The sequence below is a fragment of the Canis lupus genome, chromosome 2 (assembly GCF_003254725.2).
Source record: "Canis lupus dingo isolate Sandy chromosome 2, ASM325472v2, whole genome shotgun sequence".
Lineage (NCBI taxonomy): Eukaryota > Metazoa > Chordata > Mammalia > Carnivora > Canidae > Canis > Canis lupus.
The window spans coordinates 57,047,024-57,187,061 of record NC_064244.1 but is presented as its reverse complement, the minus strand read 5'-3'; the positions used below and the strand labels follow the sequence as shown (position 1 = coordinate 57,187,061).

The following is a 140,038-nucleotide window of genomic DNA, read 5'->3' as shown; positions in this document are numbered from 1 at the left end:
TCCTTTGTGGATTTTCTGAAGTCCCCAGCATGAATATAGTAAGAACTATCATCTACTGGGTACTTACTACATGCCAGCATTTTCCATGGCCTTCCTCAAATTCTGAGAACAGTCCAGTGAGGTGGCACTACTCAGCCTATTTTATACTAACAGAAAGAATAAGTATCTAGCTCCAAGTTTTGTGGCTAATAAAACTCCATTCCAACCCAGGCACCCAGGCTGCTCTGGATGCCAGGGGATGATCCAATCTGGACTGACGTGCAGGTCACTCCTCTCAAGGGAACACGAAAGTTGTAGACACAGCACCCTAGTAGGGCTAAGACCTTCTTTTTTCTTGATAAAGAACTAAACTAAACCTCCCTCTCAAACAGTTGAATTCATGCAAGGTCAAAAGGAATTCGTGGTAGAGTTTTCTCTCCTAGGGCTGAAAACTCTATCTCACTGAACTACCCCCAAAAGGCAAAGAAAGATCACAAAAATGGTGTACTCTTGCTCCAAAAGCATTCTCAGTCCTTTAAAGATACATCATCTGATAGTTTATGAGTTCTTCTGAGTGTGTGTGTGTGGATGTGTGTGTGTGTTTGGAAAAGATGAGAGTTGGGGAAGCAGGCGACAACTGAGGAAGTCACCTCCATCTCAAAGAAACCATCACAACACTGAAAACGTAGCAGCAAACATAGGACAGTGTTGCCATAGCAACCACGTAATTGACATTTTCATTTTCCCAGCATTTATTCTGGGCAGGTGTGAGCAGATATGTGTCCTCAGGGGTGTGCAAGGATGAGGGTATGCATATTTGCCATGTTAGGGTTCATAATTGGGGGGCTGGTACTGCCCCCAGATAAGGCCCTTGGAATCCAGGTCTGGGACACTCAGTACAGGGAGAAGCCTGTGTCTCCAAGCATCCATGCCAGGTAGAGCATCATCACCGGGTCACAGAGGTGGAGGCGATGGTACTCTTGAGCCTCTTCAATGCGTGGATGTGATGCTGAGGTTCAGGCAGAGGATCATACAGAGCTGCCGAGGCAGAGCTTGGTTCGGATCCAGGTGCGCTGCCCCCTGAGGGCTGCTCCACAGCGGCTTGCTGAACCAGGGTCGATTAGGAGGCGTTGGGGGAAACACGAGGTAAGGAGGCAGCATGGCACAGCCTAAACTCATCGACAGAATGGGGCCATCTTTTATATATTCAAACAGTAATCGTTTTCAGCAGGAGATGATGCATTACCAGCAAATCTGCTGCCAAGGAACAAAGAACAGAAATGAGAGCATCCTCGAGCTCAGCCATTGGAGACAGAATGAAAGGCAGATTTACCTGCAAGAGCAGCTGATATTTTTACTGCAAACCTCCTCCAAGCAGGCTGTGAGGTTTGAAATGCGCGTGCCCTGCAAGCTGCACACAGCAATCCTCCAGGCGGCCACGGCTGGGTCTTCGCAGCCTCCACGCACGCAGAATACTAAACACACCCCGGGAGTTCCCGATGCGGCCACCTGGTTACGGCCCTGCCCACGCTTGTCTGCAGCAATTGCTCTCTGGGAGAGGCTTCACGCATATCTGTTCCCGAGCATCTGTAGACAGTGTTCGCAAAGCACAGCTCCGTATGGGAAAATATGAGCCGCCAGCAAATCATCTTCATGGGGGCAGGAACATCTTCAGGTGGAAAATATTGCTCCGATGACTTCCGCGTAAGGAAAGAACCAGCTGAGATAGCTATAGTGCTATGGCTTCCATTTCCAATAAAGCAAAAGCCTTTCAAGAAGCCCTTCCAGGTTAGACGGTATCATAGCTGAGCTTAACCCATTCCTTCATGGGTTGGGCGTCCTCATCCTGGCCCCCAGAACCACTCCTGCACTTTATAGCTACTGCCGAATCTCATCATTAAAGGATCTGTAGCGTCGGTAGTGTCGTTTGAAAACCAAACAACAAAAAGGCACCGTGGCAGGCAGATGCATGAAGCACTTGATGGGATGGGTGACTTTAGTAAAGTGGCCTCTGGGAAATGTGGGGGTGGCCTGAAAAACTCAGTGGGGCTCCTCCTAAAAACTGAGAGCAGGGGTACCAGCAGCTCAGTCAGTAGAGTGTGTGACTCTTGATTTCAGGGTCCTGAGTTCAAGCCTAGTTCACCTCCGGCCTAGACCAGCCTAGAGCTTCCTTAAAAACTAAAACTGAGAGGAGCAGTCTGGGAAATAACCCTTATTCTGGGTGATACTCCTCTCCTAAAACATTAAAGGTTATTGGTAATTGTCTCTGTAATCAAAAAACAAAACAAAACAAAACAAAAAAACACAAAAAACAAAAAACCCAACAAGTATAAATTGGAGACTTCCCCTATTGTCATTCCCTTATTTTACTTTAAATTCCAATGAAATTCATTTTCAAGCACTTCCTGTGCCTTGAAAATGTAGGCATTTTGGCTAACATTATTATTTGCTGCTTTGCACTCAAATGCAATCAGTGTTAGGCTTATTTACCCAAATTTATTTAGATCTAGGTTTTGGATTTTTTTTTTTAATCTGAAATTACAGGATACTTGAGGAACATGAATTTGTCTGTCACAGTTTCTTTTCTTTTCTTTTCTTTTTTTTAAAGATTTTATTTATTCATTTGAGAGAAAGAGAGCACAAGCAAGGGGAGTGGCAGAGGGAGAGGGAGAAGCAGACTCCCCGTTGTGCAGGAAGCCCGATGTGGATGGAGCTCAATCCCAGGACCCTGGGATCATGACCTGAGCCAAAAGCAGACACTTAACTGACGGAACCACCCAGGCACCCCCATCGGACAGTTTCGCCACTGTTTTAAGGACTATCTTTCTCCTCACCATCTTATTCCATCCACAACACCATCTTAGTGATCTTACACCTCAAGTGGACTCCCCACGCCAAATTGCCCCTCCCCATCTATGTCCCCTCAGCCTTCCTGGTCACAAGTGGTCAAATCAAAATCATCATTACTCAAATCCACACCCCAGTTGTTAGCAAGTCCAGTGGGCCTTGTATGCTGGATAATGTCCAACCGGACCACCTCTCACCATCCTCACTCTAGAGGTCTTCAGAAGTCACCTCACCAGGCTCCCTGTGTCCCCTCCCTCCACGCGTCAGCAAGGGGGACCTGGTAAAAGCATAACGTACAACATGTCACTTTATTCAGGCTCTCATTCAGCAAATATGTACATATTTACTCTGGGCCAGCACTGTTCTAGCAATTTCTTGACCTGACTAGACCTTCCTTCCTTTCAGGCAAGGGACAAGTGCCAAAATTAGAGTAAAATGTAGGAATTTCTTCTGGGTGCCCCTCTACCTCCTGGTCTGGGCCACTCCATTCCCCTCTCCCTGCACACACACCCATCCTTCATTCTCCTTTTCTCAAGGCTGGCTCCTTGACAGATGTCACTTCCTTGCAGCTTTTTCTTCCAGGTCTGAGAGATGTCACTTCCTTAGAGGGGCCTTGCCTGAACACCCCAGCCTCCCATTACCCGCCTTCTTCCTGTATTTCATTCTCATCAAGGCTCTTGTCACCATCCAGAATTGTTTCCCGTCTGCCTCAGCTACGGGGAACGCAAGCTCTGCGAGAGAGTGGTGGTGGCCCATCCAACAGCCTGGAACGGGGCTTGGTTTGGAGCAAATGTTCAATACGTATTTGCTGAATGAAGCAATCCATCCGTCAAGTAGAACTAGTGAACGAACTTGTAAATCATTAATGTGATCCAGGGCAGCAGATCGGGCATCGCTCAAAAACTAATCAACCCCTGTCTCAGGCTCTGCCATCTTATCAACATTAAAACAATAACAAAAGTAGTAATAAAAATGATTCAATAATTCCATCTCATAATTCTATTCTATCAAAACAGTTCCATAAGACTAATAACTCGGGCATTTATTCAAAGCCCTCAGCATTTACTATCTCTCTTCATCTGGTGACAACCCAGTGAGAGATGGTCCATTCTTCCCATTTGAATAGGTCCAAGCACTGGGGTGTCAGAGATGTTTCGTGACTTGCCCAAGGTCACACAGCCAGTAAAGGGCAGAGCCAAGACCTTCACACCAGGCCACACAGTTGTATTCAAATTTCCCTCAATAACATCAGGAAGCACAGATTGTGTACAAGAAACCCTGGAAGAAAAAGTTGCAAAGATAGATGATCGCAGAGGTGAATTGAGATGTTTCAGACAAAAGGTTTTTCAATGAATTCTGAACTCCTTGACAGAGATCCAACCATAGTATAGTCAGAATGTGATATAAACCATTTAATGAGCGCTTCCTCCCAACCATGTCCTGGGCTATGCACCTCACGTGCATGACCTCATTGCTATGTACTATTATCCACACTTTACAAATGAGCAAAGTAAGTAACCTGCTCAAGGTCCTAGGGCCAGAAAGGGATGGATCTGGGTGCTGAGCGCTGCCCTGATGGTGGAGATATTCACCACAGGAAAAAACCTAGTCCTCTGTGTTAAATCTGGTCAGTTGGCAGGAGTTTCTGAGTACAGAAGATACTAGAAATGCCTAATCAGGCAACGTTGAGACCTGTTTGCAGGACTTGAAGGAAACTATCCATGCCCCTTCCCGGAGAAGATCCTTTCCTTTATCTAAAGACACAATCAACCCCTTGGCAACATCTGGTAGTCACCCCTTTATTCCTTACCTCTAAACTGCGGCCTGTCATCTCAGAGACCAGGATGCTTTCCAGGGAGGAGGCTTGAAGTTTGGCAAGGAGAGCTCTGTTGGAGATGCAGGGGCCAGGCCACGGCCCGCTGTCACAGCCAGGGGCCTCGTCCCGGCCTGTGCTGGGGTCCCTCTCGCCCTCTCCCCGCCGTCCCCCCCGCAGGGCCCAGCTGTTCGAGCTCAGCCGCACCAGGGCTGGGACCACAAACATGGTCAGGCTGTGGGAGTGGAGGCTTCCAAACCGGTGCCCGGAATGGCCCGTGCCCTGGAATTTTCTGCTTGGTTCACCAATTCCTGGCTGGACCCTCTGTGGCTTTGGTGCTGAACAAGGCCGCCATTCAGTCTTTAGTCCTGCAATTAAAAGGCTCTGAAGGCAGGCGCTCCTTCGGCTTCCGGGGGATGATTCAGGTCGCAAGCCGGGGTCCTGAAATGTTGTCTTCTGGGTTTTCTCGCCAGTGTGTCTCCTCTGCGGTCCATTCGGTTTTGAGAAAAATTGGAATTGGAACAGAATGGGGGGGGGGGTGCAAGAATAAACTTAATTAGGCTCTCCTGACAGTCAGGTGGGAACTCAAGGTGTCCACAGTAGAACCTTGATTTCCTCTCCCCCCAAATCCTGCTTCACCCCCTCCTTCCTGTCCCAGCTGATAGTGGCCGCATCCCTCCCATGACTTGTGGACTCTTCCTCTCTTTCACACCCCACACCCTGTCCATCACACCTCCTGGGGGCCCACCTCCAAGTATTATCTAGAATCTGACCACTTTGCACCACTGCCTTGGCTCCCTCCAGCTCAGCCTGGAGCCTGCAGGAGGCTCCCATAGGTGTCCCCGCTCCGGCCCTGACTCGCTGCTGTTACTCCTCAACGCAGCAGCTGGAGTGTCCTGTTTAAATCAGAGTCGAGGGATCCCTGGGTGGCTCAGCGGTTTGGCGCCTGCCTTTGGCCCAGGGCGCGATCCTGGAGACCCGGGATCGAATCCCACGTCGGGCTCCCGGTGCATGGAGCCTGCTTCTCCCTCTGCCTGTGTCTCTGCCTCTCTCTCTCTCTGTGTGACTATCATAAATAAATAAAAATTTAAAAAAAAAAAAAAAAAATCAGAGTCGAATCAACTCACTCCTGCGTAGAGCCTTTGATGGCTTCCGTGTCCTTTGGAGTAAAAGCCCCAGTCTTACAGGGGCACTCGAGGCCTCTCTGCTCCAAACCTGCCACCAATGGCCCGTCTCCACCCTGCTCCTGACACCCGCCAGGCACCCTGAGGGCCTTGGCACTGGCTGTTTCCTCTACCTGGATGCTCCTTCCCCAGATACCCACATGGCTCCCTCTCTCCTGCCTTCACACCTGCTCAGATGTCTTATCTCAAGGAGGTGCACCCTGACCACCTTATTGAAAATGACAGCTCATTTCTCAACCCCTCCCCGTCTTCCACCTCTGTGCCCTCTTCCCCTCCCCATCCCTCGCCATGCCCTAGGTTTTTTTCCCCCTTCATAGCATTCAACACCCCCAGCATACTAAACAATGTGCTTAATGGTTGTGCCTATTGTTCCGTATCTATTCTCCTCTATGACAGGGAGCAAGCCCTGCAGGGTGGGGATCTTTGTCTATTTTGTTTGCCCGTGTATCTCAGGCAGCCGGACAGAGCCTGGCACGTGAAGGGAGCTTAGGAAAGATGTGAAATGAAGGGGAGGCCCTTCGAGGCACAAAATTTCTGTCCAACCAGGATGAGAAAGAGCACAGAGAAAATGTTTTAGATCTTCCAGCCCCTTGTGGAGCTTAGAAGGGGAAGAGGGAGTAGGGGAGGGGCTGGGGACCAGGTAGGGACCCTCCCACACACACAGTGACTTCCAAGCCTATGCCCACCCCCACCCCAACACGGAAAGTAGGTCCTGGACCTCTAGGGGCCCCTAGCTAGGTGCAGGGAGAGCTCCACCCGACCCTGAGTGGGGCTGGACAACGGACGACTTCCACCCATGGGGTCCTCAGCTGGTGGGGCTTCTGGCTCCAAACCCCAAGTCAGGCTGGGAAAAGCAGACAGAGCTGTAGGGTATATCTTTCCCTACCTGTGGCCTCTAGCAGCCTCCAACCTGGACTCCGGGCCTTCCAGACACGTAGCTTTCTAAATAAAAATGTTGATTGCTGAAGAAAGAGAATGGTACAGAGTGAGCCTAACAGAAGTGAGCTCTCTGCAGAGGCTGGAAGGCAGTGTCCTGCTGGGAATTGTAACCATCCAAGACAGTGCAGCCCCTTGTCTTGTCAAACCCATCCTGGCCCCAACTCTTTAATGAATCTGGTCACAGACAGCTGGTCTCCCTCCTCTCTCTCCCTCTCCATCTGGGTGTTAAGGCGAAAAGCAGATTAGAAATGTCACTCCCGTGGCTGGCTCAAAGCCACACCATCAGTCCACGCTCGTTCAACACTCACAGGTCCAATGACCTTCCCTAAACACTCAGGTATTGGGTTTTGAGAAATCTTCTACTTATATGAATTTCATGAACTCAACTATGACCCAGGGTAAGTCTTTTATGAGCAAAACAAAGAAATGCTCAACAAAAAGGAGTTTGTTCTCCTTCATGACTCCAAACAGAGTCTATGCATGTCGAACACACACAGGGCCTGCCCAGTTCTCTGTTGTAGGCAGGGAAGGGGAGGTGTGTCCTATAAGGGGGTCTGCCAAAGATATTCCTTCATCTTACTGTTCAAGAGTATATACTTTCAGATTAAGGCCAGAGGCTAGAAGAGTCCTTCACAAAGCAATTTTGAAATCCTCTGGAAAATGATTGTTGGAACATCTTTGTCTTTGATTAAAAATAAATCAGAAGCCAAAGTTTTAGCACTAAGTCATTATTTTACATCCAATGCCTTGAAATTGCCACATATTTGGGGGAGTCAATTAAAGCTATAAGCTCATTTTGTCCACTTGAGTGTTCATGTGCTTTCATGATGCCCTTGGGAAGTAAGAGATGTCCTGGAGTCGTTGTTACTTAGTCATTGTTTTCTTTAGTATAAAGCTGGAAATGAACAAGGTGTGATTTATCTGAAGAAGGACCACACAAAGAGATGAAATTCAGGACCTGTGTTAAGACGCCTGGTGAATCTCATTTTCTATTCTGTGTGTGGACCACCAAAGCATCTCTCCCACTAAACAGAAGCCCTAAGAATCACTATATAGCATTTTTAACAAAAAAATGTACCGTGGCTTAGGACTTTACGCTTCTGATACCTTTAGGCAGCCTTAGAAAAAAAACAAACAAACAAACAAACAAACAAAAACTATGGAGGTTCAGCTGTAATTTTTCAGTTTGTGAAAATTCTGTTAGAAAAAGAAAAATCTAAAGAATTTAGAGTCCCTGGAGGCAGTGATCTTCAACTTTGTTTTGTGGGAGAAAAATAGTCACATAAAATTAAGCTTTGTGAGAGAAGTTCTATGATGACTTCATTTCGCCTTTTTCTCCCCTCAATGAGACATTAATCCTGAAATCCCCAAATTGTTCTCCCTTCAGATGTCATGATAAGTAACCCACTTTTTCTGTGCTTTGTAACAAGCAGAAAACAATAGTACTGAGTGATCAGATGGTACAAGGGATTAGCAGAGAGGTTAGCAATAAGCTTTAAAGGTTTATACCTGTGGCTCCTTTAGTCTGAAACTGGGTCCCCTATTGGTGGAGACAGGAGCCCTGTTAACCAACTCAAGGCAAATTCCATGACAATTCCTCGGTAATTGGTAGTCCCAGCTGAAAGGGTAAATTGTAAATAAGCACAGAAATGAAACCCAGTTTTCACTCATCAATGGACTCCCTACAGGTCAGTCTCATTGAAATAAATAACCTTGTAGATAATGACAATGCAAGCTTACTCCAGAGCAATTGAGATACACTGTGTGTGTGTGTGTGTGTGTGTGTGTGTGTGTGTGTGTGAGTAAAAGCAGTCTTTGCGCTTACTGATGGAATTACTTTAAAGCACTTACTAATGTGTTCGGTGGGTTCATGGTGGCACTTCAAGAATCTGAAAGTCAGTAGAGTCTTTTCGATTGTAGCTACTACTCATTGTTCTATGAAGGGAAGGACACAAAACTGTTGCTTCTGGAATAGAAGATGTTAGGTAGAGGTACATAAGATGAGGTTTTTATGTTTCTTCACAGCGTGATGTTAAAATTCAAAGGACTTGCAATGGTTTACTCTTGTTTGTAATGGGAAATTTCTTTTTTAAAGATTTTATTTATTCATTCATGAGAGACCCAGAGAGAGAGGCAGAGACATAGGCAGAGGGAGAAGCAGGCTCCATGCAGGGAGTCTGATGTGGGACTCGATCCCAGGACCCCGGGATCATACCTTGGGCTGAAGGCAGACGCTAAACCACTGAGCCATCCAGGCATCCCTGTAATGGGAAATTTTTAAAGGGGGAAACTTTATTAAGAGAGAGAGATTTCTTTTCCTCCTTTGGTTAGTGATGGAAAAAATCTCTGAGGAAAACACACTGGGAAAATATCAGGACACACCTGAGATTTGCGGACTTTAAAGAATGAGTCATCATTGTGCTGGGCGTTCAGCAAGGCATTTTCGATCTAGGAGTTCATGTGCTTTGGTTTTGGGGAAATTTCCTGTTATTTCTCTGACATTGTCCTTCCCTCCATTGTCTTGACTTTCTCTGGAATTCCTTTGCATTTGTTTTTGGAATTCCTAATTTGATTCTACCTTTCTTTTCTCTTCTACCTATCATCTCTTTTTGTTCTAGCTCCTGAGAAATTTCCTCAACTGTACCTTCCAACCTGACCTATTGATTCCCTCCCCCACAGTATTTTTCTTTTTGATTCCCCAGAGATTTTTCTTGCATTTGAATATTTATTTATTTAATAGCATTCCAAGCATGCAATTGTATCTCATCTCTCCTGGATAACTAATTACAGGTTTGTTTGTTTTTTTCTCCTCTCTTCTTGCTTGTTTTCTCTTTCTTTTTTCCTGTTTGCTTTGTGTTGATCTCTATTTTTCAGCTAGAGACTTCCTATTAGATTATTCTTGACTTCTGTTCATATTTAAGGATGGGGCACTACAGAGGCAATTGGAAATCGTTTGTGTGGGTGGAGCTTGTGACTGAACTAATTCTTGCAGGGGGAAGGATAGGTGGGGATCCCAACATTTCCCTGGAAAGGCTCCACTGCAAGTTTTATTAGGTCCTTTCTCTTGAGCTGGTCAATTTCCCCCCAAGTGAATAATCCTCTCTCCTGTGGAGGTTGGGTATAATCCCGGCTGCCAACGTTCTGAGCCCTAAGAGAGGGAAGGAGGCAGAGGTCTCATTGTTCAGAGTCAGAGTCAGACTTAATCCTTGTTTGGGGTTCTGTGCCTCATCTGCGCTCGCCTCCACACTGCGTCTTTCTACGTCCAGATTTTTTTATGCCTTTTGTCTGATGCTTTTCCTGTTCTATTATCTTTATCCGTATAGGTTTTTACTTTTTAAACCCTTTACAGTCATTTCATTTGGGTTTAGGAAGGAATGAAAATAAATGCATACACTCAAGGCTTCACGCTTAACCAGAAGTCCTGCACATTCATATTTTACTTTGAGAGGATTAGTGCAAAGCTCATTCATATTAGGAACAATTATTGCTCATAAGCTATAGTGAGCCCAAGTGGGAAAGAGTAGAGAAAACATACGCGCCAAAAAGATGTCTACGTTCCACCCAGAGTGGTAGAATTTCAATTCTAAGTAGACTGTGCCAAATTAGATCCATATATTGTGTTGTCGTTCCCAGAGCAACTTAAAAAACTTTTGTAGAATATTTCTTTGAATAGAAAAGCTAGAACTCTTTTTTAAAGATTTTATTTATTTATTCATGAGTGACAGAGAGAGAGAAAGAGATAGAGAGAGAGGCAGAGACACAGGCAGAAGGAGTAGCAGGCTCCACGCAGGGAGCCCGACATGGGACTCGATCCTGGGTCTCCAGGATCACACCCTGAGCCAAAGGCGGCACTAAACCACTGAGCCACCTGGGCTGCCCCACTAGAACTTTTTTGTATAGAACTAAAACTACTATGCCCTAGTATGTAAATAAAACATGGGGATCCCTGTGTGGCGCAGCGGTTTGGCGCCCGCCTTTGGCCCAGGGCGTGATTCTGGAGACCCGGGATCGAATCCCACATCGGGCTCCCAGTGCATGGAGCCTGCTTCTCCCTCTGCCTGTGTCTCTGCCTCTCTCTCTCTCTCTCTGTGACTATCATAAATAAATAAAAATTTAAAAAAAAAATAAAAAAAAAATAAAACATGTCTTTGTCTAGAAAGACTACACAAAGAAATATAATGGAACACCCAATAGATAAATTAAAATGGTATACCAAAAAAATGTCCAAAGAGCCTAAAGGAGGGCAAGGAAGGCCAAATAAAGAAACAAAAAATGGAGAGGACAAACAGAAAACTAGTAATAACATGGTAGACCTAAATTCAAATATATTAATAATTATATTAAATGTAAATAGCCTCAACATACCAATCAAAAGACAAATTGTTAAACTGGAGTTTTTAAAAGATCCAACTACATGATTCCTATAAGAAATCTACTTTATGTACAGTGGTGTAGGTATATTAAAAGCATAAAGATGGAAATATATATACATGCTAACAAACAGCTGGAGTGGTTATAGCAATATCAGACAAAGTAAATTTCAGAGCAAAGAGATTACCAGGAATAAAGACAAATATTAGGTAATAATAAGAGGGTCAACTCACCAAGAAGACATAATAATTCTAAATGTATAGGCACCTAAGAACAGAGCTTCAAAATGTATGCAGCAAAAACAGAAATAGGGCAGTGGGCCTCTGCCACTCTCTTGAAAGTAAGCTTTGACATATCTTTAGAAAATGGATTTCATGATATATGAATGGTTACTGGCATTGTTATTATTACCAAAATCTTGGGCTCATTGATATTGGTGATGCTGGTCTCATAACAGGAGGTGGGAGATATCTCTGGTCTATTTTCTGGAAGCGATTATGAAGAGGTGGTGTTATATGTTCTCTAAATGTTTGGTAAAATTCACCAGTGAAATCTTCCGGGCCTGGAGTTTTATTTTCCTAGAAGGATTTCACTATAAATTCAATTTCTTTTTTTTTTTCAAGATTTTATTTATTTATGAGAGAGGGAGAAAAAAGCAGGGGGGAGGAACAGAAGGAGGAGCGGAAGGAGTGGGACAAGCAAACTTGGTGATGAAAGCAAAGCCCCATGCGGGGCTCAATTCCACAACACTGAGATTATGACCTGAGCCTTAACTAAAAGTTGGACACTTATCTGAATGAGCCATATAGGCACCTCTATAAATTCAATTTCTTTTTTTTTAATTTTTATGATAGTCACACAGAGAGAGAGAGAGAGAGAGAGAGGCAGAGACATAGGCAGAGGGAGAAGCAGGCTCCATGCACCGGGAGCCCGACATGGGATTCGATCCCGGGTCTCCAGGATCGCGCCCTGGGCCAAAGGCAGGCGCTAAACTGCTGCACCACCCAGCGATCCCATAAATTCAATTTCTTATAACAGATATAGAACTGTTTAGTCTATCCATTTCTTCTTGGGTCAGTTCTGGTAGTTTGTGGCTTTAAGGAATTGGTCTGTTTTGTCTAAGTTGTCAAACTTATGTGTATAGAGTTGTTTGTAATATACCTTTAATATTACCCCTTAATGTCAGTGAGAGTCTTTCATTATAATCTTCTATTTCTGATCTTGGTGATTCCTGTCTTCTCTCTTTTCTTCTTTGTCCATCTGGCTAGAGGTTCATCAGTTTTATGGATCTTTTCCAAGAACTAGCTTTTGGTTTTATTGCTTTTTTTCTATCATTTTTCCATTTTAAATTGTACTGATTTCTGCTACTAACTTTATTATTTTCCTGCTTCTGCTTGCTTTGGATTTATTTTATTTGTATCCTAATTTCTTAAGATGTAAGCTTAGCTTTTTGGGTTGAGATTTTTTTCTAATACAAGCATTCAATGCTATACATTTTTCCTCTAAGCACTTCTTATTTGCATCCCACAAATTTTCATATGCTGTATTTCCCTTTCACACTCAGTTTAAAATATTTTCTGATTTCTGTTGAGACTTCCATTTTGATTCATGGATTATTTAGAAATGTGTCCTCTAAATTCCAAATACTTGGAGATCTTCCAGGTATTTTTCTATTGATTTCTAGTTTCATTCCAATATGGTCAGAGAACATACTTTATGGGATTTAAACTCTTTTACAATTATTAAACTTTGTTTTATGCCCCAGAATATGGTCTATCATGGTGAATGTTCTATGTGCACTTGAAAATAATACGTGTTCTGCTGTTACTGGGTGGACTATTCCATAAGTGCTCATTAGATTCATTTGAGTGATGGTAATATTCACTACTCTATCCTTGATAATTTTCTGCCTACTTGCTTTACTAATTCCTGAGAGAGACAAGGTGAAGACTCCAACTATAATGGTGGATTTGTCTATTTTTCCTTTTATTTCTAAGTTTTTTAAAATTAATTTATTTTTTTTTAAGATTTTATTTATTTATTTATTTATTCATAGAGACACACACACAGAGAGAGAGGCAGAGACACAGGCAGAGGGAGAAGCAGGCACCATGCAGAGAGCCTGACATAGGACTCGATCCAGGGTCTCCAGGACCATGCCCTAGGCTGCAGGCAGCGCTAAACCATTGCCCAACGTTTTTTTTTTTTAAAGATTTTTTTTTTTTTAATTTTGAGCTGCGTGTCTTTCTAAGGAACTCCAGAGGGAAGCATACATGATCCTGGTTATTGTCAGCTTCTCCAGGAAACAGAACTTGCAGGTCAGGCATCATCATTCCTAAGATGCCAGCCCTCTTTCCTTGGGAAAGCTTTCTTTCTTTCTTTCTTTCTTTCTTTCTTTCTTTCTTTCTTTCTTTCTTTCTTTCTTTTTTCTTTCTTCAGATTTATTTATTTATTTTAGAGAGAGAGAGAGAGAGAGAGAGAGAGAGCATGGGTGGGGGATGGGACAGAAAGTGAGGGAGAGAATCTCCAGCAGACTCCCTGCTAAGCACAAAGCCCTAGACTCCAGAGACATCAGGCTTCATCCCATGACCCAGAGGTCATGACCTGAGCCGAAATCAAGAGTCTGACGCCCAACCAGGTGTCCAAGGGAAAGCTTGCTTCTGAACCTTGCTCTTGGTCCTCTGACTTCAGCCTGGCCTCTTGAGATTATTCTCTCATATTTTACTTCCCAGAGTCTCCTAGGATCCTACCTCTCTTGCCCCCTCCCCCCCCAAAAAAAAACCAAACTTCCTTTCTCTCCCTGTTCAAATTTCCTAATATTTAACAAGCAGAGAAATTTAGTTTCTTTGAGTCTTGGAGCCTCATTGCACAACCTGAAGGTCCAAAAATAAAATGTCCCCAGGATGAAGAACACTTTGCCCCTTAGTGAAGCTTTCTTTTCCCCGGAATTCAGAAGCAGCTGGGCAGGTTTTAGGTTTTTGTTTTTGTCTCATTCAGTTTTTATTTTTCACTTCCTGTCCCACTTCAATAGTAGAAAGACAGGCAGTGTAAGTTTTGTGCACTACTTATCAGAAAAGCAAAGTGTACAACTGTCTTTCTCTGTTGTTCTGCTCCAGATGTATGGTTAAATGCTGCTCACCTTCTATTGCTTGCTAGTTCACAAGCACACCTTTTCTATGCCTTACTGTCTTGAAAAAATTTTAATATATATATATAATTGAATTCTCAGAACAAATTTAATGCCCATTTGTGTCAAGACAGACCAATGCATAAAAAAATTTATTAAGTACTCTTTGGTTTTATACAAAAGAAGATAAACAAAAAGACACTTTTACTTTGCATTCTTATAGTCTTAAAATACTATATAGGAGGGGCGCCTGGGTGGCTCAGTCAATTAAGCATCTGTCTTTTGCTCAGGTCAAGATCTTAGAGTCCTAGGATTGAGCCCTACATCGGGCTCTCTGCTCAGCTGAAGGGGTCTGCTTCTCCCTCTCCCTCTGCTCCCTCCCCTACTCATTCTCTCTCTGTCTCTCTCAAATAAATAAATAAAATCTTGAAATATATATATATATTTATATATATGTGTATATATATTTATATATGTGTGTATATGTGTGTCTCTCTCTCTCTCTCTCTCTCTCTCTCTCTATATATATATATATATATATATATATATATAAACATCACCAGCTCAGAGTTAGATTTCCTTAAAGCCATGGCTACCCTATAACTTTATACTGCAGTGGGCAGCAAAGATCTAAAGAGGAGAGACAAAGCCTTTCCAGAAATGTCTTCACTAAAAACACTTACTTTCCACACATCCAGAATAGTTGACTAATGCATTCTTTCCACTTATTTTCCCCGCTTCCACTTCCAAATTTGAGAAAAAGCTTGCCCTCCCTTACCCAAAATTTCAGTTTTGCAGTTAAAATGGCATGAATGACTTTAGTTAGGAGTAAAAGGCATTGCAGTGAAAGAGCTACTAATTATCTTCTCACCAAGCTTTCAGAAACTCCACCAGGGGGCTCATCCATCCCTACCAAGCTGCCACAGACCCCGAGATTATGTTGTCTATGCTGGCATTAGAAATTCCCTCACATGGTTCCCCTCCCACATCCCCTGAGTAATAGACAGTGACGACAGGAGGCAAGCTGTGTAGGTAACTGAAAATGCCGAACTACTGGTTTCATTTCAAAACACATGACCTACAAAAGAACAAACAACCAGCCACGAGTGTGGCAGATGAGGGATCCTAATGCCTACCAAGAAAATTACATAAAGACAGAGGAAAGTGTAGAAAATCAAATTGGACATACCAACGAAATTAACCACGTATTGGCACTCATCACCACCATCAATCTTCTATCTCAGTGTCCCTCCCTCTGATTCTATTGCCAAGAAAGCCTCCACTAGTTTGTCGGTCTCCTATATCACATGGGATTGACCTGGCCTGGAAGCTCTCAAGGAGATGTTCACAGCTGGTGGCAAGAAGAACTATGGACCGAGGTGCTGGCACTTGCCCAGCAGACACAGGGGACACAGCGTTCATGTGGTCTGAAGGGGCAGGCTGGCAGAAGGGTGCAGTGTGAGCAACATAACCTTTTCCTACAGGTAAAACAAATCATCTCCAGCTCGGGGAACTGGAGCATTGGTCAACAGTGTGTACAGATCATCAAAGAGTGAGGATGAGCTTCCAGGTACAAATCCTGGCCGGTTGGGCTTTTTGGGGCTGCCTGAGTCTGGGAGCTCTTCTGTTCCTCCTGTGTCACCTTCTCAGAGAGACCTTCCTTAACTTCTCTTTCTCAACTAAGTACTTAGCTAATGCATGGATGAATAAAGCAATGGAGCGCACACCTGAGTTGAGTTTCCTCCTTTGTCATGGGGAGAGCCAATGGGTCTTTGCAGACCTTCACTGGGCCCCCACAATGTGCTGGCTCAGAAAGGAGCTCTGGGGGTGCAGTGGGGAGACAAAGAGAGGAGCCAAGGTGAACTTTCCTGGCAGGAGAGGATCCCAAGGATGAGAGACAAAATACTAAAAATGCCTGACATGGAGTAAGCTCTTGATAAATAGGAGCCTTTAGTGCCTCTTAAAAGAAACCCCAAACTTGGAAATCTATGCGAATGAGACAAAGAAATTTTCTTGTGCTTGGAACATTTCAAGGGTCCTCATTCTATCCAGGACTTTGCTTCTCTTTTTTCCATGCACAACTCCTCCCACCTGCATCCTCACCCCCTGGACACATTTGAAATACAATTCTGTTCACAAAACTTCTAATTTGGGATGTGAAGTGATGTTAATGGTAATAATAAATATAATTAGTGCTTGAGTAGGACAACAGGAAAATAGGATGGTTCTGGACTTGGAGACTCTTTTAAAAAAAGAGTCTCAAAAAATTCCCTCTGGGGCAAAGCGGCAGCTCAGAGCCTACTCAGAGCAGTCCCCCATCAATGGTCCCAAAAGCTCTTCCCCTCCAGCTATAGGGAAAAGCCCTGCAACCCACCAAGTGGGCCACTGCAGGCTGTTCTTGGTGGTGACAGGTCCAGGAGAGAGAAATAATGTCCTCGGTCATCGGTGGTGGTAACAAGAAGAAAAAAAGCTCTGGTGGAAGCAGAATTTGGACAACTAAAAGGAACACATCAGTGGCATGTTCCAGAAAAGGAAGGAGATGACAAAGGTGGCCTGAAGAGGTCTATTTGTCCTTAACCCTAATCAGGCAATGCTGGGAGGCGAGTGGGGGCACAGGGGTTCTCGATCCCGTTTATGATGGGGGGGGACACTCTACAGGAAGATCTTCTGTGCTTTAACTTGAAATGCCATTAAATTGCATTTTAGGGGCACTTGGCTGGCTCAGTGGGAAGAGCATATGACTCTTTTTGTTTTTGTTTTTAGCATGTGACTCTTGATCTCAGGGTTGGGAGTTTGAGCCCCATCTCGGTGTACAGATTACTTAAAAAAAAAACTTAAAAACATTTTTAAATAAATACATTGCATTATCTTAAAGATTGCATTTATTTATTTGAGAGAGAGATAGTGAGAGATAGAGGTAGCAAGAAAGGAGCACAAGCGGGAAGGAGAAGGAGTTATGGGGCTCCATCCCAGGATCCTGGGATCATGACCTTAGTGAAAGGCAGATGCTTAACCCACTGAGCTACCCAGGCACCCCCTAAATAAATTGCATTTAAAAATAATTTCAAAGATGTCATTTAAGCAGTATATGTGTTTAATTAAAACTTCATTTTGTCAGTGCTAAGTAATTCAAGGACTAGACTTGTAACAACCCTCTAAGGATATTGGTTACGACCCGGATCACCGTTTCCAAAGAGAAGTCTGTGGGTTCCACGCCCAAGGTCTGTCTCCAAAGCGTCTTCCCCTCCCGTCCCCACTGTGCGGCCCCTGTCAGGCCACCACCTGGGTTTCCTGGCCTCCAGCCCCCCATGCAGCTGCCAGGGTGCTCTTTCTGAAAAGCAGAACCATCCAGGCCATTCCCTGAGCTGTACTCCTTCCTGGGCTGTCCCGCCACCTCTAGAGTCAAGGGTGCATTGTAAGCATAACCCCTTCAGAGTGGGGCCTTCAGAGGCCTTCAGAGTGTTTCCTGCTTCCAGGCTTGCCAGCCACCACTTTGCCCCGGGCCCTTTGGGCTCAGCCACAACCTGCAGCTCTCCAGCAAGCCTTGCCACCTTTCCCACGCTCTTCCCTGTCCAGAAGGTTCTGCCTCCTATTTCTCAGTCCGCAAGCCCCCATGTATGTCCTTCAGCCTCAAAGATAATCTCACCAAAATTTTCCTTTTTTAAAAAAGATTTTTAAAAATTTATTTACTGAGGGAGAGAGAGAGAGAGAGCGCGAGAGAGAGCTAGCATGAGCAGGGGGGAGGGGTGTAGGCAGAGGGAGAAGCAGACTCCCGCTGAGCAGGGATCATGCTTTGGGGCTCCACCCCAGGACCCTGAGACCTGAGCTCAAGGCAGAGGTTTAACCAACTGAGCCACCCAGGCGCCCCCAAATCTTCGCTTTAAATTCCTCAAGCAGGGGATCCCTGGGTTTGGCACCTGCCTTTGGCCCAGGGCGCGATCCTGGGGTCCCGGGATCAAGTCCCACATCGGGCTCCCGGCATGAAGCCTGCTTCTCCCTCCTCCTGTGTCTCTGCTTCTGTGTGTGTGTGTGTGTGTGTCTATCATGAATAAATAAATAAATCTTAAAAAAAATAAATTCCTCAAGCAGCTGGTTGCAAATTCCTCCAAGTGACCAGAGTGTACTACAATCCCCTCTATTATAGCATCTTTGATTGAGGGTGTGACTTTTTATTTCATTTCTGTATTTCTTTTTCAAGATTTTATTTATTTATTCATGAGACACAGAGAGAGAGGCAGAGGGAGAAGCAGGCTACCTGTGGGGAACCCGATGTGGGACTTGATCCCAGGACCCCAGGATCACAACTGGAGCCAAAGGCAGATGCTCAGCAGCTGAGCCACCCATACATCCTATCATTTCTCTATTTTTTTAAAGATTTATTTATTTATTTATCCATGAGAAACACAGACTGAGAGAGAGAGAGAGAGAGGCAGAGACATAGGCAGAGGGAGAAGCAGGCCCCTTCCCACAGGGAGCCCGATGCGGACCGGATCCTGGATTCCGGGATCACGACCTGAGCCGAAGGCAGGCGCTCAACCGCTGAGCCACCCAGGCGTCCCCATTTCTCTATTTCTTCAGAGAATATGAGTTCTTTGAAAACTTGTCTCACTTAAAAAGAAAAAAAATTCCCAGTGCCTAGCATTGTGCAAAGCAAAAGGTAGCTTCTTCTTGGGTGGAATGAGTGAGTGAGCCAATGGTCCCCTGCAGGTGCCGCAGCGCTCCTTCTGCAAAGCGAATCCGACCACATCTCTCTCTGACCTACCTTCCTTCCTGGGCTCCTGCTCTGGTGAGGAGTTTACAAGGGAGCTATTAACAAACAAGAATTCAATGAACCAAACAAACAAAAACGAAATGGCCGCAGAAGGGGAGAAGTCCAGGGGACTCTGACAAATTACTTATTTTCACTGAGTTTCTGTTTCCTCATTTGTGAAATAGGAGGGCTGCCCCAGGGTGAGCTCTAAAGGAATCTTCCAGTTTTCAAATTCCAGCTGGCAGGGCTCCAGGAAGGACAGTTTTCTGGAGTCCTGGCAGCTATAACCCAAGTCTTAGCACCATCTAGTGATAAACCGGCTCAGTAGCAGCAAGGAGGAAGGCTGGAGAATGAGGACCATAGGCAGAGAAAGAAACCTCGAGCTTATTTTAGGAGGCAGCAAGAAATCAGGTCAAATGTGAAGTAAAGCCAAGAGGCCTAACTTGGGAGACTTTGAGTCCTTCCTCCTGGTGTTGGAACTAACGAGCCATGAACAGGTGAGAAGCGGCCAACCGGGACCCTTAAAACACTATCAAGGCAACAAAACAACGCCTGTGTGCTATGGTCCTCTTGTTCTTTTATTAAGTTACTGCTTGCTATCTCAGTGGAAATCTTTTCCTTGGGAGGAGATGTACTTTTGAAGAACCTATGGTGTGGCACTCTAAAAGTCCCCCCAAAAGTACAAATTATTCAATTCAAAGTTTATATGAATTTTTGAAATGTCTTTTTTTTTTTTTTAAACCTTCATCAGAGTGCAATAAGAAATGTTAAAATTTCTAGGTGGCTCAGTCAGTTGCATGTCTTGCTCCAGCTCCGGTCATGGTCCTAGGGTCCTGGGATCAAGTCCCACATTGGGCTCCCAGTATGGAGCCTGCTTCTCCCTGTGCCTGTGTGTCTGCCTCTCTCTGTGTGTGTCTCTCATGAATAAATAAATAAAATCTTAAAAAATTAAGATAAAATAAATTTAAAAATAGAAACCTGACTGATGGAGGATGACACCGAGTCTTTGCTCCATGCTCTGTCCCTGCGGCCAGGCTCCCGAGATGGCATTCTGGGCAAAGCAAACAGTTAGAAGCTTCTTCACAGACACTCGAGCGAAGCAGGGCCTTTGAGTGGGGAGCAAGACTAAGCAGTCCTACATCTAAACCATCTCTGAAGGCAGATCCCATTGGAGGGCGTAATTCCATTTGCCAAAAAACAACCTACATCTGCAGAGGGCCTGCTTCTAGAAACCTGTCCTTATACATCCTACCTCACTGGGGTGCAGTAGAAGCCCACTAGCTGTTTATTGGCTGGCAATGACTTACATCACTGAGATGCAGTAATTATTATTACACGCACCCCCCCCCCCCCCCGCCGCTGCGCCGGACACATATAGTGTGACATGGCAACCAGGACCATTTCACCATAGTGACTGTATTTTCCAAACCCAATCTGAAGCCATGTGCACAGACAAGGACTTCTGCGCACACAGATGTGGAGGGGACGCAGGGACTGCCCGTGCACATCACCTCCAGATCCTGCCTTGGGAAATGTATAATCTCGAAGTGTCTGAAAAAGGCAAAAACTGCAGATGGGGGGCGTCTAGGTGGCTCAGAGGTTGAGCATCTGCCTTCAGCTCAGGTCGTGATCCTGGAGTCCCGGGATCGAATCCCACATCAGGTTCCCCGCAGGGAGCCTGCTTCTCCCTCTGCCTGTGTCTCTGCCTCTGTGTCTCTCATGAATAAATACACAAAATCTAAAAAAAAAAAAAAAAACTGCAGATGGAAAAGCTAGTTGGTGTTTTCCGAACTGGAATCAGAATGAAATGGGCAGGGTTTGGAGGCAGCTTTGAAGAAAGGGGGTAAGCAGCCGGGCACAGTTGGCTCAGGCATTAGCAACATAGAGGAATGTTGCTTTTTAAGAGCCATGGACTCAGGAGGCAGGTCTGGGCCTGAGTTTTTTATTCTACCTGCTGTCGAACATACGCCCTAACCTGTAAGCCGACCAGAGGTACCTCTTTTACTTCCAACACAGTTACATAAAAGATGACCCGTTCTACTTAGATCAGCTCAAGTTTACCTGACAAATCTGAAACGAGGCTTGGAAAACAGACTCCAAATAAAATTTTAAATTCTAATTGTGTTGAAATCGGTACCCAGAGCCCTGGGGGGGCGGGGGGGAGGGAAGGTCCATTAGCTCGGTACCAAGTCATCAGCTTCATCATAAATTCCAAACAAGGGAAACCCCTGCAATTAATTTCATGGGGATTTAACATATATTAGGTGATTGTGAATGTTACCTTCCAAACAGCACCCATTGAAATGTAAATGTGTTCTTTATTCTCCAAACTCTCCCATTATTTTCTTCCCGAAATTCCATTTGGAAACTGTGTACATCCGCAGATGTCACAGTCATTACCTCCTTTTTGTTGATAAGTATGCTCGAGGTTTTCATAAGAGTTATCTTTCCTGTAATGAATACTCAGCAATCCAAGCCTGCCTTTCAGCTAGCTGGATGTAAGTGTCTCTTGATTAATGGACCTGTCAGCTCCATCAGTGGCTATCATACAACAAAAGCTCAGCCTGAAAAATGTCACTTCTTATCCTGGTCGTCCAAGCATTTCTGGTTTACAAGCTTTGTGCACCAATCAGACATACCTAGGATTTCATTTTGGGTTTGGTTGATCATAAGGAAAGTTACATTAAAGTAGATAACTGAAGGATTTAATGTCATAGGACGATTTCTTTTGTTCAAACAATGCAATTTCTACGATGGAGGGTTTTCCTTTTCTTTCTGGTTTTTCAGTCCTATCTGCTGAACTGCTATCTAACCACTTAAATCAATGTATAGATCAATATAAACAACATCCATTTTTTTCCCCCTCAATTCTGCCTGGAGTTAGAGCTTTGCAAGACTAGAACTGCTTTGGATGAAAAAAAAAAATCAAGTCCTTAAATGAAATTATTCTGCTTTAGTAAGTCAAAGACATAGAATCAGTTAAAATTAAGGGTGTATGCTGTGAAAGTCAATTTTGTGTGTGCTTTTATGTTGTTGGATTCCATTTCAGTGCACGAATCAGAGCTCTCAGATTATAAAGGGACAGAATCATGGGTGACTCCAAGCTTCTAGATAGACAATATTCTTTTAATATTTTTTCTTTTTTTTTAAGATTTTATTTATTTATTCATGAGAGACACACAGAGAGAAAGAGAGAGGCAGAGACACAGGCAGAGGGAGAAGCAGGCCCCACGCAGGGAGCCCAATGGGGACTCGATCCTGGGATTCCAGGATCATGCCCTGGGCCGAAGGCAGGCACTAAACTGCTGAGCTACCCAGGGATCCTCCTTAATATTTTTTCTAAAAGATTTTGTTTTTAAGTAATGTCTATACCTGACGTGGGGCTGGAACTCACAACCCCAAGATCAAAAGCCTTATGCATTACGGACTGAACCAGCCAGGTACTTGTAGATTGACAATATTCTTGAAAAATTATGTAACTTTCTACATAGGATAAATTTCAAGGGGATTATGAAGACCATTGGTCCCAAAATTATAAGAGAGTGGATTACCTCAATGTGTTCCACATTATAAATAAAAGCACCAAATGCCATGCTGCGGGCCCCCATAATACAAGGAAGGCAAAAAACTCTTTCAATGTCTGGGGAGAAAAAATGTCTGGGGGGATAGATAACATAAAACGTAGGTCTCAAAGGAAACAAGGACTAGTGTAGGGTATAAAATTTCCATAAGTATAAAAATCTAAAATGTTCCTAAATAATAAGAAATGATGGGGCACCTGGGTGGCTCAGCGGTTGAGCATCCGCCTTTCGCTCAGGTCATGATCCCGGGATGCTGGGATCAAGTCCCACACTGGGTTCCCACAGGGAGCCTGCTTCTCCCTCTGCCTGTGTGTGTCTCTGCCTCTCTCTCTGTGTCTCTCATGAGTAAATAAATAAAATCTTTTTTAAAAAAGTAATAAGACCCTCAACTGAATACAGTAGAGTAAGGCTCATACACTGCAAATACACAACTTACATGGAGTATGAAGAGATTTAAACAAGCTTTCTGCAGAAACTAAAGTTTATGCTGAAATAAAACCTTAGAGAAATCCATAAAGTCTCTGTAGCTGACCACTTTATTTCATTATGCCATTCTAATAGAGCAACCATCTCTTCTGCTAGATATTCCACAAACACCAAAAAGAAATTGCCAAGGAAAACAACTTCAAATCTATATGCACATGGAGCACTCACTGAGTGCTACTTGCTGGTGGTGCCATTTCTACATCCTATCGTTTGCTGACAAATTAAGAGGAATATTCTTATTTTCTTTCATATTAGCAACCTCATACAGGTACTGTTAGGCTTCTGCTGTTTCCAGTGGGTGGGTGCCCTTGTTTTCCTGGTAAGCCAGTCTGAGAAATTCTGTGATTCAGCAAGTGTTATTCCTGGTTTCGGTTTAATGTCTTTAGGGGTATTACTCACATCTGGAAGAATTACCCCAGGTTGCAATGGATAATTCAAATCTGAATCATACAAAGTTTCTAATCTCCTTGTTAGTCTTCAAAAAGTTCTTCTCCATAGTTACCATGTCATGTTCCTAAGGGGTAATTTAAAAGGGGCTCTACCTGTATCCTCAGTTCTATCCTTGTAAGTAAATGTAGTTTCTGATAGAATGTGAAATATTATTTTTTGGTACAAATTTTTGTGGCTCATACTCTTTCCTGGCAGCTTTCTTCCCTGGTAAAAGTGCTGTTCATTATAATTTTTAAAATTTATTTATTCATGACAGAGAAAGAGAGGCAGAGACAGAAGCAGGCTCCCATGACTCCGGGATCATGCTCTGAGCCGAAGGCAGATTCTCAACCGCTGAGCCACCCAGGCATCCCTGTTCATTATAAATTTGCCCAAAGTCATCAATGTATTTTCCTCCGTAGAACTAAGGTCAATCTGATTTTACAAACTTTTGCTTTTAAACATTTTAGGCTTATCTGTGGAAATTTTCAGTCTTATCTGAATTATTCTTTTGGACCTGTCTGGAAACAGTTCGGGTTCTTTTTTACCCTTTCTTTAAGGAGCAAAACGCTTTGTTTTTAGATATTTGGAAGTGTGAAAGGCGGGGTTGACCACAGCAGTCTCTGTGTACATTGCTACATACATTGGCTATGGGGAAATACAACTTCCCTGGATTTCTTGGTGCTTGTGTAAAAGCCCTGGCCTCTGGAGGCCCTTCCAAGCTGTGATAATTAGATCTGTAGTCATTTATCTAGCTAATTGCTCTTCTCTGAGAGGATAATGAAGTTCCACTATCTCAGGGAGAGGGCCAAATGGCTCCAGTTGGATCTAGGACCCTAGGTGAAGCCACAAGGCTGCAGAAGTCTACGGTGCTATCTCTGTGGGTAGATAGTCACATCAAAAGGAATAAAGTCCTAGAATGTGCAGACTCCACAAGCGGGTAAAAGCAGAGACACGGGGGGGGGGGGGCGGCTAACTCCTGGAGAGACTATTTACATACCAAAGGGTTGGAGTTAGGTTTCAGATCCATTTGGTATCCAAGCAGAGTCTTTCAAGAAGGAAGGGGGGCTATCTACTTCCTTCCTGTTTGTTTATAAGCAAAGAAGCATTATTTTTCCCTTGCATAGGACATTTGACCCCTGGCCAAGGGCTAAGGTCTGGAGGACTCTGGGGTGGAGGTGACATATTTATTTTTTACTTTAAGGCAGTTAATAAGAGATCTGTCTCAGATGCAGAACACCTTGTCTACCTACACATTCAGGTTACAATTAATAACAATAAACATTAAAAACCAAACACTGACAGACTGGGTGATCTGACTGGGGCGGCAGAGGGGGGTCCTTTCCCTCCTGCAAGAAACATGACCAGCTCTGGAGAAGGGAGGGAGTAAGGTGTCCAATCAAAAGCTTAGTCCTGCCTTTCCAGGCTGGGGGTTCCTGAGGTCAGCAAAGGAGGCTGCAGGCTCTGTGGTGCAGTTGGTCTGCACTGAGCGGATTGCCAGATAAGATACAGGATCCCCTGTCAAATGTGAATTTTGGATAAATAACAAATAATTAATAGCATAAGTATATCCCAATATCACATGGGCCATACTTATGCTTTAAAAAAAAAACCCTCCATTCATTCTTTTTTTTTTTTTTAAGATTTCATTTATTTGAGAGAGAGTACAAGTGGGAGGGACAGAGGGAGAGGAAGAGAGAAATTCAAGCAGACTCCATGCTGAGTGCAGAGCCTGAGGCCCGGCCCTATCTTACCATCCTGAGATCATGACCTGAGCCACCCAGGCGTCCCTTTTTTTTCTTTTTCTTTTTTTTTTCTTTTTCTTTTTCTTTTTTTAAGATGTATTGATTTATTTGAGAGAGAGAAAGAGCATGCAAGTGGGAAGAAATTCAAGCAGACTCCACACTGAGTGCAGAACCCAATTCAGACCTCTATCTCACATCCTTGGGATCACAATCTGAGCTGAAACCAAAAAACCGGTTGGTTAACTGATTGAGCCACCCAGGTGCCCAACCCTCCATTCATTCTTTTTTTGAAATTGAAATTTAACTGGCCATCCCATACTTTTATTTGCTAAATTTGGCACCCTACCACAATGACAGGGACCTCTTAGAGATGCCAATAACTCATGTGCATTGAAAGAATACATTTTAAAGGGCCCTTTTAAAAGACGAAGGGGGCCGTCCTCTTCATTTGTGAAGGGTTGTTGGAGGAGATTGTGCTCAGATACCAAATCCAGGAAATGTGGACATCTATAATTTACGTGTTAGGGCTAAATGTGTCCCCCAACCCGTTCATGTGAAGGCCTAACCTACCAGTTTGGAGATGAAGCCTCTGAGGACATAATTAAAGCTAAATGAAGTCACACGGATGGGGCCCTGAGCCCATAAGCGTAGTGACCTTAGAAGAAGAGACACAGGAGAGCTCAAGCTCTCTCTCCACATGCACAGAAGAAAGGCCTTTCGAGGACCATGGGAAAGCAGCCATCTGCAAGCCCAGAAGACAGCTCTCACCAGAAACCAACCCTGCAATCTCGGGCTTTCCAGCCTTCAGAACCCTGAGAAAATACATTTGTCATTTAAGCCACCCAGTCTGTGTTTTGTCCTGGCAGCCTGAGCTGGCTAAGGCGACACAGGCACAGCGCCACAAGTGTCTGCAGAACTTTTTTTTTTTTTTTTTTTTTTATTCATGATAGTCACACAGAGAGAGAAAGAGAGGCAGAGACATAGGCAGAGGGAGAAGCAGGCTCCATGCACCAGGAGCCCGACGTGGGATTCGATCCCAGGTCTCCGGGATCGCGCCCTGGGCCAAAGGCAGGCGCCAAACCGCTGCGCCACCCAGGGATCCTCTCTGCAGAACCTTCTTACCGCCACCCTGGAGGGATTGTTTTATTTCTTCCAGCACAGAGACACAACTTCGAAGGCCTGGAAAATAGTAGAAAAGTGCTTGGCACATAGAAAGATCTTTTAAAATTATTGAATGAATGAAAGTTACCCACCTGAGGTGGCACTGCGGGTCTGTGGCAGAGGTGGAGCAGGGGCCTCTCAACTGTTTCCATCTCTTGCCCAGGAGTCCCGGTCCCCTGAGGATGAATCCCTTTGCCTGTGTAGGTTTGGCTTTCCTCAGCTCTCATCTGGGTTTCCTAATTCCCTTTCTGATCACCTCACAGCAGCACAGTGGACAAAACTAATCGAATGAGAAAGCTGAGAACCTTCAAGAGCAATCACCTGTGTTCTGAGCCTTACTTGTTTTGTTTTTAAAGGTTTTATTTACTTATTCACGAGAGACACAGAGAGATAAGCAGAGACACAGGAAGAGGGAGAAGCAGGTTCCCTACAGGGAGCCCGATACGGGACTCGATCCCAAGACCCCGGGATGATGCCCTAAGCCAAAGGCAGACAGATGCTCAACCACTGAGCCACCCAAGAGTCCCTGAGCCTTACTGGTAAGAGAAAACAGTGAAAGGCACCAGTCTAGAGGATCAGTCAGAAGGAGGGTCTGTCCCAGGGATCTTTGCTGTTAGGTCCTTCTGCAGATAAGGGCGGAACTGGAAGAGCAGGAAGGGAAATGTACCTTGATGCCCAAGTGCTCCTCTGGGGTAAATCACTGCCTTCCACTGGGTTTCCCATCCACAGAGAAGCATTTGAATTTGATCTTGGTCCAAATGCCCTCTTCTCTCCTCCTCTCCCTCCTCTGAAGGTCTCTTCCTGATGTTTGAATTTAGAAACCATAGAAGCCTGGGCCAGACCAAAGTGGGTGGGAATCATGCCCAGAGTGGGTGTTGGCCTAGATCTTGAATTTTAAACAACCAGGAAACTCCCAGAAGTACTTTTGTCAGCATCAGTGAGGTTTCTTTTATCATGAGCAATGGAAGCTAACTCTGGCCGACCTCAGCCTAAGGCATATTTATTCAAATACACGAGGTAGCCCGTGTAATTTAGGCAGAGCTGAAGAGTGGGCCAGGGAGGCAGGAATGTGGATAGTGACGAAGACCTGAGCAATTGAAACCAACGGTGTGTGTGGGCAGGTGTCGGGGCTCCCATGCACCTGCTCCCTCTCTCTTTCCCTCCCCATCTCAAGGCCCTCCCAGCTGGATGTTTTCAGCCACAAGTAAGAGATCCTGACTACAAATGGCTTAATAATAAAGGTATTTCATTGCCTCAGGGTGCTCAGGTGGCTCAGTGGCTTAAGCATCTGCCTTCAGCTCAGGTCATGATCCCAGGGTTCTGGGATTGACCCCGTATTGGGCTCCCTGCTCTGTGGGGAGCCTGCTTCTCCCTCTGCCCTTCCCCCCTGCTCATTCTCTCCCTCTCTCTCAAATAAATAAATAAAACCTTAAAAATAAAATAAAGGTATTTCATTGTCTCATGTAACAAGTCTTCTGGAGATGAGTGGTTTGGGATTGGTGTGGCAACTCAACCCTCCTGCAGTCTACATCACTGATTCCTTGGCTGTTCCATCACAAAATGGCTGCTGCAGCTCCAGATATATTCCACCCATAAAGATGGGTAGCAGAAATAGGGGGTGTCCCTTTTTATTAAGGAGGCTTCTCATCACCCTTCCTTTTATAATTCTTCGCTCCTGGGGCTGGGCATATTGCTGCACAAAGCCAAATCAGGGCTCTGTTAGCAACGAGGAAGGGCAGTAGCTCTCGTGATTCAGATTCCCTGGAAAGAGACCCCATGCATGATGGAAAGGTGTTTCAAAAAGGAGCGGGATCCTGTGGCTGGAAGAAGGGAGATGAAAGCTGAGTGCCAAAAGGACACATCTCTACTTCTGCCTTTGGCCTTTCCAGGTATCAGGGGCTATTCCAGCCTAGGAAGGACAGGCTCTACAATTTGTGGGAGCCAGTACAAATCAAAATGTGGGATGCCTTATTCAGAAATTATTAAGAATTTCAAGACAGTGGCAGCAGAGCAGTAAACAAGTATGGGGCCATTCTGAACATGAGGCCACATGTGACTGTGCGGGTCACACACCATGAAGCCTGCCCTGGGCCCAGCCCAGAGTGGAGCGATCATCCCAGGAAAGTAAGCCATAGGTGGGGTGTTTTAGGGTCTGTTTTTGTATGAAATTGGGTTAAATACATTTGTGGATGATGCAGAAGGCTGTTATTTATATTGTTATAATTAAATATGTCCAGGTGTTTGTGTAAACTTTCAGTTAAAGTGCAAAGAAAGGGGGACGCCTCGGTGGCTCAGTGGTAGAGCGTCTGCCTTTGGCTCAGGGTATGGTCCCGGGGTCCTGGGATCAAGTCCCACATGGGGCTGGCTGCATGGAGCCTGCTTCTCCCTCTGCCTGTGTCTCTGCCTCTCTCTGTCTCTCATGAATAAATAAAATAAAATCTTAAAAAAAAAAGCAAAGAAGGGGTGATCACATCTCTTCTGTATGTATACCCATGAACAGAGGCAGAATTCAGGCCAGAGAGAGTTCTCAGGGAGCTTCCACTGCACCCCAACCACAGCAGAGTAAGAAGGGTGGCAAGTTAGCTTTACCCCTCATGCCCATTCAGACTTGATAATGCCTATTATTTGATCATCACTGTGGCCCTGTACAGTGCAGCATATCATCTGCATCTTCTAGATGAGGTTGTTGGAGCTCAGAGAGGTCCATAGTCATCTGTGGTCCATGGTCAAACTAGGATTGGAAGCTGCACAGTCTGAATCCAGAGTCCATGTTCATCAGCACACTACATCACTGGACAAGTCTAAAGGAGTTGGGGTCATAGTGAGCAGTTGGCTTGATGAGATCAGTAGATTTGACCAGACATAAAGTGGTTGTTTTTAAGGGTCTTAGAGTCCTAGGGTCCATGGAGAGGGGTGCCACAAGGATGTCCCTCAAGCACCGGGAATGCAGGATGGATGACAGCCCCAAGGATGTCACTCTCAGATAAGCAAGGAAGCCTGAACTGGGAAACAAACTTAGGTTTCCTCACAAAAGGATCTGTCACACATGGTCAATTTCTGAAATGAATCCACAAGCCAGGAACATTTGTCTAAACGCTTTAATTAAAATGCATTGTAATAGGATGAAAGTCAGAGTCTAAATACAGTGTTCATGTTTGCTAAGAAAACAAATGAAAATATTCCAGGTAGCCAAATACATTTTGATAATGAAATTTTAAACAGCTTCTGGGTTTTAATTCTATTTAAAATATTTATATAGTTTAAAAAAATAGCTTCCTATTCATCTTCTACCACAGTACAGGAAATGTTGAGACATTGGAAATTGGTAGAGATTCAACACACATAAATAAAGATTCTGATTCAGTTGCAGAATTACAGTATTCTGAGCTGTACCATCCAGACCTTGGCGACCAACCAGTCCAATTCTATTTGGAGAATAATGCTAGCCTCAAATTCAATTTACCTAACATCCAACTTTTTGAAAGCGTCGAGTTTAAGGAAGTATCACAGTGAAATTAAGATACTGCTCATCTCATTTCAAAATCAATTTTCTTTCCAGGACAGTTCTCGGGAACCTCAAGAATCTTTCACTTTATATAATAAGCAGTATACATTCAAGGGTTAGTATCTAAAAGAATGAGTATATTCATACAAAAAAAAGATTCCTTGTAAAATAAGATCTCACAGTGAAGGTGCCTTTGAAACATTTTGCCATCTACTGAAGGGTAATACATTGACTTTATTGATATAGCTGAAATACTTGGCTAAAGATGGAAGCATTTCTCTATGCCTGGATCTTAGAATACGTGATGCAAATATGACTATGATAAATGAGGTTGCAAAGACAAAAATGAGCCCAAACCGCCAGACTTTCCCTACTTAAAAATAGTGTTGACCAGTGAAATTATGCATAAGATTTTTGTTTATTGCGGCCTTATTTTCAACAGCATGAGATTGGAAACCCTGCAAATGCCTGTTCATGGGAGAGCAATTCAATGTGATGGGACTTGCATTCAATGGACCAGACTGCAGGCATGAAAAGTCAACATGCCCTTGATGTACTAAGAAAGGAGGAGCTTCAAAACAAATGAAAAACAGCAGCACTAGTGTGTTACTATTTGTGTAAAGAAAAAAGGGCATGAGGAGCTGATAGCGGTGGTGGCTTCCAGGAAGGGGACTGGGCACAAGGGGTAGGAGACATCATTTTAACTGGGTAGCCTTTCCTACCCATGAAAATATGTTACTAGCTATTAAAATAGATTAATAAAAGCTTTTTAAAAGGCTAACCTAATGTTGCTCATCGCTATATTCGATGTGGTGATTACTCAGATCACGAGGCATGTCATCGACTAGATAAATCTGTTACCCTGGGATTTGGAAATGTTTAGAGCAGCCTGGCAACTTCCATATTGTGTCATTTTTTTTTTCACAGGGGAAAGGAATGTTCTGCTTTTAGACTGACAGACAAATAGACACATTTGCAAGCCCTTGAAGGCCCCAGCAGCAGAGCACAGTGTCCTATAATTTGATACGAAGTGGGCAGTACCTCTTGGAATTCCAGGCCTTTGGTGTTTGTTGTTGCTGGTGGAAACAAATGGCCCAACACTAGTTTTTAATCACTCACTCCCCCAAGAGCCATTAGATATGCAAATAAAATCCTCCCAATATTCAGTGACTGAATGACTCCTCCCCACCCGGCCCCCCTTGTATCTTGAATCATTGAAGCAATGTAACTTGATCTGGAGAAACCTTAGGAACTTCAGTGGTGTCCGCGATTTCTGTCTCCTAGGATTAATGGAAGGTGCTGCCATCATCTCTGTAGCAAAGGTGTCGGAAGCAAGCAAGCGTGACTCCCTGCAGACCAGAATTGGGGGCCTGGCAGGGGCGCTCAGAACCGCTCACAGCCCGTTGCCAGTAAGTCCACTTGCATTTTATGTTCTGAAAGACTGGTCTCACACTTGGAACTAAATACAGCCTGGGGAAGATGGGTGCTAAGCGCTCTAATGAGCAGAGGATCCCTAATGTGACTGCCCAGCACGGATCATCGGGTCAAATGACCAGCACAACCACCCTTTGTGCTGACCAGGGTTTTTTAAAGTAATCTCTAAACCCAAGGTGGGGCTTGAACTTGCAACCCTGAGACCAAGAGCCACATGTTCTACCGACTGAGCCAGCCGGGCTCCCCACAACTGCTGGCAGGTTTTCTATCCTTGAAACGTGGGAGATGAAATTCAAACATTTGATAACGCTTTAGTCTCCAACAGAGCTTCCCAGGGCTCGGAGCCCCATTCTATGCTCTGCCTATAAACTTCTAAAATGGAAAAGAATTTTGTTCTTAAAAATAAGAGTCGGGAGAGGTAGGGTTCTCAGGTGATGGTGAGGACTTAGGGGCACAAACACTACATTTGTTGACTTCAAAACCAGCAGCGGCAGAAACCGATGCGGGGGCAAGGAGTGGTGGGATGGACTCTACTGCCCCTGGAGTCTGGGCCTGCGGGAAGTGAGGCGCGGGGCTGGGGGACCCGCCTGGGTGCGGGTGGATACACCTGCCCGGAGGGGGGCGCCGGGGGCCCTCACTCGGCCTCCTTCTTCTCCTCCGGGACCTCTACCGACAGGATCTGTTCACTGGGATCCGGGCCCGGGCTCATGCGGATCAGCACCGATGGCTCTGAGGGCCCGGCCTCCCCCTCCCCGCCTTCCTCGGGCCTCTCCGAGGCAGGTGGCGAGGCAGGTGGCGAGGCAGGTGGCGAAGAGCGTGTGGCCGGGGGCTCCTGGGATTCTGGGTGCTCGGGCGCTGGGGGCTGGTCCTGGTCTGGGGCCGCCTGTCCTGCCTCTCCTGCAGCATCCTGCGAGCTCTTGGCCTAAAATCCAGAAAGGGTGATTGGTAAGGCAAAGAAGGTCTGAGAGTTCTTTGAGGGGTCCTGGAGGAGTCTTGAACAGCTTCCTGCTCCCCTTCTTGGACCCCCAAAAAGGAGGATGGCAGAGTGCACAGGGGTGCCATCTAATGTATGGGAAGTGGGGGGCCAGAGGGCATCAGGATTATTTGGTAGGAACAGAGTATGTTATGGGGAAGTTTAGGGATTAAAAATCCTGGTTGGATCTAGTAGAAGGTCTTGGGGATATTTTCCATCTCTGTTGATGGGCAGGGCCAGAAGCCAGAGTGAGGCTGTGGGTTCAGGCCTGCCCCTGAGCTATGGAGGAAGGAGGGGTGTGACCCGGAGGGAGCACCAGCAGGGACTTTGCAAAGCTGAGCCAACTGCCCTGTCCACCCCAGTTACCAGGGCTGGGTGCTCCTGGATGGATGAGAACAATTCTAAGCAAACAAGGTAAAAAGGCTGAGAGGGTAAAAGCTGCTGTGGCCCGGCCTCCTTTCTGGAAGGTCTCATAGGTCGAGCCTGCCACCCGCACACTCTTATTCCCCAGGAAGGAGGATGGGCAGGGTAGTACTGGCATTAGGCTGGGCTGAGCCCCCATGTTTGGGGACTTGGTGGGGACTTCCAGCCTCTAGCCTTCGTGGTTCCTGTGGACACTGACCAGTCTGTGTGTCAGTAAAAACCCAAGCCTTCAAAGATACTCATGGCCTGTCCTGCCCTGTCTGACCCACTTCTGTGGAGACATAAAGGGGACAGAGGGGTTCCCCGGAGGAGACCTGAATGGCCCACAGCGATCTAAGACCCTCTTAAGGTAGCAGCAGTGAATTTCAAATGAGAGCAGTCAGCATGCTTGTGAGGAAGAAGCTTGCTCAAATCATAGAGTGTTGAAGGAAGGGAAATGGGGAAGCCCACTCCTAGAACCCAAGGCAACTCTGGGGACCCATCCCTCCCCCCATCTTGGAGTTCCTGCATGTTCCACCATCCCGTGTCTGTCCTAAACTCCGACGACGACGACGACGACGACACACTCCAAGGCAGGATGGTGCCCATTATGGGACTTCTGGAAGTATCCTGCTATGAATGGAACCAGAAGAATCATGGGGAGTTTAGTCAGGTGTTTTGCCATGCCAAAATGCTTTTAAAAAGATATCCAAGGTACCCTGCTTCATCTCTACAACCCTACGCTGGAACCATGAGTAACCTGAGTCTCAGAAAGCATGAAGAGCTTCTCCGGGTCACAGAGCTGGCAGTGACAGAGCTGGGATTTAGACCCGTGTCTTTGGATTGTTATTTCAGAACTCCTTGCACTCGGCATTCTGTCCTGATTGTTCTAAAATTGCCTTTTATTAGAATTCTCATGCAAATTTAATTCACATCTCCAAGCTGCCTGGGTGAAGAGCTAATACTCAGGAGCAAAAGACCCATTTCATATAAAAGCCTTTCACTGTATTGAGAACAGTCTTGGAGTTCATGTCTGCTCAGTCCCATGCAGCAGCTGGCACCAAAGACCTCAACTTCCTGGCTCAACCTTGACCCTGGCTCTGGGTAAGCCAGGCAGTCATGTCTGTCCTCAGTCTGGGGCCATGGGTGGCTGTATCTTGAGAATATCTTGGAACCCTGGGTGGCTTTGATGGCACCTCCCAGACTCCAGATGTCAAATGATCTCCTGACAGGTTCCCTGGACTCCGACACCAGCCTGGCTTGTTCCAACCTAGGTTCCTTTGAATTCTGTTGTGTAGACTGCAGCACCCTCCTGGCCACTGAGCTCCTGCCTACCCACCACCCCCCTTCCCAGCAGCCTCCCTAAAGGACAATCGTGAATAGTCATAATTAGTGCAATCATTCTAATTGGCATTTTTGGCATTAGTCACAGAAAAGAGTCCCAGAACTAATTTTAAAATTCCCTTCAGATTTCCAAGGGGGGGGGGGGGGACAGTCAGCACTGTGCCTGTCAGCAGGGTTTTTTCTCTTTAAATCTCTGAAATTGTCACAGATGCAAATATTAAATATGAGACAATCACTGCCATCTGGGGAGGGACACTGCCCGCTCACACCCAGTGCTCCTACCTTTGCAACAGCACCAGGACTCCCTTGGGGGGATTGCTCCCCTCGGCCCAGGGATGGCACAGGAGCCTGGCCTCTCCCAGGGCAGCACAGTGAACGGCTCAGGAATTGACATGTGACCCAAATCTGTCCAATGACAATGAGCCCTGGGACTTTTGCTGGAATCACTGGGCAAGAGGGACTTTCTATGGGAGTTGCTGCTAAACCAGGAGGATGTAATCCTAGTGCTCTTGTGATCTGAAGTCATCATCGAGGGAAGCAGAAATGACAAGATGGCAAAGCTCATCCCATTGGCATTATTTGAACTTCTGGATCCAGCCTTGTCTGAACTTTTAAGCTACTTGACCCCATCCATCCCCTGGTCTCTTAAGCTAATGTGAGCTTGCACCATGACCTGGATTTCTGTTACTTGCAACCAAAGGAGTCCTGACTGGTATAAAGGAAGGGGAGACATTCCCTACAGTGCAAGGCATGGTCCACAATCTGGCACAATGTTGAAATGGGGGTGTGGCTAATTCCCCACCATCTTACCTGTTCCAGCAACTGTTGCTGCCTCGCAGCTGCCTCCAGTGCAGCCAGTTCTTTGAGCCGAGCCCTCAGGTGGGCAAGTTTACCGGCTTTGGCTCCCTTGGCGCCCATCTTTCCTGCTACGGCCAGGGCAGCATTGAAGAGCTTGGGGGTGCCTGCCCGGGGAGGAAGGATGAGCACGCTCTTCGGCTCCTTGGGCTTGTTGTTATTTCTCAGCATGCGCCTGAAAGAAAGCAGCACCCACAAACATTACAAACATACTCCAGAAGAGAAGAAAGGCTCCTCGGCGGAGGACTATGATAGAGTTGCACGGTGGCGGTGGTCGTCTTGGCTAATGGTCTGTGAGCAAACACAGCGTACTTAACGCTTTATGCACAGCATCTCAGTGATCGGAACAACCAGAATGACATGGGTCTTACCGTCTGGACCTTACAGAGGAGGAAATTGGAGGCTCAGAGAGGTTGAGTCACTTTAGTGAAGTCACACAGGAAATACCGAATGATACTATAATATATGGACTCAGAAACAGGATGCCCAGGTGAAAAAAGATACGCTTTTTGCTTCTCTCCCTTTTGCATATGTCACCATCCTCACCATTACCTCCGTCAACATGTAATGAGTGTCTACATGTGTCAGGCCCTATGCTTGGTCCTTTAGAGGCACCCTGATGGCTCCTGGAGACCTCCTTTCTGGTGTCTCTTTCTCCATGTGACTTGTTTTTGACCAGTAGAATACAGCAAGGGTGATCAGATATCCCCTTTGTGAACATGTCACATGGGATTGTGATCTCTGTCTTGCAAGGACTCTCCCTTCCTGGCTTTGATGCAGCCAGTGACCATGTTGAGGGAGGCCCATGTGGCGAGAACCAAGGGAAGCCACCGGCCAGCAATTAGCTGGGAACGGAGGCCCCCAGTCCTCCAACCGCAGGGAACTGAATTTGGCTGACCTCCATGTGACCTTGGAAGCAGACCCTTCCCCAGGGGAGACATGAGATGAGACTCAGCTCTGGCCAGTACCCACCTAAGCTGTCCCAGACTTCCGACCCATAGAAGCTGTGAGGTAATACATATGTGTGGTTTTAAGCTATTGAATGGGTGGTAAGATTATTATACAACAGATAACTAGTACATACATTGTCCTGTAAATCCCACAGAATCTTCCCAGGTAGGTCCCTATTTTTTTCATCTCATTTCGAATAAAGACATGGAAGACCAGAAGGGGTAAATAATTTTCCCAAGGTTACACAGCTACGAAGTGGCCAGAATTAAATCCCAGATCTAAATGCAGTGCGCTCCCATGCTCTCTAAGTAGGGATAGGATCTTCCATCGGACAGAGCCCCAGCCTTTGATAGGGAATTTTTTTTCATGCTACAGATATGTGATGAGTGGTTTGGCTCAAGAACAAATGTATTTCATCTGCAGTCTAGTGGGCCTCGACTCCTAATTGGCAAATTCATTCACCAGGGCTCCAGCAAAACTTGTTTGTTTAAAAATGAGGCCATTACTGGCTGCTTATCTAATCAGAAGCAATGGATTTGAATTGTGCATATTGATATTAATTGCCCAAGACTTGCATTTTCTGGCTGGGGCTTCCCTAGGAGAACACAAACATGATAATTCATCAGAGGCCTCTTCATGCCTGGCACTATCACCTGTGTTATTCAGCCATCATTCACAGCATGACAGTCTGTGGTACAAAGATTGGTACAAAAATGACACAAAAGAACTATCTGTGGGACTTTTGTTAACTGCTAATGGCAGTCTCTCTTTTGCAACATTGCACTGGCCTCTGGGACATTTCCAGAGTAAGGAAATTGAGCCTCGTTTTCAGATGATGCGTTTTCCTATAAGCAGGATCACGCATTCATCCCTGGAGAAAGTGGCATGCGTGAAAACTTTTAGCCCCATTTCCTAGAGTGGCCAAGCCAGACAGCTGAGCACTTCACTTCTTTGGGGCCCCAGGTCCCCCATCTGTAAAGCAGGTAGCTTACAACCAGAATCCCACACATGACTCACATGACTCTCACCAGCTCAGATGTCCCAGGCCCTGTGGTTCCCAGATTGTGTCTTTCCTTTGATGGTCAGAGCTCATGCATGATCCCCTGCCTCCGTCCTGACGCTTGCCTGTCCAGGGAACCAGGCTCTCTAATGAATCATCCTACAGCTCTGGTCCCAAGGCCTCTCTGCTGCAAGGCCCTGCGGCTCCTCCTCTTTCCTGCAGCTGCCATAGGCTGGGACCTCAGCCTTTTCCAGCAAAGGGCTCAGGCTTGACACATGGGTCAGGAGCCTCACCTAACCCAGCCAAAGGAGTGGGGTAGCTGGGCTACACGCATGGCTTTCCTGAGCCTTGCTCCTCTGGCAGGGGGAGGAAGGGAGGGCAGGGGGAACTGGAGCCACATCTCAGACACAGTTGATTCTCATTATTCGCGGTGGTGTCATTCTGTAGAGTCCCCGCAAACACTGAAATCTCAAACACCGAACCATTGTTTCTGGGGGGGAAATACAGGGTTAGGTTGCTGTGAGCCTCTCATTACATTTCATCAATTGATCAATACTTTGCATATTTCTGTTTAAAGACATCCAGTTGATTCACTGACACTGAAATGAGGACCCACAAAATCGCCAACAACGATCACAAAAATGTGAAAAATGTGGTGCTAAATAGACCATGAAAAGACACTTGTTTACAAGTGTTCAGATGCTTCTGAGCTGAAACAATAAAGCAGAGTGTCACCTTGTTTAACTCTTGCTGGGGACATGAGCTTAGGGCCCAACTCAAATTTTTTACCGCTCTGTGCACGTCCACAAATTACTAGGAATGCCCACGAGTACTGATTTTGGGGTTACAAATACATTTTAGTGAGTAGGTTAGTTACAGACACAGAATCACAGCTACGTGAATAATGAGCACAGACTGTACTTCCCCGTTTCTCAGGTGAGTAGGGGGAAGCAGGCAGATGTTGTGAGAAAAGTTCAGACAGACTAGCCTTTGGAAGGGCCCAGTGACTTCCTTAAGAGCAAACAGGTAAAATGAGTTACAGGGCAGCTTCCTTCCTCAGAGGATGCCAGCATCCTGTGGGTATTATGCTTCACCAATACAGCATCACCCCCTCTTGGCGTTGCCAAAGGGGTCCTGTTAAAACTAAGTCCTGGAGCACCTGGGTGGCTCAGTGGTTGAGCGTCTGCCTTTGGCTCAGGTTGTGATCCCATGGTCCTGGGATTGAGTCCTGCATGGGGCTCCCCGCAGGGAGCCTGCTTCTCCCGCTGCCTGTGTCTCTGCCTCTCTCATGAATAAATAAATAAAATCTTGTTTTAAAACAACAAGAACAAACCCCTAAGTCACATCAATTTGCTTGTCTGTGTAAAACCGTACATAGCTGCCCTCTCCCTCAGAGTAAAACCCAAAGCCACTGTAAGACTTCATCTCCAAGGCCCCACCCGATCTCATCCCCTGGACCTCTCCCCTCCCATGTCAAGCTACACTTACTTTCTGGCTGGTCTGCACACACACACTCTCTCCTCTGCAGAGCCTTTCCATGTGCTGTTGCCTCTGACTAGGATGCTCTTCCATGCAAGCAGTCCCATCACTCTTTCAGTCTGTGCGGATTTCAGCTAAAATTCCACTTCCTCAGAATGGCTTTCCCTGCCCAACTTATCTCAGATAACTCCCTCCATCACCTCTGTCTCCTCAATGTGGCTTTGTTTCCTCACAGCCCTGTCCCCAGCTGACACATCACAGAATCCTTCATTTCTCCATGGTCGGGCTCCCTCATTAGGAGGCAAGCTTTATTTGGTCCCTGCTGTGTCCCTAGGGCCTAGAACTATGTACTCAATCAATGATTGTGCACTCTGAGTTCCCTTTATGGTGACTATTCTCTGTACAGTTTATTTATGGTGTCATTTCATAGAATGAGGTAGAAAATGGGAATATGTGGTAAAAGGCAATGGAGAGAAAAACAGGATATATAGATTTAAAAGGCTTTATCCAATGGCAAAATTACAGAGAGTACTTGATGGGTAAAGAGGAGCAATTATCATTATGAATATTCATGGAGTTCTCCCACCTGCCGGGTACCCTGCTGGAGATATTCACACACACTTACTTTATTTAAGCTTCCCAACAACAAAATAGGGGGTTAAAACCCTTATTTTACATAATTGCAGAAAATGGAGACCAGAGAAGTTAACTTTTCTGTGACTTTTCCAAGGCCACACAGCCAGTACCTCATACTACAGATAGGGTGTGAGCTCCATCAGCTTCCTGAGCCTGTTGTGGATTTTCTACCACACTGTGTTGCCTCTTTCACTCGACTGGAAATCTGATCTTAAGGGTCTGAAAACAAAGACCTGCTTCTCTAAAAAGTTACCCACTCTTCAACAGTACAAAATGCAGATGCACAAGGTTATTCCTCAGGGAGCTGCGTATAATGGCAAAATACTGGAAATGACCTTACTGCCCCTTCCCAGGAATGCTCTGCAACTGTCAGAGGAATGAGGGAGCTGTCTATGGACTGAGAAAAAACATCTTCTGGGTTGGTTGTCATGTGAAAAAAAAAAAAAGCAAAGTGCAAAAGAAAATCTACAGTATGCTACGTTTTATGTAAGATGGGAAAAATAAAATGTTCACCGTTCTACCTACTTTTGCAAAAGGAAACACATTAAGGAAGCAGCAGAAACAAATGAGACTGGGCTCGTGGACGGCCAGGGGCAGCAGGTGGGGGGACCCGGACACCTCTCTAGGCTTTGTTGCATTATGACTTTTGGTACCATGTTAATGCTTGACATATTCAAGACAACAAAAAGTCAACAAGGATTGAAGTGGGAAGAATCATAAAATATGGAGTGCAAACCAAAACACACAAGTCTGGGTATGTTTCAAATGAGCAAAACCACCACATTAAAGGGAGGAAAAAGAAAACGAATCGAAATAAGTCTGAACATAACACTTACTTCACGGGTACTCAGCTGAAGACAAAAAGAATGGCGCCAAATACTGAATTTTGCTGAGAAGGCTTTCCATACCCCAACCCCTACTGCCCCAGTGCCTTGGGATAGCAATTCTGCAACTGCTTTGTCTGTATCCTAAGACTAAACAAATGAGGGCAGCCCCAGTGGCGCAGCGGTTGATATATATATGTATATATATTTATATGTATATATATCTGCATTTATGTACACAGGTGGACATGCAGATGTGTTTCCCAGCTCTGTCCACTTGGGAGCCTAGTAGCAGCCTAGTAGCCATGAGGTTTCTAAAACCCATTCCCACCTGCAAGGAATCAAGTCTCCTTGAAGAAATGGCCATTTCCAGGGATGTGGCAGAGAGAAGGTCACAAGATGAGCCCAGTGAGTCTAATTGTATTTGTGAGCAAGGAAGTGCTAAAATATTTAGAGGACATAACAAAGAGTCACAAAGGCCAGCCCGAAGAGATGCCTGCTGGCCAAATCTGCAACAATTTGAGCACCAGAATAATGATTGTAACAGGATATTTACAGAACAAAACAAATCCACACTTATATAGACAAATGAAGAAACAAATAAATTGAAATCGGAGAGAAGAGGAAAGATCTCCCTCACAGTAGCATGCTCACTAATAAATGCAGAAGGCATGATGGAATCAGAAAAAATCACCATTCTGCACCCATGGTGGCCACCACTGATTTAGCAACGAGCCTTCAGGGAATGCTGATGGTAGCAGGTGAAGGCTTGCTTGATGGGAAACAGGAGAGGAGGTCTAGATAGCCTCAGAGTGACGCCCTGCTGATTACTTATTAATTACAAAGAGGAAAACGTTAACTTTAGAGTGTAGAAACCTTAACCAAGTGAGCAAAAGGAAAATCATCAATACTGGGAGAAGCCAGCATCCTGGGCCTCTCCACATGCTGCATTAAGTATACAACATCGCAGGGCGCCTGGGTGGCTCAGTGGGTTCAGCGTCTGCCTTCAGCTTAGGTCATGATCCCGGGGTCCTGGGATGGAGCCCGTTGGGCTCCCTGCTCAGCAGGGAGTCTGCTTCTCCCTTTTCCTCGGCCCTTTCCCCTTGTGTATGTGTTTGGTCTCTCTCTCTTTCCCTTATAAATAAATAAAATATATTTTTTAAAGATTTTATTTATTTATTCATGAGAGACACACAGAGAGAGAGGCAGAGACACAGGCAGAGGGAGAAGCAGGGACTCCACGCAGGGAGCCCAACGTGGGACTCCCAGGTCTCCAGGATCATGCCCTTGGCTAAAGGCGGTGCTAAACCGCTGAGCCATCCAGGCGTCCCAATGAAATTAAAAACAAACAAACAAACACAACATCACTTCTTAAAAAGTAGGCTCCATGCCCAATGTCGGGCTTGAGCTCATAACCCTGAATTCAAGAGTGGCATGCCTTACCAACTGAGCCAGCCAGGCACCCCACAACATCTTTTCTGAGGAATTCCTGCCCCCATGCAGAACCTGAAGTTAATCAGCTAAACCTAAATCAGCTAAATGAAGGGACAGTCTACAAAATAACTGGCTTGTCCTCCTCAAATCACTCAAGATGGAAAAAGGCTGAGGGACAATCCCAGATCCAAAGAAAGTGAAGACACAGGCTATGTGATGAAACAGGTGGTCCTACACTAGATCCAGAGATGGAAAAGAAGACCAGAAAGGCTACCCAAGGTATAATTGGGACAATCGGCCAAATTTGAAGATGGACTGGGGATGAGATAATAGCATCGTTTCAGCAGCACATTTCCTGATTTTGATAAAGGTACCACGGCCATGTAAGAGAAAGTTTTAGTCCTTAAGAAATGCGCAACGACGTAATATATGGATTTTTTTGTGTGTTAAATAAAAAAATGTACCTGGCCTTCTTCCGGAGTAACTTCTGAGACTCAGGATAATGCACCAAAATTTCATTCAGGTCCTTCTTATCCAGAATGAAGAGGTTGGTAAACCCGTGGGCGACCACATTGGCTGTGCGCCGATTCCCGCCCCCAACAGCCAGTAAGCTGGGGTAGAGAAGGAAGGAGGTGAGACCTGGCAGGCTGGGGTTAGAATCCCACTAAAATGTCCCTTCCCACCCCCTTCCCGGAGCGCAGTGGAGGCCCCACATGATCGAGAGCCAGGGCTCACCCTGCATATGTCAGCATCCACAGTGGCCTCCTTCCACCAAAGGGCCCTTGAGGACGAGGTCTTCCCTCCCATGGACAGCCCCCCACCCCAGTTTGGGCCCAGGTCCGCCCATTTCACCCCAGCTCCCCTCTGACCTTATTTCTCCAAACACAGATCCAGCTTTCAGCGTCACCAGCACAGCCTTCCCATCGGGGCCGCCCAACACCTGCACCTCTCCTGCCTTTATAATGTACATCTCTCGGCCTATCTCCCCCTGAAACAGAGAAGGGGTGAGCCCCTCTGCCATTACCAAAAGTGACCACAGAGGCGGCGGGGCTGGGCCCGGAGGCCACTGGTGCAATGCAGAGGACCCTAGGATGGCATCCAGCCCCACCACTGACTCAGTGTGCGGTACAGGGTCAGTCGCTTCCCCTCTGGCGCCTCAGTTTCCCCATCTGTGGATTGGGGAGAGTGGCCACCCCCGGCCTGCCTGACTGACAGGATTACTTGGGGAGTTAGTGATGTGATGGAAAGGGAAGTAAGCTAGGTAAGCTAGAAGGTGCATGTGTGATGGCATTCTGCAAATTCCTGAATCTACACGCCAGTGGAGGGCCCGGAGGCATGGAGAAAATTAACAGCGGTTCATCCAATAAATTGATACCTAGCCCATGTCCCTTCAGGAGCTCGGTAAGTGTTTGCTAACTGAAAGAGGAATGATAACAGCATCAGTAATGAAGTCCAGTGCTCGTGCTACATTTCCTGTGCGGGGCATTGCTCCAAGTCCCAGGTCCTCAACAGCTCTGGGGCAGGAACTCTTTGCCCGAGGTCGCAAAGCTAGGCCAAGGGAGAGTGGGGATTTGAACCCAGACAGCCTGGGTCCAGAGCTCATGGCTGCTGTGGATGGAATGGTGTCCTTCCCAACCTCATATGTTGAAGTCCTCACCCCCCGTTGTTCAGAACGTGACCTTTTTTTGGAAATAGGGTCATTGCAGACGTCATCCATTAAATAAAGATAAGGTCCTACTGGAGTTGTATGAGCCCCTAATCCAATACAACTGGTGTCTCTAAAGGGGATACTCGGAGACAGAGACAGTTATACTGAGAAGATGATACAAAGTGACACAGGGAGAGGACAGCCATCTATAACCCAAGGAGAGAGGAGCATACCTTTCCCTCGCAGCCCTGAGAAGGAACCAACCCAACTAACCCCTTGATCTTGGGCTTCTAGCCTCCAAAACTGAGAGACAATGCATTTCTGTTGCTAAAGCCGCCCAGTCTCTGACACTTGGTTGGAGCAGCTGGAGCAAACGAATGCAATGGTCTGAATCCCAAATCAAAGCAAACGAATGAATGAAAGCGTGCATGCATACATGCACGACTGAGTGAATGAATGAATGAATGGCTTGCTTCAGACTGCAATCAGAAACACCCAGTCTACCATGCACCTTCCAATCCTCATGCCCTCACAGTCCCCTGCCACATGTCCATCACACCTGGAATGTTTGAAAGGAGAGAGAGCAAAATAGATAAATTGATTACACTTTGTACTCATTCGACAAACGTTTCCTGGGCGTCTCACACGTGCATGAGCTTCTCAACAGGAAAAAAGTTTCATGTCCCTGTTCTTCGTCCAATTTGACACAGGGCTGAAGGGTCTAAAGAGCTCACCCTCGCCTCATTAACCGCCCTGGGGTGGGCAATCAATGGTGGGAGGCGACAGGTGCGGGGAGGGGGGTGCCAATCTCAGCAAGATCAGCGCAGCGCAAAACTGGACAGCAGAGGGCGCCATTCCCACTTGCTCATCAAGTGCTCTCCCCGGCCAACTCCAACCACCTGGTTCGGTCTTGCTCCTTTGCCAGCAAGTTCTACATTACCCAAGGATAGTAACAGCGGCAGTGGCACCGACTCTGCCAGCACGGTGCCAAACTCTGTAGGCACAGCTTATTCAATTTTCACAACCACCCCAGGAGGGAGTACCAGCAACATCCCTACTTTACCCATGAGAAGCGAGAGACTCAGAGAGGGCAAGCCACTGCCCCAAGGGGCACAGCTAGGAAGTAGCCCTGGTGTCAGACAAATCACCCAAACCCCTCTTGGCCTCTAGGGCTGCAGCTCTAAGTTCTCAACCATCTCTCCTCAGTCCCCACGGCTCTCTGCTTCCGGAAACTTCACTACTGTACAGCATACAACTTTGGCATGGGGGCCTTCTTGGGCTGGGGTTTCCTGTGTCTCAGAGGGGTTGCTTGGGTGTTTTGTTCACCCCTGTACACACACCCAGCCTGAAGAGCTCTGTAACAGGGGAGCTGAAATCTGAGTTCTTGCCTTTCCACCCTAACCACCCACTCACAGGTGACCTTGGTCTCACCGTGTATCCCAGGGAATGGGAGCAGAAAGGGCCTCAACACTGTGTAGCCCCAGGTTCAAATCCAAATGTGTTCTAGGATCTGATGGGCAGTTTAAGGAATGAAGGGAGCCTGGTAGAGGGCAGTGGGGAGGGCTGGGGCCTGTGGAATCAGGAGAGAGGGTGATGTCCCGCCCTCAGGAGCAACCCCTTCTTCACTCCAGTAGACTCTTGCTATTTGGGACAGTGGAGCTCAGTTTTCAGCCAGAAGTCTAGATTTTTATGTAAGACCTTCAAATTTTTTAAAGGTTGGGAACTGATCCAACATTTTTTTTTTTTAAGATTAGGAAAAAAGGGGAGCCTGGGATCCAGCCCTGCATCCAGCCTGCTTCTCCCTCTCCCTCTGCCTGTCTCTCTGCCTACTTGGGCTCTCTCTCTCTGCATCAAATAAATAAATAAATAATTTTTTTTTTAATTAGGGGGAAAAACCCCACACCCCAAACCACAAAACAATGTATGGGCTGGTTCCTATATGAAGGCCACCAGTTTGCAACCTCCAACCTACCCCAGCCCCATTTTCCTGATAGGAAGACCAAGACCCTGGAAGCAGCTCCATCTATAGGGTCAAGGCCCAACCTCCTGCTCGGCCCCTTACTTTCCTTTTCTGGAAAGCGGGGTTCCTCATCCCAGTGCCCCTGGTCCTGTGTCCTGAGCAGAGCCTGAGGCACACCTGGGTTCAAGGCCTGGAGCCAGACAAAGCCACCTCATGCCAAACAACCCGAGAGCCCTGGGGTCAGCTCTCCCTCCCCAGGGATGCCGCTCTCCCTGGGCTTGCCAACACTCCCAGGCCTCCAAAGGCACCCCCTTCAGCCCAGCTCCCAGCAGGCAGGTGCACCGTAAATCCCAGACTGTCGTGCAGCTGCCTCGGGCCACTCACCTTCTTGCACACGTAGTCGTTGGGCAGATAGACGACAGAACGAAGCCTCTTCAGCATGTCAAAGATCAACTGCCGGTCACAGCCCTGTCCCCAAGAAGAGGGTAAAAGAATGCCTGTTTAGGGGACGATGTGGCCTCGGGGCCTTCCCGGAAGCCCGGGGATGGGGGTCCTGGGGGGGCCATACCTGGAAGAGAGCCACTTTGCTGACAATGTTATAGTTCACGTCGATGGCGAGGTCCAACCGCATCTTGTCTGGAAGCTGCACCATCAGTTCTGACTCGTCTGGAAAGGAGACCCTGGCAAGTGTCAGAGGCACATCCAGGCCTCTGCCCCACCCTCCCACGGGGCCCTGGCCACACCATTCCTCTGCCCCCCCGGGACCACGCTATACAGGGAGAGTCCCCTCTCTGGGTTGTTCAGATGCTATTCCCTGTGCAGGGAACACCCTCATGTCCTTCCCTGGTTAACTTCTACTCATTCTTCAGACCCCAGGACTAACGTCACCTCCTCCAAGAAGCCTTCCCTGGAGATCCCCATGCCCAGACATTCTGTTTAGCAGTCTCTGTGCTGTAGCAGTGATCACACCCCTCATTGCAATGGTTTCTTCCCACCAGCCCGAGAACTGAAGTATATGGAACACTTTTTTACAGAGAGCTTTACAAAGGTGGTTTTAGTAAATCTTCCCAACAACCCGAGAGGTCCCCACTACTATAATCCCCACTTTGCAAGAAAGGGAGGCTCAGGAGGGCAGTGACTTGCCCACAGCCACGCAGCCCAGGGGAAATGGCATCAGCCCCCCACCCCGGTTGTGGGGTCCTGGGCCCGTCCCAGGAGAGCAGGGGCCGAGAGCGTTTTGCCCATGATGGGGTCCGCCCCTCCCAGCAGAGCGCCTGGCACAGAATGAATGTCGAGGCCAGGGACAGGAAATGCACTGCCTGACCTCGATCCCGACGCCCCTCCCGCTGCACCACCATTATTTATGGGCTCAAGTGTGGATCTGCACGACCCTGGCCCTCTCCTGTGGCCCCTTCGTGTGGAAGAGGGCAATGGTTCAGATGTCACAGGGCTGTCACTGGGACAGAATGAGGCAATGGACGGCAACATGTCTTTACAGACTGAGTGCAATAGCAGCAGATAGCGGCGAAGGCTCGACCACTCACTGTCCACAGATTTGACAACCCCTCGGCTCGGCTCAGGAGATTGGGCGCTGAAGTGTGGCTTCTTCAGAGAGGGAAGCGCGTGGAAGCAGCGGGGCCCTGAATCAGCTGAGACAGTTGAGGGGGTTCTAAGGCACAGTGCCAGTGGCCCACTGGCTTCTCAGGGGCTTTCAAAATGATGTCTAATCTCTGAAAACTAAATTACTAGCGCCCCAAGATTTAAAAAAAACGACTGGGGAGAAAATGTGTGACTTAATTAATGTATAAGTAGCACATTCAAATTTAATTAAGAATTTGATTAGAATTCACGAAAACTTCACTACATTTAAAAACAATGTACAGGGGCACCCGGGTGGCTCAGTGGTGGAGTGGTGTGATCCCGGGGTTCCGGGATCGGGTCCCACATGTGGCTCCCTGCATGGAGCCTGCTTCTCCCTCTGCCTGTGTCTCTGCCTCTCTAAGTCTCTTTCATGAATAAATACATAAAATCTTAAAAGAGAAAAAAAAAGAAAGAAAACAACGTACAGGTAAGTTTCCCCCACTTCACAAGGGTCACTGAGCCCACCCTATCATTGGCAAGAAAGCAGAAACGGTGGTGAATTAAAGGCATCATTGTGGCCAAAGAATCTCAGAAGCAAAGCATAACATCAAAAAACCTAGCAAAAAATATGTGTATGTGTGCATGTATATGGAAGAGAAAGAGAGGGGCCTTCCCCCTGCCCCGATTCCTACTGTACTTCCATCTCTGATGGGGACGCATCTCAGAGGTGATGGGGGGCAGGGCACCTCAAGTCTTCAGGGGTCTCCTGACAGCCCAGTTGGGGGTACCTCATGGGCCTCCCTTAGGCCCCCCTCACTTGAAAATGTTGGGGCCACAGCCAAGAGGCCCCAGTGCTCAGGACCTCAGGGACACAGGGCAGAGGCAGGGGCCAGGAAGGCAGGGGCCCAGGAGGAGGTGGCCGGGGGATAGCTGGTGGCACCCAGAGCACCCATCTTACCCAGCATGCCTTGGGACTGCCAGGTGTACTCGTACCAGGTCTTGACACGGTTCTGCACGGACCTGGGGATCTTGTAGAAATTCATGTACTTCACTGTGCTGTCCATGCAGCTGCGGTAGTAGGTCTGCCCGGCGGTGGCGGCCCCCACCACGTCTCTCATCTAGGGGCAAAGTGAAAGAGTCGAGGGTCAGAGTGGGGCTTTGGGGCTGTGCATCATGAGCACGTTTACTCTACACAGACGAGGGGCGCTCGAGGAAGGGGGATCAGGAGGGAGGGAGGCTGCCGACAGGGGTAGGCAGGAGCGAGGCTGCTGACCCCCTGAGCAGCCTCAGGCCCTGGAGCCCCACCAGGAGGAAAGGCCTCGCTGGGCTGGGCTGCTTCTGGTCCCACCTGGCCCCTTGGTGCCTAAAGCCACTTTGACCTCAGGGAAGAAATGTGAACCTGATGTACTACTGCTTGGGCAGGACCCAATTCTGAGGCCGCCTGACTCTGGCTTTCTGCACTGAATAGAATATGAGATGGAGCCCTCCCCCTGCACATTAGACACCCCCAGGGGTTTCTCTCCGAGGGAGCAGTCCAAATCCCCAGGCTTTGCAGACAGCCATTCAGCCCAGCTCCGCAAAGATAACCCAAAGGGACCGACCTTTCCAATGGAAGCAACGGTAGAGAAGATTGGGACCTAGACCCCCACCCCCACCCCTTTCACCCAACAGGTCCCAGAGCTCCAGGCTCCTGAGTCTAGGACTCGTGCTCTTTCCCAGACTTAGTCCAAAAGGAATGGCCACAGATGGTGACATTTCTGGCAGTAGTGGGAGGGGCCCTGGCAGACGGGTGGGTGGCAAGCCAGACTGGTGACCCAGCTACCTGTCCGATCATCACAGAGAAAGCAAAGACACCCGTGAAATAGTTCAGCCCCTGGAAGACAATTTCAAAGAGCGTTCTGGGGTCAGGCAGCCCACCAATGGTGATGAGGGTCTTCACAGCCCAGTAGTAACAGCGAATGTAACTAGAGAGAGAAGAGGAAGGGGACCTCGGTCAGCAAAGGCCCCACCCTGCTGAGCCTGGGTGGCCTGGCTCTGACAGCTGTGCAAGATGCAAACGCTTTATTTCTAAGTACAAGGAAAACAGCTTCACACCCACAGAGCCCTGCGGTTTGCCGAGCGTGCTCATAGATGCAGAGGCTTGTTGTCAACTCCATATACAGATGTGGAAACTGAGGCTCCAGGAGATTGTTAGAAAGACTTGGCAGGAGGATAGACCAGGGTCTTCTGACTCCTGACGTCTGGGCTCCCTCTATATTCTTTCAATGTCCACTAACTTCCCTTTGCCATCCCGCCACATTGGTTCATGGAAAGCAAGAGCGACTTTGCACTTGAAAGACATATCAGGACTACCTTTTCTGACACTCTGCTTTTCCCACTCCTTTTCCAGATAGGGAAACTGAGGTCCCAGAAGGCAAAGGAAACGGTCATGGTCACCAGCTGGCCAGGTACAGAGCTGGGATTAGAATTCAGGCTGTCATCTGCTTCTCGGAGCTTCACCCACTGTTAGTAACACCTCTACACAAGTGCATGAACCTAGGAAGGGAGGTCTGGGTGATAGGGTCCTACTGGGTGGTAGAAGGCATAGGAGATGCCCCAAGTTTATCTCATTATCACAGAGAAGTAAGAGTCCTTCATACATCTGTTCACACCTTCAGGCTGTGCCCTTCCAATGGGTGAGGTGAGCAAGGCTCAAGGACAGGACAAGCCCAGCTGTCCTGTCTTCCTCCCTGGGCGTGCAGGAGGTGTCCAGAGCCTGCCCCACCTCCAGCGTCCTGATACACCCACACTTCTGAGGTCCCTGCTCAGCACCAAAACCAAGACCATCATCTGGCTGGCAAAGATCACCCAGTCTGATGATGACCCCAATTGGGTTCCCCCCTGGCGCTCTGTTCACCAGCTATTTTTGCAGAGCTGTGGTCAGAACATGGGCTCTGGGTGGGACTGCCTGGGCTCAAACCCAGCTCCACCACTTCCTAGCTGCATTAACATGGACAAATTATTAATCTCAGCAAGCCTTGGCTTCTTTCTCCTAAAATGGACATGGCAGGGATCCCTGGGTGGCGCAGCGGTTTAGCGCCTGCCTTTGGCCCAGGGCGTGATCCTGGAGACCCGGGATCGAATCACATGTCGGGCTCCTGGAGCATGGAGCCTGCTTCTCCCACTGCCTATGTCTCTGCCTCTCTCTCTCTCTCTGTGACTATCATAAATAAATAAAAATTAAAAAAAAAGAAACAGTTTTAAAAAACAAATAAATAAAATAAAATAAAATGGACATGGCAATAGAACATCCTTCACAGGGGGACCGTGAGGAAAAAATGAGGTGCTAGAAGAGCTCCCGGGACATGATGAGCTCTCAGTAAACGTCCGCTACCAGAGCTTTCTCTGTCGCTGGCACCGGCCACACGCCCAACCGCTGTAGGGAACAGCAGACCCGCCTGTGTCCTCAAGCAGCTCACCATCTAATGGACAGCACGAAATCGTGCAAAGAGCCCTGGGAGGGAGCCCTGAAAGGGAGCAGAGGTTACTGGGGAGTTATGTTGGAGGGGTCTCCGCCTCTGACTACGAGCTGGGAGGCCTGGGGTGGGGTGCTGGGTAACCCTGGGCGACCCTGCTCCTCCTTCCGCCCTGGTACTAGACGTCTCAGAGCAAGGGTCTCCCCAGTAAAGCCCCGGTCATACCGTCCCCCGGCCACCAGAGGGCGTGCAAAGCAGCCTTAAGCAGAGAATGAGGGGAGCACCTGTCTGGGAGCTCAGGGAGTGCCCCTAGGCCACCAACAGAAAGGCGTGGGAGCAAGGTCCCCAAGCCTCTCCCCAAACGCTTTCTGGTTGGAGGAAACTTCTACTGGCGTGGCCCGTCTCAGGGTCTTGAAGTCCTGGCATCTTCCCTGCTACTGGGCCTGTGGGGACCCCTGCGTGCTCCAGGCCAGGCAGAAGCAGAGCAGGATGGGAGACCCCCATAGGTGTGAGCTTGGGTCCTCAAGCCCCTGGGCCAGAGCAGACACTCAACAAACAGTCACTACTTTGAAAGTAATTTACCCATGATATTGGACTTTTGGAGGGATCCTTCACCATTTGTGCTTTTTTGCACATATTGGGGGTTCCCTGTAGGATTTTGTTCAGAGAAAGGTAGTGCTGCCAAGACAGAGTGTCCCTTCTAAGGTCCCTGCAGGAGGAAGTCCCTGATAGCTGTCCCCTGTCTTCCCCTTCTCTGCTTGCCATTCCATCCCAGGCCTGCCCATGATAGGTGTGCCAGGCTCAATCCTGGGACCTAGGTTTTTAGCTTGTTGGAGCACAAACCCCTTTGTGAATCTAAGGAAAGCTAGCAACCTTCTCCTTCAGGAAGCCAGCATGTCCTCAAAATTTAGCTCCAATTTCCAGGAGGGTGGTGGTGGGGTCACCCTCTACGAGTCTGGATCCCGGGTTAGGAACCTCTCTCCTGGTATGCCGGCTTCCCTGTAAGAATGACTGTAGCTAGAAAATGGCCACTGACTCCTGTCCAGGCATGACCTGGACATGCTGCACACATTAGTTTATCATTCCCCACAAGAAATCTCAATGTAGGGACGCCTGGGTGGCTCAGTGGTGCAGCGCCTGCCTTTGGCTCAGGTCGTGATCCCCGGGTCCTGGGATCGAGTCCTGTATCAGGCTCCCTGCATGGAGCCTGCTTCTCCCTCTGCCTGTGTCTCTGCCTCTCTCTCTCTCTCTCTCTCTCTCTGTGTGTGTGTCTCTCATGAATAAATAAATAAAGTCTTTTTTAAAAAGAAGAAATCTGAATGTAACACCATCTTCAAGTTGTAGAAGAGAAACTGAGTCTCAGGAAGGGAGGGGCCTCCACCAAGGTCACAGAACAAGTTTTAACGAATAGCTTCTGTTCTTCCCTTCCCTGGACTCTTAAAGTCTGTGCCCAGGCTCTCCAGGCTCACACCCCTGATCTGGACTCCAAGTGTTCCTGCTTACCTTCCCACATGGCCCTCCCTCCCCCTGATCATACCAACCCTTTGTCAGGGCCTTTTGTTGCTCCTCCTATCAGGTCCCTGGGCTTCCTGCCTATCTTGTTGGTCCATCCTCCCCTCAACCATCATCAGCAGAGTCATCTTTCTGAGATCCCCCTGGGCCCTGTCATCTTCCTGCTTCCAAGGTTTTGAGGCAAGAGGTGAGAGGGTAGCCCGGGTAGCTCTCCGCATCCATCTGACCATTACAAATGTGGCCGCATACAGGAACTCCCTGTACTTCCCCATCGGCTCTTCTGTTAAACCTGGAACCGCTCTAAAAAACATAGTGTACTAACTACAAAAATAATATATATATTTTTTAATCTTAGAAATGTTCATATCCTTGGCCGTGCCATCCCCCTTCAGGAATTTATTATGAGGAAACACTCAGGTCAGAGGACAAAGATGCTCACTGCAGCATCCCGGGTCAGACAGAAGAACTGGAGGCATACCTCCAGAGCCCAGCGATGAGGGCATAGTCAAAGAAACACTGGCCTCTCTGCACGGCAGGGATATTACTATTGTGGTTTAAAAAAAATTAATGATGGACAGATATGCATGATATTATGTTATTCTATATCCCTGTGGGTGACATATTTTTCCACATTTTCACATTTCTAAAACTGGGATGTCTCTTAAAATCTATGGGTACATTTGTTGTAATTTTTTTTTTTTTTTTTGCAAAAAGCTGTATTGACTCAAAAATGCATCACAGGATGGACTACATCTTAGAATGCAAGAAATAAAGAATGTTCCTGATCTTTCTTTAATAATCAGAATAAATATATATGAAATGAAGAACTGCAAAGAAGAACCCCATACTGGGGTCCCCATGGCTCAGAACCACACTATCCCATTAAAATATGATGAGACCCACATACCGAATTTAAAACTTTTTCCAGCTGCTACATTTCCTCAAAGTAAAATGAAACAGGTGAAATTAATTTCAATAACATTTTTTAGTGACCCAAAATATCAAAATGAATATCATTTCAATGCATAACCAAAGTTTTGGGCATTAGTAATAAGGCAGTTGACGTGTTTCTTCATATCTTCTGAACCCGTGTGTATTTCACATCTTAGTCACGCTGCGTTTTAAATATTTGGTGGCCCCTGGTGGCTAGTGGCCATGATATTGGGTAGCCCCTGCCACCACACAAGAGGGCTCCCAGAGCCCTGACTCCACCATTTTGCAACTCTGCACCTTTGTTCCGCTGCTCCCTCCCCCAAGGCTTCTCTGCCCCTTCCCTCCACCTACCAAGGCCAAAATCAAATGCAGCTTTTGGGAACTGACCGTCCTGTGCCACGTTCCCCATGCTTCTCTGGCACCAGGCAGATGGTGCGCTGGTTAAGACTGCAGACACACTGCCCAGGTTCAAATCCCAGCTCTGGAACTTATGAATGAACTGTGCGACCTTGGTTAGTCATTTCTCATCTGTAAGATGGGAATGATGTACCTATCTCATGTGATTCCTAGAAGGATTCAATGAGTTACTTTGCTAAGTACTTAAACCAGGGCTGGTACAGAATAAGCATTCTCTGCTGTAAGGGCTCGCTGCTCGGGTTAGTAGAAGTACCTTGACATCGTCATTATTTGAACACGTCCCACAACGTATGGCAGCTCTCTGGTCTGGCAAGCAGGCTTCACCTTGTTTGCCAGCTCCCGCGTGGCTAGCGACGCCCAGGGAGCTATGTTGAGAAGTGTGCTTTGGCCTCCTTCCCACTTGGCTGTGTCCATGGAGTAGAGAAGTAGACGCACACGTGAGGTGAATTTGCCAACTCTACTAGGCTTTAGGAGGCTGAAAGGATCTTTCTAGCAGGTCTAGTTTCTTTCTGTGCCTCCCTCTGCCTAGCACGTGGCAGGTGCTCAGGAAACGTGAGCTCAGTGAGGACACAGACACATGGTCCTCATACTTTCTCATGGCAGCAATGGGACCTCTTTCCAGGACTCTCTGTGGATTAGAGCCCCAGGAGGGTGACTGGCTCACCTGTTTCCCACACCATCGTAAACCCAGTGAGTGGAGCCGAGGCCCTGATAGGCAGATGCCCAGTAATACAGACAGGAGTTGACATGCAGACTGTAGAGCAGGTAGGCCGTGGTCCTGATGACCCTGCGGGAGAAGGAAAGGTGTGACCACAGCAACGGGAAGGGTGGCCATGATCTGTCACCCAGGGGGACTGTGGGAAACAAGCCCACCTTCACCTCCTCTGACACCTGCCTCAGACATCTCCCTGCTGGAGCTTCATGGCCCTGTCCCTCGGCCTGGCAGGATGGACACCTGGCTGATGGGAACCAGCCGGTGGCCAGACTGGGCCAACTGGATGCTGTTTTGAGACTTGGACAGTTAGGGATGGTGGCCTGTGAATGGCAAATCGTCAAGGCCAGGGGCTGGAATGGCCCTGAGTTCCATGTGCAGATGGTTCTGGGGGCAGGAAGGACAGAGGGTGTGTATCCTTGGAGAGGGCCAGAGAAGGGACAGATGTGTGCAGAGAAGCGCCACTCGAGAGCAACGTGGAGGAGCTTTGTCCCTGAGTGTGGCCGGCTGGTCTAGTGCCCCCGACGAGAGTTGGCCCGCCGTCCTTACACACAGCCCCCCTATGTTCGAGCCAGGTTGAGGCACCCAGTTCCCTGAGCTGAGATCAAAATGAGGCCCGGCTCCCTGGAAACAGTGGCGAGCTGTACATAGGAACCTCTGTGCGCTCTCCTCACAATTGGGGGAAATGGGACATTCTTGGTTCTCTAAAAAAACAAACATCCCTTTAGAGAAGGGCCAGGAAGAGGCCTGGCTTCCGGTAGCACTGGGGCCTGCAGGGCCAGGGGAGCTTGAAAGGGGAAGAAATATGAGTAGAGAGTGCCTTGCTCCGTTGTTGCTGCAAACGGCCAGTGTACACGCACGTGTGTGTGCGTGTGTGTCTCACCTGTAAACATAGGCTTTGCTGAGGATGGATTCCAGGCGGCTGTTAAATTCGAAGAAGGCCATGTACTGGGAAGAAGAGCAAAGCATGAGGACAGCCCGCCGTCCATGGGGGGTGTGCTACCCTCCCCTCTCCAGCCTGCTCCCCAGAACGGAGGCCTCTCTCTGCAGCGCCCCCCCAGGAGGCTGGGCAGTGACACTCACAAATCAGAGGTCCTTAGCCCTCCCATGGGTGGTGGCCAGGAACCCCATTTACCAATCCGCTGGAAACTGTGACCCCCCTCTTCCCACAGCAATTACATCCCATCCTGTTCTCACAGTTTGCATTTGTGTCAGGGGGGCTCCGAGACCATCCGAAGCCCATCGTGACATCTTCAGGGGGACATGCATCTCAGGTTTAGGACCCTGTTTTCAACGTCTATTTATAAAAGAAACCATTTTACAAAGAAACATCATCCCTACCACCCCTCACCTAGATCCTTCAAAGGCTTGTTTATAATAATACAATTATAGTAGTGACTGCTCTTCTTCACGAACACCTCTGCTTTTTATACATGGCCTCCTTACTTATTTACACGTGAGCTATGTGGTATCATGCTCCTTTTACAGAGAGGAAATTGGCACTTCGTGAAGCTGAGTCACCTGCCCAGAGTACACAGCTGCTAAGTGACAGAGGCAGGATTTGAGCCCAGAGCATACTCATAACAGCAACACCTGGCACATGTATTGCTTGACATTTGAGAACAACGGTGAGGGAAATGCCCTGAGCCATGCACTGGTCATCCTCCAGGCAGTCATTCTAAAGTCCCCCCAGAGTTTGGCGGGGGGGGGGGGGGGGATGCTTGGGGCTGGGGTCTTGGATCTCTCTCCCCTTAGGCTCAGAATTTTGTCCTGGGGTCGTGCTAAACATCAGACACATGAGTCACACACGCTCACCACCACCACGTGAACCCAGACGTGGATCCCACCACTATGTGGGGAGTAAACCTCGGCTTGCTCTGCTCTTTGGCTCTAAAGAAACCTACCTCTGTGGCCCCCAGGGGGCTGGCACATGTCGGATAAGACCGGTGCTGCTTCCAGGCTCGCCCTGCCTCTTGGGCAGCCGGGGAGCCCAGCGGTAGGATCTGCGCTCAATTCCAACACGATGTGCTGTCTTCTCTTCAGGGTCCTTGCCTGCTTCCTATTTTCCTCTGTCCTGTTTCTCCAAGTTATTCAGGGTATTGTGTTTGCCTCTTTTTGTGAATTCCCTCATTAGCGTTTTGGAGAAGAGGCAACAGTATCGCGTAAGGAGAGAGATGAATTTAATTGATCTGCCAGAAAAATCCATTTGGGAGCCTGCTTCTCTCTCTCCCCCACCTCCCTACTTGTGTTCTCTCTCTCTCTCTCTCTCTCTCTCTCTCTCTCTTTCAAATAGATAAATAAAATCTTTTAAAAAATTAAAAGAAGAAACACGTATTGGGCTGCACATCCAAATCTCTCCTGGGTACTTCCTGGCTCCTGTAACCTTGAGCAAGTGACCCAAGCTTTCCAAGCCTCAGTGTCCCCATCTTTCAGATGCACACCATCATAAAAGCAGAAGTCCCCCTGTTGTTTCTATAATTAATGCAAGCATAGACAGTGGAGGCAGGCTGCCTGGGTTCAAATCCGGACTCCATTCCTTCCGACCTGTGTGACCTAGGGCAAGTTACTGAGCCTCTGGTAAAATGCTGGTACTAAACACTCATCTCACAGGGTCGAGGAGTAAGTACTCGTAAAGCTTTGGGAATAATACCTAACACACAGCACAAGTGAGAAGCGCTAACACTTTTAGGGAACTTCCCATCCCCCCTCCCCCCCACACACCCTGAAGCGCCCCCCACCCTCCCTGCTCCCCAGTGCTGCTCAGCTGCTCAGGGCAGAGCTCAAATGGCAGGGCCAGTGCAGAGCCTGGGGGAGCCGAGGTCTCCGGTGGGAAGCCTACCTTCAAACAGCGGGGCAAGCGCAGGAGGGGATTCACGCCAAACTTCAAATACAGGAAGTCCAAGGGCAGGAGGCAGAGCATGTCCATCTGAAATCCCAGTGGGACACCACAGTGTATGAAATGGGCCGCCCCAGGGGTTGGGGGTTCGGGGAATGACAGGTCTCTACCTTCAGGGGAAAAGCGCAGTCAGAATGCCCCAGGAGGGGGCACAGAGCACTCCACCAACAAGCCTGTGTTTGCCCACCCAGAGTGATCCTGGTGGGAACCACATCACACCCGCCCCACAGCACCCAGGGTCCCCAGACACACTGCCTCCCAAGACCAGGCAGAAGCTCGCCCGCCCCCCCCGCCAGCGCGCACCTTAAAGCGACGAGATTTCAGGTAGTTGTCCCGCATCTCCTTTTTGTCTGTCTGAAAGAAACAGAATACCGACCGTGAGATGGCCGGAGAGCCTCATCCCTGACCCCGTGGGAGCAGCGTGGACATTCCTTAGACCCATGTGCTAAGAGCATGAGCCTAAAACTGAATGTCCAGCTAGGAGATGGGAATCTACCTGGGGTGGGCCTGGACAACTGCCAAGTCAAAACCAGGACTCAGTTTCCTCCCCAGTAAGCAGGGCCTGTACCAGGGCACAGGGTCTCACACGGGTCCAAGCAGCATGCTCTCTGCAGGACCCCCAGGAAGCATTGTTGGCCAGCAGTTCCCCACGCTGGCCGCTCTGCAGACATGATCTCAATCTGCCCTCACAGCAGCACTATGAAGCGGGAACAATTACTATCCCCATTTCACAGATGAGAAAACTGGGGCTCAGAGGTGGCAGGGGGGCGGCATCTAGTTATGGTAGTGCTGGGATTCGAACCAGATCCACCTAAAGGTCCTTCTCTGGTCCACTTTCCATCTTTCATTCCATCAGATGGTCCAGGAGCCATTTCTCCCCTGAACAATATTCGGTGCGTGTAATTTGAACTAGCACAGGCAAATGTTCCCGAGATCCTGGCACGGGCAGATGTTCCCGAGATCCTGTTCATTTGTCTCGTCTATCGCAGCAGCAGCAGCAACAGGGGGCAGGCTCCTGAAGGCCCTGGCTGCAGGGTCTGCCCCCGCCCTGCCCGCCTCCACTTGCCCGGGACTCACAATGATGTCTCCCCCTCTGACAAACTGCAGGCGCAGCTGGAACACGGTGATGTCCAGGAGGTAGATGAGATCACATAGATAATCCATCAGCAGCCAGAGGTGGATGTTGTTTGGTGTCTGGTAAGGGAAGGCCCAGCGCACGGGGATCAGCCAACAGTTCCAGTTCCACGCCAGCACCACAAAGAACAGCCACAGGATGTACATCAGGTCTGCAGGGAGCAGAGGGACAGGAACATGCTAGATGTCAGCTGGAGGAGGGCTCCTCCACAGTAGGATTAGGGAAGGACCTTCCTTCTTTCCACTTGTCTGTTCCTAGATGCGGCACTTCTGTGACTGGCGTGTGTGTGTGTGGGGGGGGGTATAAAACTATCTTTGATTCAAAAATAAATCACTGCTAGGCCCTAATAAACCAGAATACTCGAAGAGAGGCTATGGGGGCATTATTAGATAATAGGCAGCTAACTAGAAAACACTTACGCTCTGTTTCCTATTGAAATATTTCCAAAAATGTATTTCCTGCTTTAGTAAATACACAATAGTAAATAACGGATAGAAGATGGACACACGGACAGGTGGATGGATGGATGGATCGTGGTCATGTAGTCATTTCCAAGGCCCGGTGGACACCAGGGGTCCTGTGCCCCCAGGACTTCCTGTGTGACCACGGGGGAGTCTCTCTCTGGCACCCACCCTGCCTCCCCAGGGAAGCCACAAAGAGAGGTCAGCTGAGAAAGGCTGGGAGGTTCTTCGTAAACTGTAAAGCACTGTGCCCATATGAGGGGTTGTCATTCCTGAGGAATAGAACATGGGCTAAGAGGGACGTGAGGGGAATTCACTTTAGATGTAGAAGAATTTCTGCCCTTTCCTGCTCAGAGTAATAGATCCAGGAAGGGGCCAGCAAGAGCAGAAAGCAGACTTGACCAAGGGTCAGGGCTCCGGTCTGACTAACTAGTCGTGCCTCAGTTTCCTTGTCTGTGCGGTGGGTGTGATAGTAGGTTCCTATTCGGGGCTTGCACTCCCCCGGCTTCTCCCTCTTGTTCTGCCCTCACACAGTATGCCGTGGCAAGGCCCAGGCCCACCCAGGACTCACTGGTCAGCGGGTCGATGCTCTGGGGAAAGCGGTACGTCTTCCAGGGGCGGCGCTTGAACTTGCAGCAGAGCATGTCACAATAGTGCTCCTCCTCCTCCGCCTGCCCCACCTCAGCCGGCTTCACGACTGGGGCAGGCTCTGGGGCTTTCTTGGCCGGGGCTGTGGGATGACACCAATGACCATCTGACCCTGCCCTGAGGCTCGGGCAGAGGATACAGGGAGAGGGCTCCCAACCCCAGATTCTGGACCTGGATCCGAGGGAACCTGGCGCCACCTCACAACATGCTGTCAGCCCTGCGTGCAGAAGCCGGGGTGCTCTCCTGCAGCAAACCCCACAGCACCTGCCCTGACACTCTTATCAGCTACCAGTCTGGAGCTGCTTCTCAGGAGCTGCCCAGAATGAGATGTTTCTGGACAAGTTGGATGTTTGAAAAAGTCTGTGTGTGCATCTGTGTTTAGACCCCCTCAGTTCTCTCTGGAGGGCTGGGGGCGTTTCATACCCAGATTCCTACGACCCAGGGCCAGAAGTCAGGGAAACCTTGCTCTGGGTTTTACAGAACAAGAACCTTTGCTCCTTTATTTCTGAAATAGGACACTGAAGGGAACCAGAGCCTCCCTGTGCATTGAAGGCAATGTTGTTGGTGACCTAGAGGTTGAATTTTGTAGGTTCAATATGGTTGCATTTCTAGCTCTAGGACTCTGGATCCAGGCCCTGCTAGGTCCATTGTTGAGACCTGGGGCACAGTCCTCCTTTGGAAAGACCTGGAAAACCTCTCATTTCCCTCTGGAATCTTGAAAACAGGAAACTTTCAGGTAGCCCCATGAGACTATTCCAAATGAGGCCTCCAAAAAATAAGACTGCCTGGTTCCAGAGTGGGGTGTGGACACCCTCTGAGTGTAAGTCCATGAGATGCCTCCCAGGCTGAACCACCTGCCTGCCAGAGGGAAAGGGCCAGAAGGGCCAATGAGGGTACTTTGCCCAGAGGGAAAGCCAAGTAAAACTGGATCATTGGTCAGAATTTGACCTTATTTTGTCCCCTGGATACATAGCTAAACCTGTACATACAGGACCCCAAAATCCAGACAGTGGGGACGTAGGCCTTTCTCAAGCACCTCAACCATTTCCTTGCGGGTGCCCTCACCAGGAGTTTACAAGGGCTTTAGGGGCTCCGTTTCTGATAGGGTGAATCATCCGAGCTCTGGACTCACAGGGCTTTGGGCTCTCCTCATCGGAGGTGACATCAGGGTCGATGAGCTTCTCCTTCACTTTCTCCGTCCGCTCCTTGAAAAGCTTCACCAGCTCCTGGAGCCGGTCATTGATGATGGCGCTGTTCTGGCTGGCCGTGGAGGTTGCGCGATCCTGGCCACTGTGGACACACCACCCGAAGTGAGTGGGCTGGAGGGGAAGGGACCCCTGTGCCCCCGGGCAAGAGCTGAATGGCATCTGTATTCCACCTGGCCCTAAGGAGGTAAAAGCTGTCCTGGTGTCCTTCTGACACCAGAAATATCAAATCCACTTTAATAGCTTCGAGGACGAAATTCAGTCTGGGGCTAACACCCGGGGGCCCAGCTTTTAGAAAATGTACCACGTGGGATCTGATTCAGATGGAGAGTTCTGAGAAAACTTTGATCCCACTTGAGATTTAGGCAGCAAAGCTTAGAACTTAGATCAGGGCTGTTGGTCCCAATTCAGGGTTCACATGAGATTCGTGTCTGGGACAGATCAAAGAAGGGTCGGGGCTACATTTTTGGCTCAGGAAATAGCTGGTGGAAAAGAATATTGTGGATATATTATGTAACGTTTTGGGGCGCCTGGGTGGCTCAATGGTTGGATGTCTGCCTTTGGCTCAGGGTGTGATCTCGGGTCCTGGGATCAAGTCCCACATCGGATTCCCCTCAGGGAGCCTGCTTCTCTCTCTGCCTGTATCTCTGCCTCTGTGTGTGTGTGTGTGTGTGTGTGTGTGTGTGTGTGTGATGAATAAATCAATAAAATCTTTTTAAAAATTGTTTCCTTTTAACTTAAAGGAATTTAAACTGCATGCACTTGCAGCAAGAGAGACAGATGGACAGAGAGACAGCAAGAGAGAGAGTGCAAGTCTGCCCACCACTCCACTCAGCATGGGGCAAGTGCCTGGAGTGAGCTGAGACAGGCTGCAAATCGGCTGTCCTTTGAGCAGCCTCACTGGGACCATTGTGCTGAGCTGAGTGTAATACTAGTATTTTCACATCTATTTGTTTTCATCCACAAAGGTAACCAGAATGCAAGCCAGCTCCTCTCCCCGTGCTCACTTGATGAGGCAGGCTGGAGACAAGCGGTCCAGGGGCCTTAACAAGAGACAGCACAAAGGGGTGGTGGAGATGCCAGCTGCTCACCCACATCGGCTCCCGTGGGAGAGGTCGCTGGGCCGCAGACACCCAGCGAGGGGCTGCAGGTCTTGCGTGTGGCCGGGCGAGCTCCCACCAGGGGAACACGAATGGACATACTACATTACATGCATCCCTGAACCCCTTGCCTGGCGTTCTCCCCTTCTAGGGGTGACCTGTGGGGTCTTGGAAGCCACATGAAGGTGGCAGAGCTGCTGTCAGCGGGGTCCCTAAACTGACTGAATGGAGCAGAATCCTCCACTGATCTAGTGACATGTTTATGATAAATGAGACATCTTGTTGCTTAAGCCACTGAATCTGTGGGGTCTATTTGTTACAGAGGCTGAGCCCACCTCGCTAGCGCATGGATCCCCACACTGAACCCCCTAAGAGGCTTCAAGGGTAACTTTTATTATTATAACTGATTTCGGTCTTGTTTGCTGTTACTAAACTCTGACCCTGTCCCAACCCTACTGCATAACCCCACTGTATACTCAAATGGACCAGTGAACTAGGGGTGAGGTTTGGATTTTTTTTTCCTGCTCCTCTAACATTTCTGAACTTTCCACAACTCTGTAAAACAAACTCCATAAATTATGGGTAAAAAAAAAAAAAAAAAAAAAGGCTGGGAGGAAAGTCTAGTGCCTCCTGTGGCCACTCCTGGAGCTGTGGCTGGAAATAGGTTGGGGATCCCAGACCAGAGCCTGCAGCCAGGGGATTCACCATCAACCAGACATCTCAGACTCTTCAGGAAAACATCTTCTGTTGGCCCAGTCTTTGGAATAGGTAGATGTCAGAGACCCAGGTTCCAATGCCCTCACTGTGGCCTCTAAATATTGTCCCACAGACCACCTGGAGGCTTATAAAAATGTGAATGCCCCAGGGCCCACTGTCTGAGGTTCTGATCCAGCAGGTCTGGGCAGGGGCTGGCAATCTGTATTTTTAACAAGCTCCCTGGGTTCAGACCCTGGAAGATCGTTGTGGTCCTCACTCCACCTGCTGACCCTCTCAGGGGTTTAGTGCCAGGAGCCAACCTCTGCCTGTGGGCCAGGAGACTCTCTTTCACAACAAAGCCTCTGTGCAAAGACAGAGTGTATTCTGCAGATTTTTAAAAGATTTTGTTTATTTACTCATGAGAGACACAGAGAGAGGCAGAGACACAGGCAGAGGGAGAAGCAGGCGCCATGCAGGGAGACCAATGTGGGACTCGATCTCAGGACCCCGGGATCACGCCCTGAGCCAAAGGCAGATGCTCCAACCACTGAGCCACCCAGGCGTCCCTATTCTGCAGACTTTACAGAACTCCTAGGCCAGCCAAAAGCAGCCTGGATGGGAGACAGAGCCCTGCCTTACGGCTCAGATGGTGCTGCAAATTCATGGTACAGGGTTCTAAAAAGGTCTGTGCTGTCCGCCACCCCATTCACCTCCCCTTGCCTGCTCATCCCTATCCATACTTCCAACCTCTGAGACCCTGGAGGTGATCCCCACTCACTCAGTGCCTTGTGGGCTGGATGGGTCTGACCAGGCGACCATGGGGGACTCAGCTGGTGACAGTGCCCTGAGCTCTTCAGCCTCATCATCTTGGGAGGGCAGCCTCTTCCTGCAAGGACACAGACAGAGAAGAGGCCTTCAGCAAGGGCAGGGGCCTCGGGGAAATGAGCCGACTTTGACGCCTGCAGATCACCTAGAGCTGAACCCTGGGCAGGGGGAATGGGGCAGGGGGTAGAATGAGTTACTTAGGACTCACTGGGACCTCAGCTTAAATGTTCTTCTGCCTCCCCTCCCAGTCTACACAGCCTGCGTCCCCTCCCAGTCTATAGGGGCTGTGTCCCCTCTCATTCTACAGGGGCTGCGTCTCCTCCCAGTCTTCAGGGTCTGTGTCCCCTCCCAGTCTACAGGGCCCGTGTCCCCTCTCAGTCTACAGGGCCTGCGTCCCTTCCCAATCTATAGGAGCTGTGTCCCCTCCCAGTCTACAGGGCATGCGTCCCCGCCCCCCCCAGTCTACAGGGCTTGTGTCCCCTCCCAGTCTACAGGGCCTGCGTCCCCTCCCAGTCTATAGGGAATGCATCCCCAGCGCACCTCTTCCAGGCTCCCTGTCTGAGGAAGGAACACCAAGCCTCCCCAGGGTCCCCTGTCATTTGGTCCATGTCTATGGCAACTGCACTTGGAGCCATTGGAGTCCTGGCTGATGGTGTCTGGGTTCAAATCCACCTGTCTTTCTTCCCATCCCCAACCACCAGGACTCAGGATCCCAGACATTTTAGAAGGATACAGCCTGGGGGGATGTGCAGCACTTGCCTTTATTCTAGAAGCTCTGGAACTATCCATTTGCCCTCTGCTACCTCCCCAAGGAAGGCGGCACTCATGGGTTCACTTCTTTCAACTCTAAATAAAATTCATATTCGAGGGCACTGAGGGCAGAGTTTGCACAGGGGGGACCCAAACTCGGTACTCTTGCACCCAGCCTGGTGTTCTCTCTTGAGCCAGGAGAGCACATGCTGCCCGAGACCCCAGAGTGTGGATTTGAGTCAGCAGCTAGGCTCCCCCAGCCCTGTGCTAAGCACCTGGCATGAATTAACTCATTGAATTCTTCCAGCAATCTAGTAACTGGTGGTGTGTTTATCCCCACCTTACAGGAAGAACAGGAAGACCAGGAATGTTAACTGCTTGCCTTGAGCCTCACATCAGTGAGTGATGAGCTGGGATTCACCCCAAAACCAGGCTTTAAGCTATGAGGCATGGCCTTGCCTGTGTGCCCCTCCGTCAGCCTCTGTGGTTCCTGTGGTGTTTTGGTGCCTATCAATTGCCCACAATGCTCCTTCCACCTCTGACCATAGGCACCACTGGCCTCTCAAGTCAGGTATCAGAATTTTCCCTTCTCAGGGCCATGCTCAGGCAGAGGCTCAAGTAGAGGATCTCCTGGTTTCTCGGAGTCATGTTCAACTTAGTGCTCTCTGGAGCAGTCTTGTCTGTTCATAGTCTATCCCAGCCCCCCTAGAACATCAGCTCTGTGACAGCAGGCCCCTGTCAGGCTCCTCCTTGATGCATCCCCAGCACCCCAGAGCAGAGCCTGATATATAAAGATGTTCAATAAATGTTTGTGAATGAATGAGTGAGTGAGTGCTAAGGTCAAGGCCTAGCCCATAAACAGAAGGCAGAGGGCTTGGATTTTATCCTCAGGTGAGCCTACTCCCCTCTCTGTGCCCAGATATCTACCCCCAACCCTGTATGGTGAGAGCAGAGGGAGGTAGACCAGATGTCTGCAACAGTTTTGGCTCCATTTCCTGTTATGTGTGCTTTGTGTATAGTTCAAAGAATGAAACAAGAAGACTGATAGGACAGTGGGCTGTGATCCAAGGCTAGATGAGATTACAACTCTTTTCTTTACATTAAAATCAGAGAGCCCTCAGTTGGTCACATCTAGCCATCTCTGTTACAGCAAGCTTTTTACCTTGGCTGAGAAAGTACTCAAGGCCCATTAGAGGAGAGTAAAGACTAATCAAGAAAAGGAAGCTATCTCACAATTCAACCACTAAAGGAGAAGCAGCTGGCACTCCCTGCAGTTTATTTTTTTTTTTTTTTTTTTTATATATTTTTTTTTTATTCCCTGCAGTTTAAATACAGTTATTTACAAAGTACTGCAAAGCACTTCACAGTTTATCTACAGCTATATGCAAGACCTCTGTTACCTGGCTCAGGTTGTCCAAAACCAACTCTAATCATACAACAAATTTATATCAAGAGGCATAAAAACATGTACAGCCTTGACCAGGAGCTCCACTTGAGAAAGGAGCCCAAGGACAGAGAGAAGAAACCCAAAGAGATGTTCTTAGCTCCATTATGGAGAGTGCCCAATGAGAATATATTTATGAAGTTTATTCTGGCACATGGAACTGCAGGAATGTCAGATGTGGTCTTGGATGAGATGTGACCCAAATCACTCCTCCAGTTAAAACCACACACAAGCAAGGGCCCATAGACCAGATATAGAAGAGAAGGCAGTAAAATGAAATCACTATCTAGTGTGGTGGGATGAGGATGCTTATTTTTCTAGTGTTTTTTGATATCTCCATTCCATTATTTTCATAATAAAATGAGGGAGTGGAGATTAGCCTTATCACATTTATTATCCCCTTCTATACTTGGGACAGGACTTCCTTGGAGAATCCTTTATAGAGTCCTAAACCAGGATTTAGGACCAGGGAGTAGGGCCATAGTCCCAGTCCTGACACCAAAGCACTGAGTGACTGAAAAGCCCAAGGGAAGCGTAAAAGGTGACCTTTCTGTTCCTGCGGCAGATCCTGGGACCGTGAGGGTGTCGGCTTTGGCAGGAGAAGGTGGTGGCAGCTCAGGTGAGGGGGTATTTTCCACGATCAGGGGATGGCTGTCCGCATCAACATCTTCCACCTGCACTTCCGGGTGCTCTTTTGTAGCAGGCACTTGGAGAGAGGCAGGAGAGGACAGTCAGAAAGAGAGAGACAGAGAGAAGCCGGGTCCCAAGGGCCTTGCTCTGTTCTTGAGTAAAGCCACAGAAAGCATGTTTGGAGGGGCCTCTGGCAGCCTCACCCCCCAGTGGGGCCCACAGGAGAGCTCCATGCAGAGAGTGCAAGAACATAGAGCTCTGGGGGCCTCTGAGGGCCTGGCCACCCCAGACACCGGCCCAGGAACTGCAAAAGGAGCCACCACACCATAGAAGCACAGAAGCTCCTGAGCACTGCCTGGAGTCTAGCTCTCCCAAGCTCAGGCTGGTTTCCCCAGGCCCAGAGAAGCATCAAGGACCTGGGGCTTGGCGGGAGTGGGGTGGGGGTGCTGGGCGGCAGCACCCAGGGAGAGGCTGGGAGAGCCCAAGTCCCAGGGCCTGGCCTCACACAGCCTCAGCTGCTTCCCCTCTCTGGGCCTCAGTTTCCCCATCCCAAGGTAGGGATGATAAAGGCACATGGCCTCATACTCCTGAAGGGCCTCACGTGGAGACATTGGGAATTTTCTTGCAATTCAAGATAGCAGCTTGTCCCGGTCAGATGTGTCACCCCTGTTTGGGAATCTGTTTTGGTATCTCCTTGTTTTGGGGTGTGCCAGAAGCCCCTGGAACTCATCAGCCCAATTCCTCCCTCCTGACCTCTGACAGGTCTGGTGCCGTGTCCCACATCCCAAGAACTGGGGCCTCCCTGGGGAGGCAGGGGGTGGCCCTGCCTCAGGCTTCATCGCCCACCCCGAGGGCTGTGGGGACCCCTGCCTGAGGTGAAGCTCGGAGGATGCTGAGGGGCCCAGAGCAGGCCGGGCGGGGCGGGGGGGGGGTCTCCCAGCCACACCTGGGTGGGACCACTGGCTAGCAGCCAGGCGCAAGCCCAGTACCAGCTAGGAGGGCACATACCACCAAAATGGGGAGAGGGAGCATTTTGAAACCCTCGGAGACAAAATTTTCGTTTGAAATGGCCACCATGAGAAAAGCCAGCACTTTGTGGACTTTGACGGAGGGGGTCTAAGCAAGGCCTTTTAGCATCTGTCCTACTAAGCCTTCAGCCCTCAGAGGAAGAGGATGAGCGGGGGTGGAGATGTTTCTAAAGATTTAAGGAGGAAGTTTTGCCGAACTAACAAGAGATACCCTGGGCTGCAGAAAGCAGGAGAGGGAGTGAGGTACAGGTACCTGGGCCTGCTTCCCGGCTGGGTGAGCTGGGGCGGGGGTGGGGTGGGGCTGGGGCAGCAGCCGGACCCAGGGCAGCCTGTCCAAAATGCTCAGGGCCCCAGACTTCCCGGCGTAGCCCCTCTGTGAGGCCGTCTCCGGGAGCCTGGGAGGCGGGGGGCAGTCTTGCTGAGCAAGACTCTGCAACCTCCATCACCCCCAGGAAAGGAGGAAAACCCCTAAGCCTGGTATTTTATTTTTATAGAATGAGAATAATATTGTGGAAAAAAAAAAAGAAAGAATAATATGGCATGATTAAATTGGTTTAGAGAATAGTTCATATTTACTGTGAAGCACTTCCGATGTGCCTGCCAGGCATTTATTTTACTAAATTCTTTGTGCTTTACATATATTAATTCTTTCCCCCTTCCCAGCCCTTCTAGAAGGCTGCTGTTATCATGGTCCCTGTTTTGGGGATAAACTGAAGCACAGAAAAGTTAAGAACCTGGCCGCAGAGCCAGGATTTGGACTCAGGCAGCCCGGCTCTGAGCCTCTTCCTCCATCCCGAGGCAGGTGACCAGCACACATAGAGGCCTCTGTTTAAACAAAGCCTCACGGTGTGCCAAGCAGCATCCCTGAAATAGGGATAATCTTACTACGTGCTGCCACACCTTATCCGCAACATCTCAAATCATCTCTGGTCATACCCCCACAGCTGGATCAGTCCACTGTCCCAACGTGACAGTGGGACTATTTCCCCAAGTGTGGGGCTCCCAGGGACCAGGGAAGACACAAGATGATTTAAGATGACACAGATGAGGCAAAGGAAACATAGAATGAGAACATTCCTCCCATTCCCATTCTCTCTAGATCCTGAACGCGCACAGAGAAGTCTCAGCGTGGTGCTACCATAGCCTTGATGCCTCTCGGACACATCCTAATTCCTCTTCGTGGCTAAGGGAGCAGGACTCCCCTGGGAGCCTTCAGCAGGTCATTGCACTTCGCTAGAACAATTAGCATGACTTTGTTTTCTTATTTGTTATTTCGATGTATGCCTTCTATTTATGGCACGTGATGTTGGTTTCTTACTGGAATAGTATTGTAAAGGTTCCTGATTAAATAAACTTAACGAAATTTAAAAAATGAATATACCAAAATAAAAATACCAAGCGAATAAATGTAGAACCAGTACAGAAGGTAGCATAAATTGAGAAGGGATCCGTGGGGGTAGAAATTGGAAGATGCTCTGGAGTGAGTAGATGTAGGGCTTGCCCAGAAGACTGAGCCTGGCGGGCCAATCCCTGCACCACCTCATCCCCATCCTATGCCCACCACGAGCCAGGAAAAAAAGACAGAACTAGATCTATTCTCAGGAAATGTTCAGTTCTACCTGCCTACTGACCTCACAGGCAACCTTGCACACTATCACTCAATTAAAAGGGAAAGTGGGCAGGTCTGGCTCCAGTTAAAGCAGAGTGATAGGGATTAGTCCAGAGGCGCCAGGATTTTCCCGAGCACTTGGTCACCAAGAAGCAAGCAGCAGGAGCCCAAAGGCTGTTGCAGGGACCTTGTTACAATTAAACAGATCCAAACAGCCCTCCTTCCCTGGCCCCCAGGATGCTTCTACTCCTGGTCTGCCTGCAGACACCTGGGGGCCTCTCCTTTCCTAAAATGGAATTTTCTGGGCAGTATCAACAATTCTTAGAAAGTCCAGCTCCCAGAAAATCATCAAGGTCAGCAAGACTCTGTCTGAAATGGGTCCCTACCTTCCCCTTCTGCCCCAATCCCCTCAATTTATTTTCTTCCCCCACCCAAGTTTCTTGGCCTAGAGAGCTTAGTAATCTGTTTAAACTGGGGTGTGATTGACTATCTGTAAAAACAAAAAGAAAAAAAAATGATGATCTACAGAATGCAATGTTTAACCCAAAGAACTTAACTGCTAATTGTGGGATTTGAGGCACAGAGATAAGGGGACTAATACTTCTTAAGTCACCACAAAGCAAGATGAAGGCATTGGTCAACAGAGGAGGGGGTGGTTTTCCATGAATTCAACTGGCAGTCCTATACCTTGCCACGGCACCCATGCAGGGAACAGCCCGAGCCATGCAGAAGCACACACTGAGGCACAAGCATGCTAGGTGCATGAGATCACACTACCTAGGCGACGGATGGAACTCCTGGTCTCCTTGGCGAAGTTGGAGTTGGACAAGGCCGTCCTCCGGGAGATGAGGACAGGGATGCGGGTGATTGGGGGGTGGTAGCTGGGCACATTGGGGAGGTGCTCCACCAGGGCTGGGGGAGCAAGCCCTGGAGCCACCTGGCCGGGTGGCTGGTCCTGGACCAGGTGATTGAGCTCCACGTCCTGGCCTGGTTTGGTCATGGTGCTGGGGCCGGGGTGCTCAGGTGGAGGTGGGACCCTGGGGACTGCAACCAGGAACAAGGGTTGGGGGAGGCAGGGCAGGTAGGCTCCTGCCCACCAGCGCCAACGTGGGCCAGCCAGTACCCTCCTGCACTTGTAGCAGCTGCACCCAAAGCCTGGAACGTCGTTTGTGTCCCTGGAGTCAATGTCAGAAGCGTCATCATGTCATGTCATGTGGCTGGTCTACTTGACAGCTCTGAGGGACAGCACCGGGCCCCCCAACTTTTTGTGCTCTGTTAACCAACCACTGGTGGCATTTCCCAACTCAGACAGAAAATGTTAGAATCAAGGAACCCACATATCCTGGACTGAAGCATTCTCAGCCAGGTAGGATGTTCCATTCCAAAGAAACCCTGGAGCTCAATGAATTTCTCTTCCACCCAGAAGCAGGAATGTTCTGTAGGCTTTACATCGGAATCACCTGGGGACACTCAGAAATGTCTGATTTTTAAAATCTCCCCAAATGATTTTGGTGCGCAGACATGTTTGAGAACCAGGGCTCGAGGCCATTGCCTCTCACACACTATTGTGCAAAAAACCACCAGGGATCTGGTTATAATGCAATTCTGGTTCAGCAGATCTGGGGTGGGGCCTGGGATTCTGTGTTTCCAACCAGCTCCCAGGTAACACCAAAGCTGCTGGTTCTAGGTCCACACTTTTGAGGAGCAGCAGACAAATGGCACTGCCTGTGTTTCTGAGCGTGGTTCCCAGGCCACCTGCTTCCAGATGACCCGGAGAAGGAGGCAGAACAAGGCCCTCAGAACCTGAGTCTGCAGCAGGGCAACCCTGGTCTTATTCATCTGTGTGGGGTTCCGACTTAGTAGGTTTCCTACCGATAACATGTTCAAGTCAATAGAAGGTGCTTTTCAGAGATCAGGTGGGGAGCAAGCTCGGGATGCCTGGGGTCAGGACACCTGCGTCCAGTCCCAGGTCAGTCTCTGGCTGGCTGGGACACAGGCCTCGTGGTCCCCATGTGGCCTCCTGCCTCAGCGCCACACAGGGTTGGGTACCTGCAACACACTATCCCCCCGCCCTGCCCACCTGCCTTAGGAGGTGGGTACTACTATTGCCCTGTCTTCCTTGTGGGGAGCCACAGTTAGGAGAGGTCACACACCCGGCTCCAGGTCACACAGCAACGGGAGGAAGGAGCCAACGGTGACGTGCAGGTCTGTGCCCTTGACCGCTCAGCCACATCCTCTAATGGTCTGTCTGCCTCACAGTGTGGCTAGAGCACTGGCGGCTCGAGGGACCTGGAGGCTTGTAAGGCCAGGGCTCGTGTCACCTGTCTCGGGCTCCCCAGCCTAGCTATCCTCGGCTCCCCTGGACTCTACCGCACCGTCCCTGGAGTTCTCGGGTTTGGGGGTGAGGGCGGTAAATAACAGCAAAGTGCATGTGCTGGGCGTGGCCTGGGGATCTGAGCAGTAAGGAAAAGCTTATCATGACATGGAGTCTAGGCCGGGCCCTTTGCAAGCTGGGGTCCCGACTGTCACTCAGAGAGGCTACATTTCAGCCAATCCCTCTCTAGCTGGTGGTCCAGAGAACAGCGTTCCCAGTGAGGCGGGGGGCTGGAGGGGCTGACCGGGAGTGGGGTTTCCACAGGCCTGCTGGAGTCCCGGGAGCCTCCAGTGATTCTCCTGGGGCCTTTGAAATACATCACGAAGCTCAATAATGTGGCCCCAAGACGCAGAGGATGGGCTTTGCCCAAGGATGAGACAGGCATAGGGACGGCAGAGATGGAGGGAGAGGGGGTGCATGCCCTTGTGCCTAGGCTGCCCCCTGGCCTGAAAACATCCGCAACATTCTGTGCGCCCCCCGACCCCAGGGCACACCTACCTTCTGGGCTGGTGGTCACGGCCTCCTCCTGCAGCTCCTGCAGATAATGAAGGGGAAACAGAAGCTGAGACCCCCAAGCCTCCTCCTAGCCCCGGGCCTGCCCAGACCCTGTTAGAGTCCTCAGGGGCCCCGATTCCACTCCTAGCGCTGCCTCACGGGTCAGGCCCTGCCACCGCACCTGCTGGGGCATCCAGGGAGGCAGCCTCCACCCTGGAGAGGGGAGGGCACACGGGAGCCCTGGGCCCCAGTGCCTGGAGTTGGCGCAGATGAGGAGGGAGGTCTTCTCACGCAGCCCTGTGCATGCAGGCCTCGAGCGGCTAAAGCAGCCACCACAGGCTCCCCCCGGGCACTACACTTCACAGTGTATGACTACACGTGACGCCCTAGAGAGGGGTCCTTAGCTCCGTTTTACAAAGGTGGCCACTGAGGCTCAGAGTGGGGAGGCGACTCGTCCAGAGTAACTCAGCCACATGAGGACCGGCGTGCAGGACCACTGCTCCCCACCATGGCCGTGTCATCCCAGGCCCCCCCTGGTACCACAGGACCCTTGGTATAATTAGCAAGGCCCTGCTGTAGCCACCACCCTGCTTCCCTCTGTCCAGTCGGCATCTCACCAGCTGAAAATCCCCCTGTAAACAAAGTAGACAAAGCCGCAGCCACTTCTGCCGACGCCCACCCAGGCCTCAGAGGTGGTCGGTACCAGGCCCGGTGCCGCTCCGTACCTGCTGGGAGGCCCTCTGGGGCTGGCTTCTGTCTACTCCAGTCAGGTCCTCGCCAGCCTGCGCCTCCAGACAGCTATCCAGCAGGACACTGTGACCCCACGGGGGAGGAGGAAAGGGCTAGCGTTAGGGACATTAGACATTTCCTGAGCCCTGCTGAGAGCCAGCCCTTGTGTTGGGAGCTGGTGCACCAAGATGCCCACAAATAGGTCCTCACCCTCACGAGGATCCCTGCACAGGCCAAGCAGACCACAATTGTGCCTAGGAAGGAGGCCTGCCCAGAGGAGGTGGCCTCGGAGCTGGATCTCAGGGACAATGAGTTGATCATGAGGAATGGGTAAGGAAGGGTGTCCAGGAAGAGGGAACAGCATGTGCAAAGAAAAATGTGGTGGGTGATTTGAGGAACTGTCCTCTGGGGGTGGGACCAATGGCACTGTATAGTGTTCAAAATATACTCCCAGCATTCCCCCTCTGCAGGTCCCCAGGTGATGTTGGTGATGCAGGCAAGCAGGGAATATGAGGAAAGTGAGGCCCAGGGAGGTGATCTAACCTGGCCAAAATCACATTGTCGGACACCACACAAACCTTGAATGCAAGCCCTACTTCTTTCCAGGCATGAGATCAGAGCCACACTTCGGCCGTTGAAGCTTTCAGGGGTCCCTGGCCCAGGCTGACGGGGACCAGGGGTGCAGAGAACGTGTACCCATCCGAGTCAGCAATCCCACTTGGCTTGAAAAATCTTCCGATTTTCAAGAGGAGCCTGAACTACATGTTTTGACGGTGGGATCTCCAATCTTTAGTTGCTGATAATTAATCCAAATTAGTATACTCATGGTAATATGTAGATAAACAAAAGAGCCTGTATATGGGCTAAATTGGGCCTTTCGATACCCGTGCACAGCCTCTGGGTTGAAGTGGTGACTCAGAACCAGGGGCCAATGGGACTTTTGTAGTTAGAATCAGATCTTGGTTTCTAGTGGCCCACCCCACCTCACAGACCTCTGTCAGCAAGGGCTCACAGAGGGTGCTCTGTAATGTCTGCCGTCTGGAAAACCCGGATTCACCATCTCCTGCCCAGAGGGCTGAGCCTCAGTTCTCCCGAGGTGGGGTGAGCCGGTGGGGACAGAATTGCAACCCCAGTCTGTTTGCAGCCAGTAGCCTGGGGGCAGGAATCAATCAGTGATCACATTGTCACAGCAGTCCGCATGGGCTATGACTCCCTGCATTCTCACCCAAACCACCCTGAGAGGCTGGGGCTGTGACTGGTCCCATTCCAGCTCAGCAATGGAAGGCACAGAGAGGGCAGATGGCCCATCCACGGTCACACAGCTGGCACAAGGCAAGCCTGGATAAAACACAGGTACCTCTGACCCCAAGGCCATGTCCTCAATACTTGGCTGCCTGCCTCTGAGAGTCTACACGGCCCCGTGTGACATGGAGGAGTGAGGCAAGTGTCTGTCCTGAGGATCCGATCACCTAACTCACTTCATTTCCCTTCATCAGCACATAACTATTTCCACTGTAAGGGGCCTCAGCTATCAGGGTCATACTCCCCACCCTGCCCAGGAAGAGACAGATTTTCTTAAAGAGATTCAAATCAGAAAAGCAAAAGCACCTGATGACTTTCCTGGGGCCTGGGCACTTTAGCCCTCGTGGGCCCCTTTGTCCTTAAAAAGAAAAATTCTATTTTGTGATTACATTTATATGAAGATCTATATGTTACTATTATATATTCGAACATTCTCTTCCACTGAAAGTTCATATTGGGGTCTGATGTCAAAAGAAATTAAAATGTGCTTGAAGGCCCCTAAAAACATTGTGGGAACTATGCCCTGCCCAGTTCTCCAAGCAGAAAAGCCCAGGACATGAGCGTTCACGGTCCAGTCAAGGGCTGCCTGGGGTGTTGCTCATTCCAGAATCAGGCCAGGAAATCACTAGATGGCCTTGAGCATGTCACTGGGAAGCCCTCAGTCTGCCTCTGTTTGCCCATCTGTCAAATGAGTAGGACTTACTCAGCCTGTCCAGCCTGACTTATTTGAGTAAGGTCAGAAGGGCCAGTGAGAATCTCATGAAAAAGTCAAAAAAAGACTTCCCATGCCTGGTGTCATTCTTCATCCCCCATCTTTCAACACTGATAAGCAATTTCCTTGTCTGTGGCACCAACTGTTAGCTATGGTCCCAGCTCTGCACTTGCTGGCAGTGCACCCCTTGGACATGGAGAGGACTGTGAGCCCCAGTTCCATCTTCTGTGAAATGGGATGAATAATCAGTGCCCAGAGTCTGGCATGGACACCAAGTGTTACTCAGATGGCAGCTGTTGTCATGATTGTTTTCATCGTTATTATTACTAATCGTAGGGGAGGCAGCATCCTGCAGGGTTATGAGTCACCCACATGGATTGGAAACATCTTGCACAAACATCTCCAGCTATCAAGACACCTAACAAGCCCTACTGTGGCCCTGTCAGCGCCTCCAGGGGCTGTTTTGAGAGCTATGTACCCAAAGTCACATTGCCCCTGGCCCACAATGGGCCCCAGGCCCCCTCCTTGCCTGGCTCAGAAGCAGTAGGCCATCAACTTCTAGAAACCTCCCCAATCCTAGCAATTTCCAAGCAGAGGATCAGACAAACTGGCTGAGGTGGGCATCCAGAGGGGCTCCCCAGCTGGCTATCGAAGGTAGAGGTGCAGGGAGAAGCCAATGCTGGCCACCCCTGCTCCTCTTCCCCAGCAGCACCTGGCAGGCTATGCCCCTAAGCCAAGGTCTTCAGCACACTCCTCACCAGGGACCCCAACCCTGAAAGGAAGAAGGGGAACCCCTAGGAAGAAGTAGCCACCTACTTGGGTCTCGCTGTCTTTGCCGACAAGAGGGCCCATGATGCAGGAGTTCAGCTGGGGGCGGTGACATTCATCCCGAGCCCCGGGTCGAGTGCACACAGGTAGACAGCTGGGGGACCCCCGGCCCAGCCCCAGGCCTGCCAGGCCAGCGCTGGAGCCAGGGTGGCTCGGGTGGCAGATGAGCCACTGATCCTTCCTGCTTCTAATCAGATTGAGGGGGGGGTGCAGGGAACTCTGCCGAAATGCCCCCAGGGAGGCTAGGTGGGGACCAAAAGGCTGCGGTTGCTAGGAAGAGCCGAGCTGTTGCCGGCAGAGACCAGGTCGCTAGGCGACTGTCTGCCTGTTACCAGGGCCTGCGCACGTCATCAGTAACCCCTGTGCCTCTGCAAAGCTGGAGAGAGCATCCTCCCCCAGCCAGGACAGCCCCAGCCGCTTGCCCACACCTGACACCCTCTGGCCCTGGCCCTGGGATCACTTGCACTCTCGTCCCCATCCAGGGCCCTGGGCCCTAAAGTTCCCCAAGTTTGAGACTCTGGGTAAATGTGTGTGATTACATGTGTGTCTGCAGTGTTTGTGGGTAATTATATACACAGGCTTATGTGCATGAGCATGCGCACAGGGCAGAGCGTGCCTACATGCAAGTGTGCATCTGCGTGCCTGTGTGTGCACGTGTGTGTGGACACATAGATGAGTGTGTGTGCGTGTGTGTGCTTGTGCATGTGTGCAGGTTATGTGCGGGTGTAACTGTGTGCATACCTGCACATATAGGTGTGTGCCCAACCCCATGTGTGTGTCTGTATGTATGTGTTGGCGTGTACGCATAGTGCAATCCGTGCGTGTACCAGTGTGTACTGTGCACTGACAACATGTGCGTAGTCGGTGCCTGCGTGTGAGTACACTAACTCGCTGGCCTTCAAGGTGAAAAGCAGACAGCAGATGGGGCTGCATGAATAAGGCTGGGCCACACCTAAGCCTTCACCCAAGAGAAGGGCTGTCACCTGTAAGTGAGAGCACCCCGGCTCTGGGGGACCCAGAGGGCAGAATTCGGACTGGGTTACAGAAACCATAGGGAAACATGCTCATTTTTTATGGAAGAAATAATTTCATAAGTCAGAGGTGTATAAGGATGGGATGGATGTCCCTCAAGAGGTTGTGAGCTCCCCATCACTGGAGGCAAGCAAGTGGCTGTGTGGTCTCCTCCCAGTGATGAAAAAGTTATATGCAAACTAGGGAAAGTGGAATAAAGGCAGATGCCACTGAGCAGGTCTTCAGCCCGGAAGTCCTGTGCTGGTCTCATGGTATGACTATTTCCTGACTGGGACGGTAAGTGACCCTCAGTGGGGATGAGAACATTGACGACCTTTGATGGGGCACCCACTGCGGGCCAGACCCTAATATACCGGCTACACAGCTGGCCCTGTGCCTACTCTGCAGGGGCTGTTGGTACCCTTGTTCCATAGACATAGAGGCAGAAGCTCCATGCCGTGTGCACGTGCTCAGGTCACTCTGCCAGGAGGAGCAGAGCCCGTCTCGAGCCAGGGCCAGGGGCACAGGTCAAGGAGGAAGGTGTGGGCCGGGGCACCATGGAGGGAACAGGCACAGGGATGGGGACTAATGCAAGGGACAGATTAAATCCGTCTGGCCTGCCCCGTGATAGCAGCCTCTTCACAGCTCTTCCTGCCTCAGTCTCCCCACACTACAGCTGCCAGATCACCCCCCCCTTCACGAACCTTCAATGGCTCCCCAGTGCTCCCAGGAAAGCAAGCACAAGGCCTTAACAATCTGGCCCCCACCTCTGATGCATCCTCTCTCCCCATGTCCACCAGCTGCATTGTCACTGGTCCCTGGACAACGGGCTGCTTCTGAGGCAGCAAACCACTCCCTCTTTGAACCCCTGGGCTCCACACTCTTTTCGTCTCCCACCCCCCTCACAGGCACCTCCTCCTCAGGCCTTTCTGGGTCCTCGAATCTCCGAATCTCCGTGGCTCTGATGTGGCGTCTGGGCCTCTCCTCCACCATGCCAGCTCCCCCAGCTTCTCCTCCAGCCCTGTGGTTTCCAGCTCTGTCTAACATCCTGACTTTACACTCCAACCCCTCACCCCCAACTCCACTTGGGCCCCGCCACCTGCTACCCATCTCTCCCTGTGTCCCCCCTCTCCATCTGTCCTGTCCATCCCACACTGCTAAAATTCTCCCTCTTGGTGGTCTTTTTTTTATCATTGAAATGTGTTTGACATAACATTGTGTAAATTTTGGGTGTACGGCACATTGATTTGGTGCATTTCTATATTATAATATGATTGCCATTGCGGTGCTAATTAGCACCTCGACCATGTCACATGATGATCATTCCTTGTTAGTGGCTGGAAATAACTAAGATCTAGTCTTTCAGCGGGTTTGATGATTGTAACTTTTAGTGGTTTCTGACTGCCATTCTTCAACCATTATTTTAACTTATTTCTCTATGTATTCCTGTGGAAATCTTTATGGATGTGGGTGGAGAATCAACCATTAATGGGCCATAGAACAGAATCTGGGACAGACCTTCAGTGTCAAAGGCACCCATGGGACCATTGTGGGCAGCGTGGATGGGGACACAGCCCTATACTTTGGTTTGGCTCATGACAGGGGCTGTGAGCCCACTGTGTGGGCCCCTTCCCCCATCCATCCATGCACTCAGCTGGCATTATTTGGTGCCTAGGCTCTAGGGACATGGGAGTGAGCACAATGGACAAACCCCCACCCCCAAGGAGGCTGCATTCTAGTGTTCATGCGTGTATACAGGTGTGTGAGAGTTTCAGCGGTGGACAATAAGAGGTCCAGATCATAATGAGCACAGTGGGGGGACCCCCAGCTTCCCCAGCCTCTCTGCTCAGTGCTCAGCAGCACACAGCACAGAACAAGGAAAGAGCTCCAGCACCCCAGAAGCCCCACTGCCCCTTCCTGTAACCCCTCCCTTAGTCGCCCTTGTGGGAAGGATGGAGAACACACAAGCACCTTACTTTGCCTCCTCCTCATCTTCTCCCTCCTCCTCTCCATCCTCCTCCTCATCTTCTCTCTCCTCTTGAATCCAGGGCAGCTTCCTGAGTTGAGGTCAGAAGTAGGAGGTGAGCCCACCTGCAGCACCACCCCAAGTCCACCTCCTGTCCCCGTTTTCAGGAAGATGTCCTGTGACCTCTGAGACCAGACCTGGACTTCTTAACCAAGACTTGATAAGGGAACCCCACCTAAGCATCCTCGGGCTCTCTCCAGCAGCAAGGCCACTTCACAGCATGAGGGGCCTGACTCAACTCCTGCCATCCTAGTGGCAACTCTAGGCTAGCCCCTGAGCCTCTCTGGGCCTCAGTTTCCCCACCTTGACAACGTAGGTCAGAGGCCTGTGGACCTGAGACCTTCCAGCTCAAGAGGCTATCTCCAAGACAACTAGTGGGAACAATGATTGTGATGTCCCTATGGAGGGGCAGCCCCCGTTCTGGAAACTTATCCTGCACACCTACTCACGTGCATGTATTAGGACATATGTGCAAGAGTGTTTGTTGAAAAATATTTATAATAACAGAATTTCAGGGGCACCTGGGTGGCTCAGTCAGTTAAGTGTCTGCCTTCGGCTCGGGTCATAATCCTGGGATCCTGGGATTGAGCCCCACTTCGGGCTCCTTGCTCAGCAGGGAGCCTGCTTCTCCCTCTGACTCTTCCCCTGCTTGTACTGTCTTGCTCAAATAAATAAATAAAATCTTAAAAAAAAGAGAAAATTTCAGAATCATAAATGTCCATCCATAGCGGGCAGAGTAGATAACTTCTACTCTTCATCCATACAACACAATACTATGCCGTTGTAAACAACAACAAAAAATGCTGTGGATGATCTCTCTAAGCTCTGAAGGTGGAGGGGTATCTTGTTGAATGAATAGAGCAACAAGGGATTGACCTCCTGGTAGGGGTGATCCCACCTTCAGATAGGAATCAGTTGTTTTCACTATTTTTTCCATGTACCCAGGTCCCTGACACTGCAAACAGTGTGGGGCAGAAGGAGGATAAGGGAGTCTCATCAGGAATCCCCAACAAGCAAGAGAAAGGGGAAAAGGGGAGACGTTGCCTGACTCTCAGGTGTTCCCTCAAAGCTCTGGCATCCTGATGGCCCTTCAGCCAAGCATGAATTACTAACAGTGACTTTATTTTTTTTTTAAGATTTTTTAAATCTAGGTAGGTGCATGTGATATGCTATCTTCTGTGCAAAAAAAAAAGGAGGTGGGGAGCCATGCCTGTAAATGCTCAGGTGCTCCCCGAACTGGCAGAGAAGAGACCTGCAGTTTCTGTTCCCAGAGAGAGGGATGGATGTCTAGGGGAGGGAGGAGAAAGAAGCAGAGGCAGGTTTGGTTCCTGTTCTATGCCCTTTGGTACCTTTGGGATTCTGTACTGTGTACCTGTTATCTTCTCAAACAGTCATTTTTTCTGGGGCTTTCTCTGGCTCCCACCTGGGCATCTCCTCTACAGCCTCATTCTCCTCTTCATAAGCTGGAGCTGCCTCTGAGTCCTGTGGGCTGGCGCCACCATCCTGATGCTCATCCTCCTCCCAGTGGGGGTCAACCTCTTCTAGGACGAGATCGGGCTCCTCTTGGCCTCCAGGGAGGATGCAGACTGCAGGGGACACAGGGCACAGGGGAGAGTGGGCTTGGGCCTCTGAGTCCCAGGACCACATGGGGGGCCTTGGACTTCACCAGCCATGAGCCAGCTCCCAGCCAAGCAGCAGAAAGAGCACCATCATCTGGGAAACTTCAGCAACCAGACCAGGGCTGAAGCCCATGATCATTCATTCACCCAGTCTCCTTCTAGTCATCTTCCCCTTCTTTTTCCTCCTGAGATAGAGCTTTGATAGCAGTTAGCCTTTGTGTCCCCTTGGGCCACCTTCTTGGAGGCTTATGCAAAAGCAGAACCATAGCATCACAGGTGATATGAAAGATCCAGGCTTGGGGTCCGCTTTGGCATGTGCAGATGCAGGGTGGCCTAGACTGTCCCCAGGGATGCAGAGAGAGCTTGCCCCCCACCCCGCCCCGCCCCGCCTATTCTCTAGACGCCACCCACTGATGACAGCATACTACATGCTCCTAACCTCAGCACCCGCTTCCAGGAGTCTTTCCCTCCTGGGCCTAGAGACTCTGACGGGATTGACCTCCTGGTAGAGGTGATCCCACCTTCAGATAGGAATCAGTTGTTTTCACTATTTTTTCCATGTACCCAGGTCCCTGACACTGCAAACAGTGTGGGGCAGAAGGAGGATAAGGGAATCCCATCAGGAACCCCCAACAAGCAAGAGAAAGGGGAAAAGCGGAGACATTGCCTGACTCTCAGGTGTTCCCTCAAAGCTCTGGCATCCTGATGGCCCTTCAGCCAAGCATGAATTACTAAGTGACTTTATTTTTTTAAAGATTTTTATTTATTTATTTGACAGAGAGATTGAGCACAAGGAGGGGGGAGCTGCAGAGGGGAGAAGGAGAAGCAGGCTCCCCACTGAGCAGGGAGCCCAACGTGGGGCTCGATCCCAGGACCCTGGGATCATGACCTGAGCCAAAGGCAGATGCCCAACTGACTGAGCCACCCAGGTACCCTAACAATGACTTTATTTATTTATTTATTTATTTATTTATTTATTTATTTATTTGAGATTTTATTTATTTATTTGACTGAAAGAGAGAAAGCACAAGCAGGGGGAGCAGCAAGCAGAGGGAGAGGGAGAAGCAGGCTCCCCACTGAGCAGGGAGCCTGACACGGGGTTTAGTCTCAGGACCCCGGGATCATGACCAAAGCCAAAAGCAGATGATCAACTGACTGAGCCACCCAGGCTCCCCTAACAGTGACTGTAAATGGGAGTTCGCTCCAAGTCTTGTTCTGTGACTTTGGAAATTATTGTTCATGGTGCAGAAAAGTAATACTAATAATAATATAATGGCAGTCGCATTTATTGAGCACTTCCAATGTGCCTGACCTAGTGATATACATGAATTAATTCAATGATCCTCACACCAACCTTTGAGGTGGGAATAATTGTTACCCCCCATTTTATTTTCCCTCTTTTATGTTATTCCCCATTTTACAGATGAGCAAACTGAGACTCAGGTTAACACCTTCTTGTACAGGGTGCTTCCCATGTCCCAGGCTCGGGGCTGTCTGCTTTCTGGGAGCTGCCCCTTCCTGCTCCCCCTCCTGGCTCCCGAGTACAGACATCATCCTGCCTCTCAGAGAGAGGATAAGCCTGCCCCCGGGGAAGTTCCCTACAGGCATCCTGAACTAGCTAGGCTTCCACGCAGTCCTGGCTCCTCAGCCCCACAAACAGCCCTGGGGTCTAACCAGGGAGGCTCTTCCAAGCGTGGCTCTAATCCAGTGGTGGGTCGCATCATAAACATCATTCTCGACCAACGTCCAGTCATGGTGTAGCATCTCTCCCCTGAGCAGCCACTTGGGGTGCAAGTCCCCACCTGACATAGCAAGGGGCATCCTGCTATGTCACAGAACAACCTCTGGCCCATGAGCTCATTAACTTTCATAGCAACTCTACATGGGGAGAACATTGCTCTCACCATTTGATAAACCACAGAGCCAGCTCCGAGAGGTTGAGTGACGTGTCTAAGGCCACACAGGATGTCGGAGGCATTGCCTGACATTGCCTGACCTGACAGGTCTCCTTGACTGCCAATTCCCTAGTGTGCTATCCCAGGCGATGAACATGTCCCATGAGTGTCTCCCTGGCATGGGTGGCCTCTCTGTAATGGGCACTGGGTGAGCCCAGCGTTTGGTGTCCTAAAGAGTCGATGCCATCTTTGTTTATGTCCTTGCTTTCTTTTTCAGTATTCTTTAGTGAGTAAACATTTTGCAAGCTTTTCCTCCTTCGATTGCTGTGCCAGTCTTGTGAGCCATGCCCTATATTGTCCCCATGTTACAGCCAAAGATTCTGTGGCTCTGAGAAGAGGATGGTGGCCAAGGTACCAGGTGGGCAGGGCCCAGGCATGGGGTACTTGGCCACACTGACCCAGGGGTGCGGTTCTGAGACCCTCTCTGTAGGCATCCGATTCTCAGCTCTGCTGGCTTTTCCAGGGCCCCATCCCTGGGTGGCACATGGGGCCACTGAAGCACTGCGGGTGCTCAAGCTCACACGGACACCCCTGGTGCCATGTGGGGCTGAAACTCGGCTCCTGGAGTCCCTCACTGGCATACCACCTCCTGGCCAGCAGCCTCTCTGCCAGCCTAGGATGGCCCTTAGGGCAACTGAATGGGCTGCCTCCAGCAGAGAAGGTCATCAGGTGAATCTGGGGAGGGAGCTCCTATTTCCAGGATCAGCAAACAAGGAGGCTAAGGGCGTGGATTCTAGGCCAAGGTCCCCACCAGACCCTGGGTTTCTGGCAAAGCCCAAGCTCAGGCACATCCTCTCTGGCACAGTTGGGTCCTAGATGCTTTGGATGTGGCCCAAAGTTCAAGAACCTTTGCTTCAATTGCTTTCTCTGCCTCCAATGCTTGCTCAGTCTCAGAGTCATCTTTGTGAAGTCACTCCTCTGCTCAATCACTTTCGGTGGCTCTCCATTGCTAAAGTCTAGTCTCCTAAAATCAGGCCCCAGCTTTTCTGGTTTTATTTTCTACATCAGGAACTCGGGTTTCAGTGAAGTACTCACCACTCTCCCTCTCTCATCTCTAGGCATTTGCTCACTTTATTCCCTCTCCCAGGCTGCCCTTCACTTGCCGCCAGTTTGGGACCTCAGGGGCCTCAAAGTCAAAGACCTATGTAGCCAGGGAGATGGTTTATGTGGGTGAAGGGGAGCATGTTACCTGCCTTCAGGGGGCAGCTGTTGCTCACACTGTCCTCACAAGCACTGTGTGGATATTCCTAGTTTTTGAGAGAAGCCAGACTTTTCCTGTGCAATGTCCCCTCATCTTTAGATATTGGCAACTAATTCTAATGTTTAAAATCATTCCTGTCCAAACACAGACATCTGTGGACCAGCTGGAGCCCAGGGCAACTGGTTCAGGATCCCTGGCAAACTCCTCCTTCCTGCTGCCCCCAGACCACAGGCCACCTTAACCTACCCATCCTTCAAACCTAAGTACCCAGATTAACTTCCTCTGAAGTAAAGATATCATGCAATCACAGCTTTGATGTGCTAATTTATGGTTTTTAATGTCACTGAAGGCATGTGTTGCTGTCCATTGCTGGGCCCTAACTCTTCAAGGGAAAGAACACAGCCAAACCTAAGGGGATCCTCTTCTGGGAAAAAATGCATCCTGTGAGGGCACCAACTGTGTGCCGGGCCCCATGCTGAAGGCTGTGCAGGCCAGCTCTGGAAGAGAGTCCTCCATGGGCTTTCCTGCAGCCTTCTGTTGGGAAGTTTTCCTGCTGTCTAGCCTGAGTCCCACAGGCTGCCCTCGGCTGCCCTTCTTGCTTCCATGGAAAGGGGCAGTTCTGGGATTGGTTCCCCTCGCCCTGCCTGGGAGCGTGCAGAGTGGCAGGGGTGTCACTGTTGGAGGAGGGTGCCAGGTGGACAGCCACTCCTTCCCCTCCCCTGCAGGTCTTCAGGGCACCCTTCTTTCCTTCCATCCGACCATCCGTTTGTCCATCCGTGCTCTCCCAGGATCCCTTCTCTCTTGTTTCAGAGGCCTCCTGCTGTCGCCATGCCTGAAACAAGACGGAAGGGTGGGTGGCTGGGTGGGCAGGCGGAAGGAATGAATGAGCAGGTGTGTGAGGAGTGAATGGGCAGGGAGACTGGAAGCAGAGCCAGCAGCACGGGAGGGAACTCATCCCCCCACCCTGTGGGTCACCCTGCTAAGTGGGTTGAACAGTTTAGTGTCCCCCTAAAACATACACTCAGTTCTAATCCCTGTGACCTGTGAATGTGACCTCATTTAGAAATAGTCTTTGCAGGGACACCTGAACGGCTCAGTGGTTGAGTGTCTGCCCTCGGCTCAGGGCTGATACCAGGGTCCTGGGATTGAGTCCCACATCAGGGTCCCCACAGGAAGCCTGCTTCTCCCTCTGCCTGTGTCTCTGCCTCTCTCTGTGTGTCTCTCACGAATAATAAAATCTGGAAGGAAGGAAGGAAGGAAGGAAGGAAGGAAGGAAGGAAGGAAGGAAGGAAAAAGGAAAGAAGAAAGAAGAAAGAAAGAAAGAAAGAAAGAAAGAAAGAAAGAAAGAAAGAAAGAAAGAAAAAGAAAGAAAAAGAAAGAAAGAAAGAGAGAGAGAGAGAGAAAGAAAGAAAGAAAGAAAGAAAGAAGAAAGAAAGAAAGAAGGAAAGAAAGAAAGAAAGAAGAAAGAAGGAAAGAAAGAAGAAGGAAGAAAGAAAGAAAGAAAGAAGAAAGAAAGAAAGAAAGAAAGAAGAAAGAAAGAAAGAAAGAAGAAAGAAAGAAAGAAAGAAAGAAAGAAAGAAAGAAAGAAAGAAAGAAAGAAAGAAAGAAAGAAAGAAAAGAAAGGTCTCTGTAGGTGTCATCAGTTAAGGATCTCAAGGTGAACTCATCCTGGTTTTAGGATGGGCCTTATATCCATGACTGGTGTCTTTACAAGAGAAAGGAGAGGAGATTGGGACACAGAGGAAAAGGCAGAGGTTGGAGGCCAGCCGGAAGCCTATCGGACTCCAAGGAGTGCCAGCAGCCACCAGAAGCCCCGAGAGAGGTGTGGGATGGTTTCCCCCTCAGAGCACCAGGAGGAGCCAACCCCACAACACTTCAAGGCAGAGTTCTGGATAGTGAGCTGTGAGGCAGTACATTGCTGCTGTCTGAAGGCGCCCGGTTTGTGGTTCTTTGCCTCAGCAGCCCTGGGGAGCTAACACACCCGGTGCCTGGGCCTGGTGCCCTGCGCCCACCCACGACCCGCACACTCCCGGCTTGTGCCCGGCTACAGCTGGCTGAGCACCCTGCCTCCTTCCAGAGGAGCAGAGAAGAGGAGGAGAGGGGGCCAGGGGCTCCGTTTGCAGAGCTCCCAGGGCCCCTGCTCCAGGGTCTCTGCTCCAGGGAACGTTGTCTGTTCCTTCAATCTTGACAACTGCCGCCAGGCCAAGGGGATGCTAGTCGTCGCTCTGTGACAACTCACTCGGTGACCTTGGGCACATCTCTGTGCCTCTGCCCACCCCAACAGCCATACAGGGTCACTGCTCTACACAGGGACTCCACGAGACTGAGCAAGCCCTGCTCTGAGGCCTGCCCTCACAGCATCATCACCCCTCTACAAACCCCACCTCTTCCCACAGCCACTCTGCCAGACAACCCCACGCCGCAGCTGGCTGGCCCGTCTGTGCTCCAGGCTGTGGTGGCCAGCCTCACCCTTGCAGTGCTCATAAAGACCACTATCAGCCTCGTGGAGCTACGGATGACAGCCTCTGGACACCTGAGGCCCATGGTCTGAGGGTCTGTGTCCAGGGTCAGGAGGGCCACTGCCCACAGGCCCTGAGCTCTGCTTTGCTCACCTCTAGTACTTTTCACAGCCAGTACATAGCAAGCCCTCTGTGACCTTTGCGAATGAAGAAATGCCCTATAACCACATGTCTCTCAAACTGAGGTCATGACATGAAAGGAGGAGCAGATTTTGGACCCGAGCTGTCCCCTCCTGCCCTTAGTACGTCCCCCAATACTTGTGCGGGGCTGGGATAAAAGGCAGCACACACCTCCCCCACCACCACCACCTTTTGACGAGGGGAACCCTCCTGGCTCAAGAGAGCTGGAGTTTATGGGAGCTAGTTCCCCCAGGAGACCCCATGCCTCTCCGCTTACCCCTTAACCAGGGACTCTGCTTAGCCAAACACCCTGGCCCAGGGGAGTAGTGGAGAGCTCTCTGTAGGTGTTCCCCCCAACTTGGATAGAAACTGGAAGGCAAGCCTGCGCCGCCCCCCCCCCCCCCCCACCTCTCTCCAGCTCCTCGGAGGGGCCTCCAGCCACCATCTGGCTCGGGCCAGGCTCTGACTACGTGGCCAGGCTGACTTGAGGGGAAGCTTGCAGGACCTGGGCTCTCTCAGGGCCTGGCCTAGTGCCCTCAGGCCAAGCAACTGCACTGGAGATGCACATGAAAACCCACCAAGGAGGCACTTACTGGTCTGCACGTCACAGGTCACAGGGGAGTCAGGCTCCTGCATGGGGAGAAAGGGGAAAAATGCTGTGTCTCCTCATCAGCCCTCCTGTCTCCACTGCCCCTCCCAGCACATGCAGGAGCTTGAGGGTTTTCCTCATCCCCAAGGAGGACACGCGGAAGACCCAGTTGCTCCTGGCTCCTCTCTGGCCTGCTTCTCCCCTCCTGCCTCAGGGCCCGCAGGCTCTCTCCTCCCTGGATCACCACCAGCTCCCTCCTCAGCTCCTTTGCCCAGGTGGGGCCACCTGCCTGAGATGCCTGCCTACCTCCCCTGCTCCCAGCCTTCCCTGGGGGGTTGTCTCCAAGCTCTATCTGCCAGGGAGGCCTCTCCCCCTCCAGCACCACACCTTCCCTGGCCCCAGCCCCGCCCCCAGGGGCCCCTCCTGTCTGTGAGGAGGACATGTTGTTCCTGCTACCAGGCCTCTCTCCCCTCCTCTCGAAAAGTCCAAAGCTGCATTTCCTCTGCTGCCGGCAGAGGCCCTATGGACTCAGAGCTTGAGGGCTCGGCCTGCAGGGAAGGGTGCCTCCCCCACCTGACGTTTCTTGTCCACCTCCTATTGCAGCCAGGACTGGGACCCAGGCCTCCTGCCTCCCAGCTCCAGCTGCTGTCAAGATACACAATTGTTCCCAAGAGAGAGGGGCCAGGTACCAGGTTCTTTTTTATTTTAATTTTTTTAACATTTTTTTATTTTAATTTTTTAAAAAGATTTCATGTATTTATTTAGAGAGAGAACATGCACAAGCAAGGGGAGGGGCAGCGGGAAAGGGAGAATCTGAAGCAGACTCTCTGCTGAGCATAGAGCCCGAAGTGGGCCTTGATCCCATGCCCCTGACATCATGACCCACCTGAGCTGAAATCAAGAGTCAGACGATTAACCAACTGAGCCACCCAGGCACCCCTAGGTGCCAGGTTCTTGGAGAAGGAGAGGAAAAGGTGACAGAGGCCTTGCTCCCCCACCCACCCATGTTGGAATCCTAGGTTCTCAGAAATGCACACACAGCCCTCTGCTTTCCTGCAAGCCCCACTCCTTTCTAGAACATTCCAGGCTTCTCTTGTTTCTGGGCCTTTGCATATGCTGATCCTTTGCCTAAAGGGCTCTCCCTACACCGGCCCCCTTCATTTACCCACCCCCATTCTACTTCTCCCTCAGGTCTCTGGCTTGAAAGCCACCTCCATCAGGAAGCCTTCCTTCATGCTCCTGGAAACCCTCCTCCTCTTCACCCCACGTCTTCTCTGCTCCCCCCATGGAAGCACCTCCCCCACAGACTGTGACCTCCTGGTTAGCAAGGCTGGGCCAGCCCCTTTCAGCCCTGTGGCCAAGGTGCCTCAGAGAGTGCACATGGAATGAGTGTGATCTGAGAAGATGGGCTGCATGGGGTGGGCTCCTGCTCCAGGTTCCCTTCTTCCTTCTGTGCCTTGCCCTCAGACTTTCCATCCCAAGACCCTTCCCACCACTACCTAGGCCCCATTCTCCCAGCCCAGAACAGACCTGCTCCCTGGCCTTCCCATGGAGCACCGGCTGCGGCAAGGCCATCTCCAGCCTGTGCAGGAGCCAAGCCATCAACCTGCAAGTGGAAGAAAACAGGCCATGTCCATGCAGCAGGGCCCCTGGGGAAACTGAGATCAGAGTTGGGTCCCTCCCAAGGCAGACAGCAAACTCACCAGAAGGCAGACCTGAACCCAGGTCTCTAGCCCCAAGGCCTGCTGCCCTCCTGCCTGGCCTCCCTAGGCCAGCCTCTGGGGACCTACTGCTCAGACCCCAGCAGCCCCCCGCCCTGCCCTGAGGGTGCATGCAGGCCTCTCCCACACTGCCAGCAACACCTAACCTGATTTCAAAAGCATGCATCCTTTGGCTCAGGAACTCCAGTTCCTTGGATTTACCCTACAGGTAATCCACACAAGCAAAATAAATGATGCTTGTACAAGGCCACCGATGGTAGCAAAAGAGTGGAAATAAACCTAATGGCCAGCAAATGGCCACAGAAAAGCGGTACGGCCATACAACGGGGCACTCTGCAGCTGTTGAAAGAATAAGTAAGCCAATGTACATAAAACCACCCTAAGATAGACTTTTTGGTAAAAAAAAAAAAAAAAGCAAAATGCGGAAAAGTATATAGATTTTTCTGTTGGCTGGTAGGTGTGTTTCTTTCAAGGAGAAGCAGACTCCCAAGCTTGTCTGTGCTTCCAGAAGGCGTGGAAGGATGATGGCTGATGTGGCTGACCTGGGAAGGGCCCTGGGGAGTCCCTTGAACATTTTCTCCCGGAGCGATATGATACTTTTAAATTAAAAAAAAAACTAGTTTTAAAAAAAAATAAAAAATAAAAAAACTAGTTTGGTGAAGTGTTGGGCATTGGGCTGAGGCCAAGTACTGGTTCTGCCATGAAAGAGGAAGCAATTGGGGGGCTCACCTGGCAGGGTCACTGGGGAGCAGCAAGGAGGAAGCCTGAGGGCTGAGCTGGGGCTCTGAAGGCGGCTCCTCCTGGGGCTCCAAGGGGCCAGCAGTGGGCACGCAGGAGCTCTCTGGGGCCTGCAGCATGGGCTCTGTTTCCAGGGTGGGCCCAGGGGGCTCTAAGCAGCAAGGAGAGCACATCTAAAGATGACAAGACAGGGCTCCACGGGACCCCTCATGGGCACTGGGGACCAGATTTGAGGCACCAATATGATGGTGTCAGGAGCCCCTTGGGCCCACTCCACTACCTGTCTCATCAGTCAGATGTGGAAGTGAGACCTGGGAAGTTCAAGGGACTTGTCCAAGACCTCACAGCCTGGACTGAGGCGGGGTTCTGAGGCCCGCCACTCCCTGCCAGCCCCGAGCCCCTCCGTACCCCAGCTGATGGCTAAGGGCTTCCCGCGGGTTCTCTCAGGCCCCGTTGCACCCCCAGCCCTGCCTGTGACCATGCTGGGCAGCCTTTCCCAGGTCCCCTCCCTGTACCTGTGTCCAAGGCAGCATCTGCAGGTTCATCTCTCTGGTCCTAGATCAGAAACAGGAAGTGGGGTCATATCAAAAACTACGTCTGAAACTTATGATGTACTGTATGTTGGCAAATTAAATTTAAATTTAAAAAAAGAAAAGGACGTGGGGTTGTGGAATAAAGCAAGCCCTGAGCATTCCCTCCCTTGGCCAGCTGTACCCAGGGCAGGCGGCAAGGGGCCCTCATCCTTCCCGATGAGCTCCCTTGCTGTTTTGCAGTCACACCTCCCCATGGAGAACCCGCCAGGAGGTTTTATGTAACCCGGGGGTGGGATAGCCAGCTGGGCCCTTCCTGGGGCCCCAGAAACCCTCCCAGGTGGTCATCTGCCCACTCCTCCTTTTCTTGGACTTACCTTGGAGGTTTTGGGAGGTTGAGGCAGAACTTTCTCCAGATTCTGCTCAAGCCACCTGAGCAGCCAGGGCCCAGACCTGCACAGGGGCCAGTGGTCAGTGGCACAGCCAGGTCACAGCGACCTTAACGTCTGCTGGAGTCCCGGCCCCCGGCCAGCCCTTCCTTGCCTCTAGCCTCATCTGCACAGTGGGGACCCTACATTGGCTACTCTGTAAGGTCAGGGGGGCAACTTTTGCCAGCCTCAAATTCTGACCTCTGGCTGGACCAGGCCCAGAACAACAGACCCAGCCTTGGCCACCCGGGCAGCAGGTGAGAACCAGGGGCTGCTTGGGAACCTGAATGCAGCATGGGGGGTTCCCCGTGCCTGGCACAGATAAGTCTGGCTCCACTGGCCTGGGAGAAGGGCAGTCATACGGGGCCCAATACTTAGAAGGGCTCATTTTTGGTTTCATGCTGTTGGCACGATCCTAAACTCAATCTTAAACTTAAATTTTTAAAAGATTTATTTATTTAAAAGCAGAAGAATGAGAGGAAGAGAGAGAATATCAAGCAAAATCTCTGCTGAGCACGGAGCCTGATGTGGGCCTCAATCTCACAACCCTGAGATCATGACCTGAGCCAAAACCAGGAGTCAGATGCTCAACCAACTGTACCACCCAAGTGCCCCAAACTCTTATTAATTTTTTAAAGGAGTCTTGCATTTTAATCTTGCACTGGGCCCCACAAATTACATAGCTGGTCCTGGGGCAAATGGCCCCCAGACCATGGCCTCCAGGCAGCTGCTCTCTCTTCAGGGAAGCTCCATGTTCCCAAGGGAACCCCTCTCTCAGGTATAACCCAAAAGAAAGCTAACAAGTCCCCTGGGGGCCTTCATCCTAAATTGCTTTACTGGTCTCATGAGTCAGCTCAGTGGCCCTGGGGACCCCTGACCTGGGCAGCCTCCAGGAGACAAAAAGAAATAGACAGTGAGCTGGAATAATGAGTGAATGAATGAATACATTCATTCATTCATCCCCTCTGTGCTGAGTCCTCCTTACGGTAGGCACTGTGTTGGATACCAGCAGTGATGAGACAAAAGCCTCTGCACTCAAGAATTCAACAGTCTAACAAGCGAATAAGGAAAGGAATGAATGAATGGGGTGAATAAAGATGAATGCATAACTCTGGGTTTCCAGCAGAGATTGCAAACTGGAGCATGCGGAAGAGATGAAAGGTGAGTCCAATACCACACGCTGAGGTGGTGGTGTACCTTGCTCCTGAACCCAAGACCCTCAGCTCTGGGCACACTGCTCCCCCCACCACACACACTACGCAGGAGGCTCAGGGGCTCCCAAACCAGTGCTCAGGGATGAGGACTCACCCGGTGTCCCCAGCAGCCTCACCAAGTCCATCTGAGAAGAAAGGAGGGTGGTGAGCATCAAGAGGCCTGCCCAGACCCCATCCTCCCATCAGCTTCACTCAAACCCAGGCTATAATCCAGGGCCAGTCACATAAGCGTCCCCCGCCTGTGGGCTCTCTGCAGTGGCAGGGCCCATCCCAAGTCCTGCGGTCCCATCCCTGCAAAGCTGGCCTCACCTGAGCTCCCAGTGCTGCATTGCCCAGACACCTGTGCTCCTGCCTGCCAGGACAGACAGACAGATGAGGACAGAGAACCCAGAGGCAGCGGCCTCCCACCCTGCCTCCCTCAGCTCCTGGCCTCAGAAGTACCTGAGCAGGGCCCTCCCCGCCAGCAGCGGTGCTCTGGGCCAGCCTGCTGCTGGGGACAGGCTGTGGGACCACCTTCTCCACGCTCTTCTTAAGCCATGTCAGCACCCAGTCGTTGGAACTGCTGAGGGACAGAGGTACCGACCCATCCTCAAGGTCCCCTGCCCCACCCCAGTCCCAGTGGCACTTCATTCACAGTGTCCTGATGAACTTGGCTTGAATCCCAATGTCTATCTCCTCACTGTGAGACTTCAGATTTGCCACCTCCCCCCTGAGTCTTATGTCCAGCTCTGGAAAATGGGGGACACCGGCCCTTGGAGAGGTGTGCCATCCTGAGCCCATTCCCATTGGATGCTAGGCACAAAGCAGCCAAGTTCTGTCATCCTGCTTCCCCCTTAGCCTGGTCCCAGGGGGTCCCATCCTATCTATACTTGGCACACGTCCTGTGCTCTAGAAGGGTTGAGGGTTTCCTATGGGGTGTTTCCTTGTGGCTGAGGCTGGACGGTCTCAGTGTGAGGGTCACAGACACTGCCTGATCCTCACCCCCGACAGGCATGCCCACTTGGATAAGTGCTAATGGTCTAAAATGAGCCAACTTTGAGTTATCATGCAATAGTCTGGATTTCTGGCTCTGTTAGGTAAATTGGAAACTCTAACCACATGGATCTGCATTTCCCCCAAGCACTGAGAACACTCTGGACCCTACTCACTGTTTCTCTTGGTCACATTGTCCATTTGGCCTAGGAGATCCCTGATCCCTGCCAGAGGCTCCCTTCCCAAGATGCTTGGGGCAGTTGCCCGGGAATGAGTAGAGACCTAAGAGCAATGCTGGTCCCTACCCCCAAGTGGCTCCCTAGATTGGGGGCCCCTGAGGAGAGGGCAGGGTGGTGTGGTACCTGTTCACTTCAGGAGCCACAGTGATCTGGGCCTGGAGGGATGTAGGCGGACTCAGGGCAGCCTCCTGGATTTCTGGAAAAGAGACCCTCATACTTCAGATCTGGAGCCTCAGAGTGGCCCATTTCTCCCCTGCTAGGAAAGTCAAGTCAGAGGCAGAGAAAAGAGGAGAGCTCCAAGGGAGTCAGAAGGCCAAGGCTCCAGTTCAGTTCAGCTAAAGTGTCCCCAGGAACCCAGCCCTCAACTTCTCTGAGCTTCAGTTTCTTCATCTGTGAAATGGGCTTGCCAGTCTGTGGATGTGGCAAGGTCCTGAGGGAGAATACACTCCACCCCGCAGCCTGGCCCTGGGCTTCCGGCACTCACCCTGAGGGCCTGGGTCAGCTGCAGCCACTTCCTCCAATGGCTCTTCAGGTGGCTGGAAGGTTCAAACAGGACCACATAAGCCCTCTGTGAGACCAGCCTGGTTCAGGCAGGAACAGCCCCTAAAACCACCTGCATAAGACCCCCTACCCTACAGGACCTAGTAGCTCTGTTCTCACAATCGTCCCCGTAAATCCTGGCAGCTTCACCTTCAGCCTGGGACACTCCCTTCCTCCCAATCCCAGGGGTCCCTCATCCAGGATAGGGCCCTGAGTGCCCCCCACCAAGGTAGGCTCTGGGCCTATCATACTCCCCAGGAAGCTGCCCCACTCCACTGGCCTGAGAATAGGGAGAAATGTTGGAGCAAACTGAGGGGGAGAGGGAGGTGAGAGCCCCCCTACATACCTCCCCCGCAGCCAGAGCTCTTCCTCTCCTCTGGGCCAAACCTTCCATTCTCCTCTAGCAGCTGGGGGGCATTCAGCACCCACCACCTGCCTCTCATCTGCCTCCGAGCTGCAGCTCCTACCACTGCATGCACATATGTGTGTGTACAAACATGCATGTGCACACAGGGATGCTAACATGTGCACACTCACTGTGACATGTAAATGTATGAGCACACATAAATTTCCATATGAGTCCAGATGCATACATGCATAAGTACACATATGTATACATACAGTAACAGAGATGTGTGTATACACACGTGAATAGACACAAAAACAAATGTATCTGCCCACACCTGCATATGTACATGCAAGACTCAAGCACACGTGCATATACATTTGTGTGTGCATGTGTGCCCCACCACACATGCATGTGCATACAGGCACATGCACACATATTCATATATATATGCACATATCCAGATGCACACAAATGCAGATACCTGCAAATATACATACACATATGCACACACATGTACACACATATATTTGCATATATATACAGACACAGATATTTATGTATACACATATGCACATTTATATGCTTAGTCACACAGACATAGACACATACACAGATACACTCACGGACACAAATGTGTATTCATGAACGCATCCTTTCATATGTGCATCAACACATAATCAAATACACACTTAGGCAAACATACAAGCATATGTCTGTACACATACATATGCATGTATACCTGCACACACAAAGTTCTGCATCTGAACACACACATATATGTGCACAGATGTACAAATATGTATATATACAAACATGCAGACACATGCCAGAGATGTCTGTACACACATACATGCACAAATACACAAACATGTGCATACACAAACACATGAATACATTCACAGACTCAGAAGCATATGCATATACACACTTACATGCTTACAGCGTGCCTCACAGGCACATGGAACTACAGACATATCAATGCATGTGTGCACACAAGTGCACATATACGAGTACATGTGTGCACAGAAATCCATGTAAATATGTGTGTTCATGTGTACACGGTTTGCTAGTGCATATGTATGTGCAGACATACCACAAAGGACATAGGGCATGCACATACATGTACACTTGTGTGCACATGCAAACACTATACACACAAACCCTATACCTGGGTAGTCACTGTTTCCTCAGTGTACCCTGTGCTGTCAAGAACTAGCCTTTCCTCTGCCAGGCACACCCCAGCTCTTCATCTCCCATCACACTGGGCCCAGCCCTCCATGTCTGGGAAGCACTCCCCCTCCACTCTCCAGAGTTAAGATGATTCTCTCTCTCCTCTGAGCTCCCATAGTTCTGTGTGATGAACTTGCTCGGCCCTCCCTGGAAGGTAGAGCTGAGCCCAGTGTTGGAGATCCCTGCATTTCCTCATCACCTCTGTCTTCTGATAGGATGATCTGGCTGGTACTTGTCTGCTGCCCCCCGGGGACAAAGCCTCACTCATCATCATGCTCCCCAGCTCATGGTACAGGCCTGGCATCAATTAGAAACTAAATCAAATCTATAGAATTGAGCTTCTGAATTAGTTGTCATCATCAGGCCCCTGAATGGATGGGATGCAGAACTGGCAACTGTGGATGTGCTGGAGTCACCCCATGGAAGCTCCTGGGGGACAGCTGACCCAAGCTAGGAATTTGTTCCCTCAGGCTCATTCTCTTACCAGGGAGTCCCCTTGCTTGGCCTCCTCAAGGGCTGTTTCAGGCTCCAGCTCTGGTTCCTGCTTCACCTCTGGCTCTGGCTCTGGCTCTGGGTCTGCGCCTCCCTCCTCCTCTACCTTGGTCTTCTGAGGGGTCCCTGGGGGCTGAGGCAGCACCCTCTGGACCCAGCTCAACATCCCGACACCTGTAGGACACAGAGCCCTTAGGCCTCCCCAGAGTGTGCACCCTTGCTCCTGCCACTTGGGGGCCACTTCTGTGGGTCACACATTTCCCTTTTCTCTCAGTAAATCTTTCAAAACATTTTTTACAAGTGATACCTCCAGGTATTCACTTGATAGAAATACTCAGGCAAAAAAGAAAAGAAGAAAAAAAAGAAAAGAAATACTCAAGCCAAAAACACATGTATAAAGAGGTTGGTCACCACAGTGTTATAGCAAGAGATGAAAAACATCCAAATATTCATCAGTAGGACCCAGATTATTGGAAAATACCTAAATTTTCATCTGTAAGAGGGATACATATTAAATAAATTATAATACATCCAATGATGGAATATTATGGAGCCATAAAAACGTAGATCTATTTGAACTAACATGAAAAGATGTACATGCTCTGGATTCTAGTCATGACCAAGTCAGGTGAACTCTCTGAGCCTTGGTGTGCTTGTCTGTAAAACAGGGATGTTACAGAACCTATCTTGTGGAGAGGATTGTGAGGATAAAATAACGTGATACAAACGTGACTGGCACACACTGAGAACTTAATAAAGTGCTGGTTGTGACCATTATTTGGTGTCAAGCAAAAACATCAATTTTAGAATATCGTGTATTTAATTTAACGTATTTTTAAAAATACATTATTAACAGCATATGAATGGAAAATATTTTAACATAAATGTTAACCTATTTTCATGATTTAAAAATGTTTAAGATAAAATGATAGTCAAATCCCTTTTCAAGATGTACTGGGGTATTTCAGCCTTACCTTATACGGGTTCAGTTTCTGGCGTCATTTCCCTTCTGGAGACAGTGGGGGGGGCTCTGCACTCACTACTAAATCCCTATGGACAGGCCTGGCCCAGCGAGCACCACACAGGTCAGTATGTGCAAACTTACACCCTCGAAAGCTCTTCAAAGGCGATGCCCAACATGATAGAAGGTGTCTCTGTCTCTCCTTTGCCAGAGACCCTGACCCCACGCTGAAAAGGACAGGCAGAGGGCCCAGGATCCCTGCCCCAGTCCCCCAGGCCCCACACCTGCCCTTCTACTCACAGCCCTGACTTCTGTCCCTGCTCTGGCCTCAGCAGTCCAGCTCCCCTAGGAGAGGCCGTGGTGAGGGGCAGACTTCCGGGTGGGAAAATCAGATCCCTGACTCGGCATCCGAAAAGGTGAACCTGGGCAGCCCAGGTGGCTCAGCGGTTTAGCACTGCCTTCGACCCAGGGCCTGATCCTGGAGACCCGGGATCAAGTCCCATGTTGGGCTCCCTACAAGGAGCCTGCTTTTCCCTCTGCCTGTGTCTCTGCCTCTGTTCCTGTGTGTGTGTGTGTGTGTGTGTGTGTGTATCTCATGAATAAATAAATAAAAAATCTTTAAAAAAAAAAAAAAAAAAAGGTGAACCTGAGCCAGACGTTAGCCCTTCCGGTCTGCCATGTCTTTGTTGGGTTGGGGCGCAGACACAGGGATTTCCAAGCCTGGGAGAGCCAAGACCCTATGTTTAGGATGGTGGATTCCACCGATGTGGCCAACCCCAAATAGCCCCAAGAGCCCAAATGAAGCTAAGTGTCTTTTACCCCAGATCACACTCATCCTCATTGTCCCCACCGGCCACCAGCCTCAGGAAGTTAAGGGCTACCACTTTACAGCTAAGGAAACAGAGGCACGGAGCGATTGGTAGACTTGCCCAAAGTGACACAGTCGGCAAGCAACCAAGCTGAGCCACACTCAGGTCTGCTGAACTCCAGATGCCCCACATCTACTCTCCATGGTATTAATATGTGCTCAGGGCTGGCTGCCGCAGGCCAGTCCTACAGACCCTTTCCCAGTGGGCAGCAGTTCTGTTTGTGTTTCTGAACCTTCTGGAAATGACCAGGGAAGCCCTCCCCACTCCCAATTTTTCTTCTTCCCCCTGACCCAGCCATTTCCTCCGGCAAAGACATATTTGCATGTCCCTGCTGACTCCACAGTGATAAGGGCGGGCAAAGGTGGGAAGGGGGAGCTGAAAGCCCAGGGTAACCATGGTGCTGGGACACCAGCCTTTCAGAATCTTCTGGGAAGCTAGTGAAAACACAGATTCCTCTGCTCCTCTCAACCCTCTGTGGGGCCTGGAATCTGCATGCCACAAGCTGCCTTGAGGATTTGCTAAGGTTTGAGCACCACAGGTGGAGAGGGAAGCTCCAGGTTTCCAGCTTTTCCCTATTCTCCACATCTAAATGCCTCGCTAGAAGGAGAGCATAGGCGTCCCACCAGAGGTCCCACTGAGCCACCACATCATCCTGACTTACTTGCTCAGATGCCGACCACCAGCCAGGAATTGCCTTCTCCCTGTCACTTGCAGCTCATCTCTCAGACACAGGGGGGATTAACTGGCAGCAGCGGGACAGGGGCCGTGTGCAAAGGATTAGCAGGTGCCCAACAGGGGTGGGGAGGTGGCGGTGGAACAGGAGCTCGATGGCCAGGCAGCCAGCAGCAACCCTCCAGGGGCCAACAGGGATCTAGGCCCCAGGGAAGGAGCCCCATGGTGTCACTGGGACACCATGAGTTGCCAGGGGACCTCTCCAGGCTCCAGGGATCCAGTGTCCCACATACTTTGGCCAAGCCACAGAGTGGCCAGTGGGAGAATAAGAGCTTCATGTCCCCACGTGATCCTGGGAGATTCTAGGTGGCAAGGGCTTGTCAACTCTCAATCATCAGTGGCAGGAGGTACCCCAGCCTCCAGCTCCAGAGCCAGGACTCAAGCAGAGTCTCTCTGGCCCTGAGTCTTCTGCAACTTCCCAAGGTAGCTGGCATGGGAGAATGTTCTTTCTGCCAGCAAGGCCGAACACCAATGGCAGAGCTCAAGCTGGCCCTGCGCCTCCTCTGTAAATACACCAGGTTGCAGGGGATGAGGGCTCCTCCCATGGTACCTGTGGCCTGCAAGTACCTGTGGCCTGCAAGTTCATGGTACCTGTGAACAGCAAGCTCTTCAGGTCTGCCCGGCCTGCAGGCAATGGCCTATGTCCTCAGTGATAATCACCCTTGCCCCCGGCTTGACAGAGGCCCATGCAGAGATGGCAGCAGGTGGGAACAGGGGAACAGAGACCAGGAGATGTTGAGGGTATAGCTCAGGCAACTGGGTGGCAGATGATGCTATTTACCTAAAAGAGGAAGGCTGGGGCTGCGAGGTAGGGGGAAGAGTTTTGGGGGGCAGGGGAACTCACGAACTCTAGTTTAGTAAGATGTCTGAAGAGACTTCCAAATGGGAATGTGCACTAGGTGGCAGAGTTGTGTGTGTGTGTATGTGTGTGTCTGTGTGTGTCTGTGTGTGTGTGTCTGTGTGTCTGTGCATCTGTCTGGAGTTTGGGAAGATGGAAATGTTGGACCTATTAGCTCAGCAGTAGATGCTGCTTAAAGCCCCAGGACAGATTGAGAACCCCTGGGAAATGCAATGCAGCTAAAGAAGAGAAGGGGACACAGAATCCTGTAGCACATTTTGAGGCTGAGAAGAGGAGGAGGAGCAGGAAGTGAGGGTGCTGCAAGCCAAGGAGAGTGAGGTGCTTGGGAAGGGGTGATTATATGGGACCCTGCATGAGTGAGGCTTGGCCTGTGCCCCTCTCTCTAGGCTGATCAACCTGGAGGCAGCGGAGCCCCTGGAGAGCAGGCAAAGTCAGATGTGCCTGGGGGAAGAGTAAGTGGCTCTAGGGAAAGGAAATGAACATACTTTGGCCGCACACCAGTTTGGATGACCCTCATGTACATGGAGGGAAAGGGGTCAGACTCAAGACTCCAGGGGCCAATATACAAAGCTCAAAAGCTTGTATATTGGGATGGATAAGGGGTGTGTGGGAGCTTCTAGGAGGCAGCAGGGCCCTCCCTGTTTCTTGCTTTCTTTAGCTGACATCAATTTAAAAATTTTTTAAAAACAAATTCCCGAGGTATAATTTATATTTTTAACATTTATATTTTTAACATTGACCGAGCTAGGCAACTTGCACCATCCTGTTTGAGAACATTGTCATCGCCCCGATGAGGCCCTTTATGCTTGATGGGCATCACTCCCATCCTCAGCCACAGCTCTAGACAGCTGCCAATCTGCACCACCCCCCAGATTGGCCTTTTCTGGACATTTTATATAAATGGATCATACAACATGTGTAGTGTTTTTTGTGTCTGATTTCTTTCATTCAGCATAACGTTTTTGAGGATCACCCACAGGGTACCATGTATTAGTACTTCATTCTTTTCAATTCCTGAGTAACCCATGGAAGAGATATACCACAGTCTGTTTCTCTACTCACCAGTCAATGGCCACTTGGGTTGTTCCCACCTACTGGCTATTTGAAATAATTGGCATGAACATTCACATGCCAGTCTTTGTGTGGACATTTTCAGTTCTCTTGGGAAGGTTCCTAGGGGTAAAATTGCTGTGTCGTGTAGTAATTTTATGTGTCAGGTTTTAAGAAACTGCTAATCTGTTTTGCAAAGTAGTACCTCTTGTCTTGATCTGAACTCACTTTATAAATTATTAGTTACACTATATACTTATGCACTTGCTGCATTTGTTGTATTTTATAACTTTTAAAGAACCAAAAACAAATTGGGAGTGGGGTGGTGAACAGAGGCAATCCTGGGAAACTTTTCTCTAAGGGGTGGGGCTTGAGGATGCTGTCTGGAGCTGCATTCAGTCCTGGAGGTAGAGCCCCTAGGAAGCCAGATCCTGGGTGACCCTCACAAGGGGCATCTTCCAGGACCCAGCAGCCTCAGTACCTGGGCAGGTGTCTGCGGAGCATATACCGATACAGGCAAATAAGCTAGACTTTCCCCAGGGTCTCTTCACCCTTGGGGTCCATTGCCAATAATTGTGACTGGGGTGGTTGGCAGGTCCCAGGGCTTTCGTGCCGGGCTTAGGCACTCATGACCTCTCTTTCCTAAGAAGGAGGGAGGGAGGCTCTAGGCCTGCAAGGGGCCAGAGCTAGGATATCACCTGTTAATCCCTAGCCTGCTGAGGCCACCACTCTCTCTGATCCCTTTATGCTGACCCTGGATACTGACCACTGCTAATCACCACCCCTGGAGACCCAAGAGCTGGCAGGCAGGGCAGTACCCTCTGCTCTCAAGTCTGCAGGAGGGCTCACGGTCACCCTGCATGCCAGGGCCTAGGATCTTGCCTGACATAGAGCCATGTGAGGCCCTGAGAGAGATAGCGACTAGCCCGGGATCACACAGGACTCGCCCTGGCAGGGCCACCTCCAGGGAGGCCTGCTTCCTGTCTGACATTTTTCAACACACCCGGCTTGAGCTAAGGCCTAGAAGACAGCAACCTTCAGGAAAGCCGAAAGTGGGAGCCAGTGCACAACACCCCAGGTAGCTGGCTCCTCTCCTGGGAGCCTACCGTTGTCAGGGTTGCCGAGAAAGAGGAGGCGCCCTCACAATCAGGTGGCAATGGGCATTGTCTCTCTGCAGAATGTTCCTTTATTCTCCTACTGTATGAGGTGCTGGGGCCAGCCCATCTCCCTGCCTCTTCTCCCCACTGAGCAGTTGGAAGAGCAGAGAACCCTCACAGACCTGTGCACCTGCAGACCAGGTAGCCACCGTCGGAGGGTGAGGAGCAAGGAGTCCTTTGTGTCCTCTTGTCCCTGCCCCACTTCCCGTCCCCCCCAGGCAGGCCCGCACCCTAAGACAGCTTCCCCAGGGCCAGTCACCTTGCCCTCTCCCTGCTCTTCCACCATCTGAGGTCCTCGCTCCTCCCATCCACCTACCACTCACCTCCGTCTCACACGTCTAACTGGGTCAGGCAGAAAGCAAGCTGACTCAACAAATTCTCACTGAAGTTTCAATGACTGAAAAGCCATGGGAATAGCCACTCTTTAAAGGGAAGCGCTGAGTAACCAGCAATGTTTTCCTAGTCCCTATCTCTCATGCCTCGCCCCTGATTTAAAACTTTCCTATGCCTCCCTGTAGAATTTTGAGTAAATGCCAGATACTTTAGCTAAGGCCAGAAGTCCATAATTAACTACCCAGAGGCAAACTGAGCTAAATCCTGAAAGCACTTGCTGTTCACGAATTAAGAATAGACTCCTATGCATCCTCTTTTAGACCATCCCCAACCACATAGCCCCTGTACTGACCCATCAGAGCCCTTAGCGCATCGTGTGTGCACGGGTGGGCGTGAGTCTGAATGCCCCCAACACCACATGGGAGCCCCCAGCTCTGGGTAGTCGTGTTGGACAAGAAAACAAATCTGCAGGGCCAGGGTTGTGCTACCCTATAGAAGGGTGTTGGGTCGGGGTGTCTCTGCTCCCCAGCCATGGCCCGCATCATCGACCTGGTGCCCTGGGATGACGGCTCCACGCACATGTATGCCTCCCCGGCCATTCTGCTGCCTGTGGAGCGGACATGCAACCAGTTGGCCGGCGTGAAGCAGCAGCTCTACCACCCGGCCCTGCCCAGCCTGCGCCGCATGGACATGGACTCGGTCAGGGCCTGCCTTTCCGACGAGCACTGCCAGTCCACCACCTACTGCCGCAAAGGTCCAGCCACCTGGCTGCCTCTGGGCCTTGGGGGAAGGGGTGGGTGGTTTCGGGGGAGAGCCCTGGTGGAGGGAACACCCGGAAGCACGGTGGGGGGGTGAGGGGTTAGGGAGGTGGGAGAGGGGACCTGCCCAGGCCTGAGCCTCTGCTTTCTTATTAGGAAAATGGGATAACAGGGCCTGCCTCATATTATGGTGAGATTGAAACAAGCTAAGAGAATAGGGGACAGGAGGGGAAAATAAAACGAGATAAAATCATAGAAGGAGACAAACCATAAGAGACTCTTAATCGTAGGAAACACACTGAGGGTTGGTGGAGGGGAGGGTGTGATGGAATGAGCACTGGGTGTTACATACAACCAACGAATCACTGACCTCTACATCTGAAACTAATAATATACTATATGTTAATTAATTGAATTTAAATTTAAAAATAAACAAGCTAAGAGAAGCACTTAAAGTTGTGCCAAGCATATAGTACCTGCTCAACAATACTATAATGGTGGTTACTCTTGGAGAGAGTAGTGTGAAGTCAGTAGTCGGGGTGCTAGGGATGATCATAAAGTGATAGTGAGGTCTTCTGTCCAATGTGCTGTCTGTGTGGAAAGGGAAGAGAAAGACCCTCCTCACACTTGCCATGAATGAGCTGTGGACAGGAGAGAAGAGCCTTTGGGATGAAAAGGTTGCATGCACCCGAGGAAGAGCCCTTCGTCGATTGAGGAGCTTGGGTGCAGAGGTGGAGGTGCCTGTGAGTGAATGAATGAATGGATGGATGGGTGAATGAATACACTTTCATTTTCAGCACATTTATTAAGCACTTGCTTTGTGCCTGATGTTCCTGGGGAAGCAGGGAAACAAAGGTATCCTAGCTAGAGGGGTCAGTGTGGGTGGGGGGGGGCCTGGAAGGCAAAACCTGCCCCAGGTGTTGGGGGACCTTGAGGGGTTTGGTAGGGCCAAAGGACAAGTTTGGAGCGGCAGCAAGAGCCAGGGCTGGGGATGAGGGAACTGTTGCTAAGCTCAGAGGCCTGGACCTTGGAGGCACAGGGGAAGTTCTGAAGACTTGAAGTAGGAATGAGGTCTGAGCAATCTGGGGGTGGAGAGGTAGAGGATGGCCCAAAGGGACCAAAGATGAATGGGGGCTGGGTAGTATGACAGGGAGCGACCACAGTCTTCAGGAAGGAGTGACAGTGTGTTGGCCACTGGAGAGGGCTCGGGAAGGTATTTAGGAGATAAAGATAGGATTTGGTAGCAGCGTGGATGAGGGGCAAGAGTAGGACGTCTGGAACCATACCCAGGTTCCAGCTCAGGTGACAAATGCGGCAAATGTATCATAGACTGCTGGAGTTCTCTAGAGGTCCCATGCAGAGCCCTGGGGGGCCAGCATGGGAAGTGCTGGAGGTGGGTGGGGAAGCAGTGAGGAGGGAGGGATGAAAGGTGAAGTGGAGCCCCCACACCTGGCCCTCTAAGGGGGAACAGCCACGGGGCTCCCGCTAACTGCTGTGTGGGAAGGCTCAGCACGTTTCTTCCAATTTCCTGGCTTCTCTTGGAAGTCAGGAATCTAGATTTCTAGGGAAAGCTCTTGATTTAAATATGTATTTTATTGCAAGCATATGCTTTTTAAGAAAGTGATAGAGGAAAAATAAATAAATAAATAGTAATAGGGTGGCTCAGTCAGTTAAGTGTCTGCCTTCGGCTCAAGTCATGATCTCAGGGTCCTGGGATCGAGTCCTGAGTCAGGCTCCCTGCTCAACAGGGAGTCTGCTTCTCCCTTTCCCTCTGCCCCCCACCCCCTGCACTCGTGCTCTTCCTCTCTCAAATAAACAAAATCCTTTTAAAAAGTAATAGAGTCACAGGTTCAAAATTCAAAATGTTGTAACAATGTACATCTCCCTCCACGGCAACCCACCTGTGCTTACAGGTAACCACCGTTTCTAACATACCCTTCTACTATTTACTAATGTGAATACAAACATATATTCTTTTGCTCCCCAACTTTTTGTTATCAATATGTTCCAACATAGAGAAAAGTTGAAAGGATAATATTATGGACACCCAGTGCCTTCTACCTTCTCCAGTTAATCTATTACTTTATTTGGTTCATCTCTCTCTCTCTCTCTCACACACACACACACACACTCACACACACTTCAGCAAGCAGTTCCCAGTGACGACAACCTCCTATATGACATAATACCATTTTCACATCTAAGAAAGTTAACAATAATAGCACCTACTCTTTGCTCCATATTAAAATGTCCCAAATGACTACTAAAGATGTCTTATAGCTTTAAAATCTTTCTGGAACCAGGCTGCAATCTAGGATTGTGCACTGCAACTGGTGGTTATGTATCTTTTGTGGTCTGAAATAGTCCACCCACTTTCCATTTTTCCCTAATATCGACTTCTTTAGAGTTCAAAACAGTTATGTTGTATACAGTCCTACATTGTGAATTTGAGTGATTGTTTCCTTACAATGCTGTTTACCATAATTGTTTTCTGTAAACTAGAAACTAGGTGTACAGGCTTGGTTAGCCAGGCAAAACATTGCTGGCCAGAATCTTGCACAGGTGACGGATGCCATGTTTGCCCTAATGCTTCAGCAGGAGACAGGTAATGCTATTAGCCCACTATTCATGATGCAAAGTTTGATGACTTGGTTAAGGTGGTGACCTGAATGTATATTCTTCTCTGCCTCCATCATCTCAGTTTTAGGCTTTCAAGCAAAAGATAGCATACAGCATATATTCTCATGCATATTGGAGGGTCTCGTATAGAGAACTTCCTCTATTTTAAGTAGCTGCCTAGTAAGGAGGTATCATAGGGTATTTAATGAGTCCTTTAATGACAGACACTTGAGCTGTTTCATCATTCTCTGCTACAAACAATGCTGAAATGGGCAGATCTTTTACCCACATCATTTGCCAGTCATACACCTGTAATGTGGGATAAATTCCCAGAAGTAGGATTATTAAGTCCAAAGGTATATGAATTTAAACTCACATACTCCTGATAGATAATGCCAGTTGCTTTCCATAGGCTGGAATCAATTTATACTTCCTCTGGCAATGTTAGGGCAGTGTCACTGTTTCCGATAACTGCACTAACTTTTGGATTGTTTCCAATCTGATAGGCAAATACTGGCATCTTAATGTAGTTTGAATATGCATTCATCTTATTGTGAATGAGGCTGAGTGTCTTTTCACATGTTTTAGGGACCATCTGCACTCCTTGTGTTTGTGTGTGAACCACCTATGCATATGGCTTGCTCATTTTTCTTTTCTTGTCTCAATTTCTAGCAATTCTTAGGGCAATTGCTCCATCTGTAAACTAAATGGGAATATTTTTTTCCCCATTTGTCCCTTGATTCTTGTCAGTTTTGCTGAGCAGAAGTTTATGTTTATGTAGTCAAAGTCATCAATCTTTCCTTTTTGGCTATTGGATTGTGGGTGAGTTGGTATGGCCTTCCCCACCCCAAGGTTATAAGGGAATTTACATGTTTTCCTCTAGTACTTTCATGGTTTCATTCTTTTACATTGAAATCTTTGAACTACTTGGAGTTTATCTGTTGTAAAAGTAAAAATCTAGGGACACCTGGGTGGCTCAGCAGTTGAGTGTCTGCTTTCGGCTCAGGGCGTGATCCCAGAGTTCTCCTGCTTCTCCCTCTGTCTATGTCTCTGCCTCTCTCTCTGTGTCTCTCATGAATAAATAAAATCTTTTTTAAAAAAAGTAAAATCTAATCTTTTTTTTTTTTTTAAGTTGTCAAAAACTCCCAAAAACTTTTGAAGCAGTGTGGGCCAAAGATCTCCTGAATGGGTGTACAACAGGCTGGTGGAGGAGACATCTCTTCTTTCTCTTTTTCAGATGATTTTGACAATGCCCACTTCACACTTTTGGGTGTCCCCAACAAACCCCTGCATTGCTTGGTAAGTGTCCTTTGCTCCTGGACCTCCCTGGATTTGCTCAGGAAAGAGGATGTGAAGGTCCTGCCTGCGCCCAGCCCCAGAGTACCTCGGGTTCTTCAGCCGCCTGCTTGGGCCCCTTCCCCCTTTCCCATGTCCTTTAGGGGGCTTCTCCGGCTCTGGGCCAGGCACCTAGGTCAGACAGGCCAAGATGTCAGTTGCGGTCTATAGGATGGACTGGATCGCCCCCCCCACCCCATCGCCCCAATCCCGCCCCCCCTCCGGCCAAGCTTCTGCACCTACCCACGCGTTCCTGACTCCCATGGCCCCGGCAGGACATCACGGCGACCGGCCAGAAACTCCGCAACAGGTACCGCGAGGGAAAGCTGGTACCCATTGCTCCAGGCATCAACCGGCCGGACTGGCCCCGCTTCACACGCGCCATTGAGGACTGGTCCCGCTTCGTGTCCGCCGCCGGCGAGTTCAAGCTGCCCTGCCCGAGCAGGAAGGGTCAGTCTCCTGGGCCCGGAGGACGCCCTCGGGGAGGGGCTGGGGCCGACCCGGAGCTCCAACTGCGGCGGGGGGCATCGGGTGGGCTGCGACAAGGACCGCGGGGAGGCGGAGGAGCAGCTGGGGCGCGTGGAGCGGGCAGGACCGCGATGGGAAGAGGGACAAAGAGATGGGGCTCGTCCTGGGGAGGGGGCAGGGGCCAGGTCCCGCCGGAGGGAGCCCCTGGGGAGGAGGCCGAGCGCGGGGCGCGTTCCGTACGGGGGGAGCAGGGTCGCGGGGCGCGGCGGTCCCGGCGGGGCAGTGGAGGCGGGACTGGCTCGCCCACAGGTGTGGGCGTGGTTGGGCCGGGGGCGGGCCTAGTAGGGCGGGGGCGGGGCTGGCTGGGCGCTGGAGGCTGGCGGGCCCCCCGCAGGCGAGAGTTTCAGCGGCTACGCGGTGCGGTACTTGAAGCCGGAGGTGACCCAGAACTGGCGGGTAAGGAAGATCTGCGCGCTGACCTGGCCCTGGGGACCAGGAGGTGGGGGAGGAGAGGCCAGCACGCGGAGCGGGGTAGGGGAGAGGTCACCCAGAGCAGAGTTTTCCAGGCCCCAGGGCCAAGATCTCTGGCAGAGAGGGCTGTGGGGGCCGGGGAGGGGGCCAGTGTCCCCCTCGGCTCACTGCCCCCCCCCCCATTTCTCTGGCCCGCGCCAGTACTGTCTCAACCAGAACCCCAGCCTGGACCGCTACGGACAGAAGCCCCTGCCTTTTGACTCCCTGTAAGTGACACCACAAGCCCTGGAACCCCATACCTGGAGGAGGGAGGATGAGGGCTTGGCCACTTTCCTCAGAGCACATTTAGGGACCCTTGAATATGTGAGACCCGGGAAAACTGCTTGGTTCCAATACACCACAAGAAAACAGCAGTTTCAAAATGGATAGATGTTTAATTCTCATCAAACGGTGCACCCTGTCGTCCAATCCCTGGCAACCCCACCCTTTCGGAGTAGAGGCCTTAGGTGGGACAAGAGTGGAATGTAATCCTCCCGGTGGGATGGCGCCTCCCGAGATGGGAATGAGGTTCCCGGAGAGGGTCGCCCCCACCTCAGGCTCACCTTCCTCTTCTTCCACAGGAACGCTTTCCGACGCTTTGGCTCAATCTACAGGTAGGGGAATGACCCCGCCCGGCTCCACACCCAGCCACTCCCCGAGGGGCGGTGCCCAGATAGCCTCCGGGCTCAGGCCATTCTCAGACCCCTCTCCACTCCACTTCACCCAAGGATTGGTACCTCCTGGGTGATATGGGGGTGCCAAGCTGCTTCCCTCCAGAGAGATCTGCACCTGCCCAAGGTGTGGCCTACTGAGAGATGGGAGCAGAATGCATGTCCCACCCAATTTGGCTCAGGCTGGGCCAAAAGGAGAGGGCTTACCGGGTGGAGATCAGGGGCCAGAGAAGTAAACAGACATATAAGAAACATGATAGAGAGAACTTAGAGTCCACCTTCCAGAATGGGGGTAGGTGGGAGAGGCTGAGGCTCCTGTTCCCAGCAGGACAGTGCAAGATGTTAGGCATCTTGGTCATTTGGCCATCTCCCACCTACCTAGCCCTCTTTCCTGCACCACAGCAGTACCACCTTCCTTGGTGTCACCCAAAGTACCAGTACACCCAAGTACACCAGGCCTTTGCCGGTGCTGTATCAGGGCCTAGATGATCCTTCCTTCTCTGCCTGGAAATTTCCTCCTCACTCTTGAAAGCCCAGCCTAGATGTGCCATCCTCCTTCAAGCCTTCCCTGCCCCTCTGCCCCTCCCCTGCAGCTCAAACCCTCAAGGTTGGCCACCACAGGTGCATCCCTATCTGATAAGCATGCAGAGTATTGCGTTATAGTTACCGATGGAAAGCTTACCTTCTCGAACCCACCCTGTGCACACACAGGGGAACACTTTCTGATATTTTACTATGATATAATGCCTGCCAGAGTAAGTGCACTAAAAGTTTGAAAAATGAGTAAAGCAGGGCAGGACTGGGGATCAATGAGAAACAAAGATGAGGCAAACTGGAAGGGGAGGGGACTTGAGAGTCAAGCAGAGTCTCAGAAATTATATAAATAAAATGAAATAGGGAGCTGTTGAAGGCTCTTGAGCCAGGAGAGGCAGGATAGAAGCTGTGTTTTCGGAGCCTTGAGGACAGGAAGATGGGGTGGGGGGCAGGCCTGCAGAAGGACAGCCTGATTTTCCCCAGGACACCCTGGAGGCCCCTGCATCAGCCCTCCTTCTTTCCACAGCCGTGTCAACTACCAGATCCCTTGGCATTAATCTGTGAAAAGGAAGCCAAGCTTCAGGCTGCTGGACTATGTCATCTCAGTTTCTCCAGCAGGACAGAGGGTATATGGTGGCATCACTCATCTCCCTAAGAGTTCAGCCTGACTGGAAATAAACCTAGTAATAATAAGCCAGGCCCATGTCTATGTGTGTGTGTGCGTGCACACATGTGTTGCAGGGACTGGGAAAGGATGATAGTATCTTACCTGTACCTGCCCCCTGCCAACTCCTGGAGGACAGTACAGAGGCTAGAAAAAGATGTCTCATGACCCCAAGTAGAGATCCAGGGTCTGCGCCCCAAGACTCAACTGGGAGTGAGGTGTAGAGGCAGCCTGGGAATTGCATTTCCCCTGTGCCCTTGTTCGCTGCTTGCAGCCCCACAACCAAGCCCCCTCCACCTCAGGCTCTGAACTTGGTCCCTAAAGAGAAAAGAGGAAGTTTGAAAGGGATTTTAGATACCTCTCTCAGAAGCTTTCAGCAGACCAGTATAATCTGGGGGGCTTCCCTCGGCCTGGCAGGCTCTGGGGAGCTAGATGCATCTCTGGGCATGGAGCAAGAGTTGTCTATTCTATCCACATAGCTTCAGGACTAGCCCTTACATCTGTCCACTGCACTACAGAAAGGAATGTATGATGCATGATGTCCTGGAGACAGCCATCGGCACTCCTGGGCCAGGTCCAGAATGATGCCACTCAAAGGGCTAAGGAAGAGTTTCTCTGGCATGGTTGGGGGATTAGAGAGCCAGGATCAATGGATAGCTCCCAGACTTTCCAGACATCCCACCTGCATCCTGCTTGTGGGCAGTCTGCAAAGACATATAGCCACCAAGCTCTATGACTATTTGGACAAGACCCCTGCTGCTAGGATCTGGGGCCTCAGGGATCCACGAACCTTTGGAAATTATGAGCAACACTGTGTGTCCTGGGGCACCTGGGTGGCTCAGTGATTGAGCCTTTGGCTCAGGCCATGAGCCTGGGGTCCTGGGATCAAGTTCTGCATCGGGTTCCCTGCAGGAAGCCTGTTTCTCCCTCTGCCTATGTCTCTCCTCTCTGTGTGTCTCATAAATAAATAAAATCTTTATTAAAAAAATGAAACTTGTCCCCCACACACATACACACACATACACACATACAATTTCCCCATGGAGAGGCTCCTTTTCATCTGATTCTCAGGATAGTCTGTGCCCACAAAGGTTAGGAAACCCTGACTTATACCCTCCCCAGCCCCTTCCACTAATATTTACTGAGCAACTACTGTATGCAAGCCAGGTCTCCGGTGGAAGGGATTTGAAGAACAATACTATCCTTTTATTTATGGACTCTATGTTACACTATTCAGAATACATTGTCATGTGACTCATTATCACTTTTTGGCTGTAAGCCCCATAAAAACTCTGAAAAGTGACCAGAATGAATGCTATCCTATATCACAGATAAGAAAATTGAGGCCCAGATTGGGAAGTAGTTCACTTCAGCCAAACCCACAACTCAGGACTCAAAGCAAGTCCTGGCACTTGACACAATGGTCACTTATAGTTTATACTCAACATTGTAGAATAAATTATTTCCCAGAATGGGAGGTCTTTTGTTTCTCGGGTAAAAAAACAAGGAGGTGAATTATATTATTGTCATCTGAAAATGCAGAGAGAGCCTGCCTTACAGACTCTAGGCTGATTTTAATTTCTTTTAGGGGTGGAGGTGATGGTTACTATCCTTATACTGAGGCGAGGGACCAGGGTGTCTGTCTCTGTCCTCAAGTGTGGGATTCTGCTGACAATAGAGAAGAAGCTTGGGGGCGTGGGATGCCTGGGTTGCTCAGCGGTAGAGTGTCTGCCTTTGGCTCAGGACGTGATCCCGGGGTCCTGGGATCAAGTCCCACATCGGGCTCCCTGCATGGAGCCTGCTCCTCCCTCTGCCTGTGTCTCTGCCTCTCTCTCTCTCTCTCTCTCTCTCTCATGAATAAATAAATAAAATCTTTTAAAAAAAAAGAAGAAGAAGAAGAAGCATTGGGGGCAGAGCAGACAGGTAAACAGATCACGGAAACCCTTCTCCTTTGGGGGCCTATTGGGAAGGTACTCAGCCTCCTGCCATTTCATGCAGGAAGAAACCCTTTCGTCCCAGCCCAGTGGGCGGTCCACCAGGCTTGAACCTTGGGAAGCCACTGACAGAACCCGTTGGGGTGCCAGAGCCACACTCTGCAAACCTGAGTGCCTCCTCCAACACAACAGCTCAGAGAAAAGAATTGCCCAAGGCTCACATCATGGCAGGGATGCTGGAGTCCTGGCCCCTGTGGGACTGGGGACAGCCAAAGAGCACACTTCAGTATGCCAGAGGGAATCAAGTGCCTGGGAGCTTTTTCCTGGCCCTGCCTTCTTGACACCGAATGACAGGGCAAGGCCCTCCAGGAATTTGGCCCAGCAGACATTTGAGGTCTTGCCTGGCCCCATGCTGGCTTCAGGAAGGACACGGACCAGATGCCATCCCTGCCTGGGAGGTGCTTCCAGTCCAGGAAGAGGAAGGCAGGCCACGCTGATTCAAATATGAAAGTGAAAGGTGAGAATATGGGTGACCACGTTCCTCAAACCCGAGACACTGTGAATGGTAACCTGCACCAGCAATTTAATTGGGTTCTTGTGACCAGTTGTACATTGAATCCTGATTCCACAGACCTAAAAATGTGTGCCCAAGAATAAAGGAAATGCAGAGTAGATGAGTGTTAATAAGGCTTATTAAGTACTCACTTTTTCTTGTTATTTTTAAGTAATCTCTATACCCAACATGGGGCTCGAACTCAAGACCCCAAGATCAAGAGTCACATACTCTTTCAACTGAGCCAGCCAGGCACCCCTGCACTTTATATTTTTTTCAGCCAAGGTAATGTATTAAGCATTTTACAGACACCATGAGGTGGATAATTTCAGACCCCTTTTATGGATGATGAAATGGACTCAGGGAGGTTAAGTGACTGGCCCAAGGTCATACTGCTGGTGATTGGAGAGCTGGGAATTGAAGCCAGCCTACCTGACCCTTGAGCTTGCAGCCACCACATTCCACTGGCTTCCAGCTGTGAGAGAGATTCGAGTCAAGAGTGGAGAGGAAACCAGATGGGGCTTCCTGGGGATAGGGACATGGAGGCCAAGAGATCAAACTGGAGGCCAAGAGATTGGCAGAAGCCCCATTCCCACCAAGCCTGGGCCACTGTTTCCTGGCCTCGGAGTCCCCTCAGCCTCAGGAGCTCTTGACTCATCATAAATAGATCACATTAGAAATCCTCCCTATGGCCCACTACCTTGGGAACAGTCCAGCCTCCATGGGCTCACCCACAGGTCTTCCTGGTCAGTCACCCAGTCCACTTCCTTGGCCCTGAGCCTCAATGTATTCCCCCAACGCAAACCTCACCATCAGCCTCCTTGCTGTTCTGAACACCCAGGCTCTTGTCTGCCTCCCCACCTTTGTTCAAAGCCTTCCTCCCACCAGAAATACTTTCCTCATCTATTCCTACCCAAATCCTGCCACTTCTTCCAGAAAGGCCTCTCTCAAGCACTCCCTTCTCCTCCCCCCACCGATTTTCCCCAGGCCTACAGAACAATTCCTAGCCTCTGGCCCACAGTTGTCTCTAAGGAAATACTGCACTTGGAGGCTCTTTTTTATCTCTTTGAGTGAACAGCAGGGCTCAAGAATGGGGCCTGAGACCACCCAGAACCAACACACAGATCTAGACTAAATGAAACAACTTCTACAAAGCAATGGCTATGTTTGTTACAAAGTAACACACGAAACACACCCAGGGCCTGGGGCTGGCAATGGGGATGGATCAGGGGTGGGGTGAGGGTCAGGGAGGACTCACATGTAATATTTTGTGCTACAAATCAGAAGCTCTGACCTTTCTAACCCTACCTTTTGATACATGAAAACTTCAATGCTCTCTCCTCTGAAGTTTTAGCTGCGAGCCCTGCAGTACCAGCCCTTGGGGAACAAAGGCGGGAATGCAGATTTAGGTTGGAGATGCACACACAGGGAAAAGGGAGACCCTGCGGGTGCCCCCCAATCTCCACCCCTCTCCTCAACCTCCTTCTCAGGGCCCTGAGGGGGATGGGGCATACTGGGCCTCGGAGTCTTTGTAGATTTGTGAAAATCAATGCGGCCAAAGCTTTTCCTGGAGGTCTGAGCCTCAAGGAACAAAGAAAGCACCCGTTTGAGGATGGGTTGTGGAGCTTATCACCAGCAGAGCCTGGCCCAGGCTGGGAGGCCCTGGGCAGATGTCCAAGGCCTGGGCAGCCCATGGTCTTCTTGTCTGTGGCCTGCTCTGGAGGCAGGAAGGAGGCAGGGAGGTAGAAGCGAGGATGGAGGGCTGGAGACAGAAGACTCCCAAAGGCGTCTAAGGAGGAGGTCTAGGCTCTTTACAAAGCTGCCTCTGCACAGATGGGAGACAGAGCACGGCTGCTTTAATCCCTCAAGGAATCCAGGGCCCACCAGAGGGCTGGCCGCCCCCTCTGCCAGCCGGTGAAGAGCGCTCTTGCTCCCTATGCCAGACCGCGTGCCGGCACGGGTCCCAGCCCTTGTGCCCAGCTTCCCGACCCGCAAAGAGTGGGGTGGAACCAGAGCCCCAGACTTCAGCGGCCGGAGCTGGAGGCCTGTGAGGTTCAGACCCAAGGGCTGTCCCGTTTCCCTCTGTCTGTTCCCACCGGGCCAGCCCCCGAAATTGCAGGCATCTTTTGTCACCAACTACGTGGCTTTGGGCAGCCCCAGGGCTTCTCAAGGGTCAGCCGGAAGGGAATACTCAGGTCTGCCCTGCCCGTCTCCTGGAGATGGTATGAGGCTCTGACCAGCTGGTGGATGGGAAAGGTCTTATGCATAGGGTGTCAGGGTGGGGTGGGGAGAGCCCTGACTGTCAGAGGGAAGAGTTAGGCCGGCTCCCTCCCACTTTCGACCTCTGATAGTTCTGCTCTCCCGAGTGGCCACTACCTGCCAAACCCTTCACACAGGCCATTTCACTATGCCCTCACGCTCCCCAGTTACTAACTCCAAACTGGGAGGCTTATGTCAGCCTCTTCCTCCTGCTCCTCCCAGCTCTGGTTGTCATCCAGATGTCACCTCTCACCCCAAGGTACTGCCTTCTTCCTATCTTGTCAGTGGTTGGAGCAAAGGGAACAATTCCCCAGACTAAAGGAGGTAATACTAGTCTACACCCCTCATCACAACGTCTGAAGTCCCCTCGTGAAAATGCTAGGCTCTACAAGAGGTAGGCTCACATCGGCTATGGGACTCAGGAGATGGCGGGGCTCCCAGGCAGACTGGTGGGAGGTGCAGTCAGCTGCAGGCAACAGCTGCTTATGCCAGTCTGTGCTCCTTCTATCACAACTGAAGCCAGACTGAGACAGGAAGACTACAGGCTGGAGGCCAGGAGGGGCTGGGAGAGGAAGAGGAGACAAGGGTTGATCCTGTCACCCTCCCAGAATCTGAGTGTCAGGTCTCTAAGAACCGTTAGAGATCAGGGTCAAGACCTCTGCTTCAGATGGGGAACTGAGGCCTCAAGACCCCAGAGTGCCTGGGGTCACTTTTTATCAAATGACTAGGACTTGAACCTGAACCTCCAGGCTCTCAGGCTCCATTCACTGCCCTGGTTTTAGCGCAGGCTGGAGGCCAGAGCCTGAGGGCCAAGTGGGGGCTGTAGGAGCCCCACTGCTTTGCAGGCAGAGGTGAGGATGGGCACAGAGCAAGAGAAAGTCATTGCAGGCTCCATGTGAGCTCAGCCATGCCCGGCCTGGGCTCCTCCTGCCCCAGGCACACTTAGACCATTGTCCATTCAGGAAAGGAACCTGAAGCCCTAGAGTACCAAACACATGCCAGTGCTTTCCAGAAGTCTCTGCAAGGTAGGTGGGTCTTGCTTGAGGTCACTCAGTTAGAAAAGAGGGCAGGATTGAAGCCTGGCCTACAGGACACCTGGGTGGTTCAGTGGTTAAACATCTGCCTTTGGCTCAGAACATGATCCCCGGGTCCTGGGATCAAGTCCTGCATGAGGCTCCCTGTGGGGAGCCTGCTTCTCCTTCTGATTGTGTCTCTCTGCCTCTGTGTCTCATGAATAAATATATTAAAATATTAAAAAAAAAAAGAAGCCTGGCTGACAAGTGGATGCCTGTAGGAAGGACCCACACACAGATCCTCAAGGGAAGTCCTCCCATGAGCTCACACAGAGGGAAGAAGGGGACTGTGGGGTCCAGGTCACATCTAGGGTCCCCCTTACCCTTTCCACTATCCGTCTGCACCTAATTTTGAGCTCCCTGTGGCATGGGCAGCTTCTTGTCCTCTTGACTTTCTACTCTCATCACCCCTCACCTCCAGGCCAGGTGTTGACCACCCTCCTAAGCACCCTCCCCTGGCTCTCAGATGTCCTGACCTGGGGAGACTGTTTCTCCCTCTCTCCACATCTCCGCCTTTGAGAAATGAGTCACAGTTCACCCACTGGGGGACTAGGGCAGGAGAACAGAAGAAAGGTGGGTTGGAAGGCCAAGAAGGGAGGCGGTTGGCTGGACCCACAGATGGAATGGCCATGTGACAGCATGAGTACAAGTGGGGTGAGGGCAGGCAACCCCGTGGGGCAGGGCATCTGGCTGAGGCCACTGTTGCTCCAGGCAAGCCCTGGCTTCCCACCGGGGCAGAGCAAGTGCTCACACTTACCAGGCCAGGTTCCCGACTTCTGACCACAAGCTGCCTGTCCCTCCCAGCCCGGCTCCCCCTGCATGGGCTGCAGTTAGACCCCTAGCAGGTCAAGAGGCTGCTGGCCTATTCCCTAAGGCCCTGAGTACTGTCAGCGCCTTCACAGCTTCCCCACCGGGAACTCCAAACATGATGCCATCAATTCTCACAGCAACCAAGCAAGGCAATTGAGGCAACTGAATCCCAAGAGGTTGAGTGACTTACCCAAAGCAATATGACCAGAACATTCGAAACTCAGGATTCAAACCCAGCCTTATGTCCCAATCCCAAGCCTGCCACCCTAGCCTGCACTTCTCTCTTTCTCCATGCCCCATCATTCCCCAGTGGAAGAATGACCAGAACAAGCAGTGCTTTGGTCTGTGATGGTCAATGTCTTTACTTCTAAAGCATACATTGGACTCACTATATATTAACATCAAAAGGGGCTATCTAAAATGGAGTCATTCTTTTTAAAAATCAAAATTTTCACATTTTTATATAAGATCCAAAATGACATGAAATTAAACTATACAATGTTATGAACAGTATAACAACTGCTTTTAGAAAGCAAAAGGAAAGGGAAAAATTAGCAGTTGGGGCCTGTTGTCGGCCTGGGTTCCGTGTCTTTTGAGGCATTGTGAACTGAGAGCCAGCACCAAGGGGAAGGCCCAGCCCCTCTCTGCAGGCACAGGAAGGGAGTCCAGTCCCATAGAGGAGGCGGATGTGGGCTGTTCAGCCTTCTCAAGGCGAGAGCGAGACAAGGCAGGCCTCGTGGCTCCTCCGGGCCCTTGGTGCGAGCACTGATTGAAGTCTTCTTTCAAGACCCACGCCCAAGGAGGGCTGGAAGAGAGCAGGGCAGGGCCACAGCTGGGTTCAAAAGAATCATTTTAATAATAAAGGTCCTCTGGGCTTCCCAAGGGATGCCCCCCCTCCCCCCACTGGCCAGTCGAGTTCCCTCAACTCCAGGCACCTATGGATTTCCTTCACAGCCCTCTTCCCTGGCCTGCTCCCTATCGCCCCAGACACTCTCAACTCCATGAGTCCCAGTGGGCAGGCAGAGACCTAGAAGGACCCCAGAAGGACCCCAGAGAGAATCTCCAGCCTTGGAAGTCACTGGATGTCATCCAGGGCATCTTGGCAGTGCAAGACCCCTGGGGTCCAGGCCAGCAGCCAGACCATGGTCTAGGGAGAGTACTGTGGTTCAGAGTCCTTTCATTCACCTCCCCACCCTGGGTGCCCAGGCCTGGTCTTGGCCCAGAAATAGAGCTGGGCAAGCTTTTGAGGCCAGGCCTGGACACTTTGGTTCACACATTCAAGGGGGAAGACACTTGTGTGCATCCACTGGTAAGATTGTGGGCTTGGCCCTGCTTCCTCCCAGGCACCAAGGTGGTCTAACATCTAACAATCTCTTCTACAGTGGTTCTGTCTGGCTGAGAACACATTCCCCAGAGCTTGGAACCATGCTGCAAAGGTAGGAGGGGTGCTTTCTGAACAGCAATGTTACAAAAGCTGCCTTTCGTCCTTTCCCTGTGGATGGCACTGTCCCTGGCTGAGTGTGTCACGGGAGAATTTCTCTGCCTCCTCCCTTCTGGCTGGGCCGATTCTCTCCAAGCAGCCCCAGCTCACAGCTGTGCAGCTCTCCTGTATGTCTCACTGTGGGAACCCGGGAGGCCACATTGCCCCTAGCTGGAGCAGAGAGGCCTGCAGCTCACCGTCCGCCCTCGTGGTCCCCAGGACTGCATCACAAAGCTGGCCTTCATCAAATGGCAACCTGAAGTAGGATGCCCTATATCCAGCCTACCTATAGGACCCAGCCCTTGTCCCAGACCATGGTCTTCTTTCCTAACCTATCTGGTTCCTAGTTAGGCTAAAGAGTTTGGGAAGTTTGGACCAGCACCCATTCCTCCGTGGGGTAAAGAGAGGCCACTTGACTTCCAGCCTGGTTTCCTGCCCCCAGAGACAAGGGAGGCTGATGGCTCTGAAGAAAAGGAATCCCATAAAGGGAAAGAGGTTTTTGGGATCAGGTTCAGCCACAGCAATCTGGCTACCCAACCACCACCTCCCGCCCAAAACCAGGAATGCCAGGCACCCACACCCTGCAACTGCCCAGCCCAACGCCCACTGTCTTCAGGCCCAGGGCCTCAGACCACCGAGCCGGGGAGGACAGGGGTGGGAAGAAGGGGGAGGGTTCAATGGGTGGACCCGGGAGCGGGGACCGTGGGGGGGGGGGGAGCCTAGCGCTGGCGCACTCAGGGCCACCCTCAGGGCAGGCAGGCAGCCACCTGGTAGGCGCCCTCTGCAGCGGCTGCGGCTGCACTGTGCTGGGCGCTATGCTCCTGCAGCAGGGCCACGTCCAGGAAGCGCTCGCCGCACCACACGCACTTGAATTGCTGCTCCCGGGCGTGCACACCCTGATGCTTGTTGAGGTGCTCCCGCTGCTTAAAGGCCTTGTCGCAGTTGGGGCACTTGTAGGGCTTCTCGCCCGTGTGCACGCGCCGGTGCCGCTGCAGGTCGGACGCATACTTGAAGCGCTTCTCGCAGTCCGGGCACTTGAGCGGCTTCTCGCGTGCCGGGTCGCAGCGGTGCTGCACGAACTCTGAGGACGAGAAGAAGCGGCGCTCGCACAGGGTGCAGCGCAGGGGCTTCTCGGCCGCCGAGCAGTGTGCCAGCTGGTGCTTCTGCAGGGCCGACGCCCGCTTATAGGCCTTGTTGCACACGGGGCACTTGAAGGGCCGCTCAGCCGCGCCTGGCAGGCACTTGTGCCGAAGCAGCTCAGCCGACTGGTCGAAGCCCTTGTGGCACACAGGGCACTTGAAGAGCGTCTCGAGGGTGTGCACGTGCTGGTGGTAGAGTAGGTGGCTAGGCTGCCCGAAGCCTTTCTCGCACAGGCCGCACTTAAAGGGCTCCTCCGTCTTGTGTGTGCGCCGGTGCCGCATGAGCGCGTACTGCTGCTTGAAGCCCATGGGGCACAGGTCGCACTTGAAGGGCCGCTCGGCACTGTGTGTGCGCTCGTGCTGCCGCAGGTCCGATGGCCGCTTGAAGGCCTTTTGGCACTCGCCACAGCGGAAGGGCCGCTCCCCGCTTGGCGTGCAGGGGTGCTGCAGCAGCTCCGAGGACTCCTTAAAGTGCAGCTCGCACACATTGCAGCGGAACAGGTGGTGCTCACCCGAGTGTGCGTACATGTGGCGCACCAGGTGAGAGCGGTGCTTGAAGGTCTTCTCGCAGACCGCACACTTGTAGGGCCGCTCGGAGCTGTGCGTGCGCTTGTGGTGCACCAGGTGCGACGACTGGCTGAAGCTCTTGTCGCACAATGTGCACTTGTACGGTTTCTCCCCAGTGTGGATCCGCTCATGCCGCGATAGCTCCGACAGGTGCTTGAAGGGCTTCTGGCAGATGGGGCAGCTGTAGGGCTTGTCGGCCTGCTCGGTGGCAGAAGCAACGGCAGCCGGCGGGGGCGCCGGGGGCAGGGAGGTGGCAGCAGTGGCGGCTGGCTCAGCCGCCTCAGCCGGCTTGTAGGTCTTCTCACAGATGGAACACTTCACGAGGCCACTCGTGCCGCTGTGCGCACTATGGTGCTGCGCCAGCGAGGTGAGCAGCGAGAAGCCCATCTTGCAGACACCACAGACAAAAGGCTTCTGTTCCGCCTGCACACACTGGTGTTCCAGCAGGTCAGTAGCCTGATGGAAGATCTTGAGACACTGCGTGCACTGAAATGAGCGGTCGTGGCCCGCCAGGCACTGGTGCTCATGCGGGCTGGACAGGTGTGCCAGGTCGTGACCACACACACCGCACTTGGGGCCTGGCTCACCTGCTGCCTGCAGGGGCGCATGCTGAGGGGGCTGTAGGCCAGGGTCTGGCTGCAGGAGGATGCCATAGACGGCACAGCCCAGGGGGTTCTCCGCTGAGCCTGGGGGCAGTGTGTGCTCAGCCAGGGCCGGAGGTGGCTCTGCGTGGTGCTGAGGCTGTGGTGGCTGTGGCTGCTGTGGCTGTGTCTGTGGCGGCTGCTGCCAGCTTTCGGACATGCTTGGGAAGATGAAACAGGGTTTGGAGAGTAATGGCTTCAGTTTCCCACTTAAGGTGATCCAACCCACAGAGAAGCTGCCCAGGATCAGGTATGGACCAGAACCTCAGACAAGGCACAGAAGAGTGACGGGTCAGACGGCCCAAGTCATTAACCAACACAGACTACGAGGCTCTGCCTACAGGATGGGAGAGCTCTCCAAGGCAAGGTGCCAGCAATGCCAGACGGGCTCTGCCTTCCGGGATGATTGGTTCTGGAAAGAAGAGAAAAATCATGAGCTTGAGGCAGGGATATGCAGCTGGTCCCTGGGCCTCTCCATTTGGCCCACACCACTGCCACATCAGGGAAGTGAGGGGGGTTCAGGGCTGGAAGACCAGCTCTCCTCATACCCGAGCAAAGAAGTCTGCTGGTGGCTCAGGGAGCCTCCCAGCTTCCCAGCCTACTGCCAGCTCTCTTTAGTCAACTATCTCACAGATAAGGGTCTGCGATGGTCTGCCCATAATACGAAGAAGTCATAAATTCAGCTCATGCTCCAAAGGAAGAAAGAGGGCCATGGCGTCCAAACCAATTTCAGCAGCATGACTTTTTTTGCAAATAAAATTCTTACTTGGAAGCCCAATACGTTATTAGATAAAAGCAGAGAGGCATTGGTGGAGGATTCCCCAAGGCCTTCCAGCTCCTCTCCCCTGGCTGCCTGAATCTCAACCCAGCACATTGCTGCTCAGGGTAAGAGCCTGCTGGGCCAGAGAATCAGGCCTCCCAGACCTGAGGGCCCAAATAGCAAAAGGCCTCAGGCAGCCAATATTTAAAACAACTACAGGAAATGAGGACTATCTCAAAAAACTTACTTTGTGAAGGGTGACCGACATCCCTCTCAACTATCCCCAGGCCCTCTATCCTGATTATGTGCCTGTTTCTCACTCCACACAATAGTTAGGATGGCCTTGCAGAGACCCAAGCCAATGTATGATGGGGGTTGGATGATAGGTCCAGAGACCCACCCAGGCTGGAGGTCTCCACAGCAGAACATCCCCACTCTCGTTAACTCCCAGAGCAGCCAAAACTCCTAAATCTTCTGAATCTGACCGTGCCAAGGAAGATTCCCTGCAGGGAAAAGTAGGCAATTAGGAGTTTGCCTCAGCAATGTGGCAAGTAGCATGCTAACCACAGAGCATTTCTCCTGCTCCCAGGACAACCTGGAAAAGACAGCCTTTCCAGAGATGACCTTGTTCCCTTGCTCCAAAACTCTATAACATTTTGGGTAATCGATGGAAGGTAAAGAACACCCAGCCCAGGCAGATCTCTAACTCACCACTTTGTGGCAGCATAAGGTAATGACAGCGAGAGGGAGGAACTTTTAGAATTACATGCAACCCACTTTCAGGTTTCCAGCTCCTCTGCCTCAAACACTGAAAAGTTTCTAAGTTTTCTCCTGAGGGAAAGAGAGGGGGAAAGGGGATGCCTTCACAGGCCAGCCGTGCCTCTAACTGTTCTGCCACAGAAACCGAAGACTCGGGTAAATAACTGTCATCCACAGCATCCTCCAGGAAGGAAAGGAGGAAAGGCGCCGCTGCAGGGGGCAGATGCAGCAGGTTGCTTGAGCAAGCAGGTAGGAAGCCTCCCCAGGAAAGAAGGAAGAGGGGCTCCTTTGAGCACAGTCTAGGTCCCGGTGCGCCAACCCAGGTGCTTTTCCCCCCCGCGGCATGAATGGCTGCCAGACCAGAACCAGGGTCCTAGACCCTGCGTGCCCAGCTCAGCCGCCCACCCCTGCCCTCTCCAGGAAGGTGCGGCCCGGAGACCTCTCTGACCATTCCGCAATGAGAGACTAGGGTAAGGGAGGCAAAGGGAGGCCCCCACCTGCGCCCCACGCCAGCCCTGCCTCCTCCCCGGGGAAACCGAATGAAAGGCGATCCCCTCCCGCAGGCACTGCCAGCGGCCCAGCGGGGCTGCCTGCTGTCAGCCCTCCGCGGTGGTGGCCGGGCCTCTCCGGCGCTCGGGCCGGCCCCGCGGGCGACTGGGCCGACGAAGGCCCCAGGGCCGCAGCTGGGCCCGGCTAGTCGCGACCCGCCCAGGCTGGCCTGGGCCGCCCCAGAGCTCAGGAGGCCGCCGGGTCGGGCCGGAGCGGGGGAGGTGGTGGTGGAGGCTGGCGGGCCGGCTGGGGAACGGGTGCGGCGGGCGCGGGAGTGGGCCCCCGCCGCAGCCCGGGGCGCCCCGCCGCTCACCTGCTCCAGGCCGCCCGCGGGGTCAGGCGCGGGGCGAGTGCGACCGGCTGCGTTCTCGGCCGCCCCTTTATTCCGGCTCCGGCGGCGGCGGCGCGGCCTACGCGCACTGCCAATCCCCGGCCTCGAGTAGCGGCGGCGGCCGGCCCGGGGGCGGGGCACGGGCTAGCGGCGGCCGGAACCGAGGAGGCGACGTGCGCGGCCGGGCTAGCGGGGCCAGGGCGGAGGAGCGCCGGGAGGGCGGGCGGACGGACCGACGGCCTTGCAGAGACCGGCGGACGGGCGGGCGGCGCGGGGGCCGGGGAGGCGGGGCCGGGGGAGGAGCGGCGGCCGGGGCGGCGGCGGCTGCGGGAGGAGCGGGCGGCGCGGAGCGAGGCCGCCCCCTGCCGGGGACCCCGCGGCCGGGCCGGGGCGGACAGCCGGGCGCGCGGAGTGGCTCTCCAGGGGCCCTGCCCGCACGCGCGGCGGACCCGGGAGGGCGCCCGGCTCCGACCCACCTGCTCGGCCTTGGGGGAGGGGTCCCGCGGCCCGACCGGCGGCCCGACGCCCGAGCTCGCCAGGCGGGCCTCCCAGACCCTCGGAGCGCCCGGAACGGACTCGCCTCTGGTTGCTCGGCTTGCTCTTAGGAGCGCGGGCCCCGGGGCTCGGACCTGGGCCGGCTTGAGGAGGGGACTCCCGGGCCGCCGATCCCGCCCGGGCCTCGAGGGCAGGGGTCTCCGCGGGGCCTCGGGCGCCGGCCGCTGACCCAGGGAGGTCTGGTCGCGGATGGCTGCCAGAGCAGCGCACAGAGGTCAGGGCCCGGGGCGATCTGTGAAATGGGCGCACAGAGGCTGGGGGGAAGGCGGGCGGCTTCGGGGAGGCTGCAGGGAGCCGTCGAGGCGCCGCGAGCCGGCCGACGGCGCGGCCTGGGCGGGAGTCCCGCCGGGGTCTCGCGGGCCCCGCCCTCCGGCCCCGCCCAGGGGCGGAGCTAGCCCGGGCCCCGCCCCCGGAGGGCACTTCCGGCGCGGCGGAATTCCGGGTGCGGGCGGGCGCTCGCGGTCGCTGCGCGTCGTGCTGGAGGAGGCCCCATGAGCGCGGCGCCCCTGGTGGGCTACAGCAGCAGCGGCTCGGAGGATGAGGCCGGGGCCGGGGCCGGGGCCGGGGCGGGGGCCCAGGCGCAGCCGGGTGCTGGAGGCTGCGGGCGGTAAGGAGCGAGGAGGTCTTCCTGGGGAGCTTGCTGGTTTGCGCGACACCCCGACGGGACCCGAGGGTCTGGGGGGAAAGGGGCGATGACGGTGCGGGGCGGCCCGCCAGGGAAGGAGGATCCGGAGGACAGCCCCGGACACGGCCCCAGGTGCTCCCACCTGGCTAGGCCAAGGCTAGGAGGCAGGAAACGTGGGTTTGGGTCCAGCCCCCAGCGCTGGCCGCCTGGACCTCCTGGCGAGCACCACGGCACCGCCCTGGGTCTGTTTCCTCCCTTGGAGAGTGTTTTCATTCATCCAGTAAATACTCATGGAGCGCCCGCCCCGCGCCAGGCTTGGGGCTGGCACACCTGGCAGTGAACCAAGCCGTGGAAGTCGGACTGCGTGGAGCTTCAGTTGTCCGGTGCCACGCCTGGTGCTTTGAGGAGTGCCTTTCAAGCAGCAGTACCCGGGCCATCGCACAATAGCTCTGTCAAGTACACTTTACAGATGAGGACCCTGAGGCCCACGGAGTACACGTGACTTGCTCAAGACCCCAAAGCACTTCTACTCCAGTTCAGGCTTGTCCACTTAGGGAATGTGACCTCTGAACCACACACTGCTGCCTGCCCAGTTGTTTCCTGTGGGAACCACGCTCCCAGCTAAAGTCGGCCTCCGAGGGGGTTGTTGGGAGACCCCAGTGAGACAGTACCACTGAAAGAGATTTGTGGTTATCTAGAAGGTGCCTATGGCACCTGGATAAAGGTACAGAGGTAGAGGATGCTAGGAGGATAAATTTGCATGTTCTCTTTTTCTCTCTTGCAGTGCCCAGAGCCCACTTCCCAGCCAGAGGTTGCCAGTCCCGGACAGCGTGCTGCACATGTTCCTGGACACAGAGGAGGAGCCTGTGGATGACCCTGAAAAGCATGGAGGCCGGGTCCGCACCTTCCCCCATGAGCGGGGCAACTGGGCCACCCACGTCTATGTGCCATGTGAGTAGTGTAAAAGGCGAGTGCCTGAGACGGATGGGATGCCTCTTGATAGGTGCCCCAATCAGGAGGAAGAAGCCAGAAACCCCTGATGTTGAGGGTAGGAGGGAGATGGACTTAACAGAGAGAGGGAATTGGGGAATTTTTCTGTAAACTTGTTTTCAGGTTCAAATTTGTTGCCTGAAATATTTTTTTATTAACCCTTGATATAGTGTTTTCCAACTCATGAGGAGGGTGACTAGGGAAGGATCTAGAGCAGAATGTCAAGGCCATCCTGGAGTGCGAGAATGACTGACAGGTTTTTTTTCTAAGATGTGCTAGATGTGCTGAGGCCAGGTCCCCCTCCTGCCTCTCACCCCCAGCCCTCATGAGTGAGTGGCAGGCAAAAAAATGCCCAAGCTTAGGGGTCAGACCTCGCCACCCACTACTCTGAGCACCCTTTATTAAGTTACTGGACTTCCCAGAGCCTCACTTTGCTTACCTCTAAAATGGAGATTATAGAAATCTGTATGTCTTAGAACTTTTGTGAAGATTAAATCAGATCATTTATGTCAAGCTCTTAGCACAATGCACAGAGCAGGTGGTGGCTCTTAGTACTTTACATTAGATCAGGTCAACTCTTAGAACCCCCATTTCCCCATCCACAGAAGGAGAGTGATTCCCTCTACTACCTGTTCACCAGGGCATTTGGAAAATGTGACTCACGGTGTGTGTGAGCAGACTGTTAACCACGCAGCTCCAGTACTACGTCTGGTTAAAAAAAAAAGCAGCAGCAGCAGCATATATGAGCATACAGTGGTGGTCATTGTAGTTTCTTTTTCTCTGAAAAGTCGGGAGCATTCTAAACGTTTATCAGGAGATTCTAAATGTCTAAGAGGAGCCTGTAAGTTATGGATTACTGTGGAGCTGTGATCATGAGCTTGCCCTCTGCCCTGAGAGGAAGACTATCCAGCATGTAGTATTACATGAAGAAAGCTGGTGGAAGAACAGTTCGAATGGTACAGTCTCATATTTTCAGTAAATAAAATGTATATACTAGTACCTGCACTGAGAGGGGGCTGGCGAGACAGGTGTCCACTTCTGACAGTTTTGATCTCTAGAGCAGTGATCCTGAAAGTGGGGTGTATGCCCCCGGGGGAGGAGGTTAAGATGATCCATCTGGAAGAAAAGTATTAGAACTTCTTTATCTGAATCTTCTTAAAGTTTCTGTTCTTGGGGCACCTGGCTGGCTCAGTCATAAGAGCATGCAACTCAATCTCGGGGTTATGAGTTCGAGTCCCACGTTGGGTGTGGAGATTATTAAAAAATAAACTTTTAAAAAAATAAATAAACTTTAAATAAGTAAATAAATAAAAGTTCCATTCTCAGGAGTGTGCATTTTGCAATGGACATAATTTTGTAACGTGAATGTTTGTAATTTATAAATAAATACTGGTTTAATGGAGGTGTGCGTGCAGGTTTGTTTGACTAATGGCCCAGGTGATCACAACAGTTTGGAGACTGCTGCTGTGGGTGATAGGATCTCGGGGGCCCTGCTTTCTCCTTTTATTATTTCCTTTTTTTTTTTTTAATTGTCTACAATGAGCATATGTGTGTTACTTCTATAACCATAAAATTGTACTAAGATACATACAGCTAGGCTGCTGTCAAAGTAATTTTCCCCAAAAAACCCAGAGTAACAAATCTTTTCTCTGCCTTCTGGAATTCTTCATTCAGCCACACCACCTTGGCTAAAAGAATGGCCCACTATCCACTCTTCTCTCCAGATGAAACCAGGGAGGAGTTCCTGGACCTGCTTGATGTGTTGCTGCCCCACGCACAGACATACGTACCCCGGCTGGTCCAGATGGAAGCATTCCACCTCAGCTTGTCCCAGAGTGTGGTTCTGCGGCATCACTGGATCCTCCCCTTTGTGCAGGCTCTGAAAGACCGCATGGCCTCCTTCCAGCGGTGAGTGCCCAGTGCTTCCTCTGCCTCTCATCTCCTCTGCATGGCTTCTCTTCCTGTCCTAAGCTACTGTGGGGGTGTAGGTGTGGGTGTACTACCCCAGCCAGCAGACCAGACCTAAAGCTTAGAACAGTGAACATCTCTTGGAGCCACCTGCTCTTTACCTCGTTTTGTGCAACTTTGGACATGCCACATAAGCTCTGGAAGCCTTGCGTCCTTACCTATGGGCAGGTCAGGGAGCTGCTTTGGCGCCCTCCTCTGCACCCCACTCCCTGAGTCATCCAAATCTTCATCCCTTCTCTGGGTCTGTCCAGTGGCCTTTGCCCTGGAGCCAATGGCCCCCCGCTCACCAGCATCAGTCTTTGATCTTGCAACAGCCCTGGTCCTCCCTCACACTCTGCCTTCTACTTGCCTTTGGTGCCACACTTCCCAGGCCGGTTGCCTTGGTCAGGGCAGCTTGGAGCTTGGGGTTCGTTGGGCAAAGGGGCCTTTGAACTGTGACTGCCAGGGCCATCTCCGCAGTGTACGGGTAAACGTGTGTTTTCTGGGGGGATAAAAAAGTGGTAGCTTCACTCCAAGAGTGAAATGAGGTCGTGCAGGTCTTGGCGTGGCACTTGGAGGATCAGAATTGGACCCAGCCTCTGATTTTGTTTGCCAGCCTAAGACTTTTCCTTCCTCAATTTTTAACATCTCTTCTTCCTACCAGAGTGCCTTTCTCCTGTACCTGGCCAGGTCAAAGCCTTTCTCCTTCATTGTAGCTCTCTGATTTGGCATTTCCCCCAGAATTCCTCAGTCCCAGGAATCATCCCATGCTGTGCTGTCTATACCACTGTGCTCATTTCATTCATATCCAGTCCTTCCCATGTCCATCTCCCCCTTGGGAGCCAAGGGCCTGCAGGCCCAGGCATGCACCTTCTCTCCGAATACCCTATACATCTTCTCCAGATACTTTGCTGACTGTAGGCATCACATGAGTATTTTTTGAATGATTGAGCAGGAGGAGAGAGGGATCCAGAATGTTGGTTTCAGAAGAAGGAACCTAAAAAGCCATCCAGGGGGTGGTTTTATTTGCAGAGCTCCTTCTTGAAATGAGGTGTTACCCAAAAGCCTAGAAGTGTGGATGTGTAAAAGAAAACAGAAGTCTTCTGGTGCAAGCCCTACCCCCACAGCCCAGGAAGCCTCAGGCCCAGGAATTCTATAGACTCACTCTGCCCAGGTAGGGAACTGCTTGCCCATTTGGTTCAGCCCTTTCTAAGGGCCAGGGGAGGAAGGGATTTGCTCCAATTTAGTCAACCAGAGAATCAGGGCTAACGCTTATCTCTCCACCTCATTCAGCTTATCTCTCCCCTCCGTGTATTGTTTTGTTTTGTTTTGTTTTGTTTTGTTTTTAATCTCCACTACCAAATTTACTGTGCAATATATATATTCATCAGGACTCCCTTAGTCACAGACACCAAAAATCCAACCCAGAGTGGCTTAAACTGAGGGGGAATTGATAGGTATAACTAAAAAGTTCAGAAGTAACACTAGCTTCATGAGTGAGTGGATTGGGGTGACCAGGTGTCAGATGGTACCTGACACTCTCACCATCTCTTACCCCTGCCCTTCTTGGTGCGAGCTTCATTCTCACAATGGCAAAGAAGGCCACCAGCAACTCAAGGCTGCCAGCCTTTGGAGACAATCATCTTCTAACAGCTTCAGCAAAAGTTGCGGGGACAACTTTGATTGGTTTACCTTGGCTAACGTGCTCTGCTTTTGTCAGTTGAGTTAACAAAACCCTCTCCCCTTCTATGTGAGAATGCTTCAGTTACCCTCCTTCCAGCTCTGTTCTCTGGATAAATGTGGAATGTTAGCTCTGTCTGGGGCCACATTTTTTAGGCCCAAATGATTTGTCATTTGTCATATACTGCAGGCATCTGGGCTGCAAAGACTGTGAGTGAATGAAACCTCTGGCAGGAGGCCATGGCTCTGGGCTTCTCTGCATGCAGTGGTTCTTTGACCAGACAAGTCCCTCGCTGGAACCTCTGGACACTGTGCCCGAGGGCCGTTCCTAGAGATAATGGTCCCTGGGGAGCACAGATGAAGCTTATCTTCTTGCTCCATTTGGGACCAGAAAATAGCATCTAGATCAGAGTAGGCTCCCCCGATGCTCCCCTGCTAGTGCATGGTGTTTCCTACCCCGTGGCCTGGATAAAGCCGGACTAGGTGGCCTCTTCAAATTTGTCTGTCTGAGCCTGTGACCAAGAGTGGACAGCGCACATGATTCTGTTGCTGCACCTGAAGGAATGCTGTGTTCTGATTGGCCAAGCCCATTAGACACCGCTCCACCAGCACAAAATAGGAGAGCAACCGTCCAATACAGGATTCCTGGGAGATGGAGTATTGTTTGGTGTTTTTGGATTCTCTGAAGTCTGGAGTAGTTGCTATTTCTCACTCATTAGGTCCTATCAACAGATTATCAATGTAATGGTCCCATGTAATGTCTTGTGTAAACACAGGGTGATGGAACCTGCAAGATCAATTATGGCATAGGGCTGGAGATGATATACCCAAGAGGCAGGACAGTGAAGGGGTGTATGCTGGCCTCAGCTGCTGAAAGCACATTGACCCTGGGCCTCATGGACAGGGCTGGAGAAAAATGCATTTGCTAGACTGATGGCCACATACCAGAAACCGGGGAACGTGTTCATATGCTTGAGCAATAAAACCACATCTGGAACACCAGCTGCAAGTGGAGTCACCACTTGGTTAAGCTTGTTCTAACTCACTGTCATTCTCCAAGATCGTCTGTATTCTTCTCAGGCCAGATAGAATCGAATGGAGATGTGGGAATCCTGCCCCTGCCCTTTTCATCTTTCAAGTCCTTAGTGGTGACACCGATCTCTGCAGTTCGTCCAGGGATGGAGTGTTGCTTTTGAATTACTACTTTCCTAGGTAGAGGCAGTTCTGGTGGCTTCCACTTGGCACTCCTAACCATAATCACCCTGGCCCACAGGTCAGGTGGGGACTCTGCCAGCTACTGAGTGTGTCTTTTAATTATGCATTCAGAACTGGAGGAGTAACCACAGGGTGGGTTTGGGACCAAGACAGAGCTGAGCTGAAACTCCGTTGGCCATCTGGCCTCCATGAGCCCCTACTCCGACTGGAGGGCCACAGTGATGTTTTGGTCTCCCAGAATTAGTTCAGAGCCAGGGGCCAGTTGTTCCCAAAAGGTCTGATTATTTCCTTTTCTCTCATGCATAATTACTCCGCCACAAGGCCATAGGTCCCTTTTGAGAAGACTAGGAAAAAGATGAATAGTATAAATTTTTAACAGTGTACCAGGGTCCTTCTTCAAAGGGACCCAACCTCCCCTTCATTCGAGGAGTTTTAGGTCCATAAACTGGCTCAAGTCTGGAAATTGAGGGTCCGTAATTTTTTTTTTTATTCAAGTTAGATGTTGATCACCTGTGTAGAACTTTTCTGCTTGTACAGATGAAGTAAGAGTTTAGTAGGCTTCCCATTTATTTCACTTCTAGGGACACCACGACAATTAGCCAGTGCCTAAGTCTGCTGAGTCAGACTCTCCCGATCACTGCTCTGGTGCGTTGCCTACCATGGTAACTACACTAGCTTCTCAGTTCAGGGTTAGGGGGGTTGTTCGTCTCTGGAGCTGCCTCTCGGTCCACGTTTCAGGCAACTGTCCTAGCCAACTGTTAGATCCCCTTTCTCACTCCCTGAGTGCAGCCTTCATGCCTGGTCTCTGCTTCGTGAGCCCGCATAATGAAATCCAGCCTGATCCATCTTTACGACACTTGCACCATTAACCCACACCTTTAATATCCATTACCACACGAGGCCCCTGGATTTCTGCTCCCGTAGCTTCAAAAACTCAAGTATTTGGGGCATGGCACATCTCCTCACGAGTCATGCTTTGTTGCCTTTAGGGGTCCGCCAGGACTTTCGTTACAGGCCTAGAAGCAAGGAGGGGTGGCGGCGGTGGGTCCTGAGGAGACTGGCCAGCCTCCTGTAGGGTAACTGCCTCAGGGGGGTCGTTACCTGGTCCTCTGGTGGTGCCAGATGAATCCACTCTGATGGAGGCCGAAAGGCCCACAGCACTGTTGCGGGGGGGCAACTCTAGGGAGGGGGCCACTGTTGGTGGAGGGCCACTATTGGGGGAGGCCACTGAGGTGGGAGGCCACTGTTGGGGGGCCACTGAGGTGGGAGCCACTGTTGGGGGGGGAGGAAGAAAGTTTGGGAGAATTTAGGGGCTTGGTGTTTCAGCTTCCGCAGGGTTTCCCATGTGTCCGCATTCCAACTTGCAGGATCCCAGTCTCTCCCAGGCAGTGTCTTTATTGGAAGTGTAACACCCTACAGGGCTAGGAGTCCAACTTGTGTCATAGTTCAGTCAATCACAGGATGTGGTTCCACCTTTGCTCTCAGCAGTTCCAGCCCTGAGGCTACGGGGACGGAGGCCCTCCCTCAGAGCACACCTAGAGGCTCCTAGGTCCTTTTATGCTGCTTCAGTTGGGATTTCAAGTCCCCAGCTCACCTTTTTCTTTTCCCACTTTGTCCAGTGAGACAGGAGGGGCAACCAACCAATGTAATTATATCCCACATTCTCCCCCAAATTGTTTGAAAGTTTCATACAGAGGGTCATTTGGCTCCTTCTAATAAATGGTTGACTGGGATTATGCAGTGCAGATTTTTTACACGTCTCTATAATCAGTTCCCACATGGACTACCAGCACTCTCTTTACTTCTAGAAAGAAGTCAGCCGTGTATTTGAATCCAATCAAGTTAGCCAATTCCAGAAGCCTCAGAACCAATTCAGAAAATTCAACCTTAAAATCCTGGTTTAGAACCACTTTTGGTACGAAAATCTGTGGAGGGTTCTCCAGAGAAACAGAACCAATAGGGTAGAGATGGAGACAGCGCTAGAAATACACAGAGATTTATTATAGGAATTGGCTCACGCAGTTACGAAAGTCAAGAAATCCTGCAATCTGCCATCTGCAAGCTGGGGAACCAGGAAAGCCCGTGGTATCATTCAGTCTGAGTCCAAAAGCCTGAGAATCTGGTGGGGGGTGGGGGGTGCTGGGGGAGAGGGAGATGACTCTATGGTGTAAGTCCCCATAGAGCCTAAAAGCCTGAGAAAGGCGATGTCTAGTGTCCAAGGGCAGGAGAAAGTGAGTGTCTCTGCTCAAGCAGAGAGTGGGAGCGCCACTTTGTCTTCCCTCTGCCATTTTTGTTCTGTCCAGGCCCTCAGTGAATTGAATGATGCCCTTCCACACTGGGGAGGGCCATTTGCTTTATTCTGTTCACCAATTCAAATGCTAATCTTTTCCAGAACCGTCCTCACAGACACCCAGAGATAATGTTTTGCCAGCCCTTTGGGCATCCGTTAGCCCAGTCAAGTTGACTCATAAAATGAACCCTCATGGTTGGGGACAAACCTCCAATGTCCACTTCAGGACGTTTGTCAGGTCCCTGCAGAACTCTTTGGAAATGCTGCACTTAACCACGCTCCTGCTGGTTCTGTCGTCCCTTATATTTTCCCCAAAAGGAATACATTTGGAGGCTGAGGGCTGATGGGGAAGCCAAAAGCTGGCGGACTCTAAGCCCCGGACAAGTTGTGAGATTTTACCCGGCGTGCTGGGGTGTTGTGTCCCATCACATGGAAACCTGGCCCAGGCCGTAAGTGATCATTCCCTGCAATGGTATTTGCCATGTTGGTCCACTAAGGGCATGAAGCCAGTGAGTCCCTCTGAGATCTCCTAGTGTCTCAGAGAACAGAACCGGAACTGGCCAGAATGAAGGCACTTCCCTGGCTGAACTCGTGCCCTGTGTAACTGATCTGAGGGATGGGTGGGTATGAGGGTGGGCAGGTATTTCTGCCCCGTCTTCACACCAGCAGAGACCCATTTCCCTTCATTATAGCATCACAGGTGACAGCAAGGGCTTTGGAATCAGACTGAAGTTAAGATTGTAGATCACCAAATCCTACTTCCCCTAACCTCAGCTTCCATGTCTGTAAAATGGGCACAGTTAGAGTGCCTGCATCACAGAGTTGTGTGAGGATTCCCTTAGCTCATCGCCACAAAGCCCTCAGCTCAGCACCTGGTACGTGGGAAATGTTCATCTGCTATCATCTACTTGATGAGTTTCTCAGTTCCCATCAGTAAAATTGAAATAGTCTCAAAATGTTCATTGGGATGAACTGCCATTAATAAAACTTTTGCTGGTTCTCATTGAAGCTCTGTGTTACTTCAACTGGGTGATTATGGTAAGGCCTTGTTCAGCCCTAATATTTAGGGTTCAGTTATATCACCTATATAACAGGGTAACAAAAAGAAGTGTGAAATGAGTTAACTGTTTTCCAAGTACTCCTTTTTAATATAAATGTTTTTTTGGAATTAAAATTATTATTATTATTCCTGAAACATGGTCTCTACTTTTCTAAATTCCAGATTCTTCTTTACTGCCAACCGGGTAAAGATTTATACCAATCAAGAGAAAACCAGGTGGGTCTCCTTGTCTAGTTGCTTCCAGAAGATTCTTTGAAGTAAAGACTGAAAGGGTGTTTTGCTTCCAGCCTTGTCTGCCCCAGTTTTTTCTGTTTGTGCTTTTCTGTTTGTGCTCTGACTATAAAAGCACCTGTTCCCAAATTGGAACCTTTCATTAAGAAAAATAAGTAGAGGGATCCCTGGGTGGCTCAGTAGTTGAGTGTCTACCTTCGGCTCAGGGCTGTGATTCCAGGATCCTGGGATCGAGCCCCATATCAGGCTCCCTGCATGGAGCCTGCTTCTCCCTCTGCCTATGTCTCTGCCTCTCTCTGTGTGTCTCTCATGAATAAATAAATAAAATCTTTAAAAATAAAGATGAGAAAGTATGTGTGACAGCTGAGGGGAAGGTAGCTGGCACCCGAGAGCCATGTCCCCAAGAAAGGGTCCAGACTCTGGAGCAAAGCCATGCTGGAGAGCGGGGCCGCAAAAGCTTGAGTGTTATAGACACGTGGCAGGGGCAGGTGAAGGAGTTCGTCGAAGATCTGAACCCCTGGGAAGGAGAAGAGATGTGTGGTTAGAACCGAGGAAGGAAGGTTTATGGACAGAGGAAAGATCCAGCTCAGAGGGCGGACAGGCCAGGCAACCAGGAGAGAGGGCGAGAACCCAAGGCCCCAACCTGACTGCTCCTGGTCACTTCCTCCACCCCTAGCCTGGATGATTTACATCCTCAGGGGCTGCATCTCATGCCATGTTGTCTCCACTTCTGCCTTCCACAGGACCTTTATTGGGCTCGAGGTCACCTCAGGGCACAACCAGTTCCTGGACCTCGTTTCGGAGGTAGACAGAGTCATGGAGGAATTTGACCTCACCACTTTCTACCAGGTAACAGCCTCTTGCTCTCCACTGGCCTATCTCAAAGTGGAGTAAAACCATCCTCGAAGGAGGCCTTGTTAGAGCAAACCTAAGAGCCCTCCAGAACTTGCCCACACAAAGTGTCCCTAATGCCAGCCTTCTGAGGACACCCACCTCCATGAGAGAGGGGAGGAGAGAAGTCCAAGATGTAGTCAGGTGCTGCCCATTGAAAAATCCAACACTTCATAGGACTCTTTTGTTATATCTTCAGTATACATAAGATTTACCCGTTCTGCTCCATGTGGATCCGTGTTCACATACTTTTTAAGAAGTAGTGGTTCTCCCAATCTTTTTTTAGTAAAAACTGACACACCAGGAGAAGCTGAAGCTCCACATACCTTCCTGCACCTCACACCATGCCCTCTGGCGGTATTTGAAACTCCAAACTGAACATTGGGTCCTTGAAAGGCTCCTGGTTTTGCTTGATACATTCTTTTTAAAAGCAAGCTGAGGGGGGATCCCTGGGTGGCTCAGCGGTTTGGTGCCTGCCTTTGGCCCAGGGCGTGATCCTGGAGTCCCGGGATCGAGTCCCACGTTGGGCTCCCTGCATGGAGCCTGCTTCTCCCTCTGCCCGTGTCTCTGCCTCTCTCTCTCTCTCTCTCTCTCTCTCTCTCTCTCTTTCTGTGTGTGTGTGTGTCTCTCATGAATAAATAAATAAAATCTTAAAAAAAAAAAAAAAAAAAACAAGCTGAGGTACACCTGGGTTGCTCAGTGGTTGAGCATCTGCCTTTGGCTCAGGGCGTGATCCCCAAGTCCTGGGATCAAGTCCCACATGGGGCTTCCTGCATGGAGGCTGCTTCTCCCTCTGTCTATGTCTCTGCTTCTCTCTCTCTCTCTCTCTGTCTCATAAATGAATAAATAAAATCTTAAAAAAAAACTGAGGCATATGAATATGAATTTCAGTGGAGATTACTGCTTATAATTTTAGACATTTTAGGTTTTGTTCGTTTCATCTTAGAAAGTATGTCATCTATTGAATTGTTCTAGATCAGAAAATAGAGCTGGAGCCTGCATTCTCATCCAGGTCCCAGATTTAATGACTGTGTACAGGAAAGCCTCTGGAAGCCAGACAGTCTTAGCTGAATCCATTGTAACAAAACACCATAGATGGAGTGGTTTAGACAACAGGGGTTTATTTGCTCACAATTCTGGATCCTAGAAGCCCAAGAGCAAGGTGCCATCGTGGTCAGTTTCTGGTGCAGACTCGTTTCCTGACTCATGGGTAGCTGTCTTCTCACTGTGTCCTCACACGGTGGAAGAAGGAAACCAGCTTTCTGTGGTCTCTCATAAAGGCATGAATCCCATTACAAGGGCCCCCCCTTGGATATGCTCATCTAAACCTAATTATCTCCCAGAGACCCCATCTCCAAATACCATCACACTGGAGATTGAGGCTTCAGCAGGCACATCTGGCAGTGGGGGGAGCAGGTTACAGACACAATTCAGTCCAGAGCTGGGGCCAACCCAGAGCTAGTTTATCTATCTGTAGAAAGTGCTTGGGAACCAACACTGATCAACACTGAGGGCCAGGCCTCCAGCAGGGATACTGTGACAACTGTCATGGACCTACCATCCTGTCTGGACCTGCCAAGGCATCCAAGTGACTGGCTGCCTCCCTGCTGTTTCTCCACAGGCCCCTTCATTCCACATCAGTCTGGCCTGGTGTGTGGATGATGCGCATCTCCAGCTTGAAGGGCAGTGCCTGCAGGAACTACAGGTGGATTCCCAGTGCGGGAGCACAGAGGGTGCCACATGGCACACCAGGAGTGACGAGCTGCATGCTGGGGAGCGGAGGGTTGCTGGCAGGCCCTGATGATTACGTGTGCAAACCAGAACCTATGGGAGGAGACCCCCTCACCTCACCTTGCTACTGAAAGGGCAGCCCCGTGGCCACGGCCCCCGGGGGGAGCCTATTAACAATCCAGACCTCTTTGGCCCCAACCTGGACCTAAGAAATCAGAACTGCATTTGAACAAGATCTCTAGGGATTTGTGTGCATGCTAAATTTTGAGAAGCGCTGCTCTATGACACTGATCTGGGAGAGTGCTGTAGGCCCCTCCTGAAGCCCTAGTCCCTCGCGCAGGGGTCAAAGGCGCTGCTGCCCACGGGCCTGGCAGGTGTTAGAAATGAGTAAAACGGGCCAGGCATCCGCCCCAGGTAGCCTTCCTATTTTGATAAGTGAGCGATACATTTCCTTTCCCGTCAGTTCCTTCAGAGGAGCTGATCCTCCACCTCTGGGAGAGGAGGGAGTGGGGAATGTGGACCTAGTGTCGCTAGCACTTCTGCTTTTCAAAGGAGGCCAAAAGTCCAGATTTTTATGTGCGATCTATTTTCAAATGTTGGCACTAACGTGTATTTTTCTTTTTCTTTCTTTCTTTTTTTTTTTTTTAATGTGTATTTTTCTTAAACATGTTGCAAGCCAAACAGTGTGTCCAGACAGGATAGAGCCCCTGGGCCATCAGCAAGCAGCTGCTTCTGCTCTTGGCCTAATCATGCGGTAGGGGCAAAGAGCCCTGGTTTGGGGCTCATGTGGACCCGGTCCCCATTCCAGTTTTATTGGGTCTGAGTGTCCATTTCCGCCTCTGCAAAGTTGGGATGATAGGACCAACCTCACATTGCAGAGCTGATGAGACGAGATGCCCAAGCAAGAGCCTGGGGCCTGCCAAGCCCTCAGTCTCCCTCCACAAGTGCCGAACCCCTGAAGGATTTTAGTAGGCTGGTCTTGTTTGCAGTACCCTTTGGGTCCCTGATTCGCCTTAATATGACTCTCCTTTCTTGGTTCCCGGTGGAAGAATATCGTGGATGAGTTTGAAGACTCCGAGATGGTGCTGCGCGCCCATGCCGAGCAGGTCCGCTGCAAGTCTGGAAACAAGTTCTTCTCGATGCCTTTGATGTGAGCAGCAAAGACCCTCATCCCAAGCCAGGCAGAGATGGAGGAACCAGCTCTAGTCCCTGGGGAGGCGCCCAGCCTCCCATTGGAGGCCTGGTCTGGAGCACAGCCCTGACCGAGGTCCCTGGGTGCGGTTCTCACCAGGCGGTGGTTTGGGGCTGCAGGTCTCACCTGGCTGTGTGGTCATTGTCAGGAATCACCAGTAGAGGGCAGCCTGGGCTTCCTAGTTCCAGGTCTGTGGTCCTGCCTGGCACAGAATAAAGTGAGGGTCACCCGGTGAGCCCACCCAGACTCAGCCAGAATCCCCACGGTAGCCCTCCAACAAACAGCCCCTCTCTCACACCCTACCCCTCCCCCATCAGCTGTTTGCATTTGGATGCCATTGGCCTCCACGGGGTTCTTAAAACCATCCTGCCCTGGCTCTTTGCTCACTCACACTGGACACCGTGTGCTTTAATGGGTCTGTCCCCTCCCTTCCTGAAGCGGGTCGCTTTTATTTATTTATTTTTGGTACCGCGCCCACCTCCATGGCCAACAGAGGCCATCTCAGAGCCAAGGTGCAGAGTCCTCATTTGTGCTTCTGCATCAGTTTTCCCCACCCCTGCCTCCCACTCGCCCCCAGCCAGGTGCCTGGGGAGCTGGGAGCAGATGTTTCGTTTTGGCCTGGCTGGTGGCTCTAAGCCAGGCCTCCAACGCTCTGTGACCTCCAGCTTCTCACTTCTCATCGGCTTTCCCAAAGAGGCAGAGAGGCGCCTTCCCCCAGTTCTCTTTCCACTGCCTCCTGCCGTGGGCTGCAGGCATTCTGAGGGGGAGCTTAGAGGAAGGGGAGCTGCCCAGGGCTTTTATTTTCCACCAGGCCTTCACCAGAGCCAAAGACCAGTCCTCTCAGTTGTCATTTGCATCTCTGGTGATCGAGAAAGATTTTTATGTGCCAGTTTTCAGTTATGTTCAAATAAAAATTTGTTTTAATTTTGCATTTTGCTTGGGACTGCTTCTGTCCAGCTAGGTGAAAAGATGAATTTGCTCTGTCCCCACCATCTCCAGCGTGCCTCACAGCATGGGGCACTCTTGGGAGTCCCCATTATGGCTTCTAAGGTGGCCGTGAGAGGCATTGGTGATGCCTCAGTAAAATGACAGTCACCCGGCCTGCCAGGTGTGCACACCAGAGAAGTGGCACAGACCACATCTAGCCCAGGGCGGGGTCTGTGGCTGGTGTGCAGGTGGGAGGTGGGGAACGGTGCACGCCCCTCATCATTGTAAGCGAAGACATTCAGACCTGACCCTGCCATCACACAGTCGGAGCCCTTCCTAGGACCATGTCCTCTGTTCTCCCAACAACCCCCTGAAAAGTCAACCAGGGAGGAATGAGTATTCCACTTATACAGAAGAACAGCTTAAATGCCTTATCGCTGGTCCACCTTGACCTCGATCCTGCCCTGGGGCTCCCAGTCAGGCCTGCTCTCCCCAGCCTCACCTGAGGAAAGGGGACCTGTCACTCTGGCTCCCACTCCGCCTCCTGCACCCTTCTGAGGTAAGCTCTCAATCGCTGCCCAAAGATGCAGGAAGTCACATTCTGTGCCTCCTTCCCCAACTCCACCGCACCGATGTGCTGATTCAACTCCCACTGGGCAGTCAGTTCTGGGTTTTGAGGTCACAGTGTAAAGGGCGAAGGCTGGCCTCCTTCCTGGCATGCTAGGAACACCGCACACTTGCTGTGCAGCCAGCACTTACCGACACTGGCTGTGTCTGGATGCCTACAAGGAGGGGGTAGGCAGGGTGTGCAGAGAAGACTCCCCATCTCCAGCTTTGCACTTCTCAGACTGGGAGGCACAAGAAAGCCACCCGATTTCCTGCAGGCTCCAGCTTGGCGTGGAAGCCAGGCTCCACCAACGCAGGCTCTGTAGCCTCAGACCAGCTGATTTTCCTCCTCGCCGACACCAATCCCCCATCTTGGGCGCTGGCTCTCCACAGGAGAGGGCACCCCCATTAACAAACCCGGGAGGACCGGCTGGGCCAGCCCCAGGGGACCATGTGGCTCCGGGTGGAATTACAGAGCGACAACTTTAAGAGATGGGCCAAGATCAATAAGGGGCTCTTCAGGCGGAATGGCAGGTGGTGACAGAGGAAGGAAGAGGGAGAGTCGCTGGTGGGGGAGGGTCAGCAGGGAGGCGGGGGAGGGGGGAGGGGGGAGGGGGGGCCTTGGCGGAAGCCCAGACTCTGAGTGTGCTGCTGGAGCTGGAGCTGGAGCTGGAGCTGGAGCCCGAGCCGCCGGCTCCCAGCGCTCTGCTGACAGTGCAGGAGCAGCTGGGGCTCTTCCATAAGAGGAGATGTGATCCGAAGACAGAAGACGAGACCAGCACAGGCTGGGGTCCACCCCTTGGCAGGCTGGCTCAGAACAGAGAGATGCTCCTGATGGGGATTTTATCACACCGGAGGGAGTGCAAAATCAACACATCTGGCCTGGGTGTCCTCAGATGTTCCTACAGGGCAGGGAAGTGATCTTCGAGGCCTCCTTGGCCCATTTCCTGGCACTCTTGGCTCTCTCCACACGCCTCTCCAGACCACCCCAGCTTCGTTTCCAAGGAAAAGGGAAATCACTTTGCCTTGGGTTTTGTTTGTTTTTCAAAATTTTATTTAAATTCAATTTGCCAACATACTCTAACACCCTCTGCTCATCTCACATGTTTGGCTTGTTTGTTTATTCCTTATCTTAGTACCAGGAGCCTGAGGGGCCCATGAGGGTGGGGGTAGGGGGGTGGCAGCCAAGGATGGGGGTGCGGCCCTGGGCCTGGTTCCAACCCACAGTGCCTTGCCTTTATGAGGGACTTCAGCCACTATCTGAGCCAGAACCCTCTTACAAATGAAGAGGCAGCCCAAAAGAGGGGAAAGAACTTGCTCAGGATTGCCCAGTAAATTAGTGCTGGGGCAGTGCCCCACCCCCAATAACCCCTCCCCACCCCTCCCAGGCCTGGTTTCTAATCTCTAGGCGTTTGTACACCACCTCACAACACCTTGGAGTCTCAGTGAAGCTGCCATGAAACCAGGTGTCTGCACTTTAATTCAGAAAGGCTCCAAAAAAACAAAAACTGCCAGGTGGGAGGTTCTAGATGCAGTGATATTAGCAAATCACAGATGACATTTAACACTGGGTGACCCAAGGCTAGGGCCCACGGTGTCTGTCCTGCCAGTCCCCTCAGGCCTTAGGTGCTGGCCAGACCATGTAGGACCACAGACCCCTGTGATGGATGGGTGTACAAACCACCTGGGAGCCCAGAGGTGACTGCAGTTCCCAGAACCCAACTACTGGGAGCCTCAGGGTCTGGTCACAAGGGATGCCGCCTCTTTTTTTTTTTTTTTTTTTAAGATTTTATTTATTTATTCATGAGAGACACACACAGAGAGGCAGAGACACAGGCAGAGAGAGGAGCAGGCTCCATGCAGGGAGCCCAATGTGGGACTCGATCCCAGGTTTCCAGGATCACCGCCTGAACCGAAGGCAGGCACCCAACCATTGAGCCAGTCAGGCATCCTGAGATGCCACCTCTGTAAGTGGGATTTACCGCAGGAGAGGAACCTCCAACAGAGAGAAAACAATGACTAAACTGAACACAGGTCTCTAAGAGCATTACTCAGTTATTCACAGTTCCTGGCTCCCTCTCTTTACTAAACATCACTAAAACTCAAACTCTGCTTTTTATTTTTATTTTTTAAAGATTTTTTAGAAAGTAATCTCTACACCCAACGTGGGGCTTGAATTTACAATCTGAGTCCCATGATCTACTGGCTGAGTCAGCCAGGTACCCCTCAAACCCTTCTTTTTTTTTTTTTTTTTTTTTTCAAACCCTTCTTTTTAAATTGGCGATAAATATTGGGAAAGATTGCAATGTGTTCAGTTAAACGAAGAAAAGTCTGTGGTCCATTTCTGACAACCACAAAACATTTCAGAGTAAAAAAATTAGAAATTTACCACACTTATCGTAGCAAGCACAGTATATGTATAGAATTGTTGAATCAGTGTTATACACCTGAAGCTAATATAACACTGTTGTCAATGATACTTCAATTTTAAAAAAAAAAATTAGAAATCCATTTCTCAAATGAGGGGGTCCCACAGAAAAGGTAGTGGAAATGGATAAAATTGTCCCAACCTTTTCCCTGAAGAACTAAGGCCCTTCTGCATACTTTCTGCTAGAATCTAGTTTTAGCAAGAAACCTGCTAAATCAGTTTAGCGAGAAATCCCCTCCCCTAATAATCTGAACAAACTCCCCATCCCCACTACCCCCTAGGCAATACCCCTTAGGCTCCTGCCTGCCTCAGCCAGAGCCCACCCCAGACTTAATGTCTGCTCTTAGTGATTTTCCATCCGCCAATGCCCCCCCACCCAACTTGCTTCTTCACTATAAATCCCTCCTTGTTCTGGTTGTCTTGGGAATTGAGCCCAAGTCTATACTGGAGTCTCTTCTCCTACTGCAATAGCTTTTTTCGGTAAAAATCTATCTTCACTGCTTTAACTTCTGTCCGACCCTGTTTCTCTTTATGGTTGTTGGTAATGTGACCCAGATCTGAACTGGAACCAGCATCAGACTCACAGACATAACAACCAGGGTTGGTGCTATGCATCTAGACCTTTTGCCACCAGTCTGTTTGCTGGTTTGGGTATCTGATGATAATCCGACTCCAGAATCCACTGCTCTGGATAAATGTCCCCTGAAACACAGTGAGGACAGATTTTGATTCTTAGGATTCTGAGTATTCCCTAGATGCTGGGTCAGAGTCCCAAGCAAGCAGCTGTTTAACTGTTAGAGTCCTGGATAAACAGAGGCCAGGTGAGTCCTAGGCTTTTCTGATTAGAAGATGCCAGTCTCTGTAAGGAACAGAGGCTGGGTTAGAATCCCAGGCATTTCTGTTCGTAAGTGTAAAGGTACCGGTAGTCCAGAACAGGGAAGCTCTTCAACTGAACGAAAGCTCTCCTCAAACTCCTGCTGGCTATATCCTTCTGTAGCCAAATGCTGTCCACTTTCTTTCTCATTAGCAAAACTTTACTGAAAACTCTCTTTACAGTGGGCCCTCTGGGGGCTCTTGGGATTTGCCCAAATTAGTGCATTACCTAAGGGGAGCCCTAGGGCAATCAAGAACAAAATTTTCTGATGCACTGTAGTCTGCTTTGTTCAGTTGATATGAAGACACCAAAAAGCAACTAAATGATTCAAACCTCATTCAAACCATAGAAGTTGGGATCCCTGGGTTGCTCAGTGGTTTGGCGCCTGCCTTTGGCCCAGGGTGTGATCCTGGAGATCGAGTCCCGGAAGCTTCTCCCTCTGCCTGTGTCTCTGCCTCTGTCTCTCTGTCTCTCTCATGAATAAATAAATAAAACCTTTAAAAAAAAAAATAGAAGTTCTTGAACAATGTCTTCAGAGAATCTGTTCTCAGTAAACCCCTAGAACCCTTCACAGCACCCCCTCACGTTCCCCTC

General features: G+C 50.6%; 4 protein-coding genes and 1 long non-coding RNA gene across 13 annotated transcripts; 2 read left to right on the top strand and 3 right to left on the bottom strand.

The window, feature by feature from the left end:
• Window positions 1-26,158: 26,158 nt before the first annotated feature.
• Window positions 26,159-27,262, bottom strand: LOC118354031 (uncharacterized). Its single transcript, XR_004813913.2, has 3 exons — window positions 27,080-27,262; window positions 26,505-26,608; window positions 26,159-26,430 (listed from the first exon to the last, which is right to left on the bottom strand). It is a non-coding gene; the product is annotated as an uncharacterized LOC118354031 (long non-coding RNA).
• Window positions 27,263-29,495: 2,233 nt separating this feature from the next.
• CNGB1 (cyclic nucleotide gated channel subunit beta 1) lies at window positions 29,496-94,223 on the bottom strand. Its single transcript, XM_049103977.1, has 33 exons — window positions 93,820-94,223; window positions 91,701-91,752; window positions 91,340-91,412; window positions 90,447-90,567; window positions 90,315-90,357; window positions 90,100-90,130; window positions 88,741-88,816; window positions 88,349-88,388; window positions 87,825-87,984; window positions 86,905-86,980; window positions 85,379-85,415; window positions 78,795-78,957; window positions 77,322-77,402; window positions 71,489-71,576; window positions 70,767-70,803; window positions 68,672-68,938; window positions 65,174-65,333; window positions 62,387-62,494; window positions 59,740-59,897; window positions 58,531-58,689; window positions 57,441-57,649; window positions 56,667-56,717; window positions 56,307-56,393; window positions 54,351-54,415; window positions 53,420-53,542; window positions 48,261-48,402; window positions 47,397-47,556; window positions 45,426-45,523; window positions 45,242-45,325; window positions 42,119-42,237; window positions 41,714-41,860; window positions 34,881-35,100; window positions 29,496-32,273 (listed from the first exon to the last, which is right to left on the bottom strand). The coding sequence occupies exons 1-33, from the start codon at window positions 93,991-93,993 to the stop codon at window positions 31,986-31,988; spliced, it is 3,897 nt and encodes a 1,298-aa protein (XP_048959934.1). The 5' UTR covers window positions 93,994-94,223; the 3' UTR covers window positions 29,496-31,985.
• Window positions 94,224-99,483: 5,260 nt separating this feature from the next.
• LOC112660463 (testis, prostate and placenta expressed) lies at window positions 99,484-107,376 on the top strand. Of its 4 annotated transcripts, none has more exons than XM_025447989.3 (8): window positions 99,484-99,596; window positions 100,318-100,542; window positions 104,403-104,464; window positions 104,776-104,950; window positions 105,363-105,424; window positions 105,641-105,705; window positions 106,060-106,092; window positions 107,210-107,376. In XM_025447989.3, exons 1-8 carry the CDS (start codon window positions 99,500-99,502, stop codon window positions 107,238-107,240), a joined length of 750 nt encoding a protein of 249 aa, XP_025303774.3. In that variant the 5' UTR covers window positions 99,484-99,499; the 3' UTR covers window positions 107,241-107,376. The 4 variants fall into 4 exon arrangements, with proteins under 4 accessions (XP_025303774.3, XP_025303773.3, XP_025303775.3 ...); XM_025447988.3 differs by having other exon boundaries at window positions 100,318-100,581; XM_025447990.3 differs by having other exon boundaries at window positions 99,484-99,613; window positions 100,318-100,581.
• A 6,937-nt stretch (window positions 107,377-114,313) lies between these two features.
• ZNF319 (zinc finger protein 319) lies at window positions 114,314-120,825 on the bottom strand. 4 transcript variants are annotated; one of them, XM_049103969.1, is made up of 3 exons: window positions 120,679-120,804; window positions 118,964-119,066; window positions 114,314-118,215 (listed from the first exon to the last, which is right to left on the bottom strand). In XM_049103969.1, the coding sequence occupies exon 3, from the start codon at window positions 117,961-117,963 to the stop codon at window positions 116,203-116,205; it is 1,761 nt and encodes a 586-aa protein (XP_048959926.1). In that variant the 5' UTR covers window positions 117,964-118,215; window positions 118,964-119,066; window positions 120,679-120,804; the 3' UTR covers window positions 114,314-116,202. The 4 variants fall into 4 exon arrangements, with proteins under 4 accessions (XP_048959926.1, XP_025303044.1, XP_048959929.1 ...); XM_025447259.3 differs by lacking the exon at window positions 120,679-120,804 and adding an exon at window positions 120,185-120,469; XM_049103972.1 differs by lacking the exon at window positions 118,964-119,066 and having other exon boundaries at window positions 120,679-120,825.
• Window positions 120,826-120,834: 9 nt separating this feature from the next.
• Window positions 120,835-135,538, top strand: USB1 (U6 snRNA biogenesis phosphodiesterase 1). 3 transcript variants are annotated; one of them, XM_025447265.3, is made up of 7 exons: window positions 120,835-120,971; window positions 122,167-122,333; window positions 124,097-124,280; window positions 130,727-130,780; window positions 131,539-131,644; window positions 133,308-133,391; window positions 134,467-135,538. In XM_025447265.3, exons 2-7 carry the CDS (start codon window positions 122,222-122,224, stop codon window positions 134,569-134,571), a joined length of 645 nt encoding a protein of 214 aa, XP_025303050.1. In that variant the 5' UTR covers window positions 120,835-120,971; window positions 122,167-122,221; the 3' UTR covers window positions 134,572-135,538. The 3 variants fall into 3 exon arrangements, with proteins under 3 accessions (XP_025303050.1, XP_048959930.1, XP_025303048.1); XM_025447263.3 differs by lacking the exon at window positions 120,835-120,971 and adding an exon at window positions 121,176-121,364; XM_049103973.1 differs by lacking the exons at window positions 120,835-120,971; window positions 133,308-133,391 and adding an exon at window positions 121,173-121,364.
• Window positions 135,539-140,038: the final 4,500 nt, after the last annotated feature.

Bases quoted from the DNA above. Each gene is read 5' to 3' on its own strand.
- USB1 (XM_025447263.3), top strand. From the start codon at position 121,249: ATGAGCGCGGCGCCCCTGGTGGGCTACAGCAGCAGCGGCTCGGAGGAT. The intron at 122,334-124,096 runs GTGAGTAGTGTA...TCTTCTCTCCAG, and splicing joins CACCCACGTCTATGTGCCAT to ATGAAACCAGGGAGGAGTTC. The intron at 133,392-134,466 runs GTGGATTCCCAG...TCCCGGTGGAAG, and splicing joins AGTGCCTGCAGGAACTACAG to AATATCGTGGATGAGTTTGA.
- LOC112660463 (XM_025447988.3), top strand. From the start codon at position 99,500: ATGAGGTGCTGGGGCCAGCCCATCTCCCTGCCTCTTCTCCCCACTGAG. The intron at 104,465-104,775 runs GTAAGTGTCCTT...TGGCCCCGGCAG, and splicing joins ACAAACCCCTGCATTGCTTG to GACATCACGGCGACCGGCCA. The intron at 106,093-107,209 runs GTAGGGGAATGA...TTCTTTCCACAG, and splicing joins CGCTTTGGCTCAATCTACAG to CCGTGTCAACTACCAGATCC.
- CNGB1 (XM_049103977.1), bottom strand. From the start codon at position 93,993: ATGTTGAGCTGGGTCCAGAGGGTGCTGCCTCAGCCCCCAGGGACCCCT. The intron at 86,981-87,824 runs GTGAGCCCCCCA...TTCCACTTGCAG, and splicing joins CTCCCCAGTGACCCTGCCAG to GTTGATGGCTTGGCTCCTGC. The intron at 48,403-53,419 runs GTGAGCCAGTCA...TTCTCTCTCTAG, and splicing joins TACGATGGTGTGGGAAACAG to TTACATTCGCTGTTACTACT.
- ZNF319 (XM_049103972.1), bottom strand. From the start codon at position 117,963: ATGTCCGAAAGCTGGCAGCAGCCGCCACAGACACAGCCACAGCAGCCA.